A 119,109-nucleotide genomic window follows, 5' to 3' on the forward strand; every position below is an offset into this window, starting at 1 on the left:
ATCCTCCAAAGAAATGCCACCACACACCACCACCCAATGACAAACCGGTCATGCTGAAGAATGTTGCAGGCAGCAGATCGCTCTCCTTGGCATCTCCAGACTCTGTCACTTGTGCTCAGTGTGAACCTGCTTTCATCTGTGAAGAGCACAGGGTGCCAGTGGCAAATTTGCCAATCCTGGTGTTCTGTGTTGGGCTGTGAGCACAACCCCAATCTGTGGACGTCGGGCACCCAGACCATCCTCATGGAGTCGGTTTCTAACCATTTGTGCAGACATAAGCACATTTGTGGCCTTCTGGAGGTCATTTTGCAGGGCTATGACAGTGCTCCTCCTGTTCTACCTTGCACAAAGGCTGAGGTAGTGGTTCTGCTGCTGGGTTGCTGCCCTCCTACGGCCCCCTCCACGTCTCCTGGTGTACTGGCCTGTCTCCTGGTAGTGCCTCCAGCCTCTGGACACTACGCTGACAGACACAGCAAACCTTCTTGCCACAGCTCGTATTTAAGTGCTATCCTGGATGAGCTGCACTACCTGAGTGGGTTGAAGAGTCCATCTCATGCTTCCACGAGTGTGAAAGCACAACCAACATTCAAAAGTGACCAAAACATCAGCCAGAAAGCATTGGTACTGAGATGTTGTCTGTAGTCCTCACCTGCAGAACCACTCCTATTGAGTGTGTCTTGATAATTGCCAATAATTTCCATCTGTTGTCTATTCCATTTGCACAACAGCATGTGAAATTGATTGTCAAACAGTGTTGTTTCCTAAGTGGACAGTTTGATTTCACAGAAGTTTGATTTACTTGGAGTTATATTCTTTTTTAAGTGTTCCCTTTTTTTGAGCAGTGTACATAATTGTAAATACACCCCTGTAGTTTGTATCTCCCCCACCTTATTATCGATGGCCTTGTTGATGCTGGTAGTCACCAACTGCCCTCTTCTGCTCACAAAGACTTTACAACATATGCAGTGTAGAGTTCCAATGTGTGGGGACATCACACACCAGTCAGTGAGCCAGAAGCTGCAAACACTGCTAAAGCACGGCAAGGGCGGATAAAGCTTTAGCTGACTTTCTAAAATGGGCACGCAGGGCATCATACTTTCCGAAGCAGATCCAGCAGCTCCGGGTCACTTTTCAGAAAATGTTGAACAATGAGGTTAAGCACATGGGCCACGCATGGTACGTTTATGAGTTTGCATCGCCTCAGAGCAGCCACCAGGTTCCTGCCATTGTCACACACAACCATGCCTGGCTGTTAGTTCACTGGTGTCGGCCACAGATCTGCCTGCTCTTTCAGAGCTGTACTCAGCTCTCCAATATTGTGCGGTTTGTCACCTAAGCTTATTACCTTCAGCATAGCCTGTTGCCGCGTGGCCGAGGCAGTGCTGCAGTGCTTCCAGCTTGTGACTGCTGTGTTCATTTCGGACATGGAAGTAAACCTAGTACTCAACTTAAAAATGTGAGAATAAATTTATTGTAGCACATGAGATAAACGTTTCTGTCCACATGGACCTTCGTCAGTAACGTAATGTGCTGGGCAAATATATAGCGTGGTTCCCAGAGAGGAATCTATATGTGCAAAGTACCTTAGAAGGAGACTGCACCTAGTAGTATATGTAAACTGAGAGAGGGAGAAAGGGCAGGTGCATCTGCCACCAGACACATGACTTAGACACAGCATGTCGGTGGACTCCGTGTCTGGCGGCAGATGTATCCGCTGTTGTGAATTCTGTGGCCAAGCTCCCTCCTGTGGTCGTGAGTGGTACTTCGGCTGGTTCTGTCTATGAGCTTCCTTTGGTGGATGAGAGTGGTACTGCGGCTTCTGAGTTTCCTTCCTCAGGTATGTGGTGAAGTCGTTAGGTGCTGCTCTATTTAACTCCACCTAGTGCTTTGATCCTGGCCTCCAGTCAATGTTCTAGTATTGGTCTTGCTTTCTCCTGGATCGTTCCTGTGGCCTGTCTATCCTGCATAAGCTAAGTTTTGCTTGTGTTATTTTTGTTCGCTATTTTTTCTGTCCAGCTTGCTATATTGGTTTTTCTTGCTTGCTGGAAGCTCTGGGACGCAGAGGGAGCACCTCCGTACCGTTAGTCGGTGCGGAGGGTCTTTTTGCCCCCTCTGCGTGGTTGTTTGTAGGGTTTTGTGTTGACCGCAAAGCAATCTTTCCTATCTTCGGTCTGTTCAGTAAGTTGGGCCTCACTTTGCTAAATCTATTTCATCTATGCGTTTGTATTTTCATCTCAACTCACAGTCATTATATGTGGGGGGCTTCCTTTTCCTTTGGGGTATTTCTCTGAGGCAAGGTAGGCTTATTTTTCTTTCTTAGGGCTAGCTAGTTTCTCAGGCTGTGCTCGAGGTGCATAGGACTGGTCAGGAGCGCTCCACGGCTACCTTTAGTGTGGTTGGATAGGATTAGGGATTGCGGTCAGCAGAGTTCCCACGTCTCAGAGCTCGTCCTATGTTTTTGGTAATTGTCAGGTCACTTTGTGTGCTCTGAACGTCAAGGTCCATTGTGGTTCTGAATTACCTGTTCATAACAATCCGCCCTCTCTCAGCTCTAATGTATCATTAAGTGTCTTGCGGTAGATGCACCTGTCCTTTCTCCCTCTCAGTTTACATATACTACTAGATTCTTCTCTGGGAATCACACTATATATTTGCCCAGCACATTACATTAATGACGAAGGTCCACGTGGACCGAAATATTTAACTCATGTGCTACAATAAACTTATTCTCATGCATTTAAGTTGAGTGCTAGGTTTACTTCTACTATATTGACGGTTTGGGAACCTAACCTTAGCACCACCCCTTAGCTGTGCAAACGGTGTTTCTTGTATACGTCCTTTCGGACATGGAGGCTGAAGAGGAGGAGATGCAGGAGCTGTAGACTGTGGGCAAGCCTCATTGATGTAGGGCCCGCAATCCTAGTCGTCGGGAGGACGTGTTCCATCTCAAGGTCCACTGGGTCCCGGCTTCCATTATGTTAACCCAGTGTGCCGTCAGCGAGATGTACCGTTCATGCCCACAATCACTTGTCCACGTGTTTGTGGTTAGGCGGACTTTCCCAAAAACATCATGGTTGGGGGCCTGGATAATGTATTGGAACATGTGCTTGTGTAATGCCGGGAAAGCACACCTGGAGAAATAGTGGTGGCCGGGGACAGAGTACCTTGTGATAGCCGCCGAAATCATGTTGCAGAAAGCTTATGCCTCCCCGAGCCTAAAAGGCAACATTTGGAGTGCCAGCAGACAAGAAATGTGTGAATTTTGTAGTGTGTCCTGTGGTGCATTGGCTGCATATTTCCACTTGTGTTCAAAGGATTGTGGTATGGACAACTGAACGCTACACTAGGACAAGAACATGGAAGTGCTTCTTGATGACGTTAGTTGAGTTTGTGTGCAACTACAGATGCAGGGCAGGAGGCATCTTAACATGCACCATGGACAGGGGAATGGCTTGCATGCACAACAGCGGAAGAAGCAGTGGTATCACCAGCAGACACTGTTCCTGGAACCTGTTGTTCGGCCCACAAAGTATTGTGCTTTGCTGCCATGTGCCTGATCATGCTGGTGGTGGTAAGGATGGTAGTTTTGCTACCCCTGCTGATGCGGGCATGGCCGGTAGTGCATATGGCCTTTTTGGGGTTATCCGCAGTTTTTTAAAAATAACAAGACTGTTATGCCGACATTCAGTGTCTCCCTCTCCCTCACCACCTCCTCACCTCGACCCCTGTCTTTCGGTGTTCCCCAAGGCTCAGTTCTAGGACCCCTACTCTTCTCCATCTACACCTACGGCCTGGGACAGCTCATGTAATGGTACGGTTTGCAATATCATCAGTACGCCAATGACACGCAGAGCTACCTATCTGTACCTCACATTACCTCCTTACTGATCAAAATCACACGTCTGCCTGCTATTTCATACTTCTTTTATGCTCGCTTTCAAAAAGTGAACATGGACAAAGCGGAATACATCATCTTTTAACCATCTCACGCTGAGTAGACATGAGAGCTGTGTATGCATCATTCGGTACCACATTAGTAAGAGGAAAAGTTTGCCCAAGAGAAAATGAATTTACAGACATTCACGGCCTTTTTGGCACATTGCTGGTAGCTGTGATCTTCATCTTCTTGGTGGGGATGTAATAAAGTTCCAAGTCGACATCAATGCCAACATCGTCCATATCTTGTAAAAAAGAAATATGTTGTTTCCCAGGTTCATGGTTAACTAACTTTATTGGCATTCCTTTAACAGTGTTCGTTACACCGGAACCCATAGTTTTTGGCTGTGACGTTTGGATATTCTTGGTAATAAGGATGGGTGAAGAAGATGAAGAACCTTGTGCCACGGATGTCTTGATAGTTACGGCCAGTGCAATCCTATTTATTTGTTTTAAACATCTTTTTATTGATTTTACACATACTGAGAACAAAGAAATAACAGATGGTGGTGTAGAAGAAGTTAAAGAGTGCTGAGCAGGCATTCTTTAGAAATTTAATAACATTGTTATAGAGGTACATCAAATATCAAAACCAATAGTCAATCATAATTATCTAACAAAGATATGGTATTCTACCAATAACCACAAGTCATTGTATAGCTATTGTTGATAGAATGCTGTAACAGTAATAGGTCAACTGACCACCTTTAACAGTATGAAATATAGTCATAAAAATGAGAGAGGGGGAGGAAAAAAGGAGGGAGGTTCTTTCCACGAGGAAAGAGAGAAGGAATCGGCGGGTTATAATGATCTATACATGGAATCTATCAGTGAGCAGTGTGGTACTCACTCGCCCGGGTAACCAACGGGCAGCCTGCACGTTTCTCCTCACAGTCTCTGTAAGCGGCGGTGGTGTTGGTGCTTGAGCACGGGCTTGCTCTGTATGGATGATCCAGGGCCGCAGCATTCACTGGTCCCTGCTGTGCACTATCTGGCTCTGCATGGCTCTGCTCTGTGTGCCCGGCTCTGCTCTGCAGGCGACGGGGGCTCCTTCTATACGGCCCATCACCGCACCGGTACTCTGGTGGGGGAAGCAGAGCGCGCTGCTCACTGCTCTGCGTGCTGCTGCTCTCTGTGCTGCCCTCCAAACTGCTCTCCGGCGGCACCAGACTCCCTTGCTTTGAGCGATTTCTCCTCTTATGCCTCTGATGCTGTGCTCCCTATTCAGGCTCTCGCCAACCCCTTCACCAGGAGGAAGGTCAGGCTAACTCAGGTTTCCCTTAGGCAGCAGGGGAAGGTCCGCCCCCTTAAAGCTTCCCACCCCCCCCCCCTTCTCCCCCGGGAACAGGGGAAGTAGCCTTTTTAGTTCCGGACCCGGCCTGCAGGTACCCGTGGTTTGGTCGACCTTCCTATACTATCACACAGTAAAAATGCTTTTTAGTAAAAAGTATTTTTGTCGCCATATTCTGAGAGCTATAAGTGCAGTATAAGTGACAAAGGCAGATTTATTCTTCGGGTTGGTGCGATTACAGCAATACCAGATTTATATAGGTTTTTTTTTAGGTTTTGCTGCTGTCACACAGTAAAAATGCCTTTCTATCAAAAGTTTTTTGTCGCCATATTCTGAGAGCTATAACTTTTTTATTTTTGGATGAGCAGAGCTGTATGAGGGCTTATTTTTAGCGGGATGAGTTGCAGATTATTTTGGTACCAATTTGAGGTACATAATATTTTTTTATCGCTTTTTATTCAGATTTTTCAGACATAAAATTAACATAAACCAGTAATTAAGTTATTGGGTTGTATTGTGCTGTTCACTTTGCAGTAATTTAAAGCAAGAACACATGAGATATGCACACAGTGAACAAGCCACACCACCCAGAGACTGAAAACACAAAAAAAGCACAGTAAAACTAAAAAATACTCTGTTGCAAAAAAATCACAGTAAATAGCAAGTGCTATTAAAAAATTGGACATTTCCTTTTTGAATCCTGCTCATACAGGTATTATACATATGACCAGGTTTTTAAATACATCAGATAGGGATTACATACATTAGATAGGACTGCTCTAATACGGATATACCTTGATGTTTTGTAGAGCGGCTTAATATACATTTTTTGCAAAAAACGTATCAACCAAATACCCTGTGTTTTTCCATCTTTTTAATAGCACGTGCTGTTTACTGTGATTTTTTTTTGCAACAGAGTATTTTTTGGTTTTACTGTGCTTTTTTGTGTTTTCGCCTTGCAGTAAGACTGATAAGCCTAATTTGTTCATCAGGTCGGTATGATTACAGCAATACCAGATTTAAACATTTTTTTTTACATTTTGCTGTTTTTACAGACTAAAAACAATAGCTTACAAAAATGAATTTGTTTTTGCAACATCATATTCTGAAAGCTGTAACTTTTTAATTGATTTGCCAAATGAGTCATATTAGGGTTCCTTTTTTTTAAAACCGGCAATGAGGGAATAAATACCTTATCGACTACTGTTTTAATGCATTTCGTCAGTCATTAAGGTGTTAAACTGAAATTTTAAATTTTTTTTATTAAAAAATAAATTTTGATTATTTAAATTATAATTTTATAAAATATTTTTAAAATGTTGCCATATATACAAGTCATTATACAGGACAAAATGTTTCCTAACATTTTTTTCCTGTAACATGCAATTTCTGGTGGGTTTGGAGTGTTTTATTGTCAGTCAAAAAAGTGGAGTAAAAGTGTGAAACTACTGTTCTCAGCAGTGATCTGGGAGTCATAAATGCTTCCAGAGGTCTTCCACATGTTTTTTTCATTCCATTCACCATTTGTTTCATTTATTTCAACATTTTCACTGCCCCCAGATGTCTTTGTGGGGCTTGCCAGAAAAAAACTCAGATTTCCCTTTGACTCCCATTATACTCGTTACTCGAAACAAGCAATCGAGTATTAGTAATTGTTCGGTTCGACAGACGAGCACCCGAGCATTTAAGCGCTCGCTCATCTCTACTGAACAACTCTCCAACTGCCTACTCCAATCATTGAATTTCTCCTCCAACACCTAACCATGAAGAAAGAACTTTCACTGGCAATTCTCAAGTGCCAGTGGCGAGAATATATACCAGAGGAGAGTGGCTAACCCAGAACAGCCGAGGCAATTCAAGATGAGAGCTGACAGAGCAAGGCAAACGTGCTAGGATGGTGAAGCAGTTCTAATCAGTGTGACCAAACACTGCGATCTTCTGGCCCTTCTCTGTTGTGGTTTTCCCGTGACATCATATTACACACAGCTCTGATATATATGCATATTTACATACACACGCAGCTCTGTTACATATGCACATTTGCATACATGTACACTGTATATCAATTACCCCATTTTGCAGTTCCTTCCAGGTCATGCAATTGATTACATGATTGGAAAGGTTCTTGAACTAGTTGACTGTAAGGTTCTTTTACTGATCACTCAGGACATGCAGCCGCTGTGCAGGGCCTGGTACCTTCCTCTCCACCAATCAGTTAAATAAATCTGGGGCTGGAAGAGAGAGCAGTTTTCTCAGTGATTAGGAAGGACACTGTCTCAGCGTTCTCCTCTGCCATAGGAAGCTGCCTTCAATCTATAAGATGTACTTAATTATTAGCAAGAGTTTTTCTTGCTGAAAGTGTGTCTTATAGTCCAAAATACGGGTAGCTCTACAGTAATTTCCCATTTCAATTTAATTATATGACTTTTTATAAGGTTTTGTACAATTTGTCAATAACAACAAGAACATGCTTTGCACATTGGGCCCAGGGCTAGTGTGATGTAAAATTCTCACGTGAGCCCTGGGTCCCTACACCGCTGTAACAGTATTTAATATTCCAAACAAGAAAAAGGTTTCTCCCATATGTGACTTCTCTGATGTTTATTAAGTGTTGATTTCCGTGTAAAACATTTCCCACATTAAGAATATGAAAAAGGTTTCTCTCCTGTGTGGAGTCTTTGATGACTAAGAGATGATTTCTTCACAAAAGATTTTCCACATTCTCAGCAGGAAAAAGGCTCATCTCCTGTGTGGGATCCCTGTTGGCTTTTAAGTTGCGCTTTACAATTAAAATATTTCCCACATTATGTATATGAAAATGGCTTCTTCCCTGTGTGAATTCTCTGGTGCCTAACCAAATCTGATTTCTGGTTAAAACGTTTCCCACATTCTGAACATGAAAAAGGCTTCTCCCCAGTGTGGGTTCTCTGATGTCTATCAAGATGCGCTTTCAGATTAAAACATTTCCCACATTCTGAACATGAAAAGGGCTTCTCCCCTGTGTGAGTTCTCTGGTGGTTAACCAAATCTGATTTCTGGTTAAACTGTTTCCCACATTCTGAACATGAAAAAGGCTTCTCCCCTGTGTGAGTTCGTTGGTGTATAACAAGATTCCATTTCTGGTTAAAATATTTCCCACATTCTGAACATGAAAAAGGCTTCTTCCCTGTGTGAGTTATCTGGTGCTTAATAAAATTTGATTTCTGTGTAAAATGTTTCCCACATTCTGAACAGGTAAAAGGCTTCTCCCCTGTGTGAATTCTCCAATGTACAACAAAATTTGATTTCAGTGTAAAATATTTCCCACATTCTGAACAGGAAAATGACTTCTTTGCTTTAGAAGCAGTTTGTTGTTTAATACTTATTTTGTGACTTTGATTTTCCTTATTATTTGGCAATGAATCTGAAGACAGGAACGGTTTCAACGGATCGGATGACAGATCTTTGCTCTGAAGGGATGATGGTATATCTGGAGTAATGGCATTCACTTCAGTTGTATCCCGTGGGATCTCAAGATCATCTGATTTAAAAATTGAAGATGTCAGCTGTCCCCCTGATCTCTTGGTACAGTCATCTGCTAAGAATAAAACAATTATATAAATTTTAAGAATATATTATAAAAAATGAATAGTTCAAAATTTCTACTGTCAGCAGGTTTTGCTAAGTAAATTACAGGCATTGTTATGTTCCCCCGTTATACTGATTTAAATGATACCTGGGATGAAGAAATACATCTTGTGGTTCTTGTGTAATCAGTGTAAGAAATATTCAGTTAATGAGATGCTCGTGCTCCATGGCGGGACTGTAGGCAGAGTCTTATTTTCCTGCCCTAAGCTACAGAAACCAAGGAAGACCTGCCCACAGGCTTCTCCAAAGCACAAACAAGTCTGTGTGTTTCTGTCTTTATCACGAGGAACATTTTTGTGCTTCGGGGCGGCCTATGGGCAGGTCTTTCTTTGGTTTAACTGGCTTAGAGCAGGAAGACAAAACTCTACCGCAAGATGGATTTCCACACCCCCAGGTATCATTTTAACCAGCATAACAGCGGCAACATGACAATGTCTGTAGTTTACTTAGCAAAATCTTGCAAACAAGTTCATTTTAAACTGTCAGTAAAAATGGCAAGTTATGTTAAAAATTTGAATTATTCACCAAGATGACAGTAGAGAGTAGAGAAAACCTCATAGGCTGAATCAGTGGATCATGGTTTTCAACTGTTTGTTCATTCTGCCTCCCAAATATTGAATGAAAAGCCACCAATGTCAGGTGAAAATAATACCAAAAACTATGGAATAAAAAGCAACCAAAGAATATACGTAGGTGAAAATAATACTAATAAAAAGTTTGACTCATCTCACAAAAAAACAAGTCCCCACTCTGGCCCATCACCTGTCAATGGAAAACAGAGGTTTCCACATCATTTGTGCCTCAAAAGCTCTTGAAAAGCCACATGGCTTCAATAAACCAATTCAGTAATATCTGCTCTCCCAAAGTCAAATTTTCCCCTCGCTTCTGGGCATAGGTGGGCTTCAGATTCCTGAGGAGCCCACTTTGAAAGATGAGTTTAAGGTGGTCCTTCACAGTAACACTACTATTACCAATGTGGCTGCACAACTAGGGGTCCTGCAGGCGGACATGTCTAAACTGCAGCATTCAATGCATGTAACTAAAGAAAGAATGGGAGAGGCTGAAAAGCGCATCAGCAATGCTGAGCACTATATAGCAAAAGCCGATAAATGCATGAGTGCTGCGATTTCTGCCATACAAGCGAAAATGTACGACCTTGAGAACAGGTCTAGGCGCAATAACGTGCGGCTGATTGGAGTGCCAGAAAAGATGGAAGGAGTGGCGCTGACAGAGTTTTTTGAAATATGGCTAATAAACATTATTGGCTCTGACAAGTTGTCCCGCATGTATGCAAATGAAAGGGCCCATCGTGTTCCTACACATCACCTCCCCCCTGGACACCCAGACAAGTGCTGGTTAAGGTCCTGCACTACCGTAACAGAGACTCAATTCTTAGACATGCCAGAGAGCATCCGGATCTCAAGATACATGGCTCCAGGATCTCTATATTTCCTGACTTTTCCATAGAAGTGCAGAAACAAAGGGCCAAATTTGTGAATATTAAGAGGAGGCTGAGGGAGCTGGGTGCTACCTACTCGATGTTGTACCCGGCCAAATTGAGAGTGGTCGCCGAGGGGGCAGTACAGTTTTTATGGAGGATAAGGAGGCACACAGATGGCTGGACAGCAACGGGCAACACCTGCGCCAGGCAAAATCAACAGACTCAGCAGGTTGACTGGGTCGCTCACCTTTCCTACTGCTGTATTTTTCGGAGTGTTCCGATGGCTTTTTTCCTCCTTGGTATTGATACTTTTATTTTCCGGTTTTTGGGATCGTGTTTATGGATCTCTGTTGGTTGAGTCTTTTTTGGAAGAATTGGAAACTCTGGTGACTTACTTGGCTGCAATCTTCAAGTCATGTGGAAGACATTTATATAATGCACGTCACTCTGATCACTGTTGTTATGTTTTCAGCTGTACTTGGATGAAAGAATGCAGGGCATACCATTTCGAGCAGTCCTGAAGGAAACTGCTCTGCATGATTTATGGAGGATTTCGCATCCTGGTGTGTATAAGTATTTCTGTTTCTCGTCCTCCTTTGCATCTTTGTCGAGGATTGACCTGGCATTAGGCAATACTCAGATGTTGGGCCTCATTGGGGAAGTAACATACATGGCTAGAACGATATCGGATCATTCCCCCTAGTGTGACACTTGAGGGAGTGGGATCTGTACCTGTTAGAGGGTGCATATGGAGGCTGAACCCATTCTGGTTACAACTTATTGACCTGGACGGACATATAGGGGGTGATATTAGAAAGTACTTTAGAATTAATGCTGGGACAGCATCGGTTTTGATGGTTTGGGAAGCTATGAAGGCTTATTTTTGAGGGCTCTGCATTAAGGAGATATCCCGGGTAAAAGCAGAAACTGGCAGAAAGGATCAGATGTTGATTAGAGAATTGGAGGAAGCAGAGGAAGCAATAATCAATGATCAGTCCCCGGAGGCACAGGGAAGGTTGAAAGAAGGGCAGACTAGAGTGTGTCAGATGGCAATGAAAGTGGCAGAACGCAAGAGAATGTTTCAGAGTTTCACCAAGAGTAAATAACATGGGTGGTGCTGGAAATAATCAGATAATACTAATAAAGCCTCATTAAGACAAGATTAATTGCATGGACATTTGAAGTTCACATGATCAACGCCTGTTTGCTTTTACCTAGAATGGAATGCCACATGATGGATAATGATGTTTTCACTTGTAATAAAGAGTTTCGATGACAGATGGCATGCACGCAGTAAGAATGTGTTCGCCCATTCTAAAGGGTATGTAACAGGAGCATCTGTTCAATAAATGTTATGGCTTCTTGTACAGACACAACCTGGCTCTGTGTGAATCCATCTGCTCGAGCATCCTGATAATTTGACATCCATCCAATATACTTTATGGTCTACTTGAGAACAACCTAACACCATCCAGAGCAGAGCAGACTATATACCTGGTGAGAGTTGTATTCCATCCTCAAACTGCATCTGGACCTCAGTAAATGGTAAAATGACTTTCCATGTCCCCTGCCTTATTACTCTGCACCATCTACTTCCATGAGTATCCCTGGTGGCCAGCCCTAGTTGAAGGAGGTTAAACACCTGCACTGCCATGATCACCTACCCTCAGTGATGATCTGCAGTGCCGGCCATCTTAGAGCCGAACACTCCAACTGGCATCATGAACTCTTCTTTCTAATTTATGCTTTCCTTTTTATTTTTGATCCCTATTTCAAAGTCCCTGGAGCATAGTGGGGCATGGCCGCCATCCCCATGACCCCCACAATCCAACGCTGCCCGGCGACCTGAGTACCCCGCTCTGGGCAATACACATGCATTGGATGGAACCCAGTGGCAAGTGCACCTGCATATGGTCTCAAAATGGGTCTAAGGATCTCATCCTGGTACCTAATGGCAGCCAAGGTACCTCTGGCGACCACATGGAGGGCTGTGCGGCCCTCCAAGTAAATACTTCTCCACACCATTACTGACCCACTGGCAAACCGGTCATGTTGGAGGATGTAGCGGCAGCAAAACGCTCTGCATGTTGTCTCCAGACTCTGTCACATGTGCTCAGCCATGAAGAGCACAGGGCACCAATGTCAAATCTGTCAATCTCTGCGTTCTCTGGCAAATGCCAATCACCCTGCACGGTGTTGGGCTGTAAGTACGACACGCACTTGTGGGCATTGGGCCCTCATGCCACCCACATGGGGTCTGTTTCTGTCAGTTTGTGCAGACACATGAATGTTTTTGGCCTACTGGAGGTCATCTTGCAGGGCTCAGGCACTGCTCCTCCTTGCGCAAAGGAGGAGGTAGTGGTCCTGCTGCTGAGTTGTTGCCCTCCTATGGCCTGATGTACTGGCCTGTCTCCTGGTATCTGCTCCATGCTCTGGACACTGTGATGACAGACACAGCATACCTTTCTTGCCACAGCTTGCATTGATGTGACATCCTGGATGAGTTGCAACACCTGAGCAACTACTGTGGGTTTCACTCTAGACACCTTCTCATGCGACTGTACTTCTAGGGCTGAGAGCAATGGCAAAATGCAAAAGTGACCAAAACAACTGGCAAAAAAGATGAGAACAGAGAAATTGCCTGTGGCCACCCCCTGCAGAACCAATCTTTTATAGGGGGTTTCTTTGACTATCATTTCTACCTGTTGTCGGTTCTATTTGAACAACAGCAGGCAAAATAGATTCACAAAAGTGTGATTGACTGAGTTACATTGCGTTGTTTAAGTGTCCCCTTTATTTTTTTTGAGCGGTATATATTGTGTCCAGAGAGACTCTTAAAGTCTATGGTAGCAGGTGGCGATATTGGCCAGATATCTGGGATAACCGTGGTTCACCATCTGCTCCTTTCCTCCCGATCCCTGTGTTTCTTGGTCTCGTCTTTATTCCTGTTTAAGCAACATTTTAAGAATGGGATTTGATAAATAGATTTAATCTCTTTTGAATGTCAATATCCCTATTGGATAGGAATAGATATAGAATTGTAGTTAAAAAGAGGTAACGCGTTAAGTAATCTACCAACTCCTCGAATGTGTAAGAAAAATAAACAAAAAAAGGGTTTATCTGAAAAAGGTTTTTTAAAAGTGGAAATAATTGTAATTTATGAATATACGGTAAAAAAGGAAAGGAATTGATATGACAAACGGAAAGGATATTGTATAAAAACCTTTATAAACTTCAACTTGCATCATATGATATATTGGTTGTACCACAAGGAAGATGAAAAAAAACCCAAAAAACTATATCGGAACATGTACAGTGGGTGCGGAAAGTATCCAGACCCCTTTAAATTTTTCACTCTTTGTTTCATTGCAGCCATTTGGTAAATTCAAAAAAGTTCATTTTTTTCACATTAATGTACACTCTGCACCCCATCTTGACTGAAAAAAAACCAATGAAGAAATTTTTGAAAATTTAATAAAAAAGAAAAACTGAAATATCACATGGTCATACGTATTCAGATCCTTTGCTCAGACTCTCATATTAAGTCACATGCTGTCCATTTCCTTGAAAACCTCATTGAGATGGTTCTACTCCTTCATTGGAGTGCAGCTGTGTGTAATTAATCTGATAGGCCTTGATTTGGAAAGGCACAAAGTTATCTATATAAGACCTCACAGCTCAAAGTGCATGTCAGACCAAATGAGAATAATGAGGTCAGAGGAACTGGCCAACGAGCTCAGAGACAGAATTGCGGCAAGGTACAGATCTGGCCAAGGTTACAACAGAATTTCTGCAGTACTCAAGGTTCGTAAGAGCACAGTGGCCTCCATAATTAAATGTAAGAAGTTTGGGACCACCAGAAGTCTTCCTAGACCTGGCCGTCCAGCCAAACTGAGCAAACATGGGAGAAGAGCTTTGGTGAGCGACGTAAAGAAAAACCCCAAGATCACTGTGGCCGAGCACCAGAGATGCAGTAGGGAGATGGGAAAAAGTTCCACAAAGTCAACTATCACTGCAGCCCTCCACCAGTCAGGCTAGATTAGAGTTTGCTAAAAAAAAAAAACACATGAAGGACTCCCAGACTATGAGAAATAAGATTCTCTGATCTGATGAGACGAAGATAGACCTTTTTGCAAATAATTCTAAGTGGTATGTGTGGAGAAAACCAGGCACTGCTCATCACTGCCCAATACAATCCCAACAGTGAAGCATGGTGGTGGCAGCATCATGCTATGGAGGTGTTTTTCAGCTGCAGGGACAGGACGACTGGTTGTCATTGAAGGAAACATGAATGTGGCCAAGTACAGAGTTATCCTGGATGAAAACCTCTTCCAGATTGTTCTGGACCTCAGACTTGGCCAAAGGTTCACCTTCCAACAAGACAATAACCCTAAACACACAGCTAAAATAACAAAGGAGTGGCTTCAGAACAACTCTGTGACCATTCTTGACTGGCCCAGCCAGAGCCCTGACCTAAACCCAATTGAGCATCTCTGGAGAAACATGAAAATGGCTGTCCACCAACGTTCACCTTCCAACCTGATGGAACTGGAGAGGATCTGCAAGGAAGAATGGCCGGGGATCCCCAAATCCAGGTGTGAAAAACTTGTTGCATCATTCTCAAGAAATCTAATGGCTGTACAAGCTCAAAAGGGTTCTTCTACTCAATACTGAGCAAAGGGTTTGAATACTTTTGACCATGTGATATTTCAGTTTTTCTTTTTTAATACATTTGCAAAAATGTCTAAATTTCTGTTTGTTTGTTTTTTCAGTCAAGATGGAGTGAAGTGTGTACATTAATGAGAAAAAAAAATGAATTTACCAAATGGCTGCAATGAAACAAAGAGTTAAAAATTTAAAGGGGTCTGAATGCTTTCTGTACTCACTGTATAAAACACCAATAAAAAGAATAACACGTATTCAGGGGTCGCAAACACTACATAGAAATGCACAATGGTAACCTGCAAAGTGAGAATCAGAAACGCTTCAGAGAAGGTCTAATGGACAGCCAACACATGTTCTAATGGATCGGAAATATATTATCTGTTTTTATAAGTAGATCCATTTATCTCCAAAGCAATAGGCTATTAGTAAAGTATTAGCGCCCCCACTTCAGGAGAGATTGTGCAGTAATCTGAATTCTTTAGGATTGAAAACATAATGTAATTTATGATGTGGAGTGAATCCATGAAACCAGGACTCGAGCCATACCAATATCTTCTGTAGGTGTGAATAAATGTATATTACAGCACAGCACAGCTTAGAGATATATCATGGCACAGGGGTAATGTTTTTTGCATTGTTCATCACAATCCTGTTTGAAGTTAGTCAGTTTTAGCCCATTAACGACCGTCAATATGCCTTTTAACAGTGGCAGTTAAGGATACTTATTCCTCAGCGCCTCTTTTTAAAGGTGCTGAGAAACAAGTGTATAGTGCCCCCAGCATCGAAAATTCTCTGGGGTCTCGGCTACCGGGGGTCTGTGATACAGACAGACTACACCACCGATAAAGCAGCCACAGCCGATGACTGAGAAGAATCTGTGACTTCTCTGCATTTAGTGGTCACTACTCACCTGGGTAGTCATATGTAGGAATCTCCTCTTTACACCGCTCATCGCCCCTCACATATGTCTCTGTAGTACTAATATGGGTCAGATCTTCACCCTGAAACAAATATTGTAAAAGTCACAGACAGATGGAAAAATCACATCTATGATCAGCTCTAATCCTGCCATCTCCACCGTTCTCATTACACAAGTATAAAACATATAATACTGGGAGATAAAACAAGACTGAAGCACAAGACCTTCACAGCCATCTACACATCATAGAAGAGATCTCATGACACCGTCTCTCCATCTACCTGATGATCCTGAGGAACATTGGGATCTTCCTGTTTACAGTCCTGTGGAAGAAGAGGACGGGGACATCTCTCTGGTGTTGTCATCTTACTGGATAGATCTGGAGGAAACACATACAGGGACTGAATTCATTCTTTAGATACAGATAATTATAGGCCGTGTGTATTTAGTCCTGTCTATTACCTGGTGATGTGAGGGGCTGGGGAACCTCCATCATGACATCCTTGTACAGATCTCTGTGTCCTTCTAAATACTCCCACTCCTCCATGGAGAAATAGACGGCGACATCTTGACACCTTATAGGAACCTGACACATACAATCATACCACAAACAATAGATGGAACACATAGCCAGTCTATAAGGAAATCAACCTCAACCCTGTCCACCTCACCGAGCATTTCGGATAGTTCCATCCTCAGGGGGCGTGTCCACAAATGGTGGACGACAATTATATAATATTAAGGCCGGAAATGGAAGCACATCACTCACGACAGGACACCTGCTCACCCGGCAGACAGCGTGGAAACACATGGGGCACCATGTCATCCAACGCCATGTGCCTTTTACAAAAATGGCCGCTATGGACATTCTGCGTATGCTCAGTCGCGTCACTTCCGGTTCCTGTTATCGCCGCGTGGACGGCGTTGGATGACATGGTGCCCCATGTGTTTCCACGCTGTCTGCCGGGTGAGCAGGTGTTCTGTCGTGAGTGATGCGCTGCCATTTCCGGCCTTAGTATTATATAATTGTCCACCATTTGTGGACACGCCCCCTGAGGATGGAACTATCCGAAACGCACGTTGGGGTGGACAGGGGCTGCACGTGTGGTCTAACATCTTATTTTTGGTATGTACACTTGTTGCATTTGCCTTTGAATATCATACCAGGAGTGTTTATGTGGCTAGTTCACTGCACCCATACTTTCATATAACTATTGACCATTTACAATCTGTACTGGTAGTGGTAGTATGAACTACATGGCCCACATATGTTTCCACCTGTCCCGTTGTGTATGTTGATTTTTGGCACAAAGAATTCCCTTACCTGCTGTGCTCTTTTATCTGTTATTAATTAAAAGTTTTTTGCCCATTTATTTACTTTGACTATATGACTGCTTTTCCTTTTTGGATCTTTTTCACATACAATGATACCGTCATCCCCCTGATCCCTTCATAGCGTTATTGTATATTGTCCCAGAATTCCCAGCAGTGTTACCTCTCCAGTCAGCAGCTCAATCATCTTGTAGGCGAGTTCTAGGATCTTCTGGTCATTGATATCCTCATGTATCAGGGGGTGAGGTGGAGGCCACGTCATTGGGCTCAGGGGTCTTCCCCATCCCTCAGACACAGGGTCCTGACAGCGCTCACTAGAGGTCTTCTTCACTACTGTGTAATCCTGGTTATGGAGAGACACATTAATAATTCTCACTACAGACATTTCCAGAGTCCTCACCTCTCCAGTTCTGTCCATCTGTTATTCCCATAGATAAAAATGATGTAATGTGACGTTATCAGAATCTCTCACCTCTCCAGTAAGCCGGAAGAGGATCTCTAGGGTGAGGTGTAATATCCTCTCCGCCATCTTGTCTCTGTCCATATCCATCCTTGATGGGTAAATCAGAAAAATTCTCTTCTATAGAAGATCTTCACTGAGAGGACCCGATATTGTAGAGACCTGAATGAGAAGAAGATGAGCCGATGTAACATCATAAAAATCCTGTGTAATAATACAATTACTGGAGATAATAAGGGAAACATATGAGGAGATTTATCATTTTACAGTATTTAGTTTTCTTTAAATCTGTATTTATAAAGCAGAAAATCTGTGTGTAGTAGCCCGTGGAATACAAAACCACATTTTTGACAGTTGTTGCCCAAAAGGTCCTAAAGATTTAGAGGGAGAGGGCCCAAAGAGTCACTCTTAGGCTACTTTCACACTTCCGTCGCTAAATTTAACACAACGTGGGCAGCAGATGCAGTTTTACAACGCATCCGCTGCCCATTGTGATGAGCGGGGAGGAGGGGGCGGAGTTTTGGCAGCGCATGCGCGGTCGAAAATTGGGGAAAAATCGTCGCCCCCCAAAAAGTTACATTGAACTTTTTTGTGCCGACAATCTGCCAAAACACGACACATCCGTGGCACGATGGATGCGACGTGTGGCCATACGTCGCTAATGCAAGTCTGTGGAGAAAAAGACACATCCTGCGGGCAACTTTGCAGGATGCGTTTTTTCTCCAAAACGACGCATTGCGACGTAGCCCAACCGACGGAAGTGTGAAAGTAGCCTTAAAGGGGCAGCAACCATATTGTCGCTAAGGCAACCTGATAAGTCGCTCTAAAATCTGTAATTATAGCATCGGCTGTTGCAGAAGTAACTGGGGCCTCATTTATGAGAATTACCTCACAGTAAGATCATTCTGGTTACCTATAGCAACCAGAGCGCAGTTTTCAGCATTGAAGCTACTGACGTAAAGTGAAAGCTGAGCTCTGATTGGTTGCTATGGACAGCTAGAACAGTCTGACTGTGACAAACACATCACGAAATAGGTCTGATGCTTCTTGTAGCAAATCAAAACCCAACATTTTTAGAATTTACTGTTTGGGAGATGAACAGATACAAGCTGATCGGTGTTATGAAGTTATACCTGAGACAAAAAGACATTGTTTTGAATTTTGCTGAATCTGCACAGATTTTTCCATCAACACAATCTTTAAACCTTTGTAATACAGCCTTATAAAGAATGCCAAATACGGAATATCAGGTTGTAATAAGAGCCGACAAGACACCGATTGGTGGCACAAAAGGAGATTTACTTCCCCCAGTGTTAATGAAGTAACTATTGTAATGGTTGGACGGGACTTTCTAAGCCGAGATATTATTATTCAGTGACGGAGAGAACATGTTCAACATATTACAGAAACACATAGATCATATGATGCTCTGCAATATCCTATAATATTGTGGAATGGCCAAGATGGCGATCACTATAATCTAACGCAGACTGATCCCAACACTACGAGGCCGACCAATAAACCAAGCAATAAAATATCAGCTATGGACGTCTACACCTACCAAATAATGATCAGACAATGGAGGCAACTTTCTCATCAATGTATCGTAGATCTGTATGCCAAGGTGGAAAGCGAGCGTCTTCTGTACATACAACTGAACCAACAAACACTTACAGGGAGGCCATGCCAAAAGCGTGGTCTGATGGAGGATGGTCCACACTGGGACCTGACATTGCAGGAGGCGTCCCTCACTCGCTTTCCACATCATCTTCTAACCTGCTCCCTATAATAACTACAACCTGTGCACCTTCCAATCCCCGGGCTCTGTGGGACAAATACACAGAATATCCTAGAGAAGATCTTCATAGAGAGCACAGAAGAGGTAATCCGGACTTAAACATAAATGTCACTGCCGACAGATTCACCAAAGTCCTCCTGACTCTAGAAGAACGGAGCCAATGTATCAGTAGTGACCCTCTAATGGCATTAGGTTACCGGCACCAGCTCCACCAGCCTTTGTGTTATGGGCAGAGATATTCTGGGAGAAAAGCCAGGATTTGGGAAAGATGAGAGGATTTGTCCCAGTAAATAAGCCTCTTCTGGTTGATGACCACAGATCGGGGTATTTGGCAATTATGGCTCAGATTCTAGGTGGGAATAGGAGACTGTTTTCCTTGATGCCCCAGGAGGTTCCGGTAAAACATTCTTATTAATTTGCTGCTCTCAGAAATTCCCTCAATCAATAACATTGCTCCGGCCGCTGCATCGTCTGGGGTTGTGGCCACTCTCTTAGATGGAGTTGCAGGGCTCAGTCAGCACTAGGATTACCCCTGAATCTAGCGCTCTTGGAATCTCCCATCTGTAATATTGCAGCGCCCCAGAGACCTGGTCGTTGCAGTAATGTCGCTCTGCCACTAAGGGGAGTGATGGTACGTCTGATGGCACTAAAGGAGTTCAGGGGGAGATTCAGGGGGGTCCCTGTCATGCGTGGGAACCTGGCAGGTACCTAGCGACAAGGCAGAACGTTACGGAGCCGCGCCTGCACTACCTTGCGGCGGCATCTAAAGAAAGGACACGAAGCGAAGGATATTGTGGACAGTGAGAAACGAGATCAAGCACAAAGGAGAGCCAGTAGGAGTCGTGCCTGGAGAACGACAACATCCTACTGAGGCGCGTAGCCGGTGACCGGAACACCGAGGAAGTAACTGACTCTATGCCTTACTTCAAATACCGCAGGACAGTTAATTATAGGTTGGCTGTCTACCTTACATCACCTAAGCAGACATAGGGGGCAACCGTGGAGAGGGGCATCTCTAGGGTCCCGGAAGAGCTCCAAGCCTCCCCGTTAAACGGGTGCGTCCTAGCCATAACAGACTTGGGGGACGGAGAATAGAAAGAACGAGAAAGAACTAGAAAGAACGAGAACAGAAGTTGTGAGGACTATCCCGAATGCTCAGCAGGGAAGCACTACAACACACAGGCGTTAGTGGTAGGCAACGATTTCCACCTGCAAAGGGAACTCTGGATGTGCCTTCGGACCGGCCAGTCTCAGACAGCCCTGTTAACAGTGCTCTGGATTGAGGATCCTGAAGTCACCAGTAAAGAGGTAAAGAGACTGCAACCCTGTGTCCTCGTTATTGACTGCACCTCACACCATCGCCACCTACACTACTGGGAAGCCCTGGGGATATACTTCACCTGTGGGAAGGTATACCATCTAGCTGCCATCACATCACCCCAGTGGACCCCAAGCAGCGTCGGTCACCCTGACCGAATACCACAGGTGGCGTCACGAAACCTTAGATGACTTTCATCATCCCTTTTATTGGACGCCCCTTAGCAGGGTCACGGACCGGGTCCAGCCACCGTGACATCCCCAGAACTCAGCCCGAGCGGACCGATACCGAGTAACCCGCGGCCCTGCATCTGGGGTCGCTCCAACTTGGCGTCACGAACAGGATCTACTTAAGCCTGAGAAGCAGGTCATGTGTGCCTTGGAACTGTGATTGAATTGTGCTTGAACCGTGATTTATTGCAAAAACTGTGTATTGCTAATTGCCGCCAAGATTCCCGCCAAAACCGCCGCCATTGCCGCGCCACGAGGAGCGCAGGAGGAGAAGGAGGGCGTGCCATAGGAGGAGATCACGAAAGCGGCGCCAAAAGTAGCAACCGCGCCCTCCGACTGCGGCTGCAGGATGACGAGCTCAGGAATGGAGGAGCTCAAACCCCAGGAAATGGCGGAGCCTCGTATGTGTGCCACCGCAGATCAAGGAGCAGAGCTGACGACCAGCGGGTAACTGAACGACGACGAAGTGACCCAGGATCACTGCAACCCAGCGGAGGCTTGCCGCCAAAGGGGGATCCGGACTTCCTGGAGCTGCCGGAGGAGGCATCGAACCACCCGACTCCAGATGTGGGGTCGGCGACGGCGAAGAAATGGAAGTCGGAGCTGTGCCAGAAGATCGCACAGGGAGAGCCGTGGTCAGAGCCGCAGCAGACTCCAGTGTCCTCGTCAGCGGAGCCGACCGACATCGGTGGAACTACATCAGACGCAGGTACCAAAAGCGACACTGCCCCACCGACCAATCCAGCTCCAGTGACCGCTCCCCGTCCTATCTATGACTGGTCTCCCGCTGCTGAACTTGTGGTGGCGGCCCTTTACGCCATGAAGGGGATACTGCCCCTGCTACCGACACCTTTGGGTGACCCGATAGACTTGAGTCCCGAAAGGTGGTCTTTGAATGGGATGCTCTCCGGTTCCAACCAGACGGGTCCCGACAGGAGGGCTCTTATGTCATCAGGCTCACCTGGGAGCAGTATAGACGAAGCTTGATTTCACAATGGAAAGACCAAGGACAAACAGAACAGGCTGCCTGACCAGAGGCACGGACGCCCCTCGTCAACTGCTGCCCTGAGAGTTTGGTGAAACAGGGGATAGTGCTGGCCTTCCACCTGGGAAGGGGTTGTGGCTTTATACTGGAGCCAGGACTGCTGACTGAAGTCTTCGTGACTAGCTGTAATGTAGAACCCCAGTCCCACAGTGTACCTCCTACCCGAAACTTGTACAGAGGGGACCATGTGACTTATACTCGCCACTGGAGTGAGCGAGGATGGTATGCCAAGAGAGTCAAAGATGTGCGCTTGTGGTCGCGCCATCTACGATCACGACTGAAACTGGTAACAGTACTCCGCCGACCCCGGAGGACCCAGCACTGCTACTCCGGCGTGTGGTGTCCTGCTTGCGGGGTCTGCCACCGGCACCGCCGTTCGTACTCAGACCACTAATGACTAGTATGCCTGAGAAACAACCCACAGACGTCAGGACAGCATTGGATGAGAGCACGGAGCCAGACCTTCCCCGGTCAGGAAGTGGTCACTACCGGCTGATGTCCTGTCACCTGCTATAGAAATAAACCTCAAAGACCTGACAAATGTACATAGTTAACTGTTTCCTGCTCTTTTGCTACTTGGACCCATCCAGGGTTGTTCTAAAAGGGGTCCCTTCGTTTATCCGGGACCCTATTGTTTTTGGCTTGTTTGTTTGCCATCAGTGTTTTAAAAGACTGCCGAATCATGGATGGTGAATGATTCACAAACTGTGTTGTAAATAGTTCGCACCTTCTTAAAAGTGCCCTCTACTGGTGTTACAAAGAAAGAAGGCTTTGTGAAGAGACTGTTTTTGAATACAGCGCAGAAGTTCTTGCTTTCTAACGGACTTGCAGATATAGAGAATCTGCACTACCTCAAAGAGACTTGGTTCCCTCTTAAAGGGAATGTTCACATGTTGCACTTAAGTATAATGTTGCCTTAAGAAAGTTAAAATTGTAATAATGTTGAGATTTAGGAACTGTTAATAATGTTACTAGAGATTGAGGACAGGAAAAGTTGAAAGTCGAATTCCAACATAGTGAACCCGTAGGGGTTAGACAGTCCTCCTGAGAACCATAGAAAGATGGTTGATTGCGACAATGACAGTAGGCCCAGCCAAGGAGCTAGGCGGTCCTGCATTTGTGAAGTTAGAAAATAAAGAAAAAGTTGAGTTTGCATTAAAGTACTTTATAGTAAGCCTTTAGTGGGTTCAGCCTATACGCCCTTAAAGGAGAAGTGAAATTATTGTTCAGAATTTGCACTTAGTAGAATACCCGGCAGGGTACCAGAAGTTATGTATAGTCAGAGTGTTATTTAAAATATTTAACCTTGTTTTCGTTTGTAACATTCAAGTGTCCTCACCTCCCATAAAGGGAAGCATTGTTATATTTTCCTTGCATTTCAAAAATTTGCATGTCTTTTGCTAACATGTATTGTTGTTCTTCTTCCCAGTCCAGGAGTACTGGATTTAACCAGGGGGGAGTGCAGCGCCCCAGAGACCTGGTCGTTGCAATAATGTCGCTCTGCCACTAAGGGGAGTGATGGTTCGTCTAATGGCACTAAAGGAGTTCATCTGACCAGGTATCACCAGCACACATTATACTTCACACTCCGGCCACCAGGGGGAGCAAAAGGTTCTATTTATTAGGCCACTCCTCACACTCCCGATAGACTTGAGTCCCGAAAGGTGGTCTTTGAATGGGATGCTCTCCGGTTCCAACCAGACGGGTCCCTGTTATGATTAGGCAATTCAGTACCACAGTGAACATAGAGGTCAGAGCACATACAGTGATCTGACAATAATCCAGAAACATAGAACGAGCTCTGAGACGTGGGAACTCTGTTGACCGCAATCCCTAATCCTATCCAACAACACTAGAGGCAGCCGTGGATTGCGCCTAACGCTACCTATGCAACTCGGCACAGCCTGAGAAACTAGCTAGCCTGAAGATGGAAAATAAGCCTACCTTGCCTCAGAGAAATACCCCAAAGGAAAAGGCAGCCCCCCACATATAATGACTGTGAGTAAGATGAAAAGACAAACGTAGAAATGAAATAGATTTAGCAAAGTGAGGCCCGACTTTCTGAACAGAGTGAGGATAGGAAAGGTAACTTTGCGGTCAACACAAAACCCTAAAAACCACGCAAAGGGGGCAAAAAGACCCTCCGTACCGAACTAACGGCACGGAGGTACACCCTCTGCGTCCCAGAGCTTCCAGCAAACAAATAGATAAGCTGGACAGAAGAAAAGCAAACAAAATAGCAAAGGAAAACTTAGCTATACAGAGCAGCAGGCCACAGGAACGATCCAGGAGGAAAACAAGTCCAATACTGGAATATTGCCAGGAAGCCAGGATCAAAGCACTAGGTGGAGTTAAGTAGAGCAGCACCTAACGACCTCACCACATCACCTGAGGGAGGAAACTCAGAAGCCGCAGTACCACTTCCCTCCACCAACGGAAGCTTACAGAGAGAATCAGCCGAAGTACCACTTGTGACCACAGGAGGGAGCTCTGCCACAGAATTCACAACAGTACCCCCCCCTTGAGGAGGGGTCACCGAACCCTCACCAGAGCCCCCAGGCCGACCAGGATGAGCCACATGAAAGGCACGAACAAGATCGGGAGCATGGACATCAGAGGCAAAGACCCAGGAATTATCTTCCTGAGCATAACCCTTCCACTTAACCAGATACTGGAGTTTCCGTCTTGAAACACGAGAATCCAAAATCTTCTCCACAATATACTCCAACTCCCCCTCCACCAAAACCGGGGCAGGAGGGTCAACAGAAGGAACCATAGGTGCCACGTATCTCAGCAACAATGACCTATGGAATACGTTATGTATGGAAAAAGAATCTGGAAGGGTCAGATGAAAAGACACAGGATTAAGAACCTCAGAAATCCTATATGGACCAATGAAACGAGGTTTAAACTTAGGAGAGGAAACCTTCATAGGAATATGACGAGAAGATAACCAAACCAGATCCCCAACACGAAGTCAGGGACCCACACAGCGTCTGCGATTAGCAAAACGTTGAGCCTTCTCCTGGGACAAGGTCAAATTGTCCACTACCTGAGTCCAAATCTGCTGCAACCTGTCCACCACAGTATCCACACCAGGACAGTCCGAAGACTCAACCTGTCCTGACGAGAAACGAGGATGGAACCCAGAGTTGCAGAAAAATGGCGAAACCAAGGTAGCCGAGCTAGCCCGATTATTAAGGGCGAACTCAGCCAAAGGCAAAAAGGACACCCAGTCATCCTGATCAGCAGAAACAAAACATCTCAGATATGTTTCCAAGGTCTGATTGGTTCGTTCGGTCTGGCCATTAGTCTGAGGATGGAAAGCCGAGGAAAAAGACAAGTCAATGCCCATCCTACCACAAAAAGCTCGCCAAAACCTCGAAACAAACTGGGAACCTCTGTCAGAAACGATATTCTCTGGAATGCCATGTAAACGAACCACATGCTGGAAGAACAATGGCACCAAATCAGAGGAGGAAGGCAATTTAGACAAGGATACCAAATGGACCATCTTAGAAAAGCGATCACAGACCACCCAAATGACTGATATCTTTTGAGAAACGGGAAGATCTGAAATAAAATCCATAGAAATATGTGTCCAAGGCCTCTTCGGGACTGGCAAGGGCAAAAGCAACCCACTGGCACGAGAACAGCAGGGCTTAGCTCGAGCACAAATCCCACAGGACTGCACAAAAGTACGCACATCCCGCGACAGAGATGGCCACCAAAAGGATCTAGCCACTAACTCTCTGGTACCAAAGATTCCAGGATGACCAGCCAAGACTGAACAATGAACCTCAGAGATAACTTTATTCGTCCACCTATCAGGGACAAACAGTTTCTCCGCTGGACAACGATCAGGTTTATTAGCCTGAAATTTTTGCAGCACTCGCCGCAAATCAGGGGAGATGGCAGACACAATTGCTCCCTCTTTGAGGATACCCGCCGGCTCAGATACACCCGGAGAGTCGGGCACAAAACTCCTAGACAGAGCATCGGCCTTCACATTTTTAGAGCCCGAAAGGTAAGAAATCACAAAGTCAAAATGGGCAAAAAACAACGACCAACGAGCTTGTCTAGGATTCAACCTCTTGGCGGACTCGAGATAAGTCAAGTTCTTATGATCAGTCAAGACCACCACGCGATGCTTAGCTCCTTCAAGCCAATGACGCCACTCCTCGAATGCCCACTTCATGGCCAGCAACTCTCGGTTGCCCACATCATAATTTCGCTCAGCAGGCGAAAACTTCCTGGAAAAGAAGGCGCACGGTTTCATCACTGAGCAATCAGAACCTCTCTGCGACAAAACAGCCCCTGCTCCAATCTCAGAAGCATCAACCTCGACCTGGAACGGAAGCGAAACATCTGGTTGACACAACACAGGGGCAGAAGAAAAACAACGCTTCAACTCTTGAAAAGCTTCCACAGCAGCAGAAGACCAATTGACCACATCAGCACCCTTCTTGGTCAAATCGGTCAATGGTTTAGCAATACTAGAAAAATTTCAGATGAAGCGACGATAAAAATTAGCAAAGCCCAGGAACTTTTGCAGACTTTTCAGAGATGTCGGCTGAGTCCAATCATGGATGGCTTGGACCTTAACAGGATCCATCTCGATAGAAGAAGGGGAAAAGATGAACCCCAAAAATGAAACCTTCTGCACACCAAAGAGACACTTTGATCCCTTCACAAACAAAGAATTAGCACGCAGGACCTGAAAAACCGTTCTGACCTACTTCACATGAGACTCCCAATCATCCGAGAAGATCAAAATGTCATCCAAGTACACAATCAGGAATTTATCCAGGTACTCTCGGAAGATGTCATGCATAAAGGACTGAAACACTGATGGAGCATTGGCAAGTCCGAATGGCATTACTAGATACTCAAAATGACCCTCGGGCGTATTAAATGCAGTTTTCCATTCATCGCCTCGCTTAATTCGCACAAGATTATACGCACCACGAAGATCTATCTTGGTGAACCAACTAGCCCCCTTAATCCGAGCAAACAAATCAGATAACAACTGCAAGGGGTACTGAAATTTAACCGTGATCTTATTTAGAAGGCGGTAATCTATACAAGGTCTCAGCGAACCATCATTTTTGGCTACAAAAAAGAACCCTGCTCCTAATGGCGACGATGACGGGCGAATATGCCCTTTCTCCAGGGACTCCTTCACATAACTGCGCATAGCGGCGTGCTCAGGCACAGATAAATTAAACAATCGGCCTTTTGGGAACTTACTACCAGGAATCAAATTGATAGCACAATCACAATCCCTATGCGGAGGTAGGGCATCGGACTTGGGCTCATCAAATACATCCCGGTAATCAGACAAGAACTCTGGAACCTCAGAAGGGGTGGATGACGAAATTGACAGAAATGGAACATCACCATGTACCCCCTGACAACCCCAGCTGGACACCGACATAGATTTCCAATCTAATACTGGATTATGGACTTGTAGCCATGGCAACCCCAACACGACCACATCATGCAGATTATGCAACACCAGAAATCGAATAACCTCCTGATGTGAAGGAGCCATGCACATGGTCAGCTGGGTCCAGTACTGAGGCTTATTCTTGGCCAAAGGCGTAGCATCAATTCCTCTCAATGGAATAGGACACTGCAAGGGCTCCAAGAAAAACCCACAATGCTTAGCATACTCCAAGTCCATAAAATTCAGGGCAGCGCCTGAATCCACAAATGCCATGACAGAATACGATGACAAAGAGCAGATCAAGGTAACGGACAGAAGAAATTTTGACTGTACTGTACCAATGGTGGCAAACCTAGTGAACAGCTTAGTGCGCTTAGGACAATCAGAGATAGCATGAGTGGAATCACCACAGTAGAAACACAGCCCATTCAGACGTCTGTGTTCTTGCCGTTCAACTCTGGTCAAAGTCCTATCGCACTGCATAGGCTCAGGTTTAAGCTCAGGTAATACCGCCAAATGGTGCACAGATTTACGCTCACGCAAGCGTCGACCAATCTGAATGGCCAAAGACATAGACTCATTCAAACCAGCAGGCATAGGAAATCCCACCATGACATGCTTAAGGGCTTCAGAGAGACCCTTTCTGAACATAGCTGCCAGCGCAGATTCATTCCATTGAGTGAGCACAGACCACTTTCTAAATTTCTGACAATATAACTCTATCTCATCCTGACCCTGACAAAGAGCCAGCAAATTTTTTTCTGCCTGATCCACAGAATTAGGCTCATCGTACAGCAATCCGAGCGCCAGGAAAAACGCATCGATATTACTTAATGCAGGATCTCCTGGCGCAAGAGAAAATGCCCAGTCCTGAGGGTCGCCACGCAAAAAAGAAATAATGATCAAAACCTGTTGAACTGGATCACCAGAGGAGCGAGGTTTCAAGGCCAGAAATAGGTTACAATTATTTTTGAAACTCAGAAACTTAGTTCTATCACCAAAAAACAAATCAGGAATAGGAATTCTTGGTTCTAACATAGATTTCTGATCAATAGTGTCTTGAATATTTTGTACTCTTGCCGAGAGCTGATCCACACATGAAGACAGACTTCTAATGTCCATTGCTACACCTGTGTCCTGAACCACCCAAATGTCTAGGGGAAAAAAAGGCAAAACACAGTGCAGAGAAAACAAAATGGTCTCAGAACTTCTTTTTTCCCTCTATTGAGAATCATTAGTACTTGGCTTCCTGTACTGTTATGATTAGGCAATTCAGTACCACAGTGAACATAGAGGTCAGAGCACATACAGTGATCTCACAATAATCCAAAAACATAGAACGAGCTCTGAGACGTGGGAACTCTGTTGACCGCAATCCCTAATCCTATCCAACAACACTAGAGGCAGCCGTGGATTGCGCCTAACGCTACCTATGCAACTCGGCACAGCCTGAGAAACTAGCTAGCCTGAAGATGGAAAATAAGCCTACCTTGCCTCAGAGAAATACCCCAAAGGAAAAGGCAGCCCCCCACATATAATGACTGTGAGTAAGATGAAAAGACAAACGTAGAAATGAAATAGATTTAGCAAAGTGAGGCCCGACTTTCTGAACAGAGCGAGGATAGGAAAGGTAACTTTGCGGTCAACACAAAATCCTAAAAACCACGCAAAGGGGGCAAAAAGACCCTCTGTACCGAACTAACGGCACGGAGGTACACCCTCTGCGTCCCAGAGCTTCCAGCAAACAAATAGATAAGCTGGACAGAAGAAAAGTAAACAAAATAGCAAAGGAAAACTTAGCTATGCAGAGCAGCAGGCCACAGGAACGATCCAGGAGGAAAACAAGTCCAATACTGGAACATTGCCAGGAAGCCAGGATCAAAGCACTACGTGGAGTTAAGTAGAGCAGCACCTAACGACCTCACCACATCACCTGAGGGAGGAAACTCAGAAGCCGCAGTACCACTTCCCTCCACCAACGGAAGCTTACAGAGAGAATCAGCCGAAGTACCACTTGTGACCACAGGAGGGAGCTCTGCCACAGAATTCACAACAGGTCCCGATAGGAGGGCTCTTATGTCATCAGGCTCACCTGGGAGCAGTATAGACGAAGCTTGATTTCACAATGGAAAGACCAAGGACAAACAGAACAGGCTGCCTGACCAGAGGCACGGACGCCCTTCGTCAACTGCTGCCCTGAGAGTTTGGTGAAACAGTGGATAGTGCTGGCCTTCCACCTGGGAAGGGGTTGTGGATTTATACTGGAGCCAGGACTGCTGACTGAAGTCTTCGTGACTAGCTGTAATGTAGAACCCCAGTCCCACAGTGTACCTCCTACCCGAAACTTGTACAGAGGGGACCATGTGACTTATACTCGCCACTGGAGTGAGCGAGGATGGTATGCCAAGAGAGTCAAAGATGTGCGCTTGTGGTCGCGCCATCTACGATCACGACTGAAACTGGTAACAGTACTCCGCCGACCCCCGACCCCGGAGGACCCAGCACTGCTACTCCGGCGTGTAGTGTCCTGCTTGCGGGGTCTGCCACCGGCACCGCCGTTCGTACTCAGACCACTAATGACTAGTATGCCTGAGAAACAACCCACAGACGTCAGGACAGCATTGGATGAGAGCACGGAGCCAGACCTTCCCCGGTCAGGAAGTGGTCACTACCGGCTGATGTCCTGTCACCTGCTATAGAAATAAACCTCAAAGACCTGACAAATGTACATAGTTAACTGTTTCCTGCTCTTTTGCTACTTGGACCCGTCCAGGGTTGTTCTAAAAGGGGTCCCTTCGTTTATCCGGGACCCTATTGTTTTTGGCTTGTTTGTTTGCCATCAGTGTTTTAAAAGACTGCCGAATCATGGATGGTGAATGATTCACAAACTGTGTTGTAAATAGTTTGCACCTTCTTAAAGGTGCCCTCTACTGGTGTTACAAAGAAAGAAGGCTTTGTGAAGAGACTGTTTTTGAATACAGCGCAGAAGTTCTTGCTTTCTAATGGACTTGCAGATATAGAGAATCTGCACTACCTCAAAGAGACTTGGTTCCCTCTTAAAGGGAATGTTCACATGTTGCACTTAAGTATAATGTTGCCTTAAGAAAGTTAAAATTGTAATAATGTTGAGATTTAGGAACTGTTAATAATGTTACTAGAGATTGAGGACAGGAAAAGTTGAAAGTCGAATTCCAACATAGTGAACCCGTAGGGGTTAGACAGTCCTCCTGAGAACCATAGAAAGATGGTTGATTGCGACAATGACAGTAGGCCCAGCCAAGGAGCTAGGCGGTCCTGCATTTGTGAAGTTAGAAAATAAAGAAAAAGTTGAGTTTGCATTAAAGTACTTTATAGTAAGCCTTTAGTGGGTTCAGCCTATACGCCCTTAAAGGAGAAGTGAAATTATTGTTCAGAATTTGCACTTAGTAGAATACCCGGCAGGGTACCAGAAGTTATGTATAGTCAGAGTGTTATTTAAAATATTTAACCTTGTTTTCGTTTGTAACATTCAAGTGTCCTCACCTCCCATAAAGGGAAGCATTGTTATATTTTCCTTGCATTTCAAAAATTTGCATGTCTTTTGCTAACATGTATTGTTGTTCTTCTTCCCAGTCCAGGAGTACTGGATTTAACCAGGGGGGAGTGCAGCGCCCCAGAGACCTGGTCGTTGCAATAATGTCGCTCTGCCACTAAGGGGAGTGATGGTTCGTCTAATGGCACTAAAGGAGTTCATCTGACCAGGTATCACCAGCACACATTATACTTCACACTCCGGCCACCAGGGGGAGCAAAAGGTTCTATTTATTAGGCCACTCCTCACACTCCCGATAGACTTGAGTCCCGAAAGGTGGTCTTTGAATGGGATGCTCTCCGGTTCCAACCAGACGGGTCCCTGTTATGATTAGGCAATTCAGTACCACAGTGAACATAGAGGTCAGAGCACATACAGTGATCTGACAATAATCCAGAAACATAGAACGAGCTCTGAGACGTGGGAACTCTGTTGACCGCAATCCCTAATCCTATCCAACAACACTAGAGGCAGCCGTGGATTGCGCCTAACGCTACCTATGCAACTCGGCACAGCCTGAGAAACTAGCTAGCCTGAAGATGGAAAATAAGCCTACCTTGCCTCAGAGAAATACCCCAAAGGAAAAGGCAGCCCCCCACATATAATGACTGTGAGTAAGATGAAAAGACAAACGTAGAAATGAAATAGATTTAGCAAAGTGAGGCCCGACTTTCTGAACAGAGTGAGGATAGGAAAGGTAACTTTGCGGTCAACACAAAACCCTAAAAACCACGCAAAGGGGGCAAAAAGACCCTCCGTACCGAACTAACGGCACGGAGGTACACCCTCTGCGTCCCAGAGCTTCCAGCAAACAAATAGATAAGCTGGACAGAAGAAAAGCAAACAAAATAGCAAAGGAAAACTTAGCTATACAGAGCAGCAGGCCACAGGAACGATCCAGGAGGAAAACAAGTCCAATACTGGAATATTGCCAGGAAGCCAGGATCAAAGCACTAGGTGGAGTTAAGTAGAGCAGCACCTAACGACCTCACCACATCACCTGAGGGAGGAAACTCAGAAGCCGCAGTACCACTTCCCTCCACCAACGGAAGCTTACAGAGAGAATCAGCCGAAGTACCACTTGTGACCACAGGAGGGAGCTCTGCCACAGAATTCACAACAGTACCCCCCCCTTGAGGAGGGGTCACCGAACCCTCACCAGAGCCCCCAGGCCGACCAGGATGAGCCACATGAAAGGCACGAACAAGATCGGGAGCATGGACATCAGAGGCAAAGACCCAGGAATTATCTTCCTGAGCATAACCCTTCCACTTAACCAGATACTGGAGTTTCCGTCTTGAAACACGAGAATCCAAAATCTTCTCCACAATATACTCCAACTCCCCCTCCACCAAAACCGGGGCAGGAGGGTCAACAGAAGGAACCATAGGTGCCACGTATCTCAGCAACAATGACCTATGGAATACGTTATGTATGGAAAAAGAATCTGGAAGGGTCAGATGAAAAGACACAGGATTAAGAACCTCAGAAATCCTATATGGACCAATGAAACGAGGTTTAAACTTAGGAGAGGAAACCTTCATAGGAATATGACGAGAAGATAACCAAACCAGATCCCCAACACGAAGTCAGGGACCCACACAGCGTCTGCGATTAGCAAAACGTTGAGCCTTCTCCTGGGACAAGGTCAAATTGTCCACTACCTGAGTCCAAATCTGCTGCAACCTGTCCACCACAGTATCCACACCAGGACAGTCCGAAGACTCAACCTGTCCTGACGAGAAACGAGGATGGAACCCAGAGTTGCAGAAAAATGGCGAAACCAAGGTAGCCGAGCTAGCCCGATTATTAAGGGCGAACTCAGCCAAAGGCAAAAAGGACACCCAGTCATCCTGATCAGCAGAAACAAAACATCTCAGATATGTTTCCAAGGTCTGATTGGTTCGTTCGGTCTGGCCATTAGTCTGAGGATGGAAAGCCGAGGAAAAAGACAAGTCAATGCCCATCCTACCACAAAAAGCTCGCCAAAACCTCGAAACAAACTGGGAACCTCTGTCAGAAACGATATTCTCTGGAATGCCATGTAAACGAACCACATGCTGGAAGAACAATGGCACCAAATCAGAGGAGGAAGGCAATTTAGACAAGGATACCAAATGGACCATCTTAGAAAAGCGATCACAGACCACCCAAATGACTGATATCTTTTGAGAAACGGGAAGATCTGAAATAAAATCCATAGAAATATGTGTCCAAGGCCTCTTCGGGACTGGCAAGGGCAAAAGCAACCCACTGGCACGAGAACAGCAGGGCTTAGCTCGAGCACAAATCCCACAGGACTGCACAAAAGTACGCACATCCCGCGACAGAGATGGCCACCAAAAGGATCTAGCCACTAACTCTCTGGTACCAAAGATTCCAGGATGACCAGCCAAGACTGAACAATGAACCTCAGAGATAACTTTATTCGTCCACCTATCAGGGACAAACAGTTTCTCCGCTGGACAACGATCAGGTTTATTAGCCTGAAATTTTTGCAGCACTCGCCGCAAATCAGGGGAGATGGCAGACACAATTGCTCCCTCTTTGAGGATACCCGCCGGCTCAGATACACCCGGAGAGTCGGGCACAAAACTCCTAGACAGAGCATCGGCCTTCACATTTTTAGAGCCCGAAAGGTAAGAAATCACAAAGTCAAAATGGGCAAAAAACAACGACCAACGAGCTTGTCTAGGATTCAACCTCTTGGCGGACTCGAGATAAGTCAAGTTCTTATGATCAGTCAAGACCACCACGCGATGCTTAGCTCCTTCAAGCCAATGACGCCACTCCTCGAATGCCCACTTCATGGCCAGCAACTCTCGGTTGCCCACATCATAATTTCGCTCAGCAGGCGAAAACTTCCTGGAAAAGAAGGCGCACGGTTTCATCACTGAGCAATCAGAACCTCTCTGCGACAAAACAGCCCCTGCTCCAATCTCAGAAGCATCAACCTCGACCTGGAACGGAAGCGAAACATCTGGTTGACACAACACAGGGGCAGAAGAAAAACAACGCTTCAACTCTTGAAAAGCTTCCACAGCAGCAGAAGACCAATTGACCACATCAGCACCCTTCTTGGTCAAATCGGTCAATGGTTTAGCAATACTAGAAAAATTTCAGATGAAGCGACGATAAAAATTAGCAAAGCCCAGGAACTTTTGCAGACTTTTCAGAGATGTCGGCTGAGTCCAATCATGGATGGCTTGGACCTTAACAGGATCCATCTCGATAGAAGAAGGGGAAAAGATGAACCCCAAAAATGAAACCTTCTGCACACCAAAGAGACACTTTGATCCCTTCACAAACAAAGAATTAGCACGCAGGACCTGAAAAACCGTTCTGACCTACTTCACATGAGACTCCCAATCATCCGAGAAGATCAAAATGTCATCCAAGTACACAATCAGGAATTTATCCAGGTACTCTCGGAAGATGTCATGCATAAAGGACTGAAACACTGATGGAGCATTGGCAAGTCCGAATGGCATTACTAGATACTCAAAATGACCCTCGGGCGTATTAAATGCAGTTTTCCATTCATCGCCTCGCTTAATTCGCACAAGATTATACGCACCACGAAGATCTATCTTGGTGAACCAACTAGCCCCCTTAATCCGAGCAAACAAATCAGATAACAACTGCAAGGGGTACTGAAATTTAACCGTGATCTTATTTAGAAGGCGGTAATCTATACAAGGTCTCAGCGAACCATCATTTTTGGCTACAAAAAAGAACCCTGCTCCTAATGGCGACGATGACGGGCGAATATGCCCTTTCTCCAGGGACTCCTTCACATAACTGCGCATAGCGGCGTGCTCAGGCACAGATAAATTAAACAATCGGCCTTTTGGGAACTTACTACCAGGAATCAAATTGATAGCACAATCACAATCCCTATGCGGAGGTAGGGCATCGGACTTGGGCTCATCAAATACATCCCGGTAATCAGACAAGAACTCTGGAACCTCAGAAGGGGTGGATGACGAAATTGACAGAAATGGAACATCACCATGTACCCCCTGACAACCCCAGCTGGACACCGACATAGATTTCCAATCTAATACTGGATTATGGACTTGTAGCCATGGCAACCCCAACACGACCACATCATGCAGATTATGCAACACCAGAAATCGAATAACCTCCTGATGTGAAGGAGCCATGCACATGGTCAGCTGGGTCCAGTACTGAGGCTTATTCTTGGCCAAAGGCGTAGCATCAATTCCTCTCAATGGAATAGGACACTGCAAGGGCTCCAAGAAAAACCCACAATGCTTAGCATACTCCAAGTCCATAAAATTCAGGGCAGCGCCTGAATCCACAAATGCCATGACAGAATACGATGACAAAGAGCAGATCAAGGTAACGGACAGAAGAAATTTTGACTGTACTGTACCAATGGTGGCAAACCTAGTGAACAGCTTAGTGCGCTTAGGACAATCAGAGATAGCATGAGTGGAATCACCACAGTAGAAACACAGCCCATTCAGACGTCTGTGTTCTTGCCGTTCAACTCTGGTCAAAGTCCTATCGCACTGCATAGGCTCAGGTTTAAGCTCAGGTAATACCGCCAAATGGTGCACAGATTTACGCTCACGCAAGCGTCGACCAATCTGAATGGCCAAAGACATAGACTCATTCAAACCAGCAGGCATAGGAAATCCCACCATGACATGCTTAAGGGCTTCAGAGAGACCCTTTCTGAACATAGCTGCCAGCGCAGATTCATTCCATTGAGTGAGCACAGACCACTTTCTAAATTTCTGACAATATAACTCTATCTCATCCTGACCCTGACAAAGAGCCAGCAAATTTTTTTCTGCCTGATCCACAGAATTAGGCTCATCGTACAGCAATCCGAGCGCCAGGAAAAACGCATCGATATTACTTAATGCAGGATCTCCTGGCGCAAGAGAAAATGCCCAGTCCTGAGGGTCGCCACGCAAAAAAGAAATAATGATCAAAACCTGTTGAACTGGATCACCAGAGGAGCGAGGTTTCAAGGCCAGAAATAGGTTACAATTATTTTTGAAACTCAGAAACTTAGTTCTATCACCAAAAAACAAATCAGGAATAGGAATTCTTGGTTCTAACATAGATTTCTGATCAATAGTGTCTTGAATATTTTGTACTCTTGCCGAGAGCTGATCCACACATGAAGACAGACTTCTAATGTCCATTGCTACACCTGTGTCCTGAACCACCCAAATGTCTAGGGGAAAAAAAGGCAAAACACAGTGCAGAGAAAACAAAATGGTCTCAGAACTTCTTTTTTCCCTCTATTGAGAATCATTAGTACTTGGCTTCCTGTACTGTTATGATTAGGCAATTCAGTACCACAGTGAACATAGAGGTCAGAGCACATACAGTGATCTCACAATAATCCAAAAACATAGAACGAGCTCTGAGACGTGGGAACTCTGTTGACCGCAATCCCTAATCCTATCCAACAACACTAGAGGCAGCCGTGGATTGCGCCTAACGCTACCTATGCAACTCGGCACAGCCTGAGAAACTAGCTAGCCTGAAGATGGAAAATAAGCCTACCTTGCCTCAGAGAAATACCCCAAAGGAAAAGGCAGCCCCCCACATATAATGACTGTGAGTAAGATGAAAAGACAAACGTAGAAATGAAATAGATTTAGCAAAGTGAGGCCCGACTTTCTGAACAGAGCGAGGATAGGAAAGGTAACTTTGCGGTCAACACAAAATCCTAAAAACCACGCAAAGGGGGCAAAAAGACCCTCTGTACCGAACTAACGGCACGGAGGTACACCCTCTGCGTCCCAGAGCTTCCAGCAAACAAATAGATAAGCTGGACAGAAGAAAAGTAAACAAAATAGCAAAGGAAAACTTAGCTATGCAGAGCAGCAGGCCACAGGAACGATCCAGGAGGAAAACAAGTCCAATACTGGAACATTGCCAGGAAGCCAGGATCAAAGCACTACGTGGAGTTAAGTAGAGCAGCACCTAACGACCTCACCACATCACCTGAGGGAGGAAACTCAGAAGCCGCAGTACCACTTCCCTCCACCAACGGAAGCTTACAGAGAGAATCAGCCGAAGTACCACTTGTGACCACAGGAGGGAGCTCTGCCACAGAATTCACAACAGGTCCCGATAGGAGGGCTCTTATGTCATCAGGCTCACCTGGGAGCAGTATAGACGAAGCTTGATTTCACAATGGAAAGACCAAGGACAAACAGAACAGGCTGCCTGACCAGAGGCACGGACGCCCTTCGTCAACTGCTGCCCTGAGAGTTTGGTGAAACAGTGGATAGTGCTGGCCTTCCACCTGGGAAGGGGTTGTGGATTTATACTGGAGCCAGGACTGCTGACTGAAGTCTTCGTGACTAGCTGTAATGTAGAACCCCAGTCCCACAGTGTACCTCCTACCCGAAACTTGTACAGAGGGGACCATGTGACTTATACTCGCCACTGGAGTGAGCGAGGATGGTATGCCAAGAGAGTCAAAGATGTGCGCTTGTGGTCGCGCCATCTACGATCACGACTGAAACTGGTAACAGTACTCCGCCGACCCCCGACCCCGGAGGACCCAGCACTGCTACTCCGGCGTGTAGTGTCCTGCTTGCGGGGTCTGCCACCGGCACCGCCGTTCGTACTCAGACCACTAATGACTAGTATGCCTGAGAAACAACCCACAGACGTCAGGACAGCATTGGATGAGAGCACGGAGCCAGACCTTCCCCGGTCAGGAAGTGGTCACTACCGGCTGATGTCCTGTCACCTGCTATAGAAATAAACCTCAAAGACCTGACAAATGTACATAGTTAACTGTTTCCTGCTCTTTTGCTACTTGGACCCGTCCAGGGTTGTTCTAAAAGGGGTCCCTTCGTTTATCCGGGACCCTATTGTTTTTGGCTTGTTTGTTTGCCATCAGTGTTTTAAAAGACTGCCGAATCATGGATGGTGAATGATTCACAAACTGTGTTGTAAATAGTTTGCACCTTCTTAAAGGTGCCCTCTACTGGTGTTACAAAGAAAGAAGGCTTTGTGAAGAGACTGTTTTTGAATACAGCGCAGAAGTTCTTGCTTTCTAATGGACTTGCAGATATAGAGAATCTGCACTACCTCAAAGAGACTTGGTTCCCTCTTAAAGGGAATGTTCACATGTTGCACTTAAGTATAATGTTGCCTTAAGAAAGTTAAAATTGTAATAATGTTGAGATTTAGGAACTGTTAATAATGTTACTAGAGATTGAGGACAGGAAAAGTTGAAAGTCGAATTCCAACATAGTGAACCCGTAGGGGTTAGACAGTCCTCCTGAGAACCATAGAAAGATGGTTGATTGCAACAATGACAGTAGGCCCAGCCAAGGAGCTAGGCGGTCCTGCATTTGTGAAGTTAGAAAATAAAGAAAAAGTTGAGTTTGCATTAAAGTACTTTATAGTAAGCCTTTAGTGGGTTCAGCCTATACGCCCTTAAAGGAGAAGTGAAATTATTGTTCAGAATTTGCACTTAGTAGAATACCCGGCAGGGTACCAGAAGTTATGTATAGTCAGAGTGTTATTTAAAATATTTAACCTTGTTTTCGTTTGTAACATTCAAGTGTCCTCACCTCCCATAAAGGGAAGCATTGTTATATTTTCCTTGCATTTCAAAAATTTGCATGTCTTTTGCTAACATGTATTGTTGTTCTTCTTCCCAGTCCAGGAGTACTGGATTTAACCGGGGGGGGAGTGCAGCGCCCCAGAGACCTGGTCGTTGCAGTAATGTCGCTCTGCCACTAAGGGGAGTGATGGTTCGTCTAATGGCACTAAAGGAGTTCATCTGACCAGGTATCACCAGCACACATTATACTTCACACTCCAGCCACCAGGGGGAGCAAAAGGTTCTATTTATTAGGCCACTCCTCACACTGGTAAAACTAGGTGTTGGATAGGAAGTTAGAGAGAAGCTGACTGGGTTCTGTCCAGGCAACATCCCGTGGCAGGGGGTGTTGCGGGGAAGATTCAGGGGGGTCCCTGTCATGCGTGGGAACCTGGCAGGTACCTAGCGACAAGGCAGAACGTTACGGAGCCGCACCTGCACTACCTTGCGGCGGCATCTAAAGAAAGGACACGAAGCGAAGGATATTGTCGACAGTGAGAAACGAGATCAAGCACAAAGGAGAGCCAGTAGGAGTCGTGCCTGGAGAACGACAACATCCTACTGAGGCGCGTAGCCGGTGACCGGAATACCGAGGAAGTAACTGACTCTATGCCTTACTTCAAATACCGCAGGACAGTTAATTATAGGTTGGCTGTCTACCTTACATCACCTAAGCAGACATAGGGGGCAACCGTGGAGAGGGGCATCTCTAGGGTCCCGGAAGAGCTCAGAGCCTCCCCGTTAAACGGGTGCGTCCTAGCCATAACAAACTTGGGGGACGGAGAATAGAAAGAACGAGAAAGAACTAGAAAGAACGAGAACAGAAGTTGTGAGGACTATCCCGAATGCTCAGCAGGGAAGCACTACAACACACAGGCGTTAGTGGTAGGCAACGATTTCCACCTGCAAAGGGAACTCTGGATGTGCCTTCGGACCGGCCAGTCTCAGACAGCCCTGTTAACAGTGCTCTGGATTGAGGATCCTGAAGTCTTCAGTAAAAGGTAGAGACTGCAACCTTGTGTCCTCGTTATTGACTGCACCTCACACCATCGCCACCTACTCTACTGGGAAGCCCTGGGGATATACTTCACCTGTGGGAAGGTATACCATCTAGCTGCCATCACATCACCCCAGTGGACCCCAAGCAGCGTCAGTCACCCTGACCGAATACCACAGGTGGCATCACGAAACCTTAGACGACTTTCATCATCCCTTTTATGGGACGCCCCTTAGCAGGGTCACGGACCGGGTCCTGCCACCGTGACATCCCCAGAACTGAGCCCGAGCGGACCGATACCGAGTAACCCGCGGCCCTGCGTCTGGGGGCACTCCAATATCACTAACATCTATGAAAGATCTGGGGGGATCCAATCACTTAGTGGGGGAATTGTTCTTTTTGCAATGTTACCTGTTCTTAAAGGAGCAGCACCAGCAGACAAGCTGAAGACTTGTCAGCACAGCAGAGTCCAGCATACACTGAGGCCTCTGATCATGTGTCCCCTTGCTCCTCCCCCTGTGACCTCATCACAGGTCCTGTGGCCACAGAAAAGCTATATATGTGAAGTGCGGCTCTGCGGGTGAAGGTAGGTGCTGGAGATTCCCCATTACTGGGTGCGGGGGACATTAACCCCTTCAGCACTGAGGCTCTTTGGGGGTCTCTGTGTGGTGTGAACAGTGACGTAACATATAGGTGTAGCTAGGGATTTGTTGCGGGGGCGAAGATTCAGAATACAACAAAGACACATTTCACTTCTCATAATCCAGCCCCATCACCATCTATTCCCAACCTGCACAAACTCCTCATCCTGCTGATACCTCAATACTGAGCCGCTGCTGCCATATGTGTCCCTATTACTGCCCCTGATACCCCAATACTGAGCCGCTGCCATATGTGTCCCTATTACTGCCCCTGATACCCCAATACTGAGCCGCTGCTGCCGTATGTGTCCCTATTACTGCCCCTGATACCCCAATACTGAGCCGCTGCTGCCGTATGTGACCCTATTACTGCCCCTGATACCCTAATACTGAGCCGCTGCTGCCGTATGTGACCCTATTACTGCCCCTGATACCCCAATACTGAGCCGCTGCTGCTGTATGTGTCCCTATTACAGCCCCTGATACCCCAATACTGAGCCGCTGCCGTATGTGTCCCTATTACTGCCCCTGATACCCCAATACTGAGCCACTGCCATATGTGTCCCTATTACTGCCCCTGATACCCCAATACTGAGCTGCTGCCGTATGTGTCCCTATTACTGCCCCTGATACCCCAATACTGAGCTGCTGCCGTATGTCTCCCTATTACTGCCCCTGATACCCCAATACTGAGCCGCTGCTGCCGTATGTGTCCCCATTACTGCACCTGATACCCCAATACTGAGCCGCTGCTGCCGTATGTGTCCCCATTACTGCACCTGATACCCCAATACTGAGCCACTGCTGCCGTATGTGTCCCCATTACTGCACCTGATACCCCAATACTGAGCTGCTGCTGCCGTATGTGTCCCCATTACTGCACCTGATACCCCAATACTGAGCCGCTGCTGCCATATGTGTCCCTATTACTGCCCCTGATATCCCAATACTGAGCCGCTGCTGCCATGTGTCCTTATTACTGCACCTGATACCCCAATACTGAGCCTCTGCTGCCGTATGTGTCGCTATTACTGCACCTGATATCCCAATACTGTGCCGCTGCTGCCGTATGTGTCCTTATTACTGCACCTGATACCCCAATACTGAGCCGCTGCTGCCGTATGTGTCCCTATTACAGCACCTGATACCCCAATACTGAGCCGCTGCTGCCGTATGTGTCCCCATTACTGCACCTGATACCCCAATACTGAGCCGCTGCTGCCGTATGTGTCCCTATTACTGCCCCTGATAACCCAATACTTAGCCGCTGCTGCCGTATGTGTCCCTATTACTGCCCCTGATATCCCAATACTGAGCCGCTGCTGCCGTATGTGTCCATATTACTGCACCTGATATCCCAATACTGAGCCGATGCTGCCGTATGTGTCCCCATTACTGCACCTGATACCCCAATACTGAGCCGCTGCTGCCGTATGTGTCCCTATTACTGCACCTGCTCTATGGTTCTCTGCACCCTCTAAATTCTAAACAACTCTCTAGAATATACTAATGCCGGGTGCAAGTGCCCTAGAAAACAGTGCCCACATTGTGCCCCCTAGAAAGTAATATTGCCCTGTGTGCCCCTTTGACAGTCACAGTAACCTTAATTCCCCTATAACAATAAGTGCCCACTTTACATTTAATAATGTCCTGAGTCTCCCCCTGTACAGCTCCCCTATACACAGTATGATTCTCTCTTATACACAGTCTAATGCCCCCTCACTATATAGTACCCACACAGTATACTGACCCCATAGTATCCCCAAAACTGTTTGATAGCTCCAACACTGTAATCTCCACAATGTATGATAGCCCCCATAAAGAATAATGCACTGGACAATCCTCAATATAGCCCTCAATATAGTATAATGCACTCCCCATAGGCCTCCAAATAGTATAATGCACTCCCCCATAGGAAGATTCTATAGTATAATGCAGCCCCCCATTAGGCAGCAGACTCTATATAGTATACTGCAGCCCCCCCTAGGCAGCCTCTATAGCATAATGCAGCCTTAATATAATGCACCCCCCTAGGCAGACTCTATAGCATAATGCAGCCCCTATTATAATCCACACCCAATAGGCAGCCTCTATAGTATAATGCAGCCCTTAAAGGGAACCTGTAACCAGTTTTGGCCTATATAAGTTACGGCCATCACCTTTCAGGGCTGATATACAGCATTCTATAATGCTGTATATCTGCCCCCAACCAGACCTGTAAGAGAAGAAAAAGAACTTTTATTATACTCACCTGCATGGCGGTCCGGTCCAAGGAGTGTCGCAGGCTTTGGTCCAGCACTTTGAATCATTGTGCCCTTAAATCACAGAGATATATCACACAAAATAGTTAATAAATAACATCTCTCACATGTATACTTTACATCAGCACAATGGTGAAAACATAATTTTTTTTGTTAGGACGTTATAAGGGTTAAAAGTTGACCAGCAATTTCTTATTTTTACAACAAATTTACAAAACAATTTTTGTAAGGACCACATCACATTTGAAGTGACTTTGAGGGGCCTATCTGACAGAAAATACCCAAAATTGACACCATTGTAAAAACTGCACCCCTCAAGATGCTCAAAACCACATTAAAGAAGTTTATTAACCCTTCAGGTGCTTCACAGGAACTGAAGCAACGTGGAAAGAACATTTAACTGTAGTCACAAACATGATCTTTTAGCACCATTTTTTTTTATTTTCACAAGCGTAACAGGAGAAAATGTACAACAAAAGTTGTTGTGCAATTTTTCCTGAGTAGGTTGATACCCCATATGTGGGGGAAAACCACTGTTTGGATGCATGGCAGGGCTCGGAAAGAAAGGAACACAAAATTGACTTTTAGAACACAAAACTGGATGGAATTGAGAGCGGACGTCATATCACATTTGAAAAGCCCTTGATGTGCCTAAACAGTGAAAAAAAAACATAAGTGACCCCATTTTGGAAACTACAGCTCTGGCAAAAATTAAGAGACCACTGCACAGTTTTATAAAAATAAGCTTCTCTACATGTCTGACAGCCATTCCATTCCAGTGTCAGTTGAATTCCAACCAGAGTACACCTAATTCTACTTAATGTGCTTCTGATTAGGTGATCACCTGAACCAAATCTTATTTAACGAAAAAAAGTATAAAAAACACTGCTGTGATGTTTACAATCCTCTTGCAATAGGACAAGCTGGATGGAAAAACAAGAGTAATATCCCAAAAGTAATAGGAATGAAAAAATAACTTTTAACCATCCAAAGGAGTTGTAAAGAAAAGTCTAGAGTCAGGAAAAGAAGGGCTCAGTTCTGGCTTTACTTGCAGAGGGATACAGTGTGCGTCATGTTGCATCCATCCTTAAAATTTCTAAGACGGCTGTCCATTACAACAAGGTCAAGCAGCAGAAATTGGGGACAACAAAGCTACAGACCAGCAGATGGCGAAAACAACTCTCCACTGACCGGGAAGACTGCCATCTTATTCGAATGTCACTCAGCAACCGCAGGATGACATCAAGTGACCTACAAAAGGAATGGCAAATGGCAGCTGGGGTGAAGTGCACAGCAAGAATAGTTTGTAACAGGCTCCCAGAGGCAGGACTCACGTAAAGCTAGAAAAAAGCCTTTCATCAATGAGAAGCAAAGGAGAGCCAGGCTGAAGTTTGAAAAAACCCATAAGTATTGGACCATAGAGGACTGGAGTAAGGTAATCTTCTCTGATAAGTCTAATTTTCAGCTTTGCCCAATACCTGGTCGTCAAATGGTTAGACGGAGACCTGGAGAGGCGTACAAGCCACAGTGTCTGGCACCTACTGTGAAATTTGGTTGAGGATCGGTGATGATCTGGGGATGCTTCAGCAAGGCTGGAATTAAGAAGGTTAATCTTTGCAAAGGATGTATGAATCAAGCCGCATACAAGGTTATCCTGAAAAAAACAGTTTACTCCTTCTGCTCAAGCAATGTTCCACCTACTCTGAGGACTGTTTTTTCCAGCAGAAAAATGCGCCATGCCACACAGCTAGGTCAATCAAGGTGTGGATGAAGGACTACCACATCAAATCCCTGTCATGGCCAACCCAACCTCCAGACCTGAACCCCATTGAAAACCTCTGGAATTTAATCAAGAGGAAGATGGATAGTCACAAGCCATCAAACAAATAAGAACTGCTTAAATTTTTGTACCAGGTCACCCAAAAGCAGTGTGAAAGACTGGTGGAAAGCATGCCAAGACGTATAAAAGCTGTGATAAAAAATCATGGTTATTCCACAAAATATTGATTTCTGAACTCTTCCTGACTTAAAACAAGAGTATTGTTGTGTCTAAATGATTATTAACTTGTCTTTTTTGCATTATTTAAGGTATGCAACCAGTGTATTTTTTGTTATTTTGACAATTTCTCATTTTCAGAAAATAAATGCAAAATTTATTGCTTATAACTTCGGATACATGTTGTCAGTAGTTTATAGAGTAAAAGAACAATTTACATTTTACTCAAAAATATACCTATAAAGAGAAAAATCAGACAAACTGAAAATGTTGCAGTGATCTCTTAATTTTTGCCAGAGCTGTATACTACTAATAAAACCATTATCAGGACAAAACTGCAAGCAATATTAAAATAAATAAATATATTTTTTGAATTAAGTGATATTGATTATTTGAATAATAGCTGTTTTAATCTGAAATTCACTTAGCAACATCATATCGAGACTGTGAACTTACTAGATATTAGTTTATCTGGCCATGCAGATTAAATATTATCTGTTATACCGTATAAAAAAAATTCTCGGAGATAATAGTATTTTACAAGCTTCCTCTTGTCATGCCTGTTATGTAATCAATAATCATCCAATTGGTGAGATGATTCACCCAATGGAAGATCTATCACTGTTCCTTCTACGCTCCCTAGATACACTTCTCTTTTTTTGCTTGGATACTCCATAAGTGACCCCATTTTGGAAACTACAGTACATCCCTCAAAGAATTTATCTAGAGGCATAGTTTTATAGTAATGATTATAATGTTTTTAGTTTTACTAGTGTATGAATTTATAATGTGGTGTTATGTGTAAGATGTGTGGAGTACATCAGATTGTAAAAGTGTGTTGTGTCAACAGGGTAAAATCAAATTTTATTAATTTGTGGACATGTGGTATGCTTTGAAGCAATCCTTAATTCAAAGACCACGTTTCTTAGGGCAGGTTTCACAATGGTAAGTTGTGTCCTTTTGGATTCCCCTCTTGGAGTATACTCTGCACCGCTTTTGTGATCTTCCTTTCTTCACAGTTTGGGGAACCGGTCCTGGAAAATGTTGACCTGGGACAATACAGGCACTCTAAGTTTCAGAAGAACCGGAACCCTCACCTACCTGAGTGCCAAACATTAAGACCTTTGATGACTACCTCCTGAAACTGAAGGAAGGTCCCCGTATTGCCTGCAGATCAGAACAGCACAAAAACATTGTACGGTGCCATCTATACAATGTGCACAGCCAATTTTTTGTACCATACTTTAGCTTCTCGCATGGCGCTGTACGGTTGGAGGATCTGATCTGAGAGATCTACACCCCATGTACCGATTGTAATCCAGGATACAATCTGGCTTTGGGATTTGTGTTGTGGTTCCACGAACAGTGCCAAGGGAGCTGTTGTCACGGTGTATGGTGGTGAAGATTAGGACATCCCTTTTGTCCTTATACAGGGTGGAGCGCGGTAATTTGCTTTTTTGCACTGCATGCTGTGGCGGCACTGTCGGTCGAAGAGAGGGGAGAGTGGGTGTGGCTTACAGTGGCTGATGGGAGATTTGTATTCCTCTGCCTTTCAGTTGCCATCATGCAGTGGACACGTGAGGAGAGGTCATTTTGTGTTGAAGCGAATTTTTCAAATGCCCACTCGATCATTGCAGTGCAGCGTGCTTTTCGTTTACAATTCGCTGTTCCTCCACGCGGACGTGTTCCTGGACGGCAATCAATTGTAAATTGGGTGAATGCATTCAGAACAGCAGGGAATGTGTCATGTGTACGAAGGGGACCTGAGAGAAGGATTACAACACCACAAAACATCGAGAGAGTTAGAGCAGCAGTATTGCAATCTCCGAAACGCTCTGCTCGGAAGCAATCATTTGCTCTTGGCATTTCAAGACGTTCTCTCCACCGGATTCTTCATGATGAACTGAATTTTCACCCGTATAAAATGTGCGTGGTCCAACATTTGTCAGTATGGGACTATTTGACACGGCGGACCTCTTGTGAAGACATGTTAGCAACAATACCCCGTGACGCAATTGTGTTTTTTTCTGATGAGGCACATGTTCACCTCATTTTCACTGTGTGGTGCGCCATATCACGAGTAGGCATCATTGGTCCTTACTTTTTTCAGGATAATGGTCGTGCCATAACTGTGAACTCCGAACGGTACTTGTCTATGATACAGGATTATTTTCAGCCGGCTCTTGAGGCAATGGAACTAGAGGATACATGGTTCCAACAGGATGGTGCCACTGCACACACAGCGAGGGTTACCATGAATTGTTTGAGGCAAATGTTTCCTGGACGGCTTATCTCTTTGAGGGGAGATGTGAACTGGCCAGCACGCTCACCAGATTTAGCCCCATGCGATTTTTTCCTTTGGGGTTACCTGAAGTCTAAGGTGTATATCAACCGTCCCAACACCTTGGAAGACCTAAGGAACAATATTGAAGCTGAAATTGGCAGAATACCAGTGGACATGCTTGTTAGAGTTCATGAAAACTTCAGAAAACGTATGCAGCAGTGTGTGGATAGCGAAGGTCGACATTTGCCAGATACACTATTTAAAACCATGTAATTTAAAAATTCCATTACTGTTCAGTATAATTAAAATATAAAATAAATTTTTCTAATGATCATAATTTTTTTATTTCATTCCCAAATCAGCAAATTACCGCACTCCACCCTGTACTTGGCCACCAGCATGTTGTTTTTGCATTGGGCTCGGCTTTCGCCTTTTCTCAGTGAGGTTTCCCAATTAATTGGTTAGACAGGCGTTTCTAATTTTTTCACATGGTGCCGCAGGCAGCTGTACTTCTGACAGAGAGGTCGTTGAAGAGGGGGATGCAGGTGTGAAAGTTATCAGTGTAGAGGTGATAACCCTTATCCAGCAGTGGGTGCAGCAATTCCCACACAATTTTCACACTCGCCCCCAGGACAGGGTGGCATTCAGGGGGGTTAATCTTGGTGTCCTTTCCCTTGTAGACCCTAAATCTGTGGGTGTACAGTTTAATTCCATACCTGGACCTCTTACTGGGCAGGTATTGGTGAAATTTTAGCCTCCCTTTGAAATGAACCAGAGATTCATATATAGTGATGTCCCTTTGGAGGTTGTACGCTTCAGCAAATTTTCTGCTGAAGTGTTCAACTACCGGCCTAATTTTATATAAACGATCAAAGTTTGTATCGTCTCAGGGAGGACACTGCGCATTATCATTATAATGCAATCATTTTTGTATCTCTTCAAATCGTGTCCTTGTCATGGCCATACAGAATACCGGTACTGTAGAAAATATCAGTATTCCAGTATCACCGAAGCTCTAATTTTCAGATTATGCCCATATGCAGCACAATTCCCCAAAATTTCATCATCTCTGCTGCATTTACAGGGGTCCATCTGGCGTATGATGACGTGGGATTTTGGGTGAAAAATAGATGGGCATACAAGTTTGTCTGGGCCAACATAAGATTTATTATTTCTTCACTGAAAAACAATTTGAAGAAGTCAATTTCAGTGGGGCCAGTGGTGTCAAACTGGATTCCTTAGCTGCTGCTGAAATCCAGAATGACCGGCTGATAATTTTCAGAGGGTGCAATCTATGTGGAATCGATTGTTGGAGGGATTGCCTGGGTCCTAGGGTGCCTTGCTGGGGGTCCTTCCTAACTAGATAGGGAGGAAGACTAAAGGAATGTGGGATCTTCCTCACTGGTTGAATCTGTATTAGAGGCAAGGAAAGCATATGCCTCCTCTGGTGAATAGCGTCTTGACGAATGGGCCATTTTTATTTTTTCTTTCAAAACCCTGGGAATGTGTGTAAGTGGTGCTTTATACATGTAATGTGTGGAGCTTGTGTATAGGATGCTATTTATCGTATATACTCGAGTATAAGCCAACCCGAATATAAGCCGACCCCCCTAATTTTGCAACAAAAAACTGGGAAAACTTATTGACTCGAGTATATACCTAGGTTGGAAAATGCAGCAGCTACCGGTAAATGTCAAAAATCAAAATAGATACCAATAAAAGTAAAATTAATTGAGACATCAGTAGTCCAAATAATAGAAAAAAGAAAAAAAGAACAGCGCACTCACCGGTGATGCTTTGGTAGCTTTATTCAGACATCATAACAAACGTTGCAGGGAGGGTAGTGAAACACACACAGACGACGGCCGTTTCGTGCTAATAGCACTTCAACAGGTCCTGTGACGGAAGGAAGCAGGGCGGGCATATATACACAGAGAAATCTCATAACCCCTCCTACCTCCTGAAGCGTCACCATGGCTACATGGCCACGATCGAAAAAACATGTGAAATACAAAAAACAATGTGCAATAAAAACAGAAATTTAAAAACAATTACAAAGCCACAAAATACCTAACTAGTTTGTACAAAGGAGCAATGTCATAAATTGTTACAGAAAGACCGACATATCAATTTTCTCATTGAAACCAATTGGTCCCGAGGCACCAGCGCGCAGAATCCATCTAGCCTCATGTCTAAGCAAAAGACGATCAAGGTTCCCCCCTTGTTGAGGTAAGAAAACTCTCTCCAAACCAGCAAAGCGTAAAACCTGCGCATTACCCGCATGTACTTCTCTCAGATGTTGAATTAAACGGGGCACCCCTTTCCCCGTACACATGGAATTAAAGTGCTCTCTAACACGAACAAACAAAGGACGCACTGTCTTGCCAATATAGAAGAACCCACACGGGCAAAACAACACATAGACAACGTTTTTAGTCCTACAGGAGATGAAGTGCCGAACTGTATGAGAAATTGGGCCCACTCTAATGGAATTCCCTGTTAAGTGGTAAATACAGAAGTTGCAATGACCACACTTGTGATTGCCTTTAGGTACCCCTGTCTGTAACCAATTGCCTGATGGAGACACGATCCTATTACGGACCAAACAATCCCTGATGTTCCTGCTACGCCGACAGGCGAATAGTGGTCCTCTCTCAATGATATCTTTTAAGTCGGGGTCTTGGGCTAATATTTGCCAATTTTTTCTGACCGCAGACCTAATCGTAGTGTCCATTGGACCATACTTGAAACTGAATATAAATTTTTTTCCTTTTTTCTCTTTGTTCGCTTCATATGGGACCGTGTTAGTTGCTCTTTCAAGAGCTGTATTTAATACAGACCGGGGGTAACCTCTCCTTTCAAATCTGCTGTATAAATCCTGTGATTGCTCAAGGAAACCAGTAGCACTATTATTTATTCTTCTAACCCTCAAAAACTGGCTGTATGGTAAAGCCAATTTGGTATATGGGGGATGGGCACTATTAAAGTGAAGGAGGGAATTGGACGCGGATGGCTTACGGTATACTTCTGTTATCAATTCACCAGCGTTAACCCTTAAGCTCACATCCAAAAAAACTAATTTAGATTCTCCAAAACAAGAAGTAAATTTCATGTTCATGGTGTTGGACAGCCCCAGGTGCCCCACAAACTTTGTGAAAGACTCCCGGTCCCCGTCCCACACCATGAACATATCATCAACGAACCTAACATAGAACTTGATGTGCTTTAAAAAGGGGTTGTTAGAGGAGTAGATATACCGATCCTCAAATACAGACAGATAGAGGTTAGCCAGGGTACATGCGACCGGAGTACCCATGGCTGTACCCTCTATCTGTCTGTACCACATATTATCAAATTTAAATGTATTGTTTTTTAAAATAAATGACAAACCCTCACATATGAAAGAAATGGTATTCACGTCTGTAGGAGTATTACTAAGTACCTCTTTAATTGATTCTGTGCCTAAATCCTGTGGTATCCTGGTATACAGGCTTTCAATGTCGATCGAAGCCAAGGAGAAGTTCTCCTGCCAATCAAATCCCCTTAGAGCCTTTAAGAAATCCTTCGTATCTTTTATATAAGAAGGTACATCACGCAGAAGGGGCCGTAACAGCCAGTCTAAATATGCCGACAAGGGTTCTGTGATAGAGCCAACCCCGGACACAATAGGGCGTCCCGGGGGCTCTACCAGGGATTTATGTATTTTTGGTATGTGATACCAATGAGGTTTTCTGGGAAATTCTGGATACAATTTTTCCGCTTGTTTTGAAGACAATGTACCTCTTTCAACATAGCCCCTTAAAAAGGAGCGTAACGAGGTCTGAATCTTAAATGTGGGATCTTCTGTTAACATTTCATACGTACTGGTGTCTAATAATTGTCTCTTAGCCTCTTGTATATAATAATCCCTGGTGAGTAACACTATATTTCCACCCTTGTCAGCCCCACGCACTATTATGTCTGAGCGTGCCTGTAACTCTTTCAAAGCTATAAACTCGACCGGTTTCAAATTACTCAAGGGTTTTTTGTATATTAAGGCTTCTACATCTTTTATGACTTGAGCCTCAAAGATGTCTACGAGGTTGCCTGGGGACACAGGGGGGACATATGTAGATTTTACACCTCTCATAAAGGGTGCAGAGGGGGCAGTATTCTCAACGTTAATAGACAAGGGAGTATCTGTAAGACTCAACAACAATTCTACATCCTTCTGTATGTCATCCGAAGGATCTTTTGACAAGGTAAAGCCCAAAGGGCCAATTTTACATGGTTTTTCTCCTGGATAATCTACCAACCTGTCTTCTTGCGTTTTATTTAAACGTGCAGATACCGCAAATGATTTACACAGATGGATCTTCCTGACTGCCTTATACAAATCCACCTTGAAATCGACAATGTTAAATTCCTCAGGCAAACAATAATTGAGGCCCTTAGATAAAACAGATAAATGCACCTCATTTAGAACAAAGTCAGTTAAATTAACCACCGTATTGCACGTATCGTCTATTGTAATGGTCTCCAAGAGACCTGTTTCCTTTTTCGACTGTTGTAGCCTGCCGTTTCTCCTACCCCCTCGACGCGTCCTGCGTCTAAAGGGGATGCTGCATTGTCTGAATGGTGATTAGAAGTCATAGATCCAGATGGTCCTCCCAAATCTTCTGTGGCACTGGAGTCGGAATCCGTTGTCAAATAATCTTTTTTGTTGTAATACCGGTTTTTCTTCCATGTGGGTCCTCTTTTGAAATTCTTTCTTTTTGGATATTGCTGTGTGTTCTGTGATTGAGCATATTTGTTCCAAGTGAACGCTCTGCCGGTTTCAAAATCACATTTATCCCGGATAAACTTATCCCGTTTTCTTTGTTTTATATCATTTTGTAATGACACCAATCTTAGATTTAGTCTTTTATTAACTGATGTCCATTGTGATTCGGATAATCTCGTTTTCAATTCATCTTTAGTTTTGCTGAGCTCCAATGTAGTAGATTCATAATTGATAATGTTTTGTTTCAAAACTAACTGTAACAAATCCTGTGAACATTTTAAAAGGATCTTTTCCCATTCTTTAATGAATGGTTCATTGTCTTTGAACTGGGACATTTGTTTTATAACTCTTAAGCCACGTGGGACTCTCCCACATTCCATATAAGACTTTAAAGAGTTATTCGTCCAAAAGAGGTTCACTTCTCTTTCTGCGACATTAAACAGTTTGTACTCCAGGGTTTTTGTGCTTAATGAAAAAACATCTTCCTGTAATTCACATTCCGAAAAAAATGTGTTCACATTTTCCCTCCCTGCTAGGAGTCCGTCTGGCAAGGCTGCGGTATCAGACTCCATAATGGGAGTAAACCGGCAATAGTTAATTAGCGAAATCAGCTGATGGAGCACATAAAAGGAGTCTCAACAAAGCGTGCTAGATGTGTGAAATAAAGTCCAGACAACTTATGCAAAAAATATAAGCAAAAATATATACATCTGCACTGCTAGATGAGTTGGACCCTGGTGCTTTCCTTACGCTGTGAACATATACCGCATAGAACCTAAAGGAGCCAGATTCTACCACCCGGGGTGCCGCTGTTGCCACAGTTCAATGAAAGTCCAAATAATAGAAAAAAGAAAAAAAGAACAGCGCACTCACCGGTGATGCTTTGGTAGCTTTATTCAGACATCATAACAAACGTTGCAGGGAGGGTAGTGAAACACACACAGACGACGGCCGTTTCGTGCTAATAGCACTTCAACAGGTCCTGTGACGGAAGGAAGCAGGGCGGGCATATATACACAGAGAAATCTCATAACCCCTCCTACCTCCTGAAGTGTCACCATGGCTACATGGCCACGATCGAAAAAACATGTGAAATACAAAAAACAATGTGCAATAAAAACAGAAATTTAAAAACAATTACAAAGCCACAAAATACCTAACTAGTTTGTACAAAGGAGCAATGTCATAAATTGTTACAGAAAGACCGACATATCAATTTTCTCATTGAAACCAATTGGTCCCGAGGCACCAGCGCGCAGAATCCATCTAGCCTCATGTCTAAGCAAAAGACGATCAAGGTTCCCCCCTTGTTGAGGTAAGAAAACTCTCTCCAAACCAGCAAAGCGTAAAACCTGCGCATTACCCGCATGTACTTCTCTCAGATGTTGAATTAAACGGGGCACCCCTTTCCCCGTACGCATGGAATTAAAGTGCTCTCTAACACGAACAAACAAAGGACGCACTGTCTTGCCAATATAGAAGAACCCACACGGGCAAAACAACACATAGACAACGTTTTTAGTCCTACAGGAGATGAAGTGCCGAACTGTATGAGAAATTGGGCCCACTCTAATGGAATTCCCTGTTAAGTGGTAAATACAGAAGTTGCAATGACCACACTTGTGATTGCCTTTAGGTACCCCTGTCTGTAACCAATTGCCTGATGGAGACACGATCCTATTACGGACCAAACAATCCCTGATGTTCCTGCTACGCCGACAGGCGAATAGTGGTCCTCTCTCAATGATATCTTTTAAGTCGGGGTCTTGGGCTAATATTTGCCAATTTTTTCTGACCGCAGACCTAATCGTAGTGTCCATTGGACCATACTTGAAACTGAATATAAATTTTTTTCCTTTTTTCTCTTTGTTCGCTTTATATGGAACCGTGTTAGTTGCTCTTTCAAGAGCTGTATTTAATACAGACCGGGGGTAACCTCTCCTTTCAAATCTGCTGTATAAATCCTGTGATTGCTCAAGGAAACCAGTAGCACTATTATTTATTCTTCTAACCCTCAAAAACTGGCTGTATGGTAAAGCCAATTTGGTATATGGGGGATGGGCACTATTAAAGTGAAGGAGGGAATTGGACGCGGATGGCTTACGGTATACTTCTGTTATCAATTCACCAGCGTTAACCCTTAAGCTCACATCCAAAAAAACTAATTTAGATTCTCCAAAACAAGAAGTAAATTTCATGTTCATGGTGTTGGACAGCCCCAGGTGCCCCACAAACTTTGTGAAAGACTCCCGGTCCCCGTCCCACACCATGAACATATCATCAACGAACCTAACATAGAACTTGATGTGCTTTAAAAAGGGGTTGTTAGAGGAGTAGATATACCGATCCTCAAATACAGACAGATAGAGGTTAGCCAGGGTACATGCGACCGGAGTACCCATGGCTGTACCCTCTATCTGTCTGTACCACATATTATCAAATTTAAATGTATTGTTTTTTAAAATAAATGACAAACCCTCACATATGAAAGAAATGGTATTCACGTCTGTAGGAGTATTACTAAGTACCTCTTTAATTGATTCTGTGCCTAAATCCTGTGGTATCCTGGTATACAGGCTTTCAATGTCGATCGAAGCCAAGGAGAAGTTCTCCTGCCAATCAAATCCCCTTAGAGCCTTTAAGAAATCCTTCGTATCTTTTATATAAGAAGGTACATCACGCAGAAGGGGCCGTAACAGCCAGTCTAAATATGCTGACAAGGGTTCTGTGATAGAGCCAACCCCGGACACAATAGGGCGTCCCGGGGGCTCTACCAGGGATTTATGTATTTTTGGTATGTGATACCAATGAGGTTTTCTGGGAAATTCTGGATACAATTTTTCCGCTTGTTTTGAAGACAATGTACCTCTTTCAACATAGCCCCTTAAAAAGGAGCGTAACGAGGTCTGAATCTTAAATGTGGGATCTTCTGTTAACATTTCATACGTACTGGTGTCTAATAATTGTCTCTTAGCCTCTTGTATATAATAATCCCTGGTGAGTAACACTATATTTCCACCCTTGTCAGCCCCACGCACTATTATGTCTGAGCGTGCCTGTAACTCTTTCAAAGCTATAAACTCGACCGGTTTCAAATTACTCAAGGGTTTTTTGTATATTAAGGCTTCTACATCTTTTATGACTTGAGCCTCAAAGATGTCTACGAGGTTGCCTGGGGACACAGGGGGGACATATGTAGATTTTACACCTCTCATAAAGGGTGCAGAGGGGGCAGTATTCTCAACGTTAATAGACAAGGGAGTATCTGTAAGACTCAACAACAATTCTACATCCTTCTGTATGTCATCCGAAGGATCTTTTGACAAGGTAAAGCCCAAAGGGCCAATTTTACATGGTTTTTCTCCTGGATAATCTACCAACCTGTCTTCTTGCGTTTTATTTAAACGTGCAGATACCGCAAATGATTTACACAGATGGATCTTCCTGACTGCCTTATACAAATCCACCTTGAAATCGACAATGTTAAATTCCTCAGGCAAACAATAATTGAGGCCCTTAGATAAAACAGATAAATGCACCTCATTTAGAACAAAGTCAGTTAAATTAACCACCGTATTGCACGTATCGTCTATTGTAATGGTCTCCAAGAGACCTGTTTCCTTTTTCGACTGTTGTAGCCTGCCGTTTCTCCTACCCCCTCGACGCGTCCTGCGTCTAAAGGGGATGCTGCATTGTCTGAATGGTGATTAGAAGTCATAGATCCAGATGGTCCTCCCAAATCTTCTGTGGCACTGGAGTCGGAATCCGTTGTCAAATAATCTTTTTTGTTGTAATACCGGTTTTTCTTCCATGTGGGTCCTCTTTTGAAATTCTTTCTTTTTGGATATTGCTGTGTGTTCTGTGATTGAGCATATTTGTTCCAAGTGAACGCTCTGCCGGTTTCAAAATCACATTTATCCCGGATAAACTTATCCCGTTTTCTTTGTTTTATATCATTTTGTAATGACACCAATCTTAGATTTAGTCTTTTATTAACTGATGTCCATTGTGATTCGGATAATCTCGTTTTCAATTCATCTTTAGTTTTGCTGAGCTCCAATGTAGTAGATTCATAATTGATAATGTTTTGTTTCAAAACTAACTGTAACAAATCCTGTGAACATTTTAAAAGGATCTTTTCCCATTCTTTAATGAATGGTTCATTGTCTTTGAACTGGGACATTTGTTTTATAACTCTTAAGCCACGTGGGACTCTCCCACATTCCATATAAGACTTTAAAGAGTTATTCGTCCAAAAGAGGTTCACTTCTCTTTCTGCGACATTAAACAGTTTGTACTCCAGGGTTTTTGTGCTTAATGAAAAAACATCTTCCTGTAATTCACATTCCGAAAAAAATGTGTTCACATTTTCCCTCCCTGCTAGGAGTCCGTCTGGCAAGGCTGCGGTATCAGACTCCATAATGGGAGTAAACCGGCAATAGTTAATTAGCGAAATCAGCTGATGGAGCACATAAAAGGAGTCTCAACAAAGCGTGCTAGATGTGTGAAATAAAGTCCAGACAACTTATGCAAAAAATATAAGCAAAAATATATACATCTGCACTGCTAGATGAGTTGGACCCTGGTGCTTTCCTTACGCTGTGAACATATACCGCATAGAACCTAAAGGAGCCAGATTCTACCACCCGGGGTGCCGCTGTTGCCACAGTTCAATGAAAGTCCAAATAATAGAAAAAAGAAAAAAAGAACAGCGCACTCACCGGTGATGCTTTGGTAGCTTTATTCAGACATCATAACAAACGTTGCAGGGAGGGTAGTGAAACACACACAGACGATGGCCGTTTCGTGCTAATAGCACTTCAACAGGTCCTGTGACGGAAGGATGCAGGGCGGGCATATATACACAGAGAAATCTCATAACCCCTCCTACCTCCTGAAGCGTCACCATGGCTACATGGCCACGATCGAAAAAACATGTGAAATACAAAAAACAATGTGCAATAAAAACAGAAATTTAAAAACAATTACAAAGCCACAAAATACCTAACTAGTTTGTACAAAGGAGCAATGTCATAAATTGTTACAGAAAGACCGACATATCAATTTTCTCATTGAAACCAATTGGTCCCGAGGCACCAGCGCGCAGAATCCATCTAGCCTCATGTCTAAGCAAAAGACGATCAAGGTTCCCCCCTTGTTGAGGTAAGAAAACTCTCTCCAAACCAGCAAAGCGTAAAACCTGCGCATTACCCGCATGTACTTCTCTCAGATGTTGAATTAACCCTGCTGTTCTGTTCGGTCTGGGGAGACCTATTTTGAACTTTGGTATTTTTTGGGGTGTTCAAGATGCGGTTCTGAAACTTGTGGTTGATTGACTTAAATGAGGATGGGTCGGTCGGCCACGGGTTTCAGAGCCGCATCTTGAATATTTTAAAGAATATTGAAGTTCAAAGTCGGTCATTTTTGACCAACAGAACAGCAGGGTTAAACGGGGCACCCCTTTCCCCGTACGCATGGAATTAAAGTGCTCTCTAACACGAACAAACAAAGGACGCACTGTCTTGCCAATATAGAAGAACCCACACGGGCAAAACAACACATAGACAACGTTTTTAGTCCTACAGGAGATGAAGTGCCGAACTGTATGAGAAATTGGGCCCACTCTAATGGAATTCCCTGTTAAGTGGTAAATACAGAAGTTGCAATGACCACACTTGTGATTGCCTTTAGGTACCCCTGTCTGTAACCAATTGCCTGATGGAGACACGATCCTATTACGGACCAAACAATCCCTGATGTTCCTGCTACGCCGACAGGCGAATAGTGGTCCTCTCTCAATGATATCTTTTAAGTCGGGGTCTTGGGCTAATATTTGCCAATTTTTTCTGACCGCAGACCTAATCGTAGTGTCCATTGGACCATACTTGAAACTGAATATACATTTTTTTCCTTTTTTCTCTTTGTTCGCTTTATATGGGACCGTGTTAGTTGCTCTTTCAAGAGCTGTATTTAATACAGACCGGGGGTAACCTCTCCTTTCAAATCTGCTGTATAAATCCTGTGATTGCTCAAGGAAACCAGTAGCACTATTATTTATTCTTCTAACCCTCAAAAACTGGCTGTATGGTACGGTTTACTCCCATTATGGAGTCTGATACCGCAGCCTTGCCAGACGGACTCCTAGCAGGGAGGGAAAATGTGAACACATTTTTTTCGGAATGTGAATTACAGGAAGATGTTTTTTCATTAAGCACAAAAACCCTGGAGTACAAACTGTTTAATGTCGCAGAAAGAGAAGTGAACCTCTTTTGGACGAATAACTCTTTAAAGTCTTATATGGAATGTGGGAGAGTCCCACGTGGCTTAAGAGTTATAAAACAAATGTCCCAGTTCAAAGACAATGAACCATTCATTAAAGAATGGGAAAAGATCCTTTTAAAATGTTCACAGGATTTGTTACAGTTAGTTTTGAAACAAAACATTATCAATTATGAATCTACTACATTGGAGCTCAGCAAAACTAAAGATGAATTGAAAACGAGATTATCCGAATCACAATGGACATCAGTTAATAAAAGACTAAATCTAAGATTGGTGTCATTACAAAATGATATAAAACAAAGAAAACGGGATAAGTTTATCCGGGATAAATGTGATTTTGAAACCGGCAGAGCGTTCACTTGGAACAAATATGCTCAATCACAGAACACACAGCAATATCCAAAAAGAAAGAATTTCAAAAGAGGACCCACATGGAAGAAAAACCGGTATTACAACAAAAAAGATTATTTGACAACGGATTCCGACTCCAGTGCCACAGAAGATTTGGGAGGACCATCTGGATCTATGACTTCTAATCACCATTCAGACAATGCAGCATCCCCTTTAGACGCAGGACGCGTCGAGGGGGTAGGAGAAACGGCAGGCTACAACAGTCGAAAAAGGAAACAGGTCTCTTGGAGACCATTACAATAGACGATACGTGCAATACGGTGGTTAATTTAACTGACTTTGTTCTAAATGAGGTGCATTTATCTGTTTTATCTAAGGGCCTCAATTATTGTTTGCCTGAGGAATTTAACATTGTCGATTTCAAGGTGGATTTGTATAAGGCAGTCAGGAAGATCCATCTGTGTAAATCATTTGCGGTATCTGCACGTTTAAATAAAACGCAAGAAGACAGGTTGGTAGATTATCCAGGAGAAAAACCATGTAAAATTGGCCCTTTGGGCTTTACCTTGTCAAAAGATCCTTCGGATGACATACAGAAGGATGTAGAATTGTTGTTGAGTCTTACAGATACTCCCTTGTCTATTAACGTTGAGAATACTGCCCCCTCTGCACCCTTTATGAGAGGTGTAAAATCTACATATGTCCCCCCTGTGTCCCCAGGCAACCTCGTAGACATCTTTGAGGCTCAAGTCATAAAAGATGTAGAAGCCTTAACATACAAAAAACCCTTGAGTAATTTGAAACCGGTCGAGTTTATAGCTTTGAAAGAGTTACAGGCACGCTCAGACATAATAGTGCGTGGGGCTGACAAGGGTGGAAATATAGTGTTACTCACCAGGGATTATTATATACAAGAGGCTAAGAGACAATTATTAGACACCAGTACGTATGAAATGTTAACAGAAGATCCCACATTTAAGATTCAGACCTCGTTACGCTCCTTTTTAAGGGGCTATGTTGAAAGAGGTACATTGTCTTCAAAACAAGCGGAAAAATTGTATCCAGAATTTCCCAGAAAACCTCATTGGTATCACATACCAAAAATACATAAATCCCTGGTAGAGCCCCCGGGACGCCCTATTGTGTCCGGGGTTGGCTCTATCACAGAACCCTTGTCAGCATATTTAGACTGGCTGTTACGGCCCCTTCTGCGTGATGTACCTTCTTATATAAAAGATACGAAGGATTTCTTAAAGGCTCTAAGGGGATTTGATTGGCAGGAGAACTTCTCCTTGGCTTCGATCGACATTGAAAGCCTGTATACCAGGATACCACAGGATTTAGGCACAGAATCAATTAAAGAGGTACTTAGTAATACTCCTACAGACGTGAATACCATTTCTTTCATATGTGAGGGTTTGTCATTTATTTTAAAAAACAATACATTTAAATTTGATAATATGTGGTACAGACAGATAGAGGGTACAGCCATGGGTACTCCGGTCGCATGTACCCTGGCTAACCTCTATCTGTCTGTATTTGAGGATCGGTATATCTACTCCTCTAACAACCCCTTTTTAAAGCACATCAAGTTCTATGTTAGGTTCGTTGATGATATGTTCATGGTGTGGGACGGGGACCGGGAGTCTTTCACAAAGTTTGTGGGGCACCTGGGGCTGTCCAACACCATGAACATGAAATTTACTTCTTGTTTTGGAGAATCTAAATTAGTTTTTTTGGATGTGAGCTTAAGGGTTAACGCTGGTGAATTGATAACAGAAGTATACCGTAAGCCATCCGCGTCCAATTCCCTCCTTCACTTTAATAGTGCCCATCCCCCATATACCAAATTGGCTTTACCATACAGCCAGTTTTTGAGGGTTAGAAGAATAAATAATAGTGCTACTGGTTTCCTTGAGCAATCACAGGATTTATACAGCAGATTTGAAAGGAGAGGTTACCCCCGGTCTGTATTAAATACAGCTCTTGAAAGAGCAACTAACACGGTCCCATATAAAGCGAACAAAGAGAAAAAAGGAAAAAAATTTATATTCAGTTTCAAGTATGGTCCAATGGACACTACGATTAGGTCTGCGGTCAGAAAAAATTGGCAAATATTAGCCCAAGACCCCGACTTAAAAGATATCATTGAGAGAGGACCACTATTCGCCTGTCGGCGTAGCAGGAACATCAGGGATTGTTTGGTCCGTAATAGGATCGTGTCTCCATCAGGCAATTGGTTACAGACAGGGGTACCTAAAGGCAATCACAAGTGTGGTCATTGCAACTTCTGTATTTACCACTTAACAGGGAATTCCATTAGAGTGGGCCCAATTTCTCATACAGTTCGGCACTTCATCTCCTGTAGGACTAAAAACGTTGTCTATGTGTTGTTTTGCCCGTGTGGGTTCTTCTATATTGGCAAGACAGTGCGTCCTTTGTTTGTTCGTGTTAGAGAGCACTTTAATTCCATGCGTACGGGGAAAGGGGTGCCCCGTTTAATTCAACATCTGAGAGAAGTACATGCGGGTAATGCGCAGGTTTTACGCTTTGCTGGTTTGGAGAGAGTTTTCTTACCTCAACAAGGGGGGAACCTTGATCGTCTTTTGCTTAGACATGAGGCTAGATGGATTCTGCGCGCTGGTGCCTCGGGACCAATTGGTTTCAATGAGAAAATTGATATGTCGGTCTTTCTGTAACAATTTATGACATTGCTCCTTTGTACAAACTAGTTAGGTATTTTGTGGCTTTGTAATTGTTTTTAAATTTCTGTTTTTATTGCACATTGTTTTTTGTATTTCACATGTTTTTTCGATCGTGGCCATGTAGCCATGGTGACGCTTCAGGAGGTAGGAGGGGTTATGAGATTTCTCTGTGTATATATGCCCGCCCTGCTTCCTTCCGTCACAGGACCTGTTGAAGTGCTATTAGCACGAAACGGCCGTCGTCTGTGTGTGTTTCACTACCCTCCCTGCAACGTTTGTTATGATGTCTGAATAAAGCTACCAAAGCATCACCGGTGAGTGCGCTGTTCTTTTTTTCTTTTTTCTATTATTTGGACTTTCATTGAACTGTGGCAACAGCGGCACCCCGGGTGGTAGAATCTGGCTCCTTTAGGTTCTATGCGGTATATGTTCACAGCGTAAGGAAAGCACCAGGGTCCAACTCATCTAGCAGTGCAGATGTATATATTTTTGCTTATATTTTTTGAGACATCAGTAGGTTAAGTGTTTTTGAATATCCATATTGAATCAGGAGCCCCATATAATGCTCCATACAGTTCATTATGGCCCCATAAGATGCTCCATATACAAATATGCCCCATATAATGCTCCATGCAGTTCTTTATGGCATCATAGATGCCCCATATAATGCTCCATGCAGTTCTTTATGGCCCCATAGATGCCCCTTATAATGCTCCATACAGTTCTTTATGGCCCCATAAGATGCTCCATATACAAATATGCCCCATATAATGCTCCATACAGTTCTTTATGACCCCATAGATGCCCCATATAATGCTCCATGCAGTACTTTATGGCCCCATAGATGCCCCATATAATGCTCCATACAGTTCTTTATGGCCCCATAGATGCTCCATGCAGTTCTTTATGACCCCATAGATGCCCCATATAATGCTCCATGTAGTTCTTTATGGCCCCATAGATGCCCCATATAATGCTCCATGCAGTACTTTATGGCCCCATAGATGCCCCATATAATGCTCCATACAGTTCTTTATGGTCCCATAGATGCTCCATGCAGTTCTTTATGACCCCATAGATGCCCCATATAATGCTCCATGTAGTTCTTTATGGCCCCATAGATGCCCCATATAATGCTCCATACAGTTCTTTATGGCCCCATAAGATGCTCCATATGCAAATATGCCCCATATAATGCTTCATACAGTTCTTTATGACCCCATAGATGCCCCATAGATGCTCCATGCAGTTCTTTATGGCCCCATAGATGCCCCCTATAATGCTCCATGCAGTTATTTATGGCCCCATAGATGCCCCATAAGATGCTCCATATACAAATATGCCCCATATAATGCTCCATGCAGTTCTTTATGGCCCCATAGATGCTCCATATAATGCTCCATGCAGTTCTTTATGGCCCCATAGATGCCCCTTATAATGTTCCATACAGTTCTTTATGGCCCCATAAGATGCTCCATATACAAATATGCCCCATATAATGCTCCATACAGTTCTTTATGGCCCCATAGATGCCCCATATAATGCTCCATACAGTTCTTTATGACCACATAAATGCCCCATATAATGCTCCATGCAGTTCTTTATGGCCCCATAGATGCCCCATATAATGCTCCATGCAGTTCTTTATGGCCCCATAGATGCCCTATATAATGCTCCATGCAGTTCTTTATGGCCCCATAGATGCCCCATAAAATGCTCCATACAGTTCTTTATGGCCCCATAGATGCTCCATGCAGTTCCTTTTGACCATATAGATGCCCCATATAATGCTCCATACAGTTCTTTATGGCCCCATAGATGCCCCATATAATGCTCCATACAGTTCTTTATGGCCCCATAGATGCCCCTTATAATGCTCCATGCAGTTCTTTATGGCCCCATAGATGCCCCATATAATGCTCCATACAGTTCTTTATGGCCCCATAGATGTCCCTTATAATGCTCTATGCATTTCTTTATGGCCCCATAGATGCTCCATATAACATTGTGCCACATGTAATGCTGCTGCACTAAAAACAAAAATGACATACTCACCTCTCGTCGCTGCCTGCTGCTCCTCAGCGTCCCGTCTCTCCGCACTGACTGTTCAGGCAGAGGGCTGCGCGCACACTAATACTTCATCTCACCTTCTGACCTGAACAGTCAGTGCAGAGGACGCGGAAGACGAGGCGGCGGTGGAACGCTGAAAGGCAGCTGGGGTGTCTGGGGCCCACAGGAGGAATTGACCCTAGGGGCCCATTCTACAGCTATATCCAAATACCTATATTGTTACAGATGCAAGAAATGTCATAGGGATCTATGACTGGCACTACCTGGTCATCACGGCAGATAACTCATCACATATGTCGTTTTATGAGGTTGGCATCAGTTATGGAGCTGTTGTGATATCACAGCCCATTGTGGTCAGGGGAGATGCTGTAATATTTCGGGTGAGTGACATTACAAGGGGAGTCATTGAGGCACACAGCTTCTGACAGTACAACCTTTCCAAACATGTAAAACGCAGTATAATCACAATTATGTATCACTCAGTTGAAAGGGATTGCCCAAGACCAAAGCCGCCCATCAATGCTCATAACAATGAGATCCAGCCCCAACATCACTGGAACGCTGCCAGTGCTGGAGGTGAATATATATTTATTTTACAGTAGACAATATAGTATTTATGGAAGAGTTGTCCAAGTAGTGCTCAGCCCCTTTACGGATAGGTGATCAATATCCAACTGGCTGGGGACCCCCACTGATCAGCTGTTAGCAGCCCCCACTACCACCGGAAGTACTCCTGTACATGCTTTGTATACTGTGTATTCACCTTTCCCAGCTATTGTAGCTCTGCTCCCAATCACTTTAATAAGAGCTGAGCTACAATACTCGAGAATGGCCACTACGTGTACGGACCTGTGTTGTTCCAGCTCCGCAGGGACCTGGTAAAAGCTGACAGGTGGGTCATCAATATTGTAGCCTTGGAAAAAAACCTTAATTTGCTTCTGAAGTTCTGATCATAGCAGCAATCTGGTCATCTGTACCTTTAACCATGTCCTGGCCACACAGGCACACTCACACACAGACACGCAGGCACACACACACACAGACAAACTCACACGCAGACATGCAGGCACACTCACACACAGACACACTCACACACAAACACGCAGGCACACTCACACACAGACACACTCACACACAAACACGCAGGCACACTCACACACACTCACACACAGACACACTCACACACAAACACGCAGGCACACAAACACTCACACACAGACACACTCACACACAAACACGCAGGCACACAAACACACTCACACACAGACACACTCACACACAAACACGCAGGCACACTCACACACAGACACACACACACAGACACACTCACACACAGACACACTCACATACAAACACACAGGCACACACACACAAACACTCACACAGAGTGAGAGACACTCACACACAGACACGCAGGCACACTCACACAGACACGCAGGCACACACACACAGACACACTCACATACAAACACGCAGGCACACTCACACACAGACACACTCACACACAAACACGCAGGCACATACACACAGACACGCAGGCACAGACACGCAGGCACACTCACACACAGACAGACACGCAGGCACACTCACATACAGACAGACACGCAGGCACACTCACACACAGACAGACACGCAGGCATACTCACACACAGACAGACACGCAGGCACACTCACACACAGACAGACACGCAGGCACACTCACACAGCACAGCTCACCTCCCTGCAGCCTGTTCTTTGCCGGCAGCTTTCTGTGTGAGACAACACGCTGGATGACATCATCCAGCTGGGCTCTCACACAGGGAAGCAGGACGCCGGAATGTACTGCTGCTGCCAGGAGGTGAACTGCTGTGTGTCTGACTCTGTGTGCAGCTGTGCCTGTGTATGTGGTGCGGACGGTGCTTTTGCGGTGCTGTGTGTATGTGGTGCAGTGGTGCGGTGGTGGGGCTTTACATGCGGGCAGCGTTAGCCTCACCCTGCGGCTAACGCTGCCCGCTATTAAAGAGAAATGGTATTCACGCTTCTCCACGCCCATGGGGGCGTGGGGAAGCGTGAATATTCATTTGGCTTTAGCAGCGGGGAAAGGATTCTGTCTCCAGCTGCTGCTAGGCTGGCACAGAGCGGGCCCCCTTGACTCAGGGGCCCCATAGCCAGTGGCTGGGGCCCCGGGAGCAGTGGGGGCCCTTGAAGCATTGGGGGCCCTAGGCAGCTGCTGGCAAGTATGCCAGCATGTGTCAGTGCCTGGGCCCACCGGAGAATCCTCCGGTTCTCCGGTGGGCCAGTCCGAGCCTGCTGAAAGGTAAATATTAAATACTCACCTGCTCCCGGGGCTCCTGGCGAGTTAGAATTGGGGGTTTCCACTGTTTAGGCACATCAGGGGCTCTCCAAATGCGACATGGGGTCCAATCTAATTTCCAGCCAATTCTGCGTTGAAAAACTAAAACAGTGCTCCTTCCCTTCTGAGCTCTCCTGTGTGCCCAAACAGGGGTTTACTCCCACATATGGAGTATCAGCATACTCAGGACAAATTGGACAACACATTTTGTGGTCCAATTTCTCCTGCTACCCTTGGGAAAATATAAAACTAGGGGCTAAAAAAAAATTGTAAAGATTTTTTATTTTCACGGCTCTGCATTATAAACTGTAGTGAAACACTTGGGGGATCAAAGATCTCACAACACATCCAGCTAGATTAGTTCCTTGAGGGGTCTATTTTCCAATATGGGGTCACTTGTGGGGGGTTTCTACTGTTTAGGTCCATCAGGGGCTCTGCAAATTCAACGAGACACCTGCAGACCAATGCATCTAAGTCAGCATTCCAAATGGCGCTCCTTCCCTTCCGAGCTCTGCCGTGCACCCAAACAATGGTTCCCACTCACATATGGAGTATAAAACATATGACAAAATTGGAGTAAAAAGTCCACATATGGAGTATCAGCGTACTCAGGACAAATTGGACAACACTTTCGGGGTCCAATTTGTCCTGTTACCCTTGGGAAAATAAAAATTTGGGGGCTAAAATATCATTTTCGTGGAAAAAAAAATATTTTTTATTTTCACGGCTCTGCGTTATAAACTTTAGCGAAACACTTGGGGGTTCAAAGTTCTCACAACACATCTAGATAAGTTCCTTGGGGGGTCTACTTTCCAATATGGGGTCACTTGTGGGGGTTTCTACTGTTTAAGTACATCAGGGGCTCTGCAAATGCAACGTGATGCCTGCAGACCATTCCATCTAAGTCTGCATTCCAAATGGTGCTCCTTCCCTTCCGAGCTCTGCCGTGCGCCCAAACAGTGGTTCCCCCCACATATGGGGTATCAGCGTACTCAGGCGAAATTGGACAACAACTTTAGTGGTCCAATTTCTCCTGTTACCCATGGGAAAAAAATTGCAGGCTAAAAGATCATTTTGTGGAAAGAAAAAATGATTTTTTTTTAATTTTCACGGCTACATTCTAAACTTTAGTGAAACAATTGGGGTTAAAAGTGCTCACCACACATCTAGATAAGTTCCTTAGGGGGTCTTTGTTCCAAAATGGGGTCACTTGTGGGGGGTTTCCACTGTTTAGGCACATCAGGGGCTCTCCAAACGCAACATGGTGTTCGATCTCAATTCCAGCAAATTTTGCATTGACAAGTCAAATGGCGCTCCTTCCCTTCCGAGCTCTGCCATGTGCCCAAACAATGGTTTACCCCAACATATGGGGTATCGGTGTATTCAGGACAAATTGTACAATGACTTTTGTGGTCCAATTTCTCCTGTTACCCTTGGTAAAATAAAACAAATTGGATCTGAAGTAAAAATTTTGTGAAAAAAGTTAAATGTTCAATTTTTTTTTAAATATTCCAAAAATTCCTGTGAAGCACCTGAAGGGTTAATAAACTTTTTGAATGTGGTTTTGAGTACCTTGAGGGGTGCAGTTTTTAGAATGGTGTCACTTTTGGGCATTTTCTGTCATATAGACCCCTCAAAGTCACTTCAAGTGTGAGGTGGTCCCTAAAAAAATGGTTTTGCAAAATGTGTTGTAAAAATGAGAAATAGCTGGTCAATTTTTAACCCTTATAACTTCCTAACAAAAAAAAATTATGTTTCCAAAATTGTGGTAATGTAAAGCAGACATGTTGGTAATGCTATTTATTAACTATTTTGTATGATATGACTCTATAATTTAGGGGCAAAACAACTAAAAGTTTAAAATTGCAAAATTTTCTAAATTTTCGCCAAATTTCCTATTTTTTCACAAATAAACGCAAGCCAAATTGAAGAAATTTTACCACTAACATAAAATACAATATGTCATGAGAAAACTTTCTTAGAATCACCAGGATCCGTTGAAGCGTTTCAGAGTTATGACCTCATAATGTGACAGTGGTCAGAATTGAATGTTTAGTGGTAAACATAATAAATTGGTACATAAACAGTTAAATAAAGACACACACACACACACACAAAATCTGCGTTAGGCCGGGATCACACTTGCGAGAAATTTATAGGAAGGTCGGAACCTTCTACTATTTTTTCTGACTTGAACGCCCCACCCTTCACTATACTGGGATTTTAATTACATCCAAACATAGTTGGTTCCGACCTTCCTATAAATGCAGGCTTTACCATGTTATTAGCCAGAGGTAAGTGTTCACACTAGGCAGACAGGTCAGGGACCCATCCAATCTGAGATTACCTTGACGTTTGGTGGATGGGCTCACATTTTTTGGCCAAATCTTGTGCTAAGCATCTCATGTGTTTCTTTCATAGATTTCACAAGCCATTATGCTAGTCACATTTCATGTATGGCACATTTCCTTGCTTTAGTACAGTTGAGTGCAGCCATTGATCTATTTGCTATATAATTCTTTTTTGGTTATGCACCAGTTCAGACTAGATTACTGTTCAGTCAGTTTATCTATATTAACCGGGGAGGACAGCTACAATTGGGCTACCTCCATGCAAAACGCAGATTTCAGTAGCCAGAAGACCAAGGTTGTGAGGGACTCCAAAACTTACAGCAGAAAGCGGCAGGACAGCTGTACTTCACGTCACCTGTCCGCCCTAACACCCAGGAGACACAGTGGCACATAGAGCCCGGGTCGTGATAGAGACCCTGTAAAAAGGCTCAGGCCACCTGTCATATGGATTAGTGTCCTACCTTTAAGGGGGGCCGAAAGAACAGTGAGGACCCTGACCTTAGCCACAGGCAGTAAGGGACTACACCACCGCGCTAGTAAGAAGGCTTTCATCTCCACCTGGTAAAGGGGACTCTGAACATGCTTCCAAGCCGGCCGGACCCTACCTGTACCTGTGATCTGGTGCCCTGTACTGCGGTTGCCTGAAGCCCCTCTGTAAACCAGGTAAAGAGACTGCAAACCTGTGTCCACTGTTTCTTTGTACACTACCCACCATCACCAGCTACACATCGAGAGCCCTGGGGACCCAACTTCACCTGTGGGAAGTATTACCAACTAGCTGCCATAACATCACCCCAGAGGACCTCTTCAAGCAACGTCTGTCCCCACTGACCGAATACTACAGGTGGCGTCACAAACAAAACTTTATTTACCACTCCCATTAAAGACCTTTCCCTATTATTTGGGCGCCCAGGGCCACAGACTGGGTCGCAGCCACCATGACATCCCCTTTAAGTACTGGACCCGGTACCGAGTACCCCACGGCCCTGACGGGCAACTCAAAATGCTAAAAAAAGACAATATAAAGAGAAAATAAAACACTGTATATGGAGACATTGTTATCAAATATCTCCTGTCTTGGTTCTTACAAAAAAATATTTTATAAAAGCCTCAAACTTCTGTGTGTGAATCAGACCTGAGATCTAACGTGATAGAAGATTACAGTGCGGGGAAGACGGGAAATCTTCATATAGACGGCCGGTGGTGATGGAGTCAGTGACAGACTCTGGACAAATCTGTTTCTAGAGCCGAAGTAGAAGATAAAGATGTCGTACTCATCATGAAGTAGTTATTTCTCCTGTCACGTGTAATGAATATCTCCTGCAGTATTGCTAATGCCGATTCCAGTGTCGGTAGATGAGAGGAGAATTAGCGTTATGGAAGATGAGTCTATGAGAAACGTATTCAGCTGCTGACTCCGAGGGAGAAACTGCTTGTTGTCTGTGGCCTAAAATATATAGGTTTTATTAGTAGATGTGAAGAAGAAAACTAAATACTGCAAAATTATAAATCTCCTCATATGTTTCCCTTATTATCTCCATTAATAGTATTATTACACAGGATTTTTATGATGTTACATTGACTCATCTTCTTCTCATTCAGGTCTCTACAATATCGGATCCTCTCAGTGAAGATCTTCTATAGAAGAGAATTTTCCTGATTTACCCATCAAGGCTGGATATGGACAGAGACAAGATGGCGGAGAAGATAATACACCTCACCCTAGAGATCCTCTTCCGGCTTACTGGAGAGGTGAGAAATTTTGATGTCGTCACAATCCTTCATTCTTATCTATGGGAATACAGATTGACAGGACTGGAGAGGTGATGACTCTGGAAATGTCTGTAGTGAGACTTATTAATGTGTCTCTCCATAACCAGGATTACAAGGTAGCGAAGAAGACCTCTAGTGAACGCTGTCAGGACCCTGTGTCTGAGGGATGGGGAAGACCCCTGAGCCCAATCATGTGGTCTCCACCTCACCCCCTGATACATGAGGACATGAATGACCAGAAGATCCTAGAACTCACCTACAAGATGATTGAGCTGCTGACTGGAGAGGTGACACTGCTGGGAATGCTGGGACATTATACAGTAACGCTATGAAGGGATTGGGGGGATGACGGTATCATGGTATGTGTCAGGTTTCTATAAGGTGTCAGGATGTCGCTGTCTATTTCTCCATGGAGGAGCGGGAGTATTTAGAAGGACACAAAGATCTGTACAAGGACGTCATAATGGAGGTTCCCCAGCCCCTCACATCACCAGGTAATAGACAGGACTAAATACACACGGCCTATAATTATCTGTATGTAAAGAATGAATTCAGTCCCTGTATGTGTTTCCTCCAGATCTATCCAATAAGAGAACAACACCAGAGAGATGTCGCCTTCCTCTATTTCCAGGGGACTGTAAACAAGAAGATCAAAATGTTCCTCAGGATCATCAGGTAGATGGAGAGAAGGTATCATGAGATCTCCCCTATGATGTGTAGATGGCTGTGAAGGTCTTGTGCTCAGTCTTGTTTTATCCACCAGTATTATATGAATTATATTTGTGTAATGAGAAAGGTGGAGATGGCAGGATTAGAGCTGATCATAGATGTGACTTCTCCGTCTGTCTGTAACTTTTACAATATTTGTTTTAGGGTGAAGATCTGACCTATATTAATACTACAGGGACATATGAGTGGTGTAAAGAGGAGATTCTTACATATGACTACCCAGGTGAGTAGTAACCACTAAATGCAGACAAGTCACAGATTTTTCTCAGTCACCGGCTGTGACTGCTTTATCAATGGTGTAGACCGGTCGTATCACAATCTTGTGATCACCATTTTGCCTCTAAACCACAACATTCTGCTCCGTTTGGAAATGTTGAAATTACTTTCAATAGAGCTTACAACCTGGAATATCCACCTACCCCCTGGGATTAGAAGATGCTGACTGTTACCTGCCCAGATCTGTAAACTGCAAAGCCAAATTACAGCATACGTAGATTGTGCTGACAAGTTAGAAAAATATTATGATCAGCCTCTAAGAGAAAGCGGAGGGTAATGATGCTGTTGGCTTCCTAGATCCCTGATGTCTTATTGGATGAATCTCCCTTCTCTCCCTTCTGTGCTGCTGAATGTGCTCATATGGTCCCTACAAGAACAGCTCCAGTTTTTCTGGCCAAACTTTGCATTTATGATCGACAACATTAAATGGCCAAGTGTGAATTTCTGTACAATAACACCATAGTTTCCCTTTATCCTGACTTCTCAATTTCTTTTAAAACCGACTAGCTTTACGGAGGATTGTGATATACTACATAAAAAAGATTACACCTGTGCCATGGTATATCTCTAAGCTGTACGTGGCTGATGGCTGTAATATACATTTATTCACGCCTGCAGATGTGTTGGCATGGTTCGAGCCCGGGTTTCATGGGTTCACTCCACATCATAAATTCCATTATGTTTTCAATCCTAAGGAATTCAGATTACAGCACAATCTCTCCTGAAATGGGGGCGCTAATACTTTCTTTACTCTTATCTTTGATGATCTAATATTTCTTCTTGAAGCTCACCTGACAGAAAATATTGGCCCTTATGTTAGTTTAGATTGCCAAGAGCCATCAAGCTACATACAGTAATTACCCCAGAGAGGTTTCACCACTAGTTACTCATTTATTTCTGATGAAGACTGTTGAATTTGATTCAGTAGATGTGTTATTGTCTATAGTCACAGTTTTTGACTACAGTAGATAGTTACCAAAATACTCTGATAACCAGTTCCTGCCGCCAGTTTTGTGTTCATAATCAGGGCCCATTTTTCAAATCTGACGTGTGTCACTTTCTGTGGTGAGAATTTTAGAATTCTTTACAAAATATAAACCCCATTTTTTTCACTTTCACAAATGGGAATAGCAAACACATGGACCTCACAAAATATTTTCCAACGTCTCTTGAATCACATAATACCCTATACACGGTTGTACATTACTGTCTGGGCACACGGCAGGGTTGAGAAGGGAAGTAGCGCCATTTAACAATTTGAATCAAGATCCTACTGGAATAGTTTGCAGAAACAATGTAATGGGGTCACTGTTCAGGGTCACCTGACAGCTCAAAAGATGGCCACCACGAACAGGTTTGGCGCTATCTACTCCATTTTCCTAATCCCAGTGATTGTCTTGCTCATCACCCTTTAAAAGGGAACCTGTCAGCAGGATTGTGCATAGTAACCTACAAACACTGTCAGGTCGGCGCCGTTATACTAATTACAATGACACCTCGGTTAATGAATTCCGTCTTGTGGTTGTTTAATCCTTATTTTCAGTTTTCATTTAATCATATTTCTGTGCTCTGGTGTGTCCTGTGGGGGGGGGGGGGGGTCCTTCATGTGGTGCTCTGATTAGGTATTCATCTGTATGGCTCCTGACAGGTCACTGATCACTCACTGACCTGCTCCATAGTTGACATAATGAATATTATAAATATCTTTGAAAAAAAATCCATTTGAAAATAGCGCCGATCGTGCCTGCACAATAGCAGCTATCGGTGGTCTGATAGCTGCTATTGTGCAGGCGCCGGCTGCACCATCTTGGTAGAGAAAAAAAATCATCCTCCAAGATGGCGTTGCCTTCGCAGTAGCAGCTATCGTTGATCGATAATAGCTGCTATTGCGAAGGCGCAAGCAGCGTTATCTTGCAGGAGGAATTTTTTTTGTTTAGCAAGATGGCACGCATGCACAATAGCAGCTATCGGATCACCGATAGCTGCTACTGTGCAAGCGCTACCAACTTGATTTCCCAACAGTTTTTTGTTAGGAAGTTCAGGAAAACAGCAAAGAAATGTATATATAATTAATTACAAAATACATATGTGATTATGGTGCTGTGCAGGTGCTGCCGCTGGCACCTGCCTGCAGAAGGTTTTTTTTTTTTCTTGCTAATTGTGGTTTGTGCACACTGCAAGGCTCAGAAGCGAGGAAGAGATTTGACTTTCTGAGAACGGATATTGCTGGATAGGTTTATGGAAGCCATGTTGCTTTTGAAGAGCCTTTGAGCCACTAATAATGTGGAAACTTCTGCTTTTTCACTGACAGATGATGGACCTGAGTGGGAACTTGTTTTTCATGAGATGAGTAGAAGTTTTTATAGGTATTATGTTCATCAACATAACGTTTGTGGCTTTGTATTCCATATTTGGGAGGCAGAATGAGTAAACAGTTGAACACCAGGCTCCACTGGATCATCCTATGAGATTTTCTATTAGTTTAAAACAAAAGGAAAAAATATGGAGCTGAAGTCCAAAATACTAAAAAGGTATAAATTTATTCGATAGAATCAATTAGTAACATTCATTTAAATACAAGAGACATGATCAGCAGAGAGATCAGGTAGATATCAGCGTGTAGACCAAATAGTACCACATCATTAGTTTAATAAAGTGCTTAGTGCTGTTCCATCATATCAGGGAAAAAAAACAAGATGATTAGATGGTAAGTAGCAACCATAATAATCAGTGCCTAGCTACAAAGTGCCCAATATATATCAGACCATCTCCTATCCTATGGTTCCTTACCCATCATGTGATATATAGGGACCCACGCCATGCAGCCCCAATGCGCGTTTCGTGTTGACTTTGTCAGGGGGCAATCCTGATACCTTTTAGTATTTGGACTTCATCTCCATATTTTTTCCTCTTGTTTTCAACATATTTAGATGTGAAGTGTCGTTTTGTTAATGCTTGCTGCACTGTTTCCCCACATGTGGTGGAACGTGCATGACAGATTTGCACTAATGGTTCCTTTTGTGGTCTGTATTTATCTTATGAGGTTCTCTATTAGGCTGGGGTCACACTTAGGCTATGTGCCCATGTTGCAGAAATGCTGCGGAAATGTCCACAGCATTTCCGCTACTCCCTGCCGCAGGTAAAACGCATGCAGAATTCGCATGCCTTTTCCTGCAAAACATAAGCGTTTTGCAAGCGTTTTTAGCTTGCAGAATGCTTGTGTTTTCCAAGCGATTTGAAGCATCACTTGGAAAAGTCATTGACAGGTTGGTCACACTTGTCAAGCATAGTGCTTGACAAGTGTGACTAACTTTTTACTATTGATGCTGCCTATATATAAAAAATATTGCTATTCTCACCTTCCGACGGCCCCCGATTTCCTCAGCGGCGCTCCCGGTACGCTCGGTTCCCAGGGATGCTTTGCGCAAAGGACCTTTGTGACGTCGCGGTTGCGTGACCGTGACGTCATCCCAGGTGATTCGCGCAATGCATCCCTGGGAACGGAAGCCGCCGCATGCACCACTGAGAGGCGGGAGGACTCTGGGAGCCATCAGAAGGTAAGTATGTCCCTATTTTTTATTTTAATTCTTTTTTTTACATAAGGTAAATATGGATCCCAGGGCCTGGATGAGAGTCTCCTCTCCTCCAGATCCTGGGTACCATCCGCACATGAAGCGCTCACTTAACGCATGGTGGACATAACCACATGCGTAAAGTGAGCATTTCAATGCAAACCTATGGCTACGGAATTGCCGTGATTCCGCAGAAATAATGAACATGCTGCGGATTTTACTGCTATGCAATTCTGCAGCAGGAAACCCCGCATAATGGGCACAGCAACTGCGGAATCCAATAGGATTGCATGGGAATGCGTTTTTTAAGCGTTTTTAAGCATTTCCGCTGCGGCAAAAAACGAGGTAGAAACGCATAAAAAATGCAACGTGGGCACATAGCCTTAACATATGAAAAATTTGTCAGAGTCTCCCTGCCGAGAGTCGCACAAATGTTCTCCGTATGGTCATCCGTGTGTAATGAGTTTGCAATGCGATGGTGCGATTTTCTCGCACCCATGTAACCATATGGCATCCGTATGACATGCGTATGGCTTTATATTTCTCATTGCTTTTCCCCATTGAATTTAATGTCTCAATGGGCTGAAATGAGGAAAATGTGTGCGTATTTCTCGCAAGACACACTGATGGTCCTTGTGGTGTCCGATTTTTTTTTTCTACCACCCATAGGCTTGCATTGGCTAGTCTCAGGCGATATACGTCTACAATCACAGCATGCTGCAATTTTACACGCATGCGGAATATGGACGAGAAAAAAAATGTGATGTGAGCTGCCCCATAGATTAACAGTGGTCCGAGTGCAATGCGAGGTTTTCTCGCATAGCACTCGTCTGTATTCAACGCTAGTGTGATCCCGGCCTTAGACTGTGAACTGTCCTTGTCTTGGTGGATAATTCAATATTTTTACATAACTTGCCATTTTTACAGACAGTTTAAGTAGAAATGTTAAATGACATTCAAAGATATTTTATTCAAAAATAATTTGTTTTATTCCTAGCAGATGACTGTACCAGGAGGTCAGAGGGACAGCTAACATTGTCAATTTTTAAATCCGATGATCTTGGGACCCCACAGGATATAATTGAATTGAATGCCAATACTCCAGATATACCATCATCCCTTCACAGCAAAGATCTTTCATCTGATCCTTTGAAACAGGTCCTGTCTTCTGATTCATTACCGACTGCTAAGGAAAATCAAAGTCACAAAATAAGCATTAAAAACAGAAATAGTCCTAAATCAAAGAAGCCATTTTCATGTTCAGAATATAGAAATTGGTTTCCCATCGAAAACATTGAAAAGTCTTTTCTTAACCACTCAAAAATTCACACAGTGGAGAAAAGATTTTCCTGTGCCAAGTGTGGGAAATGTTTTAAGCTCAAATCAAATCTTGTTAGACACCAAAGAAGTCACACAGGGGAGAAGCCTTTTTCATGTTCAGAATGTGGGAAATATTATAGCCATAAAACAGATTTGGTTAAGCACTATAGAACCCACACAGGTGAGAAGCCTTTTTCATGTTCAGAATGTGGAAAATGTTTTAACCAAAAAGCGTATCTTGATAGCCACCAGAGAACCCACACAGGGGAGAAGCCTTTTTCCTGTTCAGTCTGTGGGAAATGTTTTAACCAAAGAACACATCTTGTTACACACCAGAGAATTCACACAGGGGAGAAGCCTTTTTCCTGTCCAGAATGTGGGAAATGTTTTAAACAGAAACCAGATATGGTTAGGCACCAGAGAATCCACTCAGGGGAGAAGCCTTTTTCTTGTTCAGAATGTTGTAAATGTTTTAATCAGAAATCAGATTTGGTTAGGCACCAGAGAATCCACACAGGGGAGAAGCCTTTTTCCTGTTCAGAATGTGGGACATGTTTTAACCGGAATTCAGATTTGGTTAGGCACCAGAGAACCCACACAGGGAAGAAGCCTTTTTCATGTTTATAATGTTGGAAATGTTTTAACCAAAAATTCTATTTCTTAAAGGGGTTGTCCATTACTAGGACAACCCTTTGTCATTCCTCATGTCTGGCCTATTTCAGATAAAAACACTCGTGCTCACTTTCCATGCCAGTGCCGTTCCAATGGTCTTGACATGAGCCCTTCACCCAATCAGCACTGGCTTCACTCTTCCTGCCTTTGGATGTATTGAACATCAACAGGAAGCTCTTGCTGGGGCTTCGCTCTGACTTGGGCCGGAGTCACACTAGAGAGGAATACGGACGAGTGCTATGCGATAAAACATCGCATAGCACTCGGATCAGTATTCATCTATGGGGCAGCTCACTTCACCATTTTCTTCCTCGGCCGTATTGTAGGTGCGAGTAAAATCACAGCAGGGTGCGATTGTCACCGACACTCGGCCAAGTCTAGGCTCACTCTCACCCATATAGGCCTGTGGGTGCAAGTGAAACAACGCACATCACTCAGATATCATCCGAGTCATGTGCGATATACGCTGACCCCGGCAATGGAGAAGATGGAGAAATTCATTTCTCCACCTCCTCCGCAGCTGTGCTCCGATCCGCTCTGTGCGAGAGGCTTAGGGCACAGACGCATGACACTCGGCAGAGCAGGAGCCGAGGGTCATTAGCATATCGCATCCGATGCTTTCACATCAGATGCAATAAGCTAGTGTGACTCCAGTCTCACTCTTATTGTTTGATATGTCCAAAAGTGGAGACAGTGAAAAAAGTTTAAGAACGCACCTGCTTTCAAAATGCATTTGGTATTCTATTAGTCCTTTCCTTATGTTCCCTATGATCCTTAACCACCAGAGGTATTTTCGTTTTTGTGTTATCTTTTTTCACTCCCCTTCTTCCTAGAGCCATAACTTTTTGTTATGCCATGTGAGGACTTGTTTTTTGTAGGAAGAGTTGTATTTTTGAATGACACTATTGGTTTTACCATGTCATGTACTAGAAAATGGGAAAAAATTTCAAGTGCAGTGAAATTGCAAAAAAAGTGCAAACCCACACTTGTTTTTTTTGTTTTGCTTTTTTACTAGGTTCACTAAATCAAACATGTCTAGGTTCCTTTTTATCTAAGGGGTGAAAAAAAATTCCAAACTTTGTTTTAACCCCTTTACCCCCAAGGGTGGTTTGCACGTCAATGACCAGGCCAATTTTTACAATTCTGACCACTGTCCCTTTATGAGGTTATAACTCTGGAACGCTTCAACGGATCCCAGTGATTCTGACATTGTTTTCTCGTCGTGACATATTGTACTTCATGATAGTGGTAAAATTTCTTTGATATTACCTGCGTTTATTTGTGAAAAAAAAAACGGAAATTTGGCGAAAATTTTGAAAATTTCGCAATTTTCCAAACTTTGAATTTTTATGCAATTAAATCACAGAGATATGTCACACAAAATACTTAATAAGTAAAATTTCCCACATGTCTACTTTACATCAGCACAATTTTGGAACCATTTTTTTTTTTGTTAGGGAGTTATGAGGGTTAAAAGTTGACCAGCAATTTCTCATTTTTACAACACCATTTTTTTTTATGGATCACATCTAATTTGAAGTCATTTTGAGGGGTCTATATGATAGAAAATACCCAAGTGTGACACCATTCTAAAAACTGCACCCCTCAAGGTGCTCAAAACCACATTCAAGAAGTTTATTAACCCTTCAGGTGTTTCACAGGAATTTTTGGAATGTTTAAATAAAAATGAACATTTACATAGTTACATAGTTATTAAGGTTGAAGGAAGACTTTAAGTCCATCTAGTTCAACAAATAGCCTAACCTAACTTTCCCTAACATGTTGATCCAGAGGAAGGCAAAAAAAACCCATGTGGCAAAGAGTAAGCTCCACCTTGGGGAAAAAAATTCCTTCCCGACTCCACATACGGCAATCAGACTAGTTCCCTGGATCAACGCCCTATCAAGGAATCTAGTGTATATACCCTGTAACATTATACTTTTCCAGAAATGTATCCAGTCCCCTCTTAAATTTAAGTAATGAATCACTCATTACAACATCATACGGCAGAGAGTTCCATAGTCTCACTGCTCTTACAGTAAAGAATCCGCGTCTGTTATTATGCTTAAACCTTTTTTCCTCCAAACGTAGAGGATGCCCCCTTGTCCCTGTTTCAGGTCTATGATTAAAAAGATCATCAGAAAGGTCTTTGTACTGTCCCCTCATATATTTATACATTAACATAAGATCACCCCTTAGTTTTCGTTTTTCCAAACTAAATAGCCCCAAGTGTAATAACCTATCTTGGTATTGCAGACCCCCCAGTCCTCTAATAACCTTGGTCGCTCTTCTCTGCACCCGCTCCAGTTCAGCTATGTCTTTCTTATACACCGGAGACCAGAACTGTGCACAGTATTCTAAGTGTGGTCGAACTAGTGACTTGTATAGAGGTAAAATTATGTTCTCCTCATGAGCATCTATGCCTCTTTTAATGCATCCCATTATTTTATTTGCCTTTGTAGCAGCTGCCTGACACTGGCCACTGAATATGAGTTTGTCATCCACCCATACACCCAGGTCTTTTTCATTGACGGTTTTGCCCAGAGTTTTAGAATTAAGCACATAATTATACATCTTATTACTTCTACCCAAGTGCATGACCTTACATTTATCCCCATTAAAGCTCATTTGCCATTTATCAGCCCAAGCTTCTAGTTTACATAAATCATCCTGTAATATAAAATTGTCCTCCTCTGTATTGATTACCCTGTAGAGTTTAGTGTCATCTGCAAATATTGAAATTCTACTCTGAATGCCCCCATACAAGATCATTAATAAATATGTTAAAAAGAAGAGGGCCCAATACTGACCCCTGTGGTACCCCACTGCTAACCGCTACCCAGTCCGAGTGTGTTCCATTAATAACCACCCTTTGTTTCCTATCCCTGAGCCAGCTCTCAACCCACTTACACATATTTTCCCCTATCCCCATTATTCTCATTTTATGTATCAACCTTTTGTGTGGCACCGTATCAAAAGCTTTTGAAAAGTCCATATACACTACATCTACTGGGTTCCTTTGGTCCAGTCCGGAACTTACCTCTTCATAGAAACTGATCAAATTAGTCTGACATGAACGGTCCCTAGTAAACCCGTGCTGATACTGGGTCATGAGGTTATTCCTCTTCAGATACTCCAGTATAGCATCCCTTAGAATGCCCTCCAGGATTTTACCCACAGTAGAGGTTAAGCTTACTGGCCTATAGTTTCCGAGTTCAGTTTTTGTCCCCTTTTTTAATATTGGCACCACATTTGCTATACGCCAGTCCTGTGGTACAGACCCTGTTATTATGGAGTCTTTAAAGATTAAAAATAATGGTCTATCAATGACTGTACTTATTTCCTTTAGTACTTGAGGATGTATCCCATCCGGGCCCGGAGATTTGTCAATTTTAGTGATTTTTAGACGCCGCCGCACTTCCTGCTGGGTTAAGCAGGTGACATTTAATGGGGAATTTTTATCACTAGTCATTTTGTCTGCCATGGGATTTTCTTGTGTAAATACTGATGAAAAAAAGTCATTTAGCATATTGGCTTTTTCCTCATCCTCATCCACCATTTCCCCCAGATTATTTAATATTTAACTTTTTTTCACAAAAAATTTACTTCAGCTCCAATTTGTTTTATTTTACCAAGGGTAAGAGAAGAAATTGGACACCAAAAGTTGTTGTACAATTTGTCCTGAGTACGCTGATACCCCATATGTGGGGGTAAACCACTGTTTTGGCGCATGGGAGAGCTCGGAAGGGAAGGAGCGCCGTTTGACTTATCAATGCAAAATTGACAGGAATTGAGATGAGACGCCATGTTGCGTTTGGAGAGCCACTGATGTGCCTAAACATTGAAACCCCCCACAAGTGACACCATTTTGGAAAGTAGACCCCCGAAGGAACTTATCTGGATGTGTGGTGAGCACTTTGACACACCAAGGGCTTCACAGAAGTTTATAATGCAGAGCCATAAAAATAAAACATTTTTTTCCCACAAAAATTATTTTTTAGCCCCCAGTTTTGTATTTTCCCAAGGGTAACAGGAGAAATTGGACCCTAAATGTTGTTGTCCAATTTGTCCTGAGTAAATTGGACCCTAAATGTTGTCCAATTTGTCCTGAGTACGTGGATACCCCATATGTGGGGGGAACCACCGTTTGAGCGCATGGCAGAGCTCGGAAGAGAAGGAGCATCATTTGGAATGCAGACTTAGATGGATTAGTCTGCATGCGTCACATTGCGTTTGCAGAGCCCCTAATGTACCTAAACAGTAGAAACCCCCCACACGTGACCCCATATTGGAAACTAGACCCCTCAAGGAACTTATCTAGATGTGTTGTGAGAACTTTGAACCCCCAAGTGTTTCACTACAGTTTATAACGCAGAGCCGTGAAAATAAAAAATCTTTTTTTCCCACAAAAATAATTTTTTAGCCCCCAGTTTTGTATTTTCCCAAGGGTAACAGAAGAAATTGGACCCCAAAAGTTGTTGTCCAATTTGTCCGGAGTACGCTGATACCCCATATAGGCAAAAAAGGCGTCAGTAAAAAACACAGTGTGCACATATATGGCGACTCTAAATCAAATAATCAAAAATAGGAGAACCGAGAGTCAAAACTGGCCACAAAATTTCACAGAAGGTAATATTTATTAAATAAATCAAACAAACATACAAGTAAATAATGATCACAGATATAAAGTGCATAGCAACTATATCCTAGGTTACATCCGTGTCACCCAGGTACACAAGACAGGACCCAAATGAGTATGGGAAAAACAGTACATTTAATGATAAATGTCAAACTTAAGGTGCTGCTCACACAAGGGCTATACTACTTCAGACATGTGGTGATCTTAATGAAAAAATCTACTCCCAGTGGCCACATTACAAAGATCACCACAACCACTAAGTATGCTAATAATCACATAAACAAGAAATCAGATGGTTAAATTACCCATGTGTGCTAATGGAGTCCTGTCAGGGTCCTGGGTCACGTTCCCCAACGCGCGTTTCGCGTTCTATCGTTACCGCTTCTTCAGGGGCGTGGTTTAATATGGATCTCTATCCGGTTTAAATAGTGTGTTTATCCGATCACATGATTGGACAATAAAAAAGTGCGCAGGCGTGAAACGCCGGACTTTCCCCGCACTGCGCTCCAAGCCTCAATCCCGGCCGGCAAGCCCAAGTCACGTGAGCGGGCAGGCGCCACGCCCACACCACGCGACCCGGGACAGCCTCCAGGGAGAAGCCGGAACGGAGTCAGTTCCAAGTACCAGCGTACATATATATAAAGTGACAGTGCCTATAAGGTGCATGAGTGAACGTATAATACTAATAACGCATTGATGTGCATATGTGCATAGTTTCAGAGACTACTCTATACATTTCTCTGAGTCCTCAGTCCCCATTAGTGCATCGGTGAGTCTGCTCACCACCAATGCTGAACAGACCTAAGGGGCTTAGAGTGAAATAAAGTGAAAAATAACAGCAAACAGATTGCTGATGAGCATTTATTGTTAAATAAATGCAAATAGAATTGCAAGTGACCCGTGCATATAAACAAGCCAGATGAGCCACAATATCCCCAGTATAGGTAGCTGAATAAAAAGTTATAAATGCACATAAACAGAAACTAGAAAAAATAGGCAAAAGAAAAAAACTAATGAAACTAAAATGTAAAAACATACACGCACAATGAGCCGCTGACATGGGGGACATATATATATGTATGGAAAATATACACTCCATCATTCACTGATATTTGATAAATCACATACACCATCTAATATATCCAACATATTGTCATCTAGTGTCCTTAATACAGAATGGTGTATCATTTCAGGTCTTTGATTTTTCTCCAAGACGACTGTATAAGTTCTTCAATCCCTGGATTTCTCCAATTGGTAATCACCAACGTCAGCAGTCATATGAGCATAGATGTAAGTATAAACACACTACGAATAAAAATAAAAAGAAACCATATTAAAAATGATGGTGCATGAAAGAGAACAAAAGGAAGACCCAACTATAGGGTATTATCCCCACAGGTGACTACTCTACAGGAAAGAGGAAAACCCATGGGTTTCACTAAGGCCCATGGGTGCCATGGTACCCAATATACTAATCCAGCGGCATTCTCTTTGGGCTAAAATTCACCCAATGTCGCCCCCTCTAATACCACATTGTATATGGTCAATACCCCGTGCCATGAAGGACTTGGGGTCACAACCATGATGTTGTTTATAATGCCGTGGTATGGTTTTGAGTTTCATCATGTCCGTCTCATCTCTCGCGGCCACTATATTACGTACATGTTCACGTGTGCGTGTGCCCAAACGTCGAGATGTTAATCCTACATAAATTTTGGGACAACTGCACACAGCGTAATACACAACTTGCGTGGTGTTACATGTTATGTGGTAGTTGATGGAGAAAGTTTTTTTCCCATCAGCTGAATCAAAAGTGGCCGTGCGAGAGATGTTCGGACATGAGACACAATCACCACAGGGGAAACATCCCCTGGGTGGTCCACCAGATCCAAAGTTGTATCTACTAAGTCTAGGAACATAGTGGCTTGACACCAGTAGATCTTTAAGATTTTTACTCTTTTTTGCGGTCATTGCAGGATAATCATTAAGGCATTTAGAGAGCACTGGGTCACTTTTGAGAATGTCCCAATATTTCTGGAGACATCTCCTCATAGTGGCCCATTCCCCATTATAGGTAGAGATAAATCGTACTACGTCCTGTTGTTTAGATGTCTCCCTACATTTACGATTGCTGTTATTACTACTTGGACACAGTAATTCATCCCGTGATGTATATTTGGCTCTCAGATAACCTCTCTTGATGTTCCTATTACTATATCCTCTTGTTTGGAACCTAGTTCTAAGATCTACCGCCTGGGCCTCAAATTTAGTAGTAGAAGAGCAGATCCGCTTCATCCTGAGGTGCTGACCAACTGGGATGGCTTTGATGGTACTATATGGGTGGCCCGAATCAGCATGCAAAAGAGCATTGACCGATGTGGATTTCCTGTAGACATCCGTCTGTAGATACCGATCGTTGTCAACCTCAATCTTAATATCAAGGAAATCCACATCGGTCTTGCTTGTCTGATATGTTAATTTGATATTATATGAATTCTCATTAAGTTGTTTCATAAATTCATGCAAAGCATCATCGGGCCCTTGCCATATAATGAGCAGGTCATCGAGGTATCGCAGCCAGCACTGCACATGGTCAATGGCCTGCGGCCCCCCTCCACCAAAAATCTCCCTCTCCCAGTAACCCAGGAAGAGGTTGGCAAAGGAGGGCGCACAGGCCGCACCCATGGCAGTGCCGCGCTGCTGTAAGTAAAATACATCCTTGAACACAAAAAAGTTTTTTGTTAGTATGAACGTCAAGAGTTCGATGACGAGGTCACAAATAGCGCCATCACAGTTGCTGGCACCCAGGAAGAAGCGGACCGCCTCCAGGCCATCCTCATGTCCAATACAAGTATATAAGGATTGTATATCCGCAGTGACAAGACACATGTTTTCCTCCAATTGAATCCCATTGATCCGCCGAAGGACATCAGACGTGTCTCTAGCATAGGAGGGGAGCGACTCAACCAAAGGTTTAAGATAAAAATCAACAAATTTACATACGGGGTCGCTCAACCCCCCCACTCCAGAGACTATCGGACGACCCGGCGGATCAATGGGATTTTTGTGGATCTTAGGGACGAAATACAGTGTAGGGACCTTAGGGGATCTGGTAAGCAAACCATCCAATATTGATTTGGGAATGATGCCCCTTTCATGTGCATCTACCAGAATTCCCTCAAGTTCACGAGAAAAACGATTAGTAGGATTGTGATCCAATTTCCTGTATGTATCCCTATCTCTAAGGTGCTTCAACGCCTCCTTCTCATAGAGGGTACTGGGCCAAAGAACCATATTTCCCCCCTTGTCTGCTGGTTTGATCACTACATCCTCGAGACTTCTAAGTTGTTCAAGGGCCACTCTTTGTTTGGATGTTAAGTTGTCATGTCTACGTCTAGTAGATATATTCTGAAATTCTTGTATGACCATCCTAGTAAAAATCTCTACTGCTGGACACAGAGACAAGGGGGGAAATGTGGTGGACCTAGGTTTACAGTCACATGGGAAAGTACTCACCGTGTGAGAGGTTTGCTTGTCCAGGAGATCCTCCAGTGCCATCAATGCCTCCCTCTCAAAGTCACCACTAGTTGACTCATTGCCACCCTTCTCAAATAATTTCTTAAGGATTAATTTCCTTGAGAAGAGGTGTAAATCCTTGGTGGCTGTGAAAAGATCAAATTTGTTAGTGGGGGAGAAAGTAAGACCCCTTTGTAAAACATCCAATTGATCATCAGAGAGAACATGGTGGGAAAGATTAATTACCTCCAAACCCTTTTTATCCTTTTTGTTAGGTTGGTTATTGGATGGATTGATAAGGAGGTTTTTACGTTTCCCAGCATTTCTCTCTCTATTGAAGCCAGAATTTCGTAATTCATAAAATCTAGGTTGTGTCTTATTCGATTCTTCGCTGGATGCTATCGATACTGTAGAGGCAGATCTGTCACGGGAGGATCCCCTCGACCGATTTCCCCTCCTATTCCACCTATACACGGTATTGGACTGTTGGTCACTCATATCACGCTGGAATTTCCTGGATTTGTTCTCACAAATACCCTTCTCCCACTTAGTGAATTCATTCTCCAATTCCACATTAAACTGGGTCAGGGTTTCACTGGGCAGATCTTGCTTGAATTTGATCTGCAACTCTTCAATGTCTCTATCCAAAACCTCCAAGTGACTCTGATTGTTCTGGACCAGGAGTTCCATGAAACCCCTCGAGCACCCTGTCGCCAGTTCCTCCCACTTTTGTTTAAAAGTGGCGTCATCTATTGGAGGAAAACATGTGTCTTGTCACTGCGGATATACAATCCTTATATACTTTTATTGGACATGAGGATGGCCTGGAGGCGGTCCACTTCTTCCTGGGTGCCAGCAACTGGGATGGCGCTATTTGTGACCTCGTCATCGAACTCTTGACGTTCATACTAACAAAAAACTTTTTTGTGTTCAAGGATGTATTTTACTTACAGCAGCGCGGCGCTGCCATGGGCGCGGCCTGTGCGCCCTCCTTCGCCAACCTCTTCCTGGGTTACTGGGAGAGGGAGATTTTTGGTGGAGGGGGGCCGCAGGCCATTGACCATGTGCAGTGCTGGCTGCGATACATCGATGACCTGCTCATTATATGGCAAGGGCCCGATGATGCTTTGCATGAATTTATGAAACAACTTAATGAGAATTCATATAATATCAAATTAACATATCAGACAAGCAAGACCGATGTGGATTTCCTTGATATTAAGATTGAGGTTGACAACGATCGGTATCTACAGACGGATGTCTACAGGAAATCCACATCGGTCAATGCTCTTTTGCATGCTGATTCGGGCCACCCATATAGTACCATCAAAGCCATCCCAGTTGGTCAGCACCTCAGGATGAAGCGGATCTGCTCTTCTACTACTAAATTTGAGGCCCAGGTGGTAGATCTTAGAACTAGGTTCTAAACAAGAGGATATAGTAATAGGAACATCAAGAGAGGTTATCTGAGAGCCAAATATACATCACGAGATGAATTACTGTGTCCAAGTAGTAATAACAGCAATCGTAAATGTAGGGAGACATCTAAACAACAGGACGTAGTACGATTTATCTCTACCTATAATGGGGAATGGGCCACTATGAGGAGATGTCTCCAGAAATATTGGGACATTCTCAAAAGTGACCCAGTGCTCTCTAAATGCCTTAATGATTATCCTGCAATGACCGCAAAAAAGAGTAAAAATCTTAAAGATCTACTGGTGTCAAGCCACTATGTTCCTAGACTTAGTAGATACAACTTTGGATCTGGTGGACCACCCAGGGGATGTTTCCCCTGTGGTGATTGTGTCTCATGTCCAAACATCTCTCGCACGGCCACTTTTGATTCAGCTGATGGGAAAAAAACTTTCTCCATCAACTACCACATAACATGTAACACCACGCAAGTTGTGTATTACGCTGTGTGCAGTTGTCCCAAAATTTATGTAGGATTAACATCTCGACGTTTGGGCACACGCACACGTGAACATGTACGTAATATAGTGGCCGCGAGAGATGAGACGGACATGATGAAACTCAAAACCATTCCACGGCATTATAAACAACATCATGGTTGTGACCCCAAGTCCTTCATGGCACGGGGTATTGACCACATACAATGTGGTATTAGAGGGGGCGACATTGGGTGAATTTTAGCCCAAAGAGAATGCCGTTGGATTAGTATATTGGGTACCATGGCACCCATGGGCCTTAATGAAACCCATGGGTTTTCCTCTTTCCTGTAGAGTAGTCACCTGTGGGGATAATACCCCCTAGTTGGGTCTTCTTTTTGTTCTCTTTCATGCACCATCATTTTTAATATGGTTTCTTTTTATTTTTATTCGTAGTGTGTTTATACTTACATCTATGCTCATATGACTGCTGACGTTGGTGATTACCAATTGGAGAAATCCAGAGATTGAAGAACTTATACAGTCGTCTTGGAGAAAAATCAAAGACCTGAAATGATACACCATTCTGTATTAAGGACACTAGATGACAATATGTTGGATATATTAGATGGTGTATGTGATTTATCAAATATCAGTGAATGATGGAGTGTATATTTTCCATACATATATATATGTCCCCCATGTCAGCGGCTCATTGTGCGTGTATGTTTTTACATTTTAGTTTCATTAGTTTTTTTCTTTTGCCTATTTTTTCTAGTTTCTGTTTATGTGCATTTATAACTTTTTATTCAGCTACCTATACTGGGGATATTGTGGCTCATCTGGCTTGTTTATATGCACGGGTCACTTGCAATTCTATTTGCATTTATTTAACAATAAATGCTCATCAGCAATCTGTTTGCTGTTATTTTTCACTTTATTTCACTCTAAGCCCCTTAGGTCTGTTCAGCATTGGTGGTGAGCAGACTCACCGATGCACTAATGGGGACTGAGGACTCAGAGAAATGTATAGAGTAGTCTCTGAAACTATGCACATATGCACATCAATGCGTTATTAGTATTATACGTTCACTCATGCACCTTATAGGCACTGTCACTTTATATATACGTACGCTGGTACTTGGAACTGACTCCGTTCCGGCTTCTCCCTGGAGGCTGTCCCGGGTCGCGTGGTGTGGGCGTGGCGCCTGCCCGCTCACGTGACTTGGGCTTGCCGGCCGGGATTGAGGCTTGGAGCGCAGTGCGGGGAAAGTCCGGCATTTCACGCCTGCGCACTTTTTTATTGTCCGATCATGTGATCTAATAAACACACTATTTAAACCGGATAGAGATCCGTATTAAACCACGCCCCCTGAAGAAGCGGTAACGATAGAACGCGAAACGCGCGTTGGGGAACGTGACCCAGGACCCTGACAGGACTCCTTTAGCACACATGGGTAATTTAACCATCTGATTTCTTTTTTATGTGATTATTAGCATACTTAGTGGATGTGGTGATCTTTGTAATGTGGCCACTGGGAGTAGATTTTTTCATTAAGATCACCACATGTCTGAAGTAGTATAGCCCTTGCGTGAGCAGCACCATAAGTTTGACATTTATCATTAAATGTACTGTTTTTCCCATACTCATTTGGGTCCTGTCTTGTGTACCTGGGTGACACGGATGTACCCTAGGATATAGTTGCTATGCACTTTATATCTGTGATCATTATGTACTTGTATGTTTGTTTGATTTATTTAATAAATATTACCTTCTGTGAAATTTTGTGGCCAGTTTTGACTCTCGGTTCTCCTATTTTTGATACCCCATATGTTGGGGTAAACCCCTGTTTGGGCACACGGGAGAGCTCGGAAGGGAAGGAGCACTGTTTTACATTTTCAACGCAGAATTGGCTGGAATTGAGATGGGACACCATGTCGCGTTTGGAGAGCCCCTGATATGCCTATACAGTGGAAACCCCCCAATTATAACTGAAACCCTAATGAAAAAACACCCCTAACCCTAATCCCAATGGTAACCCTAACCACACCTCTAACCCAGACACACCCCTAACCCTAATGTCTACTTTACATCAGCACAATTTTGGAACCAAAATTTTGTTTTGTTAGGGAGTTATAAGGGTGAAAAGTTGACCAGCAATTTCTCATTTCTACAACACCATTTTTTTTTAGGGACTACATCTCATTTGAAGTCATTTTGAGGGGTCTATATGATAGAAAATACCCAAGTGTGACACCATTCTAAAAACTACACCCCTCAAGGTGCTCAAAACCATATTCAAGAAGTTTATTAACCCTTCTGGTGCTTCACAGGAATTTTTTGAATGTTTAAATAAAAATGAACATTTAACTTTTTTTCACAAAAAATGTAATTCAGCTCCAATTTGTTTTATTTTACCAAGGGTAACAGGAGAAAATGGACCCCAAACATTGTTGTACAATTTGTCCTGAGTACGCCAATACCCCACATGTGGGGGTAAACCACTGTTTGGGCGCATGGCACAGCTCGGAAGCGAAGGAGCGCCATTTGACTTTTCAATGCAAAATTGACTGGAATTGAGATGGGACGCCATGTTTCGTTTGGAGAGCCCCTGATGTGCCTAAACATTGAAACCCCCCACAAGTGACACCATTTTGGAAAGTAGACCCCCTAAGGAACTTATCTAGAGGTGTGGTGAGCACTTGGACCCACCAAGTGCTTCACAGAAGTTTATAATGTAGAACCGTAAAAATAAAAAATCATATTTTTTCACAAAAATTATCTTTTTGCCCCCAATTTTTTATTTTTCCAAGGGTAAGAGAAGAAATTGGACCCCAAAAGTTGTTGTACAATTTGTCCTGAGTACGCTGATACCCCATATGTGGGGGTAAACCACTGTTTGGGCGGATGGGAGAGCTCGGAAGGGAAGAAGCGCCGTTTGACTTTTCAATGCAAAATTGAGAGGAATTGAGATGGGACGACATGTTGCGTTTGGAGAGCCACTGATGTGCCTAAACATTGAAACCCCCCACAAGTGACACCATTTTGGAAAGTAGACCCCCGAAGGAACTTATCTAGAGGTGTGGTGAGTACTTTGACCCACCAAGTGCTTCACAGAAGTTTATAATGCAGAGCCGTAAAAATAAAACAAAAATTTTTTCCCACAAAAATTATTTTTTTAGCCCCCAGTTTTGTATTTTCCCGAGGGTAACAGGAGAAATTGGACCCCAAAATTCGTTGCCCAATTTGTCCTGAGTGTGATGATACACCATATGTGGGTTGAACCATTGTTTGGGCGCATGGGAGGGCTCGGAAGGGAAGGAGTGCCATTTGAATGCAGACTTAGATGGAATGGTCTGCAGGTGTCACATTGCGTTTGCAAAGCCCCTAATGTACCTAAACATTGAAACCCCCCACAAGTGACACCATTTTGGAAAGTAGACCCCCTAAGGAACTTATCTGGATGTGTGGTGAGCGCTTTGACCCACCAAGGGCTTCACAGAAGTTTATAATGGAGAGCCGTAAAAATAAAACAAAAATTTTTTCCCACAAAAATTATTTTTTAGCCCCCAGTTTTGTATTTTCCCGAGGGTAACAGGAGAAATTGGACCCCAAAATTTGTTGTCCAATTTGTCCTGAGTGCGCTGATACCCCATATGTGGGGGGAACCACTGTTTGGGCGCATGGAAGGGCTCGGAAGGGAAGGAGCTCCATTTGGAATGCAGACTTAGATGGAATGGTCTGCAGGTGTCACATTGCATTTGCAGAGCCCCTAATGTACCTAAACAGTAGAAACCCCCCACAAGTGACACCATTTTGGAAACTAGACACCCTAAGGAACTCATCTAGATGTGTTGTGAGAGCTTTGGACCCCCAAGTGTTTCACTACAGTTTATAATGCAGAGCCGTAAAAATAAAAAATCATTTTTTTTCCCACAAAAATTATTTTTTAGCCCCCAGTTTTGTATTTTCCCAAGGGTAACAGGAGAAATTGGACCCCAAAAGTTGTTGTCCTATTTGTCCTGAGTACGCTGATACCCCATATGTTGGGGTAAACCCCTGTTTGGGCACACGGGAGAGCTCGGAAGGGAAGAAGCACTGTTTTACTTTTTCAACGCAGAATTGGCTGGAATTGAGATCGGATGCCATGTCGCGTTTGGAGAGCCCCTGATGTGCCTAAACAGTGGAAACCCCCCAATTATAACTGAAACCCTAATCCAAACACACCCCTAACCCTAATTCCAACGGTAACCCTAACCACACCTCTAACCCTGACACATCCCTAACCCTAATCCCAACCCTATTCCCAACTGTAAATGTAATCTAAACCCTAACTGTAACTTTAGCCCCTACCCTAACCCTAACTTTAGCCCCAACCGAAACTGTAGCCCTAGCCCTAACCCTAACCCTAGCCCTAACCCTAGCCTTAACCCTAGCCCAAGCCCTAATCGGAAAATGGAAATAAATACATTTTTTTAATTTTTCCCTTACTAAGGGGGTGATGAAGGGGGGTTTGATTTACTTTTATAGCGGGTTTTTTAGCGGATTTTTATGATTGGCAGCCGTCACACACTGAAAGACGCTTTTTATTGCAAAAAATATTTTTTGCGTTACCACATTTTGAGAGCTATAATTTTTCCATATTTTGGTCCACATAGTCATGTGAGGTCTTGTTTTTTGCGGGACGAGTTTATGTTTTTATTGGTAACATTTTCGGGCACGTGACATTTTTTGATCGCTTTTTATTCTGATTTTTGTGAGGCAGAATGACCAAAAACCAGCTATTCATGAATTTCTTTTGGGGGAGGCGTTTATACCGTTCCGCGTTTGGTAAAATTGATAAAGCAGTTTTATTCTTCGGGTCAGTACGATTACAGCAACACCTCATTTATATAATTTTTTTATGTTTTGGCGCTTTTATACGATAAAAACTATTTTATAGAAAAAATAATTATTTTTGCATCGCTTTATTCTCAGGACTATAACTTTTTTATTTTTTTGCTGATGATGCTGTATGGCGGCTCGTTTTTTGCGGGACAAGATGACACTTTCAGCGGTACCATGGTTATTTATATCTGTCTTTTTGATCGCGTGTTATTCCACTTTTTGTTCGGCGGTATGATAATAAAGCGTTGTTTTTTGCCTCTTTTTTTTCTTACGGTGTTTACTGAAGGGGTTAACTAGTTGGCCAGTTTTATAGGTCGGGCCGTTACGGACGCGGCGATACTAAATATATGTACTTTTATTGTTTTTTTTTTTATTTAGATAAAGAAATGCATTTATGGGAATATTTTTTTTTATTTTTCATTATTTAGGAATATTTTTTTTAATTTTTTTTTTACACATTTGGAAAAAATTTTTTTTACTTTTTTACTTTGTCCCGGGGGGACATCACAGATCGGTGATCTGACAGTGTGCACAGCACTCTGTCAGATCACTGATCTCACTTAGAGCAGTACAGCCTTCACAGTGCCTGCTCTGAGCAGGCTCTGTGAAGCCACCTCCCTCCCTGCAGGACCCGGATCCGCGACCATCTTGGATCCGGGTCTGGAGCAGGCAGGGAGGGAGGTAAGACCCTCGCAGCAACGCGATCACATCGCGTTGCTGCGGGGGGCTCAGGGAAGCCCGCAGGGAGGCCCCCTCCCTGCGCGATGCTTTCCTGCACCGCCGGCACATCGCGATCATCTTTGATCGCGGTGTGCCAGGGGTTAATGTGCCGGGGGCGGTCCGTGACCGCTCCTGGCACATAGTGCCGGATGTCAGCTGCGATAGGCAGCTGACACCCGGCCGCGATCGGCCGCGCTCCCCCCGTGAGCGCCGCCGATCGCGCTGGACGTACTACCCCGTCGATGGTCATACGGGCCCACCCCACCTCGACGGGACAGTACGTCCGATGTCAGAAAGGGGTTAATCCTTTTTTTATTGATGGATCGGGCAATACTGAACACGGCGATACCAAATATGTATATGTTTGATTTTTTTTTCTTTATTGTTTTATTTTGAATGGGGAGAAAGGGGGGCGATTTAAACTTTTTTTTCCACTTTTGGTATGCTTCAATAGTCTCCATGCCAAACCACCGGTGACCTGTGATCACGTGACGGAGGTCAATGGTGGGCGGATTTCCGGCACGATTGCCGGAAGCGTGCGTTAAATGCTGCTGTCAAATACCATTGTCAAACTAACGGGTTATTAACCGCGGGTGGATCGTGATTCCACCCTTGGCTATTACGGGCACTTCTCAGCTGTTCAAAACAGCTGACATGTGCCGGGAAAATTGTGGGCTCACCGCCAGAGCCCACATCAAGGGGAGGGTGTCCGACATCTGCGTAAATGTACGCCCAATGTCGAAAATGGAAAAAATGCATTTTTCCTACATGTTTCAACCAAGAAAGAAAAAATACTTTTTCAAATGGCTATATTTTAACTTTGAAAAAATAAAGAATTCATAATTTTAAACATGACTTGGAATTGTGGAGTAGAAGCTGGATAGATCTCCTTTCTAGTGAGATGGGGTTGTCCAAGAAGTGGACATCACTGTAAAACATCAAAAATGCCACACAGAAGGAAACCATTATCATACGTAGAGTGTGAAAAATAAATTAATGGAAAATTATATTTAAGTTTAAAAAAAAAAAAACAGCCACCACAGAGATTGTCACAGGGGAATATTAACCCCTTTCTGACCTCGGACGGGATAGTACGTCTGAGGTCAGATCCCCTGCTTTGATGCGGGCTCTGGCGGTGAGTCTGCACCAAAGCCGGGACATGTCAGCTGTTTTGAACAGCTGACATGTGCCCATAATAGGCGCGAGCAGAATCGCGATCTGCCCGCGCCTATTAACTAGTTAAATGCCGCTGTCAAACGCAGACAGCTGCATTTAACTACCGCATCCGGCCGGGCGGCCGGAAATGACAGCATCGATGACTCCCGTCACATGATCGGAGGTCGGCGATGCTTCTCCATTGTAACCATAGAGGTCCTTGAGACCTCTATGGTTACTGATCGCCGGTAGCTGTGAGCGCCACCCTGTGGTCGGCGCTCACAGCACACCTGATTTTCTGCTACATAGCGAACATCAGATCGCTGCTATGTAGCAGAAGCGATCGTGCTGTGTCTGCTTCTAGCCTCCCATGGAGGCTATTGAAGCATGGCAAAAGTTAAAAAAAAAAGTTAAAAAATGTGAAAAAAATAAAAAAAATATAAAAGTTTAAATCACCCCCCTTTCGCCCCAATCAAAATAAATAAATAAAAAAAATCAAATCTACACATATTTGGTATCGTTGCGCTCAGAATCGCCCGATCTATCAATTAAAAAAAATCATTAACCTGATCGCTAAACAGCATAGCGAGAAAAAAATTAAAAACGCCAGAATTATGTTTTTTTGGTCGCCGCGACATTGCATTAAAATGCAATAACGGGCGATCAAAAGAACGTATCTGCACCAAAATGCTATCATTAAAAACGTAATCTCGGCACGCAAAAAATAAGCCCTCAACCGACCCCAGCACACAATATATAGATAAAGGGTGCACTCTAACTGTATCTCAATCTAGGGTGGGTGCATAACCTAGTTCACTAGTATATATGACCAAAAGAACGAGAAGAGAAATGAACCAAAAAAGGTCTGCACAACCACAATATGTACAAAGTATAGAGTATATAACACGGCATTTTATTAGACACCACATAAATAACATAAAAACACTTAAAATACACGATGTGTAACACACCCCTATATATATCCAGGTGAACCTGCAGCAATGTAGTAAGAAAAACACTAAAGACTGTAAATATACATATCCTGTACTATCGAGTAAATAAACGTCCTAAATACTAGGCAATAAACAAAATATATAGTATATACAAACAACACAAGGACCCCTGAAGGAAATACCCCTAATACCTAGATAGATCATAAATAGATGGTCCATGAGCAAATCTAACGTAGCACAAGATGGTACACATATATGCCTGAAGATAATGACACACAGGTCACAGAACTCAGCTAGCAGGCTGCACTAATCATGGCGTGTAGCCAGAAGAAAAAAGGAGGAATCAGGGTACCCCTATAAGACCGTGAGGACGGTATAGTCCCGTAAAGATACTCAACTAGATCCACAATATCGTAGAGGAGGGCCCGTAGAACAAAGAGGGCTGAAGTGCAGCAGGTACATATGTCATAAATGACCGGCAATAGTCCTGGAAGGGGTGTAGGGAAAAAGGCTTTTTCCCTACACCCCTTCCAGGACTATTGCCGGTCATTTATGACATATGTACCTGCAGCACTTCAGCCCTCTTTGTTCTACGGGCCCTCCTCTACGATATTGTGGATCTAGTTGAGTATCTTTACGGGACTATACCGTCCTCACTGTCCTATAAGGGTACCCTGATTCCTCCTTTTTTCTTCTGGCTACACGCCATGATTAGTGCAGCCTGCTAGCTGAGTTCTGTGACCTGTGTGTCATTATCTTCAGGCATATATGTGTACCATCTTGTGCTACGTTAGATTTGCTCATGGACCATCTATTTATGATCTATCTAGGTATTAGGGGTATTTCCTTCAGGGGTCCTTGTGTTGTTTGTATATACTATATATTTTGTTTATTGCCTAGTATTTAGGACGTTTATTTACTCGATAGTACAGGATATGTATATTTACAGTCTTTAGTGTTTTTCTTACTACATTGCTGCAGGTTCACCTGGATATATATAGGGGTGTGTTACACATCGTGTATTTTAAGTGTTTTTATGTTATTTATGTGGTGTCTAATAAAATGCCGTGTTATATACTCTATACTTTGTACATATTGTGGTTGTGCAGACCTTTTTTGGTTCATTTCTCTTCTCGTTCTTTTGCTCAACCGACCCCAGATCATGAAAAATGGAGACGCTACAAGTATCGGAAAATGGCGCAATTTTTTTTTTTTAGCAAAGTTTGGAATTTTTTTTCACCACTTAGGTAAAAAATAACCTAGTCATGTTAGGTGTCTATGAACTCGTAATCACCTGGAGAATCATAATGTCAGGTCAGTGTTAGCATTTAGTGAACCTAGCAAAAAAGCCAAACAAAAAACCAGTGTGGGATTGCACTTTTTTTGCAATTTCACCGCACTTGGAATTTTTTTCCCATTTTCTAGTACACGACATGCCAAAACCAATGATGTCGTTCAAAAGTACAACTTGTCCCACAAAAAATAAGCCCTCACATGGCCAAATTGACGGAAAAATAAAAAAGTTATGGCTCTGGGAAGGAGGGGAGTAAAAAACGAACACGGAAAAACGAAAAATCCCAAGGTCATGAAGGGGTTAAAAAAGAAAAAAGTATATTGACGTTGGAAAAAGACATAGAATGGGAAGCTGAAATAAATGCTCAAGCTCATACAATATGACCACAGTAGGCAATGAACTGAGTTAAGTTGATAAACTCCAATGTTCGTGCCTAGTAAATAAAGTAGATAGGTCCTGCAAGTGATGCCTGCAAATGATCTAGTTTGATAAATATACAGTAAACATACAGCCAAGGGTTTTGAGATCTTAAATAGAATAGGGCATACTGGTCTCTTACCATTTAGGAAGGTACACAGTCCTGTCAGTGAAAAATCCAGGGTGTCCTTTAAGGATGGCGAGGTGACATAGGCAGAAAGCTCTGTGGAGCGATATCAGAGAGCGATATCAGAGAGCTACCCCAGCCGGTGGCACCTACTCCATGAAGTGTCTCCAGTAAACAGCGGGATTCCGGGTCCTGGTATCCAGACGCCGTGTGGTAGGAGAACGGTATGTGCAGCTGGTCTGAAGGACCTGTGTGACGCGGTGAATCATGTGATGCCCACGTGACTGAAGCTAGATACGAATCACAATTCGTATCTAACTCCAGTCACGCTGGCACCACGTCATTCACCCCGATATCGCTCCACAGAACTCTTTGCCTACTTCACCTCGCCATCCTTAAAGGACACCCTGGATTTTCCACTGACAGGACTGTGTACCTTCCTAAACAGTAAGAGACCAGTATGCCCTATTCTATTTAAGATCTCGAAACCCTTGGCTGTACATTTACTGTATATTTATCAAACTAGATCATTTGCAGACACCACCTGCAGGACATCTACTTTATTTACTAGGCACGAACATTGGAGTTTATCAACTTAACTCAGTTCATTGCCTACTGTGGTCATATTGTATGAGCTTGAAAATCGTAGTTTGTTGACCATCAAAAATAACTCAGAAGGGGAGAAACTATATATGTTATTGAAAAATTGTACAAAAACATAAGTCATGTAATTAAATGAGAAGGGTAATTACTAGGAATGAGCGAACGTGCTCAGTGATACTCTGATATCACTTGAATATTTGGGTGCTTGGAAATATTCGGTGAGCATTAGCTGTTGCTCGGATTTGAAGTTTGAATCCCCACTCCACATGTTTGGTGTCTGTTACACGGCCAATAAACATGCAGGGGACTCCCTGCCAGTCACTGTAATGCCATAGCCATCTCGGTAGTGGCATTAATGTGATTGGAGGGCTGTAATATATAATCAGGGGTTATAAAAGAACAGGTGCCGCTACGCTCGGCACACTGACGCCAGTGCATAGCTCAGAGACAGTTCTTATTGGAGGAAGAGAGTGGTTGTACAGGCCTATGTGCGCACAGTATAACGGATCAGAGTCCTGTAGTGTTGATACTGGTGCTGAAGCATCATATTAACAGTCCTTGTAAGGGCTAATCTTGTGCTTTGTTGTTTGTATCAGATACATTCTGCATTTAGCCTAGTGAGGGACATTTGCATGAGCAGGGGGATTAGCTGAATACAGTCTCTAGGCAGGGCTTAGCGCTTTGCAGTCCATTGCTAAATATATAGCAGCAGCAGTTGACCACATTCTTTTTTTCGTGGGTAAAAATAGACTATAGTGTTATCCATAGAGTATTACGCGCTTTGTGGTGCATTTCCATGGAATATAACAATCCAAATAAGTGTTGAGAATTTTTTTCTGGATTGAATTTGTCTTCCATACACTTTTATGTGCTTTGTGTTATATTATGGTGATATTAAACTCCCAAAAAATGCTTTGACTGGTGCAGGTGACCATTTTTTTTTTGTTTAATAAAAAATCAACTTGGCTTCCAGAGACATAGCAATTAGAAAATTCGTAATGCATGCGGTAAGGGATGGGAAATTGGAGGTGCTAATGATGGTGCACGTAGACAACGAGGACGTGGGGCTGATGCGACTATGCCTGTTACTGAACCACAAGAACCGCACCAATCCACTTCACCTAGGTTTCTGTCCCACTTTGCAGGAAGGTAAGTGTCACGGCATTCTTCTTCGGTATCACACAATCAACAGAGCAAGAGAAGAGTGAACAATCCCAAGACCTTTATTTAAGCAGAAATACGAAAGCCCATATATAATCCACCACACAAAGGATAAGATAGTCCAGAACCCGAATGAAGTTCAGTAACAGGATAAAAGCCCTGGGAAATGAGTCCAACAATCCAGCAGACAGAGGATAACATAGTCCATATACAGTTAGGTCCATATATATTTGGACAGAGACATTTTTCTAATTTTGGTTATAGACATTACCACAATGAATTTTAAACAAAACAATTAGGATGCAGTTGAAGTTCAGACTTTCAGCTTTCATTTGAGGGTATCCACATTAAAATTGGATGAAGGGTTTAGGAGTTTCAGCTCCTCAACATGTGCCACCCTGTTTTTAAAGAGACCAAAAATAATTGGACAGATTAAATAATTTTAAATAAAATGTTCATTTTTAGTACTTGGTTGAAAACTTTTTGTTGGCAATGACTGCCTGAAGTCTTGAACTCATGGACATCACCACACGCTGTGTTTACTCCTTTTGGATGCTCTGCCAGACCTTCACTGCGGTGGTTTTAAGTTGCTGTTTGTTTGTGGGCCTTTCTGTCTGAAGTTTAGTCTTTAACAAGTGAAATGCATGCTCAATTGGGTTGAGATCAGTTGACTGACTTGACCATTCCAGAATATTCCACTTCTTTGCTTTAATAAACTCCTGGGTTGCTTTGGCATTATGTTTTGGGTCATTGTCCATCTGCAGTATGAAATGACGACCAATCAGTTTGGCTGCATTTGGCTGGATCTGAGCACACAATATGGCTCTGAATACCTCAGAATTCATTCGGCTGCTTCTGTCCTGTGTCACATCATCAATAAACACTAGTGACCCAGTGCCACTGGCAGCCATGCATGCCCAAGCCATCACACTGCCTCCGCCGGGTTTTACAGATGATGTGCTATGCTTTGGATCATGAGCTGTACCACACCTTCGCAATACTTTTCTCTTTCCATCATGCTGGTAGAGGTTGATCTTGGTTTCATCTGTCGTAAGAATGTTCTTCCAGAACTGTGCTGTCTTTTTTAGATGTTTTTAGCAAAGTCCAGTCTAGCCTTTTTATTCTTGATGCTTATGAGTGGCTTGCATAGTGCAGTGAACCCTCTGTATTTACTTTCATGCAGTCTTCTCTTTATGGTAGATTTGGATATTGATACGCCGACCTCCTGGAGAGTGTTGTTCACTTGGTTGGCTGTTGTGAAGGGGTTTCTCTTCAACATGGAGATTATTCTGCGATCATCCACCACTGTTGTCTTCCGTGGGTGCCCAGGTCTTTTTGCATTGATGAGTTCACCAGTGATTTCTTTCTTTCTCAGGATGTACCAAACTGTAGATTTTGCCACTCCTAATATTGTAGAAATTTCTCGGATGGGTTTTTTTCTGTTTTCGCAGCTTAAGGATGGCTTGTTTCACCTGCATGGAAAGCTCCTTTGACCGCATGTTTACTTCACAGCAAAACCTTCCAAATGCAAGCACCACACCTCAAATCAACTCCAGGCCTTTTATCTGCTTAATTGAGAATGACATAACGAAGGGATTGCCCACACCTGTCCATGAAATAGCCTTGGAGTCAATTGTCCAATTACTTTTGGTCCCTTTAAAAACAGGGTGGCACATGTTAAGGAGCTGAAACTCCTAAACCCTTCATCCAATGTTAATGTGGATACCCTCAAATGAAAGCTGAAAGTCTGAACTTCAACTGCATCTGAAATGTCGCGATGTCTCGGCAGTCATTTGATTAGCACATGTATACTGCAGGGAGGACAGAGTCTTGTTTCATTGTGCACATTGCTTAGGGGGATAACAGGCAGGAGCTTTGCCTAACCTTTAATATATAAGGAAGCTTTATTCCGGTTCTATTTATATTTACCTTTGCGGTTGGTTTTTGGGTTCCATTTTAGCCACTTGTAGTGCGGTATTTCTCCATTGTTTAAGTGTTTTATTTTATTGACAGATTAGGTACAGTATCTGTCTGATATACCGGCAGCACCTGTGTAGCTTTTATTTATTTATTTAGTGTTTTACATAGCGCCAGTGTATTCTATCATTTATTTGTTTTGCTTAAAATTCATTGTGGTATTGTCTATAACCAAAATTAGAAAAACGTTGTCTCTGTCCAAATATATATGGACCTAACTGTACTTTTTTTTCTTCTCTCTGAGGTGTTGTGATCACATCATCATTCCACACAGGATCTGATCTGGTGTCTCACCTCCCTGATATTTTAAGTCCCCCTCCTCATTCACAGGTCATGGGGAAGGCTCATTGTTTCAACAAGCTAGTTCAATATGTCATTAGCATATTAGCACAACAGAGCATTATTCAGACTCTGTGGAAAGGCAACAGTACACTATTGTGGAGGGCTGATCTCAGATAGCAACAACATCCATTCATCAATTAGCAAATAACAACTCATCCTACAAGAGAACACCATGAAAATCAGTAAGCTATTAATACAAACAAAATGATCACATACCATATACCACCGTCACAACCTCCCCCCTCTTATTAAGTGAGCACACCATGAGGTCTACACAGACCTCTGGCCTGCTTACTTTAGTCCACATTGCTCCACAGTTTATAGTTCCTTGTACAGTGGCAGGGGTTGCAATAATTATGAACACTTGTTCTTCCATAAATTCCCGAGTCCTGGCGTTGCGGTCATACCTGGTTTTTTGACTGGACTCAAAAGCGAACAACTAAGTTTCAACCCCCGTCTACTCAAATTAAAATAGAGCTACTGAACCTCAGGCAGGAGCTTAAAAAAATCATATTTTCATCATTTCACACCATGGTCAAAATTTCCAAAATGAAGCAATATTCCTCAATTAATAAGCCAACGCGTTACATGATTAATAGAATGAAAAAAATAAGACAAGCAAACAGGATCACCAAAATACAAACAAAAAATGGTACAACGGTATCTCATCCCCAAGATATAGCCAACTCCTTCGCAGATTATTACAGCAAATTGTATAATTTACATTCCCAACCCTCCACCCCACTTCCCAATGTTTCTGACATTGAAAAATTCTTGACCTCAATTAGCCTTCCAAAATTGACCCTTGATGATTTAGAAAACCTAACCTCCCCTTTTTCCCTAGAAGAAATAGAAAGAACCATTCTTCAACTCAAGGACTTTAAATCGCCAGGCCCAGATGGTTTCGGAAACGAATATTATAAAACCTTCACCAAATTACTCTCTCCACATCTACAAAACCTTTTTAATATAGCTAGTTCCTCAGGTAAATTCCCAGCAGAAATGTTAGAATCGACAATTATTTTAATTCCCAAACACAATTCGGACTTAACCCTTGTTAATAATTACAGGCCAATTTCCTTAATCAATACAGATCTGAAAATTTACTCCAAGCTAATTGCAAATAGGCTCACATCCTATTTGCCGTTATTGGTTCATGGGGACCAAATGGGTTTTATAACAGGTCGTCAAGCGCCAGATGGTACTAGAAGACTTATCAACTCAATTAAATTGATTCATTCCTCTAAAGTGCCATCTGTAATTATTACTCTAGACGCCGAAAAGGCTTTTGACCGATTAAATTGGCTTTATTTAACATCAGTACTTCAAAAATTTGGGTTTAATGAAAAATATATCAACAGCGTTATGGCACTCTATTCAAAACCAACAGCCAAAATTTATGCAAACAACTACTCCTCTACACCATTTAACATTTCAAATGGTACAAGACAAGGGTGCCCTTTATCTCCGCTGCTTTTTATTTTATCAATGGAACCACTGGCGCAATCAATTAGGCAAAATAATTCCATAAAAGGTCTACAAACGCGAACACGCCATTATAAGATAGGGCTCTTTGCCGACGACATGATGTTTACCCTGATGGACCCCTATGAATCAGTTTCGGAGCTACAAAAAAACCTTAAATTTTTTTCAACTATTACCCTTTTTAAGATAAACGAAAATAAATCCAAAATATTGCCATTTTACTTGACGGAATTAGAAACAAAGAAAATAAAAGATATAGTTTCATTCAGTTGGTCGGAAGGAGACCTAGACTATCTAGGTATAATCATTTCAAAAAACTTAGACACATTAATGAAGAAAAACTTGAACAAACTCTTGGAAAATATAAACAAAGACCTGGGTTTTCTCGGTACAAAAGACCTCTCATGGTGGGGCAGAGTATTGGCAACTAAAATTTTTATTGTCCCAAAAAACTCTTATATACTGAGAACACTTCCCCTAAAAATCAACACTTCCTACCTGACTAGCTTCCAATCAACAATAAATTCGTTTATTTGGAATAAAAAAAAGGGCCCGCATTTCCACAAACATTCTATATAAATGCAAGGAATTTGGGGGCATAGGCTTACCAAACATTACAGCTTTATATCTATCGAATTTAATAAAACAAAGCCAGTATTGGTTCATGAAAGAAGATCCTCCGAATTGGCTTGACCTTGAAATTGAACTTAACCATAGGAAATCTCCCAAAGAATTGTTTTTTGACCATATTCTCAACAGACCTTATAAGGCCTACGCCCATCACCCTATCTTTTCTGCCATTATATATGCCTGGAATAAATTGTCCAAACGAAAGAGAGGCTCCAACAGGAAAATCCTCCTCCAAAATACCCCTATAGAGATTATCATGCTTACCCAAAATATTAACCCCTCCCCCATATGGAGAGACAATGGGATTCAAAAATTAAATGATATCCATGATGGGGTTAAATTTCTCACCTTCAGCTCTATTAAACAAAAATTTAAAATACCCTCCTCAGCCTTTTTCCCTTACATGGTACTAAAGGACCAAGTTCAAAAATTCATCACAAACAAACCAAAAATATCTGAAGCAACTATTAATTTACTAAAAAATCCCACACACAATTTATTTTGGAATAACAAGCAAATATATCGGTGGTTTAACAATGACACACAATTCAATAAGTTAGCTCATATGATAAAATGGGAAGGGGATCTGAATGTAACTTTCACTCCAGAACAGTGGGAAAATGCAATCCACTTTACTTATGCATCAAACATCTGCATGACACTGAAAGAGGCCTATTATAAAATAATAACAAGATGGTACTATACTCCGGCTCGCCTTTCTCATCTGCCGTCAGGAGGATCTCCATTATGCTGGAGAGAATGTGGAGAGCGTGGAAGTTTGCTACATGTGTTTTGGTCATGCCCCCGGGTAAAACCCTTATGGAGGCAAGCCATAAAATTAATTAACAAATTATTAACAGGTAATATTATAGTTACCCCTGCAATGGCCTTGTTGTCCCTGAACTGGGAAAAAATAGACACAAATGTGAGATCTCTTATCATCCATATCTGCCTTGTGGTCAAACAAATCATAGCTTTCCATTGGAAGAATCCGAATTTACCAGCTTTTACTGAAATTATAGACCAAATTAACTTACACAAGACATACGAAGAAAACTTCGCAATAGTAAATAATTACTATACGAAACATGATAGGAAATGGAAGAAATGGGTTGAGGTAAACTCCAATCTATCGCACTAAAGGAAAGATGATGGCTTCTACATACCTGTGAGGTTATTACAATTTATTATATGCTCTTTGCTATTATTATATGCTATTATATGTTACTATATGTTAATCTGTTAAAAATTGTTAACCACTATCAAATTTTGTTTAAAATGGACAGCGTGTCCACAATGTTGTTCATACCTTTCCCCAAAACCACCCCCCCTACCTCCTTCCCTCTCCTTCCCCTATTCCCTTGTGAGCTGACTCCACATGCTAATATTAAATTTCAAAGTTATAATAAAAATTATTTGAACAGAAATTTGGCCAATATATTCTGGACCAAAACTGCAGAGATGTCACGAAATTTCAGCCCTCTACGGCTTTTCAAAAAAACAAGTTATTGCAATTTTAAAACGGAATAGTTACTGTTCTGTCTTCCTCCACGTAGGATGCTGTGTGGATTCCAACATACGGCTAAACCTTCATCCACATCCCAGTAAACAGACTGTGTTGATGCTTAAGTCTTATTTATTAGGGTGATGATAACCAAAACTATAACGTTGAACAACAATGGTGGACAGTATTCATAGCAGATGATCGAATAGTGAATGATGTTGATGTACAAGGTGGATGTTCAGTGAATAATCATAGTGGATGACTGATCATAGTGGATGACTGGTGAAAAACTGTAAAGAATAACAGGATTTCAGTATATGCACATACAGGGTGCAATCACATAAATAACTGGGACATTACAGCAAGAATTATACAGAGTGCATTACACAGTAATTCTAACAGCACTGCCCTATTCTATACAAGAATGCATCTATCTACATGCAGAGTACACCTGAACCTAACTGCAAGCTGCAAAGCACAACTGCCTAACTATATCTGATTATAGGAGCTGCATAAGGCTTAAATACTAACACAAAACATAAGATGCATTAAACCTTTATAAACGTACCGAGATCCGTTAGGACAGGAGTAAGGAAGTAAGCGCGACAGGAGCACGTGTGCCTCTGTTCAGATCTGAGGAAAAATGGCTACTGAAGCTTGTCTTCACAAGAAGAATGTGGGCGGAACTAACCCATAAGACATTGCTCTAGGAGGGAAAGGTTGGTAAACAACATGAAAAGTAGGTAACTGATGACCTCCAGTGGCCACAACTTGAATAACAAGATAATTAACTTTCTGCACATTAAGATGGGCAGAACACTCCCCGCTTGGCGTCAACAGATGCCACAATTAGGTTCTTTTGGGGAAAATAATAATACAAGCTCGGTAACGGGCCTGAGGAACAGTTTGTTTTCTCCAAGCTTGCACACTCTGACCTCTACTTTCCGTACTTTCCCATCTTTACTGGGAAGGGTCTTAATGACTAGGCCGAGTGGCCACTCGTTCCGATGTGACTGACTGTCTTTGACGAGTATAACATCGCCAGATTGAATGTTTGGGCGGTCTTTCTGTCACTTTGTCCTGGTTTGCAGAGTGGAGAGATACGGTTTCCTCCATCTATTCCAGAAGACGTTGGACACGCTTTGTACTTGCCTCCATTGTTGTCTGTAGAGGTCTTTGTCATTGAATTCTCCGAGTGGAGCTTTCGGGACACAGGTTTTCTGTGTGAGTAACATTGCAGGAGTAAGGATGGATGGATCTCCAGAATCACTAGAAAGTGCTGTCTTGTAGGACTGGGTTACATGAAATAGACAAGCTATAGCTCGAACGAGTGACTTCCAGGTGGAGAACCTGCTAAATCGGTGAAATTCGAGGTGGCAGCTTGAAATCTCTGTATGTAGAGCAGACACTTGAGGTCGGATCTCTTCGTCTGTGTCTGGACCCACTAGTTCGAAAGTTTCAGGCCTGCTGATGTGGGACATCGAACAGTACAAAGAGGTAGGACCTGTGAACCATGAAGTGTCCTTCAGATGAGTGGGTGCAACGGATCTAGTTGCGTGGTCCGCAGGATTGTGGTGAGTAGGTACGTAGTGCCACTGATTAGGGTCGGTGGATCTTCTTACCCGAAGTACCCGGTTGCTGACGTAGATGTAGAAGCGTCGTGTCTCGTTACAGATGTACCCCAGTACCACCTTGCTATCGGTGTAGAACTCTGCATCCTTGATCTTCAGGCTCATCACATCCGAGATCAGTTCGGCCAACTCAACTGCGAGGACAGCAGCACAGAGTTCCAGTCTGGGTATGGTGTGTTCACGAAGTGGCGCCAATTTCGTCCGGCTCATAACGAACCCGATATGGCATTGTCCGCCTACGTCTGTGGATTTGAGGTATGCTACTGCTGCAATCACTTTGACTGATGCATCACAGAAAATACAAAGTCTTTGCGTTTTGACCTCTGTGGATGGCACAGGAGCATACGGTCGTTTCACACAAAGGTTGGTCAGGGCTTCAAGAGACTTCCTCCACTCTGCCCACAGGTCAGCCTTTCCACTGGAAGTGGATCATCCCAATCAGTAGTGTCTTGGGTGAAGTCCCTGAGCATCAGCTTTCCTTGGATGGTTACTGGAGCTACGAACCCCAAGGGGTCGTATAAACTATTCACGAAGGAAAGAACTCCTCTGCGCGTGAAGGGTTTCTCATCCTTGCTGATCTGAAAGGTGAAGGTATCTGTCTTCAGGTCCCACAGCAATCCAAGGCTCCGCTGCATGGGAAGGGGGTTGATGCTGAGGTCTAAATCCTTTAGATCACTGGAATAGTCTTCAGAGGGAAAGGCTTCCATCAACTCTCGGCTGTTGGAGGAAATTTTGTGTAACCTTAGGTTAGACTGAGCGAGCATGTCACGAGTCCTCTTTAGTAGACTGATTGCGGCCTCACTTGTCGGTGTGGACTTCAAACAGTCATCCACGTAAAAATCCGTTTCCACAAAGGACCTGACGTCCGAGCCATACTCTTCTTCACCCTTTTTGGCAGAATGTCGGAGGCCGTAGATTGCGACCGCTGGGGAAGGACTGTTCCCAAAGATGTGTACCCGCATCCGGTACTCTGCGATGTCTTCGTCCGGGTCGTTGTCACAGTACCAGAAGAACCTCAAGTAGTTTCTGTGTTCCTCTTTGACAAGAAAACAGTGGAACATCTGTTGTATGTCAGCCATAAATGCCACTGAATCTCTACGGAAACAGAGTAATACTTCCAGAAGTCTGTTGTTGAGGTCTGGGCCCGACAGTAAGACATCATTCAATGACACGTCTTCGCATTTGGCACTTGAGTCGAATACCACTCTAATTTGACCTGGCTTCTTAGGATGGTACACTCCGAAGATGGGCAGGTACCAACACTCCTCTCCGTGTCGAAGTGCAGGTGCAATCTCTGCGTGGTTGTTCTGGAATATCTTTCCCATGAAGGTAAAGAAATGTTCCTTCTTCTCAGGTGACTTCTGAAGCTTGTGTCTTAGGGAGAGGAATCTGCTGTAGACCAATTCCTTGTTGTTGGGTAGGCGTCTCCTCTGAGGTCGAAATGGTAGAGGTGCGACCCAACTATTCGACGTATCCTTGACTATTTGTTCGTCCATGATGTCCAGGAATATCTTATCTTCTATAGACATCGCTACCTTGTTGTCTTCCTTCGTCCTGTGGAAGACTGTACATCCTATGTGGTCTTGTTCACCTTCACAGGCGTGGTCTTCGTTGATAGGAACTGAGAAAGGGCAAGGTAGGGGAGTGCTGCTCAGTAGTTCCTTTACCAGCACACTATTGTGACACGGCTGGAAGAGAGATGGACGTCCATTTTCTAGTGTGCTGGTAAGCATACTGTTGACTGAGACCGGATTGTGTGCTCCTCCTAGACAGGCCTCTCCTACAATGACCCATCCAAGGTATTGCCTGTGCGCGTATGGAGCATTCCGCGAGCCGTTGATATATTCTCTAGTCTTTTGGACTCGTAGTATATCTCTTCCTAGAAGTAAAGCTATTGGCGCTTCTGGTTCCAACTCAGGTATCAGGTGGGCTATACGCTTCAGGTGGGGGTGATACGTTGCCACCTCTGGTGAAGGTATCTCAGACCTGTTGTCAGGAATCTGGTTGCACTCCAGGATGGTCGGTAGTGACAGACAGGTCTGGCAATCCATGGACTCCACTTTGTATCCGGTTGCTTTCCTCCCCGCCGTCTCGACGGTACCTGAACATGTCCTAAGGGAGTAGGGAGAACCGGTGCCTACAATGTTGAAGTTGTCAAAGAAGATGGTCCTGGCTAAAGACCTATTACTTTGGTCATCTAGGATTGCATATATCTTGAGCGCTTTGTCTCTGTGGCCTGTTGGATAGACTCGGACAAGGCAGATTTTTGAGCAGGATCTTCCTCCCTTGAGTCACTTACAGATCTTCGTACATTGAGAGGTGACCGCAGGGGTGTCTTCGTCGGTGTTCTTCTGTTTCTCATCGTGCTCCTCTGCTTGTGACAACACTCCTGGAGGTGGTCCAGGATGCAAGGCTGTATTGTGATCCGTGCTGCTGCATTCTGCACATTTCACGCTAGCTCCACAGTTCCTGGCGAAGTGAGAGGTTGTAGCACAGCATTTGAAGCAGATGTTGTTTTCCTTGAGGAAACCTTTGCGATCCTCTAAAGTCTTCTCCCTGAAGGCTCTGCACTTTAGTAGAGGATGTGGTTTCCTGTGTAGAGGACACTGCTTACTGACATCCTGAGGTTTGCTCTCTTCCGTAGGGGGCTTACTTGTCTTGTGTGGAGGACCTGTGGAATCAATATCAGTTTTATGGACTGCCACGGGTGTCTTACTGGGTTTGACACCAGGGGTAGTGGAACATGACAGAGTGAAATCAAAACTAGGGTCATTTCTGATCTTGGCTTGCTGGGTGACAAACTGAACAAATACAGTAAAAGGAGGGAATGGTACGTTATGAATTTGTTTATACCGTGAACCATGTATAATCCACCTTTCTTGAAGATTGTAAGGAAGTTTTTGTACTATTGGATTGAGACCTCTAGCAGTGTCTAAGAATGCCAATCCAGCCAAGTGACCTTCCTTCTGGGCGACCTGTAACTCTATCAATAAATCACTCAATTCTCTAAGTCTTTGATAACCCTTGGGCCCTATCTTAGGGAAATCATCAATTCTTTTGAATAAAGCATTCTCTATTACTTCTACGGACCCATAGCATTCGTCAAGTCTTTCCCACACTTGACGTAAACCTATGTGTGTGTATTCTATGTTAATGTCTCTTAGTCTTTTAGCATGCTCGACCGATTCAGTTCCAAGCCACTTTACCAGGAGATCTAACTCCTCACTACTAGAAAGGTCCAGTCCCTGAATGGCGTTCTGGAACGAAGCTCGCCACGACCTGTAGTTTTCGGCTTTGTCAGTGAACTTTACAAGTCCTTTTGTTACCAGTTCTCGGCGGGCAAAGAACTTTGCCAAGTCTATGGTGGCTTGATCAGTGTTGGTACGAGCCGGTATGTTATAGCCATGTCTAGTGTGTGGTGCATCACCATACCTGTGAGACGCTCTTGGCTTCGTACAGTCTGCATAGTACCTTTCTGGTGAAGAAGATGTCTCTTTAAGGTGAGGTGGGAGCTGTACCTTCTTCTCAGTGGAATGGTAGCTGTGGTCGACTCCTCTTTGTTGGACGTCTTCTTGTTTGTAGTAGTGAAGTTCGGGGTTGGATCGATGATAATCGGCGTAGGCTGATCGTTGTCTATCTAGGGTGTTGTCCATGCTGGAGTGTCGATGAACGTACTCTGCGACGCGCTGAGCTGGATCTTGCTGCACTAGATCTGTTCCAAGAACGTTGCTGCGTCCCTCATAATCAGGATCCTTCATGGCTTCCAAGTACTCTGCCTTAGCTATTGCAGCTGCTGCCTCTTTGTCTACCATAAGTCTTTCTAGAGACACTTGCAGGCGCGCACCTTCTGCTTCTTGCTCTGCCCGCAAACGTGCGGTTTCAGCCTGCAAACGTGAAATTTCTGATTCATGCTCTGCCCGCAAACGTGCATTTTCTGATTCATGCTCTGCTTGTCTCAGCTTTAGATGCATTTCTTTCTCGGCGAAGGAAGACCTCGCTTTGGCTGCTTCAGCTTCAGCACGAGCGACAGCAGTCAGCTCTGCTAATGATGACCTGCTAGAGCTTGCTCGTGACCTCGTCTTGAGTGAGGATGTGCTGTTTCGAGACATTGTGCGCTTAGCTGCGTACTGCTGTTTTGGCGGGAAACTGAGTCTATGTGCGGTGAGCTTCCGCGTGGCGGGAATGATGTAGCTCCTCTTGGCGGGCTGCAGTATAGTCCTGCGGCTGTATGGCGGCTGCTGTGATACCCGAATGCGGAGCAGTGTGGGTGTTAGCGGTTCCGTACAGTCTGATCAACTACAGCCTGCTACGGCTATCAGTTTCACCGAAGGCAGCTAATCTGTTCTTACTTTACAATCACCGTCTGCGACTGGCGGTCTCGTTTTTCACTGTTCTGTCTTCCTCCACGTAGGATGCTGTGTGGATTCCAACATACGGCTAAACCTTCATCCACATCCCAGTAAACAGACTGTGTTGATGCTTAAGTCTTATTTATTAGGGTGATGATAACCAAAACTATAACGTTGAACAACAATGGTGGACAGTATTCATAGCAGATGATCGAATAGTGAATGATGTTGATGTACAAGGTGGATGTTCAGTGAATAATCATAGTGGATGACTGATCATAGTGGATGACTGGTGAAAAACTGTAAAGAATAACAGGATTTCAGTATATGCACATACAGGGTGCAATCACATAAATAACTGGGACATTACAGCAAGAATTATACAGAGTGCATTACACAGTAATTCTAACAGCACTGCCCTATTCTATACAAGAATGCATCTATCTACATGCAGAGTACACCTGAACCTAACTGCAAGCTGCAAAGCACAACTGCCTAACTATATCTGATTATAGGAGCTGCATAAGGCTTAAATACTAACACAAAACATAAGATGCATTAAACCTTTATAAACGTACCGAGATCCGTTAGGACAGGAGTAAGGAAGTAAGCGCGACAGGAGCACGTGTGCCTCTGTTCAGATCTGAGGAAAAATGGCTACTGAAGCTTGTCTTCACAAGAAGAATGTGGGCGGAACTAACCCATAAGACATTGCTCTAGGAGGGAAAGGTTGGTAAACAACATGAAAAGTAGGTAACTGATGACCTCCAGTGGCCACAACTTGAATAACAAGATAATTAACTTTCTGCACATTAAGATGGGCAGAACACTCCCCGCTTGGCGTCAACAGATGCCACAATTAGGTTCTTTTGGGGAAAATAATAATACAAGCTCGGTAACGGGCCTGAGGAACAGTTTGTTTTCTCCAAGCTTGCACACTCTGACCTCTACTTTCCGTACTTTCCCATCTTTACTGGGAAGGGTCTTAATGACTAGGCCGAGTGGCCACTCGTTCCGATGTGACTGACTGTCTTTGACGAGTATAACATCGCCAGATTGAATGTTTGGGCGGTCTTTCTGTCACTTTGTCCTGGTTTGCAGAGTGGAGAGATACTGTTTCCTCCATCTATTCCAGAAGACGTTGGACACGCTTTGTACTTGCCTCCATTGTCGTCTGTAGAGGTCTTTGTCATTGAATTCTCCGAGTGGAGCTTTCGGGACACAGGTTTTCTGTGTGAGTAACATTGCAGGAGTAAGGATGGATGGATCTCCAGAATCACTAGAAAGTGCTGTCTTGTAGGACTGGGTTACATGAAATAGACAAGCTATAGCTCGAACGAGTGACTTCCAGGTGGAGAACCTGCTAAATCGGTGAAATTCGAGGTGGCAGCTTGAAATCTCTGTATGTAGAGCAGACACTTGAGGTCGGATCTCTTCGTCTGTGTCTGGACCCACTAGTTCGAAAGTTTCAGGCCTGCTGATGTGGGACATCGAACAGTACAAAGAGGTAGGACCTGTGAACCATGAAGTGTCCTTCAGATGAGTGGGTGCAACGGATCTAGTTGCGTGGTCCGCAGGATTGTGGTGAGTAGGTACGTAGTGCCACTGATTAGGGTCGGTGGATCTTCTTACCCGAAGTACCCGGTTGCTGACGTAGATGTAGAAGCGTCGTGTCTCGTTACAGATGTACCCCAGTACCACCTTGCTATCGGTGTAGAACTCTGCATCCTTGATCTTCAGGCTCATCACATCCGAGATCAGTTCGGCCAACTCAACTGCGAGGACAGCAGCACAGAGTTCCAGTCTGGGTATGGTGTGTTCACGAAGTGGCGCCAATTTCGTCCGGCTCATAACGAACCCGATATGGCATTGTCCGCCTACGTCTGTGGATTTGAGGTATGCTACTGCTGCAATCACTTTGACTGATGCATCACAGAAAATACAAAGTCTTTGCGTTTTGACCTCTGTGGATGGCACAGGAGCATACGGTCGTTTCACACAAAGGTTGGTCAGGGCTATGCACATACAGGGTGCAATCACATAAATAACTGGGACATTACAGCAAGAATTATACAGAGTGCATTACACAGTAATTCTAACAGCACTGCCCTATTCTATACAAGAATGCATCTATCTACATGCAGAGTACACCTGAACCTAACTGCAAGCTGCAAAGCACAACTGCCTAACTATATCTGACTATAGGAGCTGGATAAGGCTTAAATACTAACACAAAACATAAAATGCATTAAACCTTTATAAACGTACCGAGATCCGTTAGGACAGGGGTAAGGAAGTAAGCGAGACAGGAGCACGTGTGCCTCTGTTCAGATCTGAGGAAAAATGGCTACTGAAGCTTGTCTTCACAAGAAGAATGTGGGCGGAACTAACCCATAAGACATTGCTCTAGGAGGGAAAGGTTGGTAAACAACATGAAAAGTAAGTGATGACCTCCAGTGGCCACAACTTGAATAACAAGATAATTAACTTTCTGCTCATTAAGATGGGCAGAACAGTTACAATTGTACCTACTCAGCCGGACGAAGGTTAAGGACACTCCAAACTCGTAGATCCTACAAAAAACTCACGGAGTCATTGCCCAGAAGATTATAATAAATCTCACAAAGTTTATTATAATATAGAGTTACACTAAATCACAACAAATCACATATACAGCTCGGGCAAAAATTAAGAGACCACTGCAAAATGTTCAGTTTGACAGATTTTTCTCTTTAGGGCTTGTTTTCACTTGCGAGGAACACGTCCGTGTCTCGCATGTGGAAACGAAGCTCTGGCGCCGGCACTGTGGAGCGGAGCGTGCGGCCGCATAGCAACACATGCAGCCGCACGCTCTGCTCCGGAGGTACATTTTTGAGTAAAATGTAAATTGTTCCTTTAGTCCATAAACTTCTGACAACATGTCTCTGAATTTCCAAGCAATAAAGTTTGTATTTTTTTTCTGAAAATCTGAAAATAAAAAATGGTCAAAATAAAAAATAAACAGTGCTTTCAGACCTCACATAATGCAAAGAAAACAAGTTCATAATCATTTAGAAACAACAATACTAATGTTTTAACTCAGGAAGAGTTCAGAAATCAATATTTTGTGGAACAACCATGATTTTTATTCACAGCTTTTATGCGTCTTGGCATGCTTTCCAACAATCTTTCTGCTTCTGGCACATAAATGTAAGCAGTTCTTCTTTGTTGAGGGCTTATGACTATCCATCTTCCTCATTCCATCTTCCACATTCCAGAGGTTTTCAATGGGGTTCAGGTCTGGAGATTGGGCTGCCCATGACAAGGTTTTGATGTGGTGGTCTCTTAATTTTTGCCAGAGCTGTATAGTCAAGGACAGCAGAACAGACCAGGCACATTGAAGGCTTGTGTGTGAAGGGCACAACAAACACTGTACTGTTTACAGGATGGGCACACCAACAGGAATCAAGACCCTGTACCTCAAAAAAATACAAATTAGACCTACCAGTAATTATATTTCCAGGAGTCCATCATGACAGCACGACAGGAGGTAGTCCCGTATATCCTCTATGGAGAGGGAACACACAAGAGGTTAAAAAAAAACCTTTCCACCTCAACCCCAGTGTCTTTTACCAATCACTGCGCCAGGATGGATGCAACCATTTTATTTAACTCTTACACACAAATGTTAACTCACATTAGTTTCAAAGTTCAGGGGAGGGAATGTAATGGTGCTGTCATGATGGACTCCTGGAAATATAATTACCGGTAGGTCCAATTTGTATTTTCTCAGGACGTCACTCATGACAGTACAACAGGAAAAATACCAAATAAATGGCATTCTAGGGTGGGACCACTGCCTTTAGGACCTTTTGTCCGTAGGATAGTTGCTGACCTGACATCACATCTAACTTATAATGTCTACAGAAGGTTGTTATATTGGACCAAGTTGCTGCCCTGCAAATCTGGTTTACGGAAGACCCTGTTCTTTCGGCCCAGGAAACAGAAATTGCTCTTGTTGAGTGGGCTTTAATTTTAAGCAGGGGATCTTTTTTCTCTGACTCGTATGTGTCACGATCCAGGTTTGAATCTGTGGCAGATCTGGTTAAAACCTTTTTTCCTTTTTGGTCATTTGGGGTTAATGCAGTTTTCCCGCCTGTGGCCGCTGGTGCATTGCATTGCTGCTGGGTCAGCTGATGTTGGTGACCACTCCCACCGTCCTTCATAAGGTCACCTGATGCATCAGCTGACTCTTGGTTATACAGGTCCTTTGGATACCAACCTTGCTGGAAAAGGAGCTTGCTGAGTGCAGTTGTTCTTCAGCTGAATTCTCATACCTGGTGCATTACTCTGCTGTACTGTGCATTGCAGCAGAGAAAGCTAAGTATGGTGTTATTGTTTCTTTGTCCCTTTGTTGTGTAATTTTCCCTGTATTGTATTAGTGCAGTGGTGGGACCAGTGCTCTCACCTGCCAATTCCCTACCCAGGGATAGGTGCAGGGTGAGTGAGGGCTAAGGTATCTAGCTGGGTGACAGGTTGAAAGATCCTGTATAGGGACATCAGGAAAATTAGGGCACATCCTTAGGAGAGTGCAGGAGGTGTCCATTTCCCCGTTCCCTATCGCAGGGCCCACCGTTGTTAAAGTGTCCCCGGTGTACCCTTTTGTGTTCTGCTGTTTTGTGACCGACCACTCGTCGGGTCAGATCACGCTAGGACAGTCACTTCGTGACAATATGCTAGTGCTATAGTAGACATAAGCCACCTAGACAAAGTTAATTTAGAGGCTTTTTTACCCTTATTTTTCCAAGCATATTGTAAGAAGAAATTCGAATCCTACCTCCAAGAAGCTGTGACCTCTACATAATGCATCACTGCTCTTCTCACGTCTAGTGTGCAACATAGCCTTTCCTTCTCGTTTTTTGGAAGATGACAAAAAGATGGAAGAATGATGTCTTGGCTCAAATTTGACTCTGACACTACCTTCGGTAAAAAGGATGGGGCAAGCCTAAATATTAACTGATCCTCTAGGATCTGTAAGTAGGGATCCCTGACTGATAGTGCCTGTAATTCACCAAAACGTTTCACCGAGGTAATTGCCACCAGGAATGCTGTCTTCAGAGAGGAAGTTGATGCTAGATTCTTCTTGGGGCGCATAGGGGGATCTGCACAGTGTATTTAACACAAGGTTTAGGTCCCAAGGAGGCACAGTTTCTCTGACTGTGGGTCTTAATCTGGTAATGGCTTGAGAGAACCTTGCTACCCAAGGGTAGTCCGCTAAAGGAAAGTCCATGAAGGCACTAAGAGATCTGCACTTTCAGTTTGCTAGGCTTTAGGTCCATCTCAAATCCCTGGAGCAAGTCCAATATTCTGGGAATGTCTGGGAGGGCTATGCTCGAAGTAGATTCACCCATGTAAGAACAGAACCTCTTCCATATCTTGGAATATATTGCCGATGTTATTGGTTTCCTACTCACCTGCATAATAGTTATCACCCTGTCTGACAATCCCCTGGAACTTAGGATCTTCTGCTCAGGATCCAGGCCGTCAGGTGCAGAAGACGAGGGTGTTGTGCCAGAGGGGACCTTGAGACAGCAGATTGGGTCTGTCTGGAAGTGGAACTGGATCTTCCAGAGTCATGCGGTGCAACATTGGAAACCAACTCCTCTTCGGCCAGAAGGGAGCTACCAATATAACTATGGACTGATCTTCTTTGATTTTCCTCAGTATTCTCGGTATCAGTTGAAAAGGAGGGAATGCGTACAGAAGACCTTCTTCTCACCTCTGAGATAGGGCAGCTATGCCTTTTGGGCTGTCGGCTGGATTTATGGAGAAGAATGTTGCCATCTTCGCGTTCTTCTGGGTTGCAAACAGGTCTATACGTGGTGTTCCCCATCTCTGGGTCAGCAGGTGGAATACCTCTGTGTTCAGTTCCCACTCTGAGGACCAAAGTTTCTCCCTGCTGAGATAATCTGACATTATGTTCTTGGAACCTTTCAAGTGCATGGCGGAGATGGACCGGATGTTTCTTTCCGCCCAATGAAAAATATTTTTGGCTAAGTACTGCAGGAGTTGGTCTCTTGGACCTCTCTCGCGTTGCCAGAAGGAAACTGCTGTGATATTGTCCGACAAGACTTTTACATGTGGATCTCGGTCCGTGTCCAACCTTCTGTCTTGTCTTCTTGTGTGTGAATATTTGGAAAATTGATGTAACACCATCTGGAAAAGTTTTTGCCATGTTCTGATGACAGAAGCAACAGCCTCTTTCTGAATGTGGCTCTATTGATGCACTGTTTTAGCTGACATATTTGATGCACTTAATTGATGTTTATTTATTTTGTTTATTTGTTATCTTAATTTTTTCTATTCTATTCATTCCATGTATGTCATGCAATGTATAATATAATTTCTCACGTTATTTTTATTTTTTCTTAATTTTTATTATATTTTTTAGCAAAGTGGGCCAATATTGAGACCATCATTCACATTCGCCACCCCCTTTTTTGGGTTGTAGATACACTATTCTTAGATATAAGCCGTTGTGATACCTGGTGTGTATCTCTGCATCTATATTGCCCATCTGTTTGCCCATCTCCAATATGGTGTCTTTGGCGAGTGCGCATGCCCGCTGTAGCAGTATCCATGATGCATCTTTCGCGGTGTTCGGAAGTGATGTGGCTGGTCTTTAACGTCATGAGGGATTTCCTTCTTACCCGCCCCACCATACAGGAGGCCGTGTGAGTTGCTTCTACATGTGAACTGTGACACAGAGTGCATGCGCTGCATACGGCGCTGACTACACTGAACACCTGTTGCATTTGGCTATGAACACCCAGGGGACACACACATTTACAGCCCCCCCGAGGAAGCCCACGCAAAACGCACGTCGGGGTTACACCGGACACACACTGTCAGGTCAATATGGTTAAGAAAGATATCTCTTAATATATTTTTTTGTTCCCCAAGGTCAATGGCAGGTGGAAAATAATATTCACTTGAATTTAAGACTATGCTATTTTACCTGCATCTTGACCTACTTATAAACCTACTGCACTTTATGCACTTTTTTGTATATACTGATTGCAAAAGGGTTTTTTTGAGGTACAGGGTCTTGATTCCTGTTGGTGTGCCCATCCTGTGATTAGTACAGTTTTTTGTGTCCTTTATACACAAGCCTTCATTGTGCCTGGTCTGTTATTGCTGTCTTTGACTATATATGTGATTTGTTGCGATGTAGTGTAAATCTATATTATAACAAACTTTGTGATATTTTTTATTATAATATTCAGGACAATGACTAGGTGAGTTTTTGTAGGGTCTATTAAGGAGAAAAATGGAGGTTTATTTGTCTATGTGTTTCAGAGTCCACCAACTCCTTCCTCAGGACGACCATACATAACAATGAGATAATCAACATACAAGGTATAAATATAAAACGCTTTAAATTAAACGGCACCAAGGAAGAGCGAGCGGTGTATACAGTCACATGCCCATTACAGTCACATGTCTTATTACAGTCAAATGTCTAATAATGGGCCATCTGAAGATATGCAATAACGTGTTTTCTACCATGTGTAGATAATAAACATACGTTGAAATGCGTCAGATTCTAAATAAATCGTGTTCTGATATGTGTTTTAGTGGATATATAAATATTTAAATCATGTTCATTTTATTTATTTCACATTTAATAAAATTCAGTAAAATCACTTATTTGAATAAAACTAAATTTTAAGCTCAAACTTCACTGCGTGAGGAGCAGGAACAGAGAGCAGTAAATCACCAGAATGAGCCGAACGCTGCGTCAGAGCTGGTAATCCGCTCCCGCTGAGGTCAGAAAGTGAGGTGAATGGATATCAATAGCACGGGAATCTGTTCTGCTCACAAATAGCAGTATGGACAGGAGACCAGAATCACAGTGCACCAGAATCACAGAGAGAAACATGGGTTCCAGGGCATATGGGCCCCCAAAGTCCTGTTAAAAACTAATGTGATGGTTCCACACTATGACTGGACAGGGAGTACTCACTTGGCTTGCCGTTGAGGTAGATACCAGTACTCTTAGGGTTAAAAAGTCCATTTGGTTTATTAGAGTACAGCATAAACCAATCCTTAGGAACTTGGTAGCATGCAGCAGCCAGTACACTGTCCGGTACACATTCGGCTCTATTGTATAACCAGAGGCATCCTATATCCACTTCTCCCTGACCCCCAGTCCGTGTCTCTCACAGTTGTCAGGCCATCCTCTCCGGAGGTCTCTCACAGGCCTCCTCCCCCTGATTCAGACTAGCCAGCAGGGCTGTGGAGTCGGTAAGCCACAGTTGCGACTCCGACTCCTGGATGTTATCAGGTTCCGACTCTGACTACTCTGTCCTCCTCCTGGACCTGTCGGCTGCCTTTGACACAGTGGACCATTCCCTATAATTACAGACCCTCTCATCCCTTGGCATCACAGACTTGGCCCTATCCTGGATCTCATCATACCTAACAGACCGGACATTCAGCGTCTCCCACTCACACACCACCTCCTCACCTCGCCCCCTATCTGTCAGAGTCCCACAAGGTTCAGTCCTAGGGCCCCAGCTCTTCTCCATTTACACCTTTGGCCTGGGACAGCTCATAGAATCTCATGGCTTTCAGTATCATCTCTATGCTGATGACACACAGATCTACATCTCTGGACCAGATATCACCTCCCTACTAACCAGAATCCCTCAAAGTATCCACTATTTCATCCTTCTTCTCCGATAGATTTCTGAAACTTAACATGGACAAAACAGAATTCATCATCTTTCCCCATTTCACGTGACCCCCCCAACGAACCTATCCATTATAGTAAATGGCTGCCCACTCTCCCCAGTCCCACAAGCTCACTGCCTTGGGGTAATCCTTGACGCTGATCTCTCCTTCAAACCACATATTCAAGCCCTTTCCACTTCCTGCCGTCTTCAACTCAAAAATATTTCATGAATCTGTTCATTCCTCAACCAAGAGTCTGAAAAAACCCTAGTCCATGCCCTCATCATCTCTCGCCTTGACTACTGCAACCTCCTGCTCTGTGGCCTCCCCTCGAACACTCTTGCACCCCTTCAATATATTCTAAACTCTGCTGCCCGACTAATCCACCTGTCCCCCAACTATTCCTTAGCTTCTCCCCTCTGTCAATCTTTTCACTGGCTCCCCATTGCCCAGAGACTCCAGTACAAAACCCTAACCATGACATACAAAGCCATCCACAACCTGTCTCCTCCATACATCTGTGACCTCGTCTCCCGGTACTTTCCTGCACGCAACCTCCGATCCTCACAAGATCTCCTTCTCTTATCTCCTCTTCCCACAATCGCATACAATATTTCTCTTGCACATCACACCTACTCTGGAACTCTCTACCACAACATATCAGACTCTCACCTACCATCGAAACCTTCAAAAAGAGCCTGAAGACCCACCTCTTCCGACAAGCCTATAACCTGCAGTAACCACCGATCGACCAAACCGCTGCATGACCAGCTCTACCCTCTCCTACTGTATTATCACCCATCCCTTGTAGATTGTGAGCCTTCGCGGGCAGGGTCCTCTCTCCTCCTGTACCAAATATGACTTGTATTGTTCAAGATTATTGTACTTGTTTTTATTATGTATAACCCTTCTTACATGAAAAGCGCCATGGAATAAATGGCGCTATAACAATAAATAATAACATATATATGTAAAGGATTTTACTAATCTATACTATGAAACAGATTTAATATGTTTTATATACTTTCCCGATGATTTTT

At 43.6% G+C, this 119,109-nt stretch overlaps 2 protein-coding genes across 3 annotated transcripts; one reads left to right on the forward strand and one right to left on the reverse strand.

Moving 5' to 3' along the window:
• Window positions 1–4,394: 4,394 nt before the first annotated feature.
• LOC138663629 (oocyte zinc finger protein XlCOF8.4-like) lies at window positions 4,395–40,191 on the reverse strand. 2 transcript variants are annotated; one of them, XM_069749910.1, is made up of 7 exons: window positions 40,106–40,191; window positions 17,684–17,833; window positions 17,375–17,554; window positions 16,342–16,465; window positions 16,161–16,258; window positions 15,871–15,961; window positions 4,395–8,801 (listed from the first exon to the last, which is right to left on the reverse strand). In XM_069749910.1, exons 2-7 carry the CDS (start codon window positions 17,759–17,761, stop codon window positions 8,032–8,034), a joined length of 1,341 nt encoding a protein of 446 aa, XP_069606011.1. In that variant the 5' UTR covers window positions 17,762–17,833; window positions 40,106–40,191; the 3' UTR covers window positions 4,395–8,031. The 2 variants fall into 2 exon arrangements, with proteins under 2 accessions (XP_069606011.1, XP_069606009.1); XM_069749908.1 differs by having other exon boundaries at window positions 4,395–8,804.
• A 41-nt stretch (window positions 40,192–40,232) lies between these two features.
• LOC138666501 (zinc finger protein 391-like) lies at window positions 40,233–76,026 on the forward strand. Its single transcript, XM_069754716.1, has 7 exons — window positions 40,233–40,280; window positions 69,332–69,481; window positions 69,610–69,789; window positions 69,873–69,996; window positions 70,080–70,177; window positions 70,376–70,454; window positions 75,080–76,026. Exons 2-7 carry the CDS (start codon window positions 69,410–69,412, stop codon window positions 76,024–76,026), a joined length of 1,500 nt encoding a protein of 499 aa, XP_069610817.1. The 5' UTR covers window positions 40,233–40,280; window positions 69,332–69,409.
• Window positions 76,027–119,109: the final 43,083 nt, after the last annotated feature.

The sequence above is a fragment of the Ranitomeya imitator genome, chromosome 2, assembly GCF_032444005.1.
Source record: "Ranitomeya imitator isolate aRanImi1 chromosome 2, aRanImi1.pri, whole genome shotgun sequence".
Taxonomy (NCBI): Eukaryota; Metazoa; Chordata; class Amphibia; order Anura; family Dendrobatidae; genus Ranitomeya; species Ranitomeya imitator.

Bases quoted from the DNA above. Each gene is read 5' to 3' on its own strand.
- LOC138663629 (XM_069749908.1), bottom strand. From the start codon at position 17,761: ATGGATATGGACAGAGACAAGATGGCGGAGAGGATATTACACCTCACC. The intron at 16,466-17,374 runs GTAACACTGCTG...TGTATGTGTCAG, and splicing joins TTGAGCTGCTGACTGGAGAG to GTTCCTATAAGGTGTCAAGA. The intron at 15,962-16,160 runs GTAGATGGAGAG...TATTTGTTTCAG, and splicing joins ATGTTCCTCAGGATCATCAG to GGTGAAGATCTGACCCATAT.
- LOC138666501 (XM_069754716.1), top strand. From the start codon at position 69,410: ATGGACAGAGACAAGATGGCGGAGAAGATAATACACCTCACCCTAGAG. The intron at 69,482-69,609 runs GTGAGAAATTTT...CTCCATAACCAG, and splicing joins TCTTCCGGCTTACTGGAGAG to GATTACAAGGTAGCGAAGAA. The intron at 70,455-75,079 runs GTGAGTAGTAAC...TATTCCTAGCAG, and splicing joins TCTTACATATGACTACCCAG to ATGACTGTACCAGGAGGTCA.